Source organism: Labrus mixtus, chromosome 14, assembly GCF_963584025.1.
Source record: "Labrus mixtus chromosome 14, fLabMix1.1, whole genome shotgun sequence".
NCBI lineage: Eukaryota > Metazoa > Chordata > Actinopteri > Labriformes > Labridae > Labrus > Labrus mixtus.
In genome coordinates, this window is record NC_083625.1 from 10378407 (window position 1) to 10522585 (window position 144179).

Genomic DNA, 144179 nt, shown 5'->3' on the forward strand with positions numbered 1-144179 from the left:
AACAAACTCTCCAAACGAAGTAAAAAATACCTTATAAGCCTTATATGGGCATAACCGTTTTAATAAAATCAAATCTGATGAGTTATAAGAGAGTTGCGTTGCGTGGCCGTTATGTGTGTGATGTTAGACAGAGAGCATTACGTTGGAGCTGAGTTAATAAAAAGTTAATTAAACGATAGAAAAACGGGAGAAAACTAGGAGATACAGTATTTAGTCGTGAGTTAATTCAACTCTGTAGCTGTGTGTTTACATGTTGTTAGCTCCCGATTGTTAGCGTTAGCTTAAAGTGATAATCTGCTAGCTCTCGTGTGCTAGTAGTCTGAAAGCGTGGAGATTTCATAGTGTTTTAATTACATACTGTTCAGGAAGAAAGAAACCCTGTGGTCTTACTGGGCACTACCATATTTTGTGTCTGTGCTCAGTTCACTCACAATTCACAGCAAATCAAACAATCTAATGTCATGTTTTTGTTTTGTTATTTTTTGATAATACATTTCAGACCCAGCACACTCTCTAGAGTGCCCTAGTGTTTCATTATTATCATACATCACACCGACTTGGCTCTGCCGGCTAAAAATGTTGTTTCTCAGAGAGTATTACAAACATTTCACAGCTATATCTATTTTTTCTCTCCTTTGTAAATCTACAGACACTGAGGACGGCATAACAAAGGATACAAACGTCGACATCCTCCAGATCATTCAGCATGGCATGAAGGACTATTTGCATATGGTAACTATGATTATGGGTCTGCTGTATGCAATTAAATTGACTACCAAACGGAAGTGCAGTATACAATTACAGTCATACAGAAGTACCTAATGAATATCGGTAGTGACCTCTGCCCCCCTGCAAGGGTCCATGGACTGAGAAAAATACTTCTTCGTAAAGCTGTGTAGGCACACTGAGGTCGGGAGTTTTCTGAAAGCTGCCAAGAAATATTTGGACATTGTCTCAGGTCTTTTCTGATGTGTTTGTTTTACCATAGTAAGATCACCTCATTAAATGTGTAAGTTATTGATTTTATAAGTTTATTGCATCTGAAAATGCTGAAAAAAGTGACCGATGAATCCAGCAAAAGAAAGACGACTGTTTTTTTGCTTATTCTTGGGTGGAAATATTTTTACCAACAAGCCAGCACAGTAAGTAACAACATTTGTAAATGTTTAGCTCTGCTATTTGATCTGATCTGCTATTAAAGGTTGAATAACTTAAGTTGGTCGGTTTCTATGATAAAACGGATAACCTTTAGAGATGATACCTTTTTCTTTTTTTTGAAAGGAAGTTGAAAGTTTCCACAAACGCAAAGAGAATCACTAAAAATGTATAAACTAAATTTACTAAATTATTTAAGTTGACTAAAATATGTATATATATATATGTATATATATATATATATATTTAATTTAAATTGATAAAGTATTTTTATAAATTTAAGTATTTTTGATTTGAAGTCAAAAGAAATTGAAAGACCATTTTGCTTTAACTAAATAATGTCACAGGAACTGAATTGTGATTTAAAGTTTTGTTAACTTGAAAATGTAGGTACAACTGACTTGATGTCAAGTTTATTTGACTAGAAAATTGTATTTCTTTGGAATAATCACAAATTTATCTCAACTTATCTTTTAAGTTCAGCCAACTTAACATTTTAAGGCCAGCCCGGACACTAACTTTTTTAAGTTATAACAACTAGGTTTTTGTTTTTTACAGTGTTGACACTTTTTCATGATTAAGTAGATATATATATATGTCAACAAAAATGACATAATTATGAAAATGACCTTTTCTTGGGAGGGTTTGTCGTCGCCATGCCCTTTGTAAAGTAGATCAGGAACTCAACGACATCATGTGAAGTACTTGGCAACAAAAAAAATGTTCTTCTCAAAACTGTTTTCTTACTGTTATGTCTACTTACATATCAATATATTAAACATGTATAATACTTAGATTTATTTTAATAAGTGGAAAATTACAATCATGCACTTTGGCAACTATTGTTGCTGGTGGGCTTAAATGGTATAGAAATTGAGGACATTGTTTGGTGGAATAATGACTGACTTTCTACATTATTTGATACGCTCAATAAATGTTATCTTAATCCAAATAAATTAATGTAAATATAGATTAGAATGCATTAATTATTTATGTTTCATAAAGTCAATCTTCAAAATAACCAGTGACTAAACAATCTATTTTATCTATCAATCTATGGAACTATAAAATAGCAGAAAATAAAAAGGCTAAATGTACATGTAGTTACTTTCTACCTACCACTTTATTTAAAGGCACATCAAAGCTGTCCATAGGTGTGAATATGGAGGTGACAGACAGTTGACAGGTGACAAGTGGTGAAAGTCCAGACACAAAGAGAAATTGTTCAGTGATTGATTTTAAGTGTTTTGTTACATATGCTGTCAGACCCAGAGCTAAGGTGCAGACCTGTCAATCCAACGTTGCTTTATTTTTTCATGCTGTCTTTTCCCACTCAGTTGGTCTGGAGCTCTAGTTTCTATCGCATAATACACTAAAATAGGATGGACAAAATTGACTGTAAATGCCTGTCTGTCAGTACAACAAATCCACAGTCTCAACCTCTATCATTTTCAGTCAATTTTAAATAATTACTTCATATTTCAATCTTGGAACCCATTTGCTTTCACCTGGCGACGATATATGCCTCAGGGAACGATGGACAACCTCTCAGTAATTTTTGATGTAGCCAGCGCTAAGCGTTCAACAGCTTTCAGCAAAAAAACGTTTCTTTATTCCGTGAGCTGCATTGTTTACAGTCCAAACCAACACGAGAAACCCATGGACCTGAGTGTCCATGTGTTTAAAAGCGAAATGGAAATTCAATTGTTTACATTCGTTGTTGATCACTTGGTTTATTAGATGTCACACAGAGATGTCACACAGAGATGTCACACTCTGATATCATGTCACGTCAGTATACTGCAGTTTGTGTTCCGCTTGTTTTTGTTCTCCTGCATACATCAAATCCTTCTGATACGTTATTGGTCAATACTACTAGAACTACAAACATACTACAAACAGAAACCAAAACACAGACCATATTAAAACCCAGAGATTTAGAGATTACTCCCATGTAAATTCACAATTTGGATGTTTTCATTTATACCTATATAAGAAGAATGGGCACTTATATTAAAACCCATTGTGATGGCAGTCCATGTCTCTTGTAGCCTATAGGTGCCCTCAAACATGTGATTTTTATTTCATTTATATTCCATCACCTCATTTAAACCTATTCCTATTATGTGTACATGCTTATCTTCTATTCATTGCATCTCCCCTTCAGTCGTTAACTGGATTTCTCTCTTTTACCCTCTGTCCACACTCACTAGGATGCATACATAGCAGGCTGTTCTGATGACCTGCTTCACATGCAGCACAGATGTAGCATGGGTTTCTCATTCATTTATATTTCTTTTTACGTGGGTTGTGTGTTTAATGAGGGTGTTCGGCTCATTTAAGGTGTTTGTTGCTTTTTGTTGCTTATTTGTGGCATACACTTAGTTTTTGATTTAATCTGCACCCGTGATGTAACTTGTCACATGTGTGGGTTTTACTGGTTCAAATGTGGAATGATGATCAAAGATGCATGTTCAGTGAAGCATTGAAGGAAACACATTGTCTGTTTAAATACATGACAAAGGCCTGCTGGTTATGTGTTGTTGCACAGAAGTGTTCACCGCATCCTCAGTACAGGCTATTATTTGAAGATGTATAGAAACTGCCTTCGTTTCCCATGTGGCTTCGCCTAATGCCCTATTAGGGAAGGACACAATCAATGCGGTTTCAGCTAATAATTGGATTTCACTGGGTATTTTTCACCCGGGGCAAGAAGGGGATGGAATAAAACATGAAACATGACTTCCATCTGTCTGCTCAACTTACCTTTATTTGCATTGTGATTGGATTCCTTGTCTTATAACTCATGACTCTAAACCTGTGGAGAGGTCGATAAGGGTAATTACCATGAGCCTCCCAAGGCATTAGTACAAGCATGACAGGAGATCTTTTAAATGTGTCTGTGGGGGTGTTTGTGCACAGATCACAATCAGATCCACAATCAAATTACTCTAGAACAGCATGTTCTGATGCTAAAGGCTTAGCCAACACTGATAAGTGACGGGTGACATCACTGAAGTTGGTTTTAATCTGCATGGGCAGGTGCAGTAAAAGAAGTAAAAGTCTATGAAATACAACAGTAGTTTCTGTCCCAGTACGAATCCAGATCTCTACACTCGCAGGCTCTGAGGCATGTCCTTCAGTGTGTGCTTAGTGCTCCCTCCCCATCAAATAATAAGAGCTTGAGGACTCTTTTGCAGACTTTCATCATCAAGTTGCACTTTGTCAATGAGTCAACATTTCTGCAGACTTCTGTTTGAGACTTACCCAGTCTTCATTGCAAACTTGGGTCATGTGAAAAATTAAAACATTTTACCCACAAACTAAAGGTAAACAAATGTTTCAGAAAATATTGTTCAATTAACTTAAAAAAGGAAGTTGATGGAAAAAAAACACTGCTGAAGATAACATGCATTCTTTTTTTAAAGATATTGTATTTAAATTAGCAAAGGATTATGATTTAATGTCTTTCTGAATTTTGATTGTTTACAAAAAATATACAAACACTGTTTAATAAACCAAATTAAAATACTTGAGGTTGCCCTTTTTTCTTACTTATTTATTAGGTCATCTTATTTTCAGGCAATGTGTGATGTCATAGGTTGGTGCAGTGGTTAGCCTTGTTTGAATACCATGTGTTTGTTCTCTCTCTGTACTTTGGTCTAAAGACTTGCTTGTTGGGTTACTGGTGACTCTAAATTGCCTGTAGGTGTGAATGTGAGCATGAATCTTTGTCAGCACTTTGATTCACTGGCAACCAGTCTAGGGTCTACCCTGCCTCCTTCTCGCCCAATGATAGATTAGAATCGGTTCCAACCCCCCTCAACCCCAAATGGGACAAGCAGAGATATGGATGAGTTTGATGTCATAATAAATAATGTGTCCCCTTTTTGATTTATACCATCTCAACCTCTCATGGACTGATGATTCTCCCACTATAGACTTTCCATCATTAATGTACATGAGGGTTCAGTACTTAGGCTTGAGGGTAGAGTTTGGATATGGGGCCCAAAAATCTAGACACATCTTCTACTCTTCTACTTGTCTATGTTGCTGATTTTTTTTCTATTCCCTCAATAACTTTAATATGACAAGATAAGATTCTGGTATCAATCAGTTGACAGCCATCCTACGCAGCCAGCAATATCTCAGGTTTTTGACACACAGCGACACAAATTTGAAATTTGAAAGTACTTACATGTAAAAAGAGAGAGAAACTTAAATTCGGAACACAGGAGGGGAAATCTAAACTTTGCCATGTGCAACATTATGAATGAATGGACACACAAACAGATAAAAAAAAAACATGCAGCTCATGCCTTTCTCATATGGCTGTCTAAAATGATACCTTATCTTTCAAAAAATGATTAAAGCTGACTGCAAGTGGATTTATTAACCTTATCTGACCCCCAACTCAATAATTATTTGCTCTATTAGGTCAGCTCTTTAGTGTATTCTCCCTGTGGAGAAATTCAGTCATCAACATGGTGTGCCTGCTGAACCAGCTACATAGAAAAATGTTGTGTTTTAATCATGAATCCTATTTTAAGCCTTATTTGCAAAATTACAATAGGATCGTAATATATATGCCCAATTCATAGGTAAGTAAGTTAGTAAATTAGTTAATTTGTATAGCAGCTTTCACAGATTAACATCACAAAGGGCTTTACATTAAAACACAGTTAGCAGCCTTTCTAAGCAAGGTTTAAAGGAATCATAGTCACATGCAAATATCATCCTCACATAGTTTTGGCACCCAATTGTATAATCAATATGCTTCAAAAACATATAACACCACCTCAGTATGTTAGATTGTTCACATTTATGTTTGAGGTGAAGGAGAGGGGGAGCATGAAAAGCAAGCAGTATGTGGAGAAATATTTTTTCCACCTGGATAAAAAAATAAAATAAAAAAATGAAACATTCTTGAGGACAGCCCTCTACTGTACTCTTTTGAGTTGCTCTTTCACACGTGTCCCTCATAGCAGGAGATATAGCTACTGATGGACAGGAGTTGGGGGGCTGCTGAGGAGGCAGGACATGATGCCAAATGCTGTTATCTCTGTGTAATGTTTACAACATTTCCAAGATGAAGTTTACAACAGCAGAGTCTGATGCTATAATGACAGTTTTTGCCTTTAAGTCAGTGCAACATGTAATTGGATAAATTCACAGCTTGAAGGAAGAGTAGAAAAGAACAAGCTTGCGAGCAGATAAGTGTATGCTGCATTCAAACAATATAACTCCCTCTTACTTCTTGCCTAAATTTACCAAGGGGCTGGTGGGAAAAAGTATGGATTGATTGGGGTGAAATATGTTGCTGTTTGCATTCACTTGCAGCTCACTCTGAATATTTTGGGAAATTTTCTGCTGTTTTGTGCATACTGTATGTAAAAAGGGCTTATGTAAAACGTATAGAGTCACTGAAACCCTGATTCTGTTAACTCAGGAACAGTTAACTAACTTTATAATTAGTATACTATATTATTTGGGGGTTTGTGTATTTGAAAATGATTCCACCAGAGCTCAGCTTTCCTGAAAATCCATAATTTTTCTAACTTTGAATGTATCAGAAATAAATATTTCACAATTGTCCAATTACCTCCTTGACTAAAAACTTTGGAAAGAAGGGAACCTAACATCAGAGGGACTAGAATTCAAAGTAACATCTCTGTGCGATGGCAACTAGGGCACTGTCTCTGCGTCTTGAACAGAGCTTTCTTTTTCACAGCAGCATGTTGCAGCAGGAACTCTCTGCAACATCAATGACAGTATGGGAACATTTTGCCAGCAACTGTATGAACACGGTGTTTGCAAAAACAAACAAACATGCGTCTCAAAAGGACATCAAGACTCACAGTTACTTTGTCAGTCCGTCAGTTGTTCTTAAGCCTCGCACACGCACACACACACACACACACACACACACACACACACACACACACACACACACACACACACACACACACACACACACACACACACACACACACACACACACACATAGGCAGGGATAGTCCAAAGCCTCTGTTGATATACTGAAAGAATATCCCAACAGCAAACATGGCGTATGAATGTTTGCGTTGCGGGAGTCTTTCAGAAAGATGAAGATCCGTGAAAGCACTTTGGCAAGGGCAGCTTAACATTTTGTGTAAACATCATTAATTGGGATTTTTTTCTTGATGTTTTTAAAGTGTGTTAGTAAAGCAGCTGCAGAAGCAACACTTAGGAGGTAGTGATGCAAACAAAGTATAAAAAATAAGAGCCTTTTTAAAAGTAATACCATTACCATTTTGGCAAAGGTTTGGACTCTTCAGAGCTTCTGTAAGTCTTTTTTCTTTTAAAAGAATGGATGTTATTTGTTTCCTTTGTCATTTGGATTACAACACGTTTTTCAACTTATCAAAGTATTTTAGTATTTAGTTGCAGTTCTAGTTTTGGTCTATTTACATTTATGGAGAAAATGTCTGTGTGGAGAGCAAAATGGGCTGAACCCAATATGCCCTAATGCAATCCTGGAATCCATAGATGGTCATCTAACAGCCATTGAGTTTAGAAAAGGAAGTCTTGGCCAGAACTATTGCTAACTGCTGATTTCACTGGAAGCCTCAAAGAGTAAGCTGTCGCTCCTAGAGGAAATATCAAAATCAGATAATAGCTAATGGGGTTTGTTAGGGACCAAGCAGTAATTTTAAATAAAATGTGGGTTTTTATTTTACCCAAAAAGAGTCCATCTTCATATAACTTTAAATCAAAAAGACCAAAATAAGATATGGACTCAAAAAACAGACCTAACACAATGAGACATAAGGGAACTTACAGTATATAGTGGTTTGGCCAAAGAACTTCAACACAAGGGCTAGACAAAATTGACGCCAAATTAACTCAATAAAACCAACTAAACCCAAATCCCCCCCCATGACATCACAGCACATGGTCTGCTCCAATAAATTGGCTTCAGCATAAAATCTTGTCTGCCCTTGCCCACGCCTTTTGCTCAGATCAGGAAGTTCCCTCCCCCCAACATACAGGTAACTAAAAAGAAAGAAATAATGATTACTACAACTGAAATGATTGTTTAATCTTACAATGTATAAAATGTGAGCACTACATTTAAACGATGCAAGACTAAATGCAAAAATAAACTAATAACAATTCAAACTAAGTGTGTAAGTGGTTGACTGCAAAATAAACATGTGCTGGTGAACAACTAATGAGGTGAGAATGTGGGTGAGTGATATGCTGTCCAAGACAACACTTTTAGTAATGTTGTATTTATGTTTCTCAGTTTGTGACCACCTCTATCTTTTTACAGTGAGATTATTATATCATATAAAAAAAGATTACATTACATATGAAAGTATTCCACCCTGATGCTGATATATTTGTCATAAATTAATCTTGTCTCTACACTTCTCTTCTCTGCTCTATCCGTACTTATTTCTTTATTTATTCTGTGCCTACAGACAACGTGTTAGTCAGCCTGGCAGACAGCCAACCCAGATAATTAAGCAAAAGGCACTCAAATCACCTTCTTTTTGGGTTAAAAATCGTTGCTTTATTTGACTTCAGGGTGTAGAATTGGAGCAAATCTGTTTCTAGCCATCGTGAATTAAAGGATGTTTAAAACAGAAGCGTATCTTTTCCAAGGATCTGAGTCGACAAGCGGAAAGTAAGGTGGGAAGGGGGTAATCACAGAAATCAATAAGAGCAGTTTCAGACCAGGCAAGTTGCACAATGCATGTCTATCAGACAAGGAAGGGAAAAAAACAGGTCTTGAAATGGCTTGTGAAAAGGAGCGTATATAGCTATATAAATAGATTTATATAGGTTAGAAGAGAGCAAAAAATACACAAATCATTCAATCTCAACCTCAACCTCAACCTGTCTCTTTCTTTGACATGTCAACACTCCAAGTCTTTTTTAAATCTCTGTCTAGGTAACTAAATGTCTTTAGGATATCATTCAGGATTGTTGCTTCCAAAACCAGGTCTTTAGACTCCTCATGTGGTCTCCCACTGCCCTGATAGAAGGGGGGGGAGGGTCACACAGGGGGCAACACCTGGCTCTCCACCAGCTCCCTTGAGGCTCGGCGGATCACACATTAATTCACTGAAGTGCGAGGATCTGTCACAGTATCAAAGGCATACGCAAGCTTACGCTTAAAGCATACATACGGGCAGCGCATCCCAGCTATACACACATAAAGCTGCATCTCGAGGGACAACAGTAGCCTTAGCAACAGGAGATGTGCCAGCGATTCCTCCCCTTGTCTCCAAACAAATGCTTATGAATCATTTTCAAAACAACAGACAGAAAAATTCAGTCGGAGAGTTATATATGGCTCACTTTTACAGTCTGCCAGTAATTCCGCGTGGTGCTTTCAGCCTAATTTATAAATTGAACTTCCTAATACTAATGAATTGCAGCTTGAAATTCAGCGTCAAACTGTTTCTCTGGGAAGCCTTTGAGCATTCAGAGACAATGTTTTGTCAGAGTAATGGCCACTTTAAGAGATGTTTTAATCCCTAAGTGGTTCACAGATTTTTTTTTTTTTTTAAATAGTCCACTTTATTTTTTGTTACTTTAAGTTTTGTCCTTGAATCTTTGTTTCACTAAAGACTTTGGACCGTTTGCCTGTCAGTCAAATGAATAACATGAGGTGACAGATAATTACAGATGGGTGTTTTTAAGTTGTCCAGACCTGCTCATTTGCATTTATGTAGGACTTGGGAAGAAATCTACGGAGAGTAAAAATAGAAAGCACAGCTGTAGTGTTGTTTCTTCAACAAAACACCATTTAAAAATATGATGTACAGTGAAGCTACAGAAACATAACTCCAGTGGTTATTATGAAGTCTCTACTTAATATCTGGCCAATATGCTGGATTTTGCCTTACATGATGCAAATTGATTTTTTTTTATCATTATAAAGTCAATGAATGCATGACTTTCATGCCTATGAAGTTTCTCAAAAAAATCTAAATTCCAAGAATTGTCGAGGCTTCATTCAGGCATATTAATGCTGCAATAAATATTGATTCTTTACACATGTAGCCTCATTAGAACCTCAGTGATTTCTTTGTGGTGTTTGGTGTAGTTGTTCCTCAAATGTGTTCCCTTGTGGATAACGCAAGACAGAGCCAACACTAGAAATGAATGATAAAAGAGACGGGATAAGAAAGCTCCATAAATTAGGTCTAATCTGGGTTTACAAACAGAGGTTTATGTGTTCAAAGTATCCTCTGCAGGGGCAGTTCACTTCGTATGAACAGCTATCGATTACTGAATCAGACAAAAACCCAAAACTTACAAATATAAATGAGGCAGGGAAGAGTTTGCAAAGACTTAACAAGAAAAACGTATATAATGTTGTTAATTTAAGACTGTAGTGATAGTTTGAAATATCACCATGGAAGCTGAACAAATATCATAACATCTGGAAAGGGCCAATAAAAGTACAAAGTTTGACCTTTACCTTTCATGTATTTAGGATGATAACATTTCCCTTGTGGTCACACAGCCTGCCATGCTGAATCGGTCAAATGCTGCAGCGCGGATATGAAAGCAACCCACACAGAAGCTGCAGCGTGAGCTCAGATTTTGTGCCACCAGAGGAATAAATGTCCTGTCTTTATTTTTAACAATAACCCAAACATTGGCATCATCTGAAAGGTTTTTACAGTGCTGGACTGTGCCAATGGAATGTGTAAGTATGCCCTCAAAAACCACTACATGCTGTACACATTATTTATGACACTGTTTCTGAGGTTGGGAATGAGTGTGGAGAAAGTGATTTGTTGTGTAATGTTTTTGAAGAGAGTAGAATAATGAGACAAAATGAGCTTATATCAGCCAAGTTATCACAGCTTGGGCTTAGAGATTTCATAGTCTTGTAAAGTGTTGTATTCTTGTATGATATGTAATCAGTGATATGGTGATTACTGAAATGAAAATTACAGAGTCACACTGTTAAAGTTCTTCACACAGCTCTTTACAACTGCCTGACTGATCCACTCAGTCATTTAGACAGACAGCGAGCAAGTGATGGAGCCAGCTGTTCTGTTATTGTGCAGTCAGCTCATGAAGTAGATTGGGTCTCCGCACGTCTCGTTTTATCTTTGTTGTTCTGTTTTAATGTCACCTGATATTAGTAAAGATCAACACCATCATCATAATCTTGATTACTAATGCTGTGAGTAGTCTTTGTAAATCGAAGGTAAACTGTTTTTTTTAGTCGAATTAGAGACAGTGTAATGTAGACCCGTATGTGCAGCAAACCAAATCGTGCAAAATGCAAATACTGAAAATGTGGGTATTGTAAAGCAACTGAAGACACCTGTTGAAATGTTTGGCTTACCAAGCTTACCAGCTGACATTTGATGTGAGCCAGGCATTGATGAGTCAGCATAGTTACTCACTATGGCTGGTTGTAGTTTTTCTGTTCTCTATTAGTACAAAGAAATACAATGTTCAACTCTTTGCTTCAAACCTGAACTTCACTTAAAAATAAGATAAGCATAAAGATTTACATAAGAAGTCGATAAACCCGTCCTTATACTTGGTCTTTGACAATGACGTGTGCAACAATGGAATTAGACTTGAATCTACAGGTAGGGATGAAATTAATAAACAGAAAGTTTTGTCTTAGCTCTACTCTCTTGTAGCTGTGAAGAGTTGAACTCAGCTGAACTTTAAAGTTATGCCAAAGCATCTCCTCAGGGTAAAGGCTGCTCTTTTTGTTATTCACAACCCTTAGATTATTTTCCAGTCAACTGGGGAACACTTTAAAACAGATCCTTTAATGCAGATGCAAGTAGTCTTGACAGACAGCCCGATTTTCTTTTGCAAAGTAGCTTTAAAAGCAATCCGTTTAGATATTCAATTTAGCAGCAAGCAAGTCCACTCTGTCAAAGCTGAGAGTGACGGATAAAGGGGAACGCTGAGATTAATTATGTTGTTTGAAAGATAGTGAAAGTTCAAAGACATGCATCATTTCATTTTAGTCCTGGTAATAGCAGGAGTACTTACTGCTAAGCAAAAAGAGGAGTCAACTTTGGGATTATCTTCCTTTGCCATGAAAGGATTTGGTCATGAAGCGTTTCTTTGAGTGGGTGACATTTAACAATCAGACTGTCTTAATGCCCCTTCTCTATCGTCATTTAATCACCTTAATAAAACTCTGCAGTGGTGCTCACTGTAGCATTGCATTTAATGTTACATAATGTAAAAACAAAGTTCAGATGATGACATATCATTGACATAGCGCTGCAGTGGACTCAGTGCAGTGGAGCTGCTGTTTCACAAGGATCACAGCACTATCACAGAGTTTCAGGATGTACTTACAGGGGACATGTGTGTATTCTAAGACAATCTGTTTATTCTCTCGGGTCAGGAGAGTGATAGTTGAGCACTCATTTCAGCTTCTGCTGCATGCTGCGGTTTCTTAGGAAGAGTTGTTAACTTGTCCTTGGATCAAGTCATGTTGTACTGATCCCATAATTTCAGCGTTACAAGGACATTTGAAAATTCACTGGAATTGATACCCATAAACAAATGTCCATTAATCAAACAGAGTATGTATCTGGATGATCTACACTTGAACAATGTCTTCTCTCGCACTAAACTAATCTGTGATAAAACAATTTCATTAAGTTATTGCTAAATGACACCACTGCATTTCAATACAGCTGCTCTGCAGTCAACACTGATATACTTTTGTGTTGTTGTCTTTTCCAAATATCAGGCACTAAACACTGGTCGCTTTTGTATACACCATGTGGTTTGGAACTGCAGTGAAAGTACATGGTTTTGACAAAAGGGACCAATGTTTAGCGCAATATAAATTTGTCATATTTTATGGATTTTAAACGAAACATATTCTTTGCAAGAAGTAATTTGTCAGATCTAAAATATAGTGCACATTTCAAGCATTGACGAGGTCCCTTAAAAACATGAAGAAATACAAATCACAATGTTTCCCATCAGTGTACATTGCTGAGGTTCCTCTTTTTGCTTACTGTAAAAAAAAAAATATGAACTGTGTGTAGGAGAGTCAGGGTGGCAGTCTCAGTCTTGGTGCATGTCCATGGAGGACAGAGACAAATCAATTTTAATTATCCAGTAGCCACTCACAGAGCACAGGAGTAATGGGGATTTAAACAGCTGAGATGGCCACACTCACCTCAGGGAACACTGAGAGCAACAGATAAAAAAGACTCCCACATATACACGAAGGGAAAAATAGGATTTTTGTAATGTTGACAATCATGATGTCGACGGTGTCACTGCCTTTTCAAAACATGCCGTGGTTGACTCCATGAAAGGGTGACTGATTATCCTCAGATGCAAAGGACAGGATGGGGACAGTACTGCGTTTCCATGGAGATGAAATATATATATTTTTAAACTCTGGTTAGAGCCTTACAGTGTATGGTTAGAGCACAAGTTACAGGAAACACACACACACACACACACACACCGCAAAATACCTCTGCAACAGAGAGCAGTCCAACACTTGATCAAGGTTTTAACAAAAGCGGGTTTAACCTGCAGCTGCGTGTGAGAGAGTGTGAGGGAGAGATAGGGATGAGAAAAAGGAGGAACACAGAGGGGGGGGAGGCTGCAAAGGGGGATTTCACTGCCAACTGGATGTTCATATTGGAAAATATTGGGCATGTTACATTTCAGACAGAGAGGGTTCCTGTTTGCTTTGTAGCTGCAGAAAACAGCTTCATGCACATTCTCTTGAGCCTTCTTTTACATTGATGGGAACAGCACCATCTGTTAAAACTAACTCAACTTTAGAGCCCCTCTCTAGTTGTTCATGAAAGGTATTTGCAAAGATACTCCTTTAGAGTCAATAGGTCCTGCACTAATAAGGGGAGTAAAGCAACAACCCCAGAGCATCAAAATGTGCTGCAGCAGCAGAGTGAATAAAATCTTACAAACAGTTCTTACATTGAATCAGCAACTTGCTCTAGCATTCCTGCAAACAAGTGTAGGAACACTGTTGAATACATTTGAATTGCCCACTGAGAACAAATAAAGTATTCTTTACTTGAATTGAACAGTGAATTACTTATAAGTGGAATTCAACACCATGCAGCTAATTAAGCAAAAGTTAGGTAAAAACAGCTTCTGTGTTTTACTGCAGTAAATGTTGTACTGTGCTTACACTGATGCAAAACTTCTTAAACCATTGCAAGAAATGCAACACACACACGCATGACAGAGTCTGTGATTTATTCACCTTTTAAAGCTGCCTTATGACAGCAGTGTATGTGCGGTGAGGGGAGTCTACTGTTTTGCCTTGCTCCCTCCAGATTGTATCAGATGTTATTAATGTCTGTTACAACCAATCCACTTTAAAGGTCCTTTTATGGGAAAAGAATTGGCTTCAGGACTATTTTTAGACCCAATAATATGTTCTTATTTCTTACCTGTCAGCCAGGCAGAGTCTGTTCTGCAGTGTAAAGGCTGTTATCTGAATGTGCTCTACATTCCCCTGAATCAACATTATCCTCAGGGAAAAAATGACAGCATGGTTGTAATAAATGTGGTATCTTACCTTAATTGACTATTGATTATCTGGACTTTGATTTACTGCAGCATGGTTAGAGAAAATGTGTCACTAATATGACACATGTATTTTAGTCTAATCTATATTCCTGCCATGATCAATTCATTTCTCATTTGCCTGTCTGTGAGCAAGTGTGCTAAATGAATTGGACTAACTAATGTGGTTATTGACCCCAAAAAGAGTTGGGTCATTGGTATAATGATGTATGCTTATAATAACTGAATGAAGCAGATGAAAAAAGAATGAAGACACAGGGAGAGTTGTGGTGCCCAGGAGATTCCACCATATGGGATTTGGGCCGAGTTACAGAGAACCCTGTTATCCCAAGGGTACAAACATTTAATTTGCCACCATGGAGTACATCAAAGAAATTAGCAGCACCAGGGACATGAGAAGTTGAATTACATTTAATAAGAAACTGCCCAGAGAGACAGCGAAATCTGGGAGGGCAGATTTTATGTGTGAATAATGACTAATTATGTATGTTACAAATTCCCCTGTATTCATCACTGTCAAAAATGGAACATAGCCATTACCATTAGTGAAAGTACTCACAAATGCTGATAAGAGTAAAGCTTATACTTTCCTGATTCCCGATTATACTTTCTTGTTCGTTGGTAAATGAGAGAGAACAATGTTAAGTTGTAAAACCCAGAAGTCCCTCTTCTGTTCATCCACAATAACAAATGCCCAAGTAAATCCATCCTGACAGAAACAAGCTGTGAGTAATCAAAGGCTCCACATATCCAAAAATATGTCCCTTTGTGACACTTTGCAGGGACGCGTCCTGCAGCACATGCAAATTCTACCGAATCTTCGAATGACATGGAGATTCAATAAACATGTCAGATGACATTCAACAGCAATGCACTATTAGCAAGAATTTACAACATCAACAGTGAGCTATTGAGATGGAGAGCGAGATAGACAGAGTGGTGCTTCAGCTAAGAGTAGTGCAAAGTCTGAGTTAAGCTGAACAATAGTCAAACACTACCAAGTTAACAATGTCTTTTATACACAATGATATGAAAGATGTATAAGTTAAGATTATGTTAACTAGCCCAAAGCAATCAGTTAAACTCGTGTTGTGACTATGTATCCTGTAGGTACCCAATTAGCTAAAGTTAGCATTAAAACACTTTCTACTTATATTTACCTCTTTTATTTTTTTACATAGTACCACAGTAAAGGTGTAACATTTGAGCTAAGGTAAGTGGGGAAGCAGTAAAAAGATAAAATGTCAAATTCCCTAAGTTTATACTTGCTAACCGGGAACGTTGAAGTAGCCTGCAACATTACAATAACCTATCAAAATAATTCTTCTGACACATTTTTTATAGTGTTGTATTAAACTAACAGGCATTAAGGTATAGTCATAGCCTTTTTGTTCTTTATCAGTTGCAACATCATTGATTAAGCCTATCACTTTTTGAATGATAACATTTGGCCTAAACTTCATTCTGAATCAGACATTATGCAGGATTCAACACAACTTTCTGCAATTTCTAATGCAATGAACCAATGATAGCATTTAAAATACAAAGGTTTTGTTACATAAAATGCTTTCTACACTCTTTATCTACTTCACTAAAGAACAGGATCTTCTGCTTCCTGTCACTATCAGCATCCATCATCCCAGATAATTGGGAACCAAATTCTAAAGTGCATTAGTTTGTTTTTTTCTTGGTGTTATATGGTTTGTAAGTGCTTAATGAGGATCTTCAAAAATATTTTTTACACAGTTACATAAACGTAAAATTGTGTCTGGCTATCAGTTTCAAACGCCATGTATTAAAATTGTACAATAAAAGCATGGAGAGAATATTACTGGGTTACAATGCAAATCTCGTCGTTATTAGAATCATTTGCAGTATTATTGACCTCTCTTACTTATCTTGAGTGTATTATTTAGAGGATTTAACCGGAATGGGAAACTGGAATTATGTAATTATTTTAGCGTGATTTCCATGTCTTTGAAAGGGGAACTGTCTGGATGAGATGCTTGTTTAAATTCCTTTTTTTCTCCCCTCTTACTGCGAGAGTGTTCAATGCGTCTCCAAGTGCGCACGAACAGTCTGCAGCAGCAGAGCGCCGCAGACCGCCTGCCAGGCATCTGGCTGCTCTGCGTTTATTTCTGGAGGCGCTGCTTTTCGCACAATCACCCCCCAACAGGTGGATAAGTCGACTGGGCAGGAACATCGGTTAAAAAGACAGCCTAGAGGCAAACTGGGCGCGCTGCTGAACCAGCTGTAATTCTCCGAGGAAACTTCCTCTGCTGTTATTTTCGTCTCCAGGATTTGAAGCGCGGTGTGCGCCAGGGACTGTGTTTGTCTCTCAAATTAGACCAAATGGAAGTCGTGATCAAGACTGACCGAATCTGGATGAGCAATCGGAAGACCGTTAAGTCTGCAGAAATAAGAGGGAAAAATGCAGACTAGACAGAAAAGCAAGAAAAAGACGGACTCTCATTGAGGAACCAACATAGGCTATAAACGCGCAGTCTGCAGACTCGCACTGCAGTTCCACCTCGGGGGATGCTTAATTCAAGTTTATTGAGGCTTTTTTTTTCCTCGGTGAAGAACATCTGCTGTATGTCCTCATGTGTCCCCAGGATATTTTCCAAAGGAGTAAAACTACTCTCCATGAGCGACGCACCAATGCCCAACAATTAAAAGGTAAGTTTGTTGCTCATACTAAAAAAAATTTAAAGCTTTTTTTTTTTTTTTCTGGTTTAAAAGGTTTTCATGCTACACAGGAATAGACTGTAGGGAAGAAAAATTTAACTTGGCGCCTCTAGAGCCACTCTGCTTGCAAGTGGAGGACCCCCGCAGGGAGCAGAAGCCCTGACAGAGGAGTCATTTCTCATTTACACAACACATTTATTAGCTGTTCCGTGGAACAATTCCCGCACACAAACAGAAATAAAAATGTCAAAATCTCACCTGTGAGTGTTTACATGCGCCATTTAAACCAAATGCCTCATGCAGAGCTGTTGTCGTGAATTAGTGTGCGCTGACATTTTAATGTGTTATTGTCATTGCAAACACACATGGCAGGATTCTCTATATGGGCTGCATGGTCTGCTGGAGAGCACCTCTATGCCGAGTGTGCTGTCTAATCAATGAAACTCTCTATATATAATATAAAAACGTTTGGCTCAACATATGTCTTACCCCTGCACCATGGTGCTAACCTTTTTGTAAGAGCTCAAATTTGATCATATACGGAGTCCAGTAAACTGTAATTACTTTCTCTCTGAACAGAAGTGTGTTTGTGTTTCAAATCAGTACACAGAAGTCAGCAGACCTTCCACAAAAACGTTGATTCGCCCAGTGTCGTTTTAAATGACAAAAACACATCAACAGAAGACAGCATTCAAGCAAAATATAGTGAAAAACACGATATTTGATATAGAGTGAAGTAAGTAGTTGAGTATAGCCTATGTGATCTCACCTTATATCAGAGACAAGAACATAACCCAAAGCTTTTATACTCCTCAGTGGAATAGTTGTTGGCAGACCAACTTTGAGGATAATTGAATACTTACTATAAATCAATATTTCTTTACAACAAGTGTTGAAATTAGTTCCTCTTTTGGCACCATGATCTGTCGTACTGTAGTAACACTTTCTCTGCACAGTGTCTGAGTTTTACTCTGCCTTGTGCAGGCTGGAGTTATTCAGCAGCAGTGACTGCAGGGTGCCCATGTGGCCAGTTCATAAGCATTTTGTTTCAAATTGAAACTGTTCAGCAAAGGACCATAGCAATATCAATCTAACACCGCAGGGTCTCAAATGAGGTGTGAAAATGTGCTGCCAGAGGAGCCCTGGAGTTCACAGAGTTCTCAGTGGAGCAAAATCTTTCTTTTTTTACCGTTTTCTGAAGTTCTTTTCTTTCATGGGGGGAAATAAGATGTCATTAGAGAGCAGCAAGTGGCAACTTTGCTGCAAGCGCAAATGACAGATGACAAAACGTAACAGAAATGTTGCTTAGGAACAGCAGCCAACGGTGTAGCTTTAATTTTGACCACTTTCGGTTGTAGATTTGCTATTCAGCCTTCTCAAATTACTGCTTCTAGGGCACGTCAAGTTGTTAGGACATTAAAACCTGAAAATTAAATTATTGATTGCCATTTGTGAGGTTACCAGGCTACCAGGGTGTCACTGTTAATGCCAAGAAAGAGCAAAGCACATGCACTAATACTTTAAATATCAATATGTAATTTTTGCAATTTTCAGATGACTTTTATGAAATCGTAAACATCAGTATATGTCAAATAGTTTGTTTGAGGTGGAGCTTCTTTCCGTTGGAGAGGGCAAAAATGTGTGTTACGTAGCTAACACACTACAGCACTACAACAACAGTACAGTTTTTTTAAAATAAAAGGATAAGCTGTTTTTATTTTTGGTCTTAGAACAATAAGGCTACTGTGTTACTGTTAATCCAGTCATTAATATTGAATAGAGACGTTCAGTTGTCATTTAGAGAGAGGGCATAACACAAGCTACTTGCTGGTTTCGTTTATTAACATGTAACCTTTTTCTGCTTCGTAGAGTGTGTCAAGGATTGTGCTGCACCCTTTTTCTCAGGGCGCTGTGGATGAAAATCTTCCGAAGATCATTAGAGAACTGCCAGTCAGCCAATCCCTTGTGTTTACATTCACTTTTTGTGAATCTCTTTAATATATCAATAGTGCTTATACTGGCATGAATGTGGTTACAGTCTGAGGAAATCCTTGAAGAAAGTGACAGAAATTGTAAGGTTACTTTTCCTGTGATGGGGAACACTTGTTATTCTTGTTCTACTTGTGCTTAGTAATTTGGTATTGCAGTGAGTTGGTAGACCTCACCACTAGCAGGTTCAAGTGAAACAAGATATCTAGAACATCCCCTTATCAGAGAGAGAATTACTCTACAGAGTCACTGTGCCCTTGTGAAGTTTTGTTTCTGGGAAGCATGACATCCAAAAGAGCTGGAGGTGTCACTTTACTGTCACAAAGCAACCTTATTAGCCATCTGCTGCCTGTCATTTAGAAAATATGGTTAATGACTATTTCAAGCTAATAGTAACTCACAATTGTATCATCCTTCACTCAATAGCCAGAGCCGGATATGTACAGTAGCCTATATGTATAAAATGATGTGTTGTGAAACAGGTAGAGCTGCCACTGTCAGCTATTTGTCTCTGATTCTCATTCATGTCAGATTTACCTGATAGGTCAGCGTAAAACTATGCAACAACTATGTGAGGCCGTTGGAAAAGAAGAGAAGTATGTCTCTCCAAAATCACTAGAATCCACTCACTGAAAAAAGAGCCAAATAAATGTCTACATTACAGTTTTAGTAGACTAATGTCTTTGAACATGTTTGAGAGTCTTCGTTAATGCAGACTCTTTTCCCTCCTGTTTAATTATTTGACACTGAATTACTTAACTTAAGGTAGAGCTTGGATAGAAAGTTCATTATTGAATGGACAAGGGTTATCGACCTGCTTCTTTCCTCTCTTTCTGCATTATTATCTTACCTCTGTCCTTGTCCTTTCTCTCTTTGCAGTTTTCTTACTTGTGAAAATGTCAATGTCAAGTGTCTTCTTTCTATCACACCTTTATCCCTGTCCCTTCTAGTGTGAACTCCCTCAGCCTGGCAGCAGCTGTAGCCGTGTTAAGGGTGCTGGTAAGCTGAAGCCCGGGGAGATGTCACAACTCTACTACCGGCGGACTGACAGCTCCTCTTACCGGGACCGCATCCCGCTGAGAATTGTGCGGGCTGAATCGGAGCTGTCGCCTTTGGAGAAAGCTTACCTCGGAGCTGTGGAGAAGGGGGACTACGCTAGTGTCAAACAGGCTTTGGAGGTGTGTATTTGTAAATGCATGGCATTACGGATCGATGGATTCGGTAAATAGATTAGTGAATACAGCCACTGAAACTATAGGGTGGATAATAAAACTCTTGTGTAATTACATTAATTAAAAATGATCAGAAGATTTATGAGTAACATCTGCAGCTGTGATTGCTGTCTCCTTTCCAATAACATCTGTGGCCTTATTTCACCCTGACATAGTGTCAGACCTCGAGTAGACACAAAATATTGCTATGGACCAGCTGCTCTGTAGTCTCATGGTATCTCGGATGCCAAGCATGAAATAACACACACACAAACATAGGGCTTATCACATAGCGATGCCGTAAACAATACAGTGCAGGAATGCAAGAAGGACTCTTGTGAATTATTGAACCGAGAACAAATCGCACTCTTTAAGCCCTACTGTTGTATTTTGCTGCACGCTTTCATGACAGCAATTGTTGCTGCCTGACAAATAATGCCAAACATGTCTACCAAAGCTACTCTTCCACAAATTTCTATAGATTCTGACTGAAAAGTACGAGTATTATCCTTCCTTAAAGTTTTGTTGTACTGCCGTACGCATGACAGCAGTCTGTAAAAAGAATAAAAGAGAGCATACTCAGCTTTAATAATATCCTGGAAGGATTGGTGGTCATCTTAAGACCATTAAGCTTTATTACATGAATGTTTATCTGCATCCTAGTGGTAACATCTGCTCTTAGATGTTGCCTCTCAACTCACCAAAAAGCACCAAAAAAGTTGCTCACGGCTTCCAGAGTTTTTATTGTCAAATGTTTGGCAATGTATTTCGAAATAAACTACTACAGAGTACTACTACAATTTAGCATTGCACTTTATTTAGACTACTACTCTGTAGACTTTCAGTGCTGTCAGAAGTGAAGTTTTCATTTCCTCTTAGAACTGACTATGTAGCCTGTGTCAATATGTATTTTCCCCGTCCAATCAGTTTTCTTCACGCAGTCGCACTTGAAACAAACCCTGACTTTTCGATCGCAATTTTTCAGGAGGCAGAGATCTACTTCAAGATCAACATCAACTGCATCGACCCCCTCGGCCGCACAGCTCTGCTCATTGCCATCGAGAACGAGAACCTGGAAATTATTGAACTCTTACTGAGCTTCAATGTCTATGTTGGTGACGCTCTGCTGCACGCAATCCGCAAAGAAGTGGTGGGAGCTGTGGAGCTGCTGCTAAATCACAAGAAGCCCAGTGGGGGCATGCAGGTGAGCAGGAGACTTAATGACTGACAATGATTCCTCACATCCCAGCACTGTCTTAAACCAAAGATTGCTGATCAATATGGCCAAATTGTCTCTAAAAAACAACATAGCAAAGTGGCCCACATGTCAGATCACAGTAGGGATTTTGGATATTACTAAGTGCTACAGTGCAGTGTCAGCCATTTGAATACTGTTATTCATGTGTAGCTTCAAAGGTTTATACAGCTGCCTGGAGGCTTTTATTCTGTCTGAAATAATTGACCATGTATTGTTGGCAACTGCAAAAGCTGACACTTCAAAAAGCTGTCTTCATAAGCCTCTTCTCTGTATTTTGGAAAAGAAACAGGTTTTACAGAAAGATTGACTGAGTAAGCTCTTTGAGGGGAAATATGAAGAAGATTTGTCCAAATTTAGAATGTATTCATATCGGATGTTTTGTTTGTGTGTGTGTGTGTGTTAGCTTGGGGATTCAGATGAGCATGAGAACTCCAAGCTGCCGTTCCTAAACAATCTTCTTGTTTTCGGTGATAAGAACCTCTTGTTTATTCGCTGTAATCAAAACAAATACTGTGTAATTATGGTCAGACTGGCATGCTTCTGCACTGATTGCTCTCTACTCAAGGAACATTTTCTTTTACTTGTTCCACACACACACATACAGTGTACTGAATTTACCCAGAACACACAAATATATTCTTCACATGCTCACATGCTCTAGTCCGTTCCGTTCCTGTCGTGTCCTGTTGGAGTCTGTTCAATTGGCTTTAATAAATCAGCGTTAAGTAGATCAATAAAAAGGGAGTATTGAAAAAAGTAAAGTAAGAACACAGTAAAGAAGGGAGAGAGAGGACACAAGACTTGTTATTTAAGCATGTTTTTTTTCAATCGATAGAGGGCCTCTGAGAAACCGAGGGCAAACATTCCCTCAGCTGTGACACCTAGAAGCTGCCACATTTTGTCAGTTTCTTACTCCTTTATAAGATAGTGCTTCTTTTCCTCACATCAGTAGTTTATGAAAACATATCACTCCAGCACTTCCAAATTTCCCCAAGAGGGGCTTATTGATTATATTAAAAGGCTTTATGGTAACAAAGAGCATCCTATTTGTTGCCTGTCTTATATGCGATTTATTAATAAGGGGGTTCATTTTAATGGTTTATGGGAACTGTTTGCGTTTGTCTTACTTTGCCAGCTTTATGAATGATGTGTTTGTAATAATCTTTCAAGTGTTATTTTATTTGTTTTCCTGTTGAGGCACACATCTGTTTCAAACAGCTTTGTGTTTTATCCTCTCAGTACAGATACGCCTCTGTCAGAGGCACAAACACTGGAGCTGATAGTGTTTCTTAATTAAAAGCCTTCGGGTACCTCTCGTTTTTGTTTTCCTTTTGTATTTTTTATTCTTTCTTTTCATTATCCATTTTTTTGTCGTGGCTTCATGGCTTCAGTGCCAGCCGCATATCTGAGTACACAAGGACAGCAATCGAAGGAATCACTCTTATTTCCTAAATTTAACATTAAGCAGGATGCAAAGAGAGCATAACCACAGAAAATCACACATATTTTCCACACTCTCGTTAAGAAGAAAGTGGCCCAATGGTCACTCATTTGTGATGCTGTGGAATCCAAGGTGGAAAGCAACAAGAGGGCTTAAAAAAAGTAAATTAAAAACCACAGCACATTGTAATGATGTTACACTTTTATTAAGAATTGTGACGGTGAGTACTTCACTCCTATCGTGGTCTCAAACATGTATTACACAGACAAGTGGGGCAGAAACACTGCTCCGTGCTTGGGCATAGACCAAGCTTGTTTGATGTAGATTATTTCATGTCCCTCCCCCAGAGTATAGAGCTTATTAGATCGTCCCACTTTGTAAAATATGATGACTCTCACACATTGCTCTGTGCCACTTTTGGAGTTTTTTTCGCTGCACGCTGACTTCTGAGTTGTAAGTAATTACATGGCAAAATTACTTTGTAGCTTAATATGGATGATGCAATATTTCAGAAAAGAAAATTGTCCCATTTTTTCATATAAAGGAGTGATATAACAGAGTTTAACTGATATTGCTTTTGTGTTCCCTCATACGCAGCACAGTACACAATTTTGTGCTTTTTGCATTCACATCTTTTATCTTTAAGTCATTTTTCTGAAATCAACATGATGACTATGTAAGATATAAACATTGCTGAAACATTGCAGACACCTCCAAACCAGCCGTGTGGATTGGAATATAATCAACACTGATTGGTTGGTCAGCCTTTCCATCACAGTGAAACTCCTCAACATTTACATGAATAGGTTAGGTTATTGAGGCTATTGTTCAGATATGTATGGTACCCAGAAGTTGAATATCAATGACTTTGGTTATTCCCTGACTTTCCCTTGGCTAAACATAGAAGGTGAACAGCATGATACCTGCTACACATCAGCATTTTTAGCATCCCTGTGCTTAACAAGGTCTACAGTCTCATGCTAGTAGCAGAGATACAATTTACAACTATGAATTTTAACAATGCATATTTGAATGGAATACCTATTTATAAATACATTACAAATGACTAATATCCTATTTACCTGGAAAAGTGTGCATATAAATATATTGAATCCAATTTGAAAAGACATCATCACATTCCCCTGCTGTGTGTAGAAAGGGTTTTCAGAAGCGATTAAGCAATTTGTATTTCTCCTGAAAGACAGTCATAAACTCACGCTTGTTTTGTAAAGTGAAATTGAAAATGCAAAAGACTGAAGAGATACAGAAAACTAAACAGCTGTGCATTCCTTTATTGAGATAGACCCAAGTAGCATTAGACCAATAGAAATAAACCCCCTCTTTCATCTGTAGCATTTTACTAACAGAATTTGATATAGCAAAAACAAAACAACAAAGTATGGTATTTGCCTTGCTTAGCCTTGTAGCTTAGCAGTGCACATATAGGCTCAAGTCCAATTCATGAGATTATTAATGTCATTTTATGTTCAAATTTGGTCAATCTGACAAGATGGCATACACCTGTTTCACCTCAAATCTCTTTTCCTTCCATTCGTCCAGTGACAGTAAAAGAGAGAGGGCTGAGTTTTTTTTACGCTCCTATCTCTTTTAGACTTTGGACAGCCTTTCTAAAACTAAAGTGGCCTCCAACCTTTGCTCTTTCTGCTGCATGTTTCTAAATAGGTTCAAACTCATCACAGTTATTTTCTGACTCTACTTTCCTCACTCCACTACATAATCAGATAGCAGGCCTTCAATTAAGAAGAAGCAAAAAAGGGTATTTCCACTGAATGGACAGGGAATAGCATAGGGCTTAGCTGGAGTGGGTGATAAGAGGGATAGGTGGAATGAGAATTATTCAGAGCATAAAGATTCTCCCTGACACCTGTGAAATACTGATTCTTTTAAATTGCTTGACCTTGTCCAGAAGGATTGATATGTATGGCGTGATGTTTGCAACTCGGACCAAGGACAAAGTTCCTCGCTGGTATTTGCAGCTGAAAATGGATTCAAAAGTTGATTTCTTGTTTTTCCCTACCCTTACATCATTAAATGGAACAGGAAACTGAGTTTAAACGTAATCTTTCAATCTTTGCGCTGTGTTTAATCACACCAATAAATTCTTTTGAACACTGAGCCTGTCTTTTAAACTTCACAGAGAATAAGGACCCTAAGGCCTAATAATTAATCGATCACATAAAGTCAAATACCTAATGTGTTGCTTGGAGAGCTTATAAAATAAAATTTGTGTCATTCAAGCGTTTTTTTCCCCCTCTACTCTCCCGTCAAAGGTTCCTCCCATCTTATTGGACAAGCAGTTTTCCGACTTTACCCCTGACATCACCCCCATCATCCTCGCGGCACACACCAACAACTATGAAATCATCAAGCTCCTGGTGCAGAAAGGTGTGTCTATGCCACAGCCACATGAGGTGAGAACACATTACGTATTTCTGTTGTGGTGTGAACTGTATTCCAGTTGATATCAGCTATTAGAAGAAACCCAAACCCTTTTTTCTCCTAAATGTCAAAAAACAAAAGTCTGTATTGCAGCTTGGTTGAAGTCTTTTTTAATGGATAGGAAATTGATAAATAAGTCAAGAGAATACATTCAGATGATACTGAAGGCAACTTTTTAATTCAGCAAATACATGTATTTTGATGAAGGTATTTACTCAGAACACAGTAAATATCATTTTTAGAATTTGGCATATTCTTATTAAAAGATTCAATCAGGAGTTATTGAAGTTTTCTGTTAATGTGAAAGGGTTTTACATTTGTAAGATGTGTGTTTATTAAGGTTAGGATTAGCTGAGGAATAGCTGTTTTTTTCTGTAGATTGAACATTTTCATAAAAAATATAAATATTTTTCATTCTGTATGAGGTCAACAAAGTATTTATTGTCCCTTGAACAGCTTCACATATAAGATTCTTTACTTCTGTCGCTGGATCACAACATGATCACATAATAAAGGCTCATGGAAATATGCCCGTGCTATGTTTGATGCTGCAGGTGCGCTGTAACTGTGTGGAGTGTGTGTCCAGTTCAGATGTGGACAGTCTGCGGCACTCTCGCTCACGCCTCAATATTTACAAAGCGCTGTCGAGTCCCTCGCTGATCGCGCTCTCCAGTGAGGACCCTTTCCTTACCGCGTTCAGGCTCAGCTGGGAGCTGCAGGAGCTCAGCAAGGTGAGGAAAGAGAGAGAGAGAGAGACAGCAACCAGTGAAGCAGAAACATCATTTCATAGGATTTTTAGAAAAAAAGTGAAACCTTGGCTGTATGCTGCATTGATTAACCTTTATGTGCCCTTTCATGATACAGTCATGTTACATTGAATCCCCTGTCAATTGATAAGTCGAGTGGAAAAATAATTGGTCAAGGTAAATGTCAGTTGATATTATAGAGAAAAATACATACAACAGAATCCATGCCTGCTGTGGTCTGTGATTACCTTCAAATGTTTTAGTAACGCTCTAAAGCAAAGTTTAAATGAGATCATGTCAGATTCTCTCAAATGTAATATGAATATTTCAGAACTCATGTTTGCACTTACTTTGCATACTGTACAGCTCTGTGACTTTGATGTTTTTTGTTACTAATTAAATGCAGTTTTTTTTATTTATTTTTATTATTTAATCATCTGTAAACTTAAAACAACCACAGAATATAAAATGGAAAGCATTTGAAACAGCTTCATGACACAAAATACTAGAGGTAAGGTTTGGTTTAGAATCACCACTTTGCACACCTGTACTTTAATATTGTACTTGAAATGGTTACTTTAGATCTTATCTGCACTCCTCTTGTCAGACTTGAGATGCTAAGTGATATCTGTGTTCTTTTTCAGGTGGAGAACGAGTTCAAATCCGAGTACGAGGAGCTATCCCAGCAGTGTAAACAGTTTGCGAAGGACCTTCTGGACCAGACGAGAAGCTCCAGAGAGCTGGAGATGATCCTCAACTACAGGGATGACATCAATTTATTGGAGGAGGAGGGCAACAATGACCTAGCAAGACTCAAACTGGCTATTAAGTACCACCAGAAAGAGGTGAGCATCATGTTCTGTCATCCATAGCTTAAGACGAGGATTAAATGGTAAAATTTATGAAAATTAAGTCAGTGGGGCTGAGATACGGCAATAGTTTAATATCTGTAGTTATTTTGATACTCAACCTGTGAATGTATCACAATTGAATTGAATTTAGGACCCAGATGCAGGACACATAAACAGAGGGGTTGATTGGTAATGAGGTTTATTGTGGCAAATGGAGATGAAGATGGGTTGAAGGTTATTCTGGAGGTTAGCAGAGTGAAGGGGGTGAAGGCTGACCAGACCAGAGTTTGGGTGTGAGTGTGGCTGAGCAGTCTTGAGTCCAGAGAGCAGATTGAGGCAGATGGCTGAGCAGGAAGGCAGGTGGGTGAATGGTGATCCTGAAGCAAAGAAAAAAAACAGGATGAAACTCAAAAACCAAAACAAGCACAAAAGATTAATTTCTAAGATTTTTCTCTCTCTTTTTCAAAGTCTTAATTTAGCCTGAGCCGTAGTCTACCGCAGTAGTTGATACAACGATCTGGCAATGAGTGGATGGAGAGCCGGGGTGTATATATACTGCTGAGTTGATGAGGAGATGGAGAGCTGGTGTGCAGGTGAGAGCAGGTGAAATGAATGAACCTCAATCAGGACGGAGCCAGAGTGAGAGAGCCATGATATGTATTTGAAGGACAAACCAAGATAGAGAAAGAAGTCAGAGTATTGGCCTTTTAAATAGTCAGAAATCACATTGTGTCTGTTACGTTTGTATTTTATCCCCCTGTTTTCTTTTATTCATACTGTAGTGTGTTTCAAATTGTTAGATTTTATTCCCATATACCACAGGCAAACATTCACTGTGTATGTTCCTTTGGAGGGCTTCCAATCCGATGAGTTTTTGCTACACCAGGCCAATTCATCTCGCAGGTGTAGCTGCCAGTCAGAATAAACTGGTGTAATGATGTAAGATTAGCCTCAGGTTCTTCTTTGATGGCTCCAGATGCTTGTTTTTGGCACGGTTTTATCTGTTGGCACTTTTGGGAATCTCACTCAGATGATGGATAGGCGAGCTTGAATTCTATAACTAAAGGCTCGCAGCTGCAACGTGATTCCATCTTAGACGTAACTGTAGCTGTCACAATGATTACTTTCCAAAAGAGACAATTTCATCATGGAAACACACCTGCTCTCTATTTGTCTTCAATATCATGTAGAATGTGTATATTATTCAATGATTTAAAAAAATGTTGGTAATGAAGGCATCCTTTAAATGTTTGGCATTATAATTTAGTTGACAAACAAAGATTGATACAGCCCTCTTATATCTTGTTTAAGAACTGAGAAATATGATTGGGGCTTAAGATAATTATTTGCCATTCTCTTTTGTTATTACTTAAAGTCAAAGTCACTTGACAATTATTTAACAGAACGCTTCGAGAATGTTTAAAGCGTGTTGTTTTAATGAAGACAAAACAGTTGGGACTGATGCCTGCGTTTTGATTGACTGGATTTGATTGGGGAAACAGGAGGCTTGGTTTATCGTTATTAAGTTTAGCCCTGCAGGCTTTCTTAGGCTACATGTAAAGGGATTTATTGGTATTACACAACATAGTTGTTCTGTTGAGTATAAAGGTGAGGCAAATTGATGAGGAGGCAGACACATTAATCCATGGAGAGTCTCATTATTAAATCATCTGTCTCTGCTGGGGGCTCTTCACAGTTGTCAAAGCAGGTGCACTTTGAGAGCCGTTGTTCCCTGCTTCATCCATCCAGTTGTTTAGTAATCAAGGCGCAGGTTGGCAGACGAACAAAAAGGGCAATTGGGAGTAGTGCAAGTGTACAGGCGGACATGATGACGGGCATTCCCCTGTCTCCTCAGTCTCTGGCAGTAGATCTGTCATCCCGCACAGTGTACACCGAAATCTTCTCCTGGTTTCTGACCTGGCGGCTCCACCATGCATCTCCTCTCCCAGGAGTGTTTTAATTACACGGTTATGTTCCAGTATGGCCGTCCTCTGCATATTATCAATGACAGCCTTCGATTGCACTGCAGGTTTGATGGAGGACGATGTCTCATGATGTGGTTAACAATCCACCCAGCTGCCCTTTTCAAATGATGAATGTCCCTGCTACCCAGACTGGTTTGCATTGATCTCAGGTTAAAATTATTCTGCTGCAAACGCTCATTCTCTGATGTTTTGTAATAAAGCAAGGGTGTGTGGGTCCGCTGTGAGAAACTATGATAGAGTACAGAATTAATTTGATGTTAAAAAAGAAACCTTCCTATGAATGAGAAATGTTGTCTGTTTAGTCTGTAAGTATTTCATATGGTAGAATAATGTTTTTCCAAATGCAGTCTTCTACAAATTGAGCTGAATTCAGCTTTATTCTAATGACGCAGTCCTGATTCAGTCTTGTTTCAATCCTAAAGTAAGTTGTTTTCTATTCCGAAACGATACATTTCTGCATTGGGAGATATTCTGTCAGATTTTCTGTTAGACAGGTATAACTTTTCCTTACAGCTGTGGCTCATTGAATTCATAACACTTGGTTATGAATGGGATTAGTTACTTCTGATAGTCACTTTACATAGCAACCTCTGCCCTCAGTGTGTGAATGGGTCTGAATAGGTAGGTGTGCGGTGTCAAAGTGCTTTTAGTAGTCAGAAGACTAGAAAAGCGCTTTACAAGCTCAAGTCCATTTACCATTTTTTTGTTGTACAATTTATAATGCTGCTACGATGCCCTGAAAGCATACAAAGAGAATACATCTAGGAAACAAGCTGTCCAAAACATTATTATTTTTTTACATAAATTCATCCACTTTAACCAATATTCCTTTCCGAGGAGCACTCTGCCAAAAAGCGTTGGCTTTTTCTGAGATTTGTCAGACATTCTTTTGTAAACTATTTGATGCTTTTGAGAGAGGGCACTTAAAGTGTGTGAAGCATTAAAGCATTACACGCTTTTGAACATAGAATTGCTTCTTTAACAAGAGTAGTAGTAGAAATTACTCAGCTCCCTGCAGAACCTGCCATAAAGATTCCTGCTGCTGTCTCCTGAGGAAGGAAAGTGATATCTGTACGGAACAAATGTACGCACACACTTTGAAAGTACACACATATACAGGGGCATTTACTGTGATTGCTTTGTGCTTGTGACAGAAGATCTTTAAGCCAGACAGGGCTTCACTCCCTACGAGGCATCGGGGGTCAAGTGGACCCTCAGCTGGACTGGAAAGGCTTGTTTGATGTTCCTGTATAGGAAGCTGCTATTATTTCAGAGCATTTTGTCTGTGGTGTGATCACCACTTGTCTTTTTTCAGCAATTTAGCAGACAAACACTCAGGCTCTTATAATTGGCATGACATTCAGCCTGAATGTGTGATTTTTTTTATTTATTTCGCTTTTATAGTTCTGGCTGTTGATGAGAGATGCAGTGAGTCATGACGAGCATGTTTTGACCTTCAACTCAACACATAGAATGATAGTTCTCCTCTTAGCCCCCTATATTTGTTGTGTTGTGTACGTTTTTGTATTTATCCTCGCATCTTTGTGTGTTTTTCAGCTTTGCTGCTGATGTGCTCCCGGGGTTTAGAAAGCCAATTTAAAATGGTCTGAAGAGAAATCTCCACAGGCTTTCTGTCTGGAGAGCGGCGCTAACAGAACAGGCTGCGCTTTGATGCAGCAGGAGGCCCAATCAGATAAATATGATCAGTAACACACACGCATTAAAAAGCAGATTACCCCATTATCTCCCTGAGGGTTTTCACACTAGATTACTCTCATTCACGTTGAAATACTTTTAAAAAGGGTAGGTAAGCTGCGCTCATTTTAGATCAGTGTGAACTAAAACAGATTCTTCAACATTGGAAATTCTCGCAGGCGCTTGAGAAAAGGGATCGCTTTTTCCTGCTGTAGTTAGATGTTGCCCCCTTGTGATGTCCCATAAAAACTGCAATTCAATGTTTCAAAATGTTTTATAGTGTCTCCATTGAATGGTTGTAAAATTGCAACAGGAATAACTGCTATGTGGTAAAGGCCCATTAGCGCAGAGAAGCTATACACATTTACGGCTTGTAACTGTTCGTTCCTAAAACAGTGACAATCAGTACAGGGGAAATATTCTCGTTTTTTTTTAAACTTTTTTTATCTTGTAATCTAAATGCATTCATTCTATCACAGTGTTGTCAAAAGGATGTTGTTTTGTTTTCTAAACGTTATTGTAGTGCTCAGTTTATGTCACAGGTGTAAAAGTATAGGAAAATGTTCTGAAAGTGCCAATTTTCAGTTCATTTATTCATTTTTGTGGTATTTTAGCAGTGTTATGTAGAGTCCATCAAAGCTCTGTTATTATAGGAGAGAAAACTATTTTTTTTCCTGTACACTATAAAGAGTTGGAGGATTGCAGCTATAGACTTCAGCTATGCAGCATGTATTCTCATTGGCCTAGCCCACTTGGTGCACTAGGCAAGACTTCTGGTGCCCCTTGCATTGCAACCAATTCCACCATCAATCACAATATTCATACACTTGAAGAAAACTAGCATACAGCTTTTCTTTATTTAAACCTGATATTTATCGGTACAGTAAGTGTCACTAACACACTCTAAAAACTCGTCTGCACTCCTCGCCCACAAAGAGCAGATAACAAGTAGCAGTGTTGTGATTTTTTTGTGATCAGGTTGAGCAGGGAGCAAGAAAATAGGACCTTTTTAAATTGGTGATGTAGTTATATTTTCTTGGCGTCTTTTGTTATATAACTGAATAATAGCATGGCAATTACATTGGATAAAATAACATTAAGTAGCAGAATGACTTTAAACTTTGGGAAAAGGGGTTTATCCTCCACTGAAAAATATCTGAAATAACCAATGTTTGGTTTAAAAAAAAACAATAGACTTCAAAGCAACCAAATATACTGTTAAAAAAATGCAGAAGTTGTTTCAAACTTCAGCAGCTGTATGTTGTGCCCTTGTCAGTCTGTGTGAGTTTGAGTGGAGTGGAGCTTTCATGTTGTCAATGCTGCAGGGAAACCTGTTTTATCAGAACGAGAAAGCCCCCACACTGGTCCTCACACATACTGAGAAGCTCTGTGTTGGTATTTGTTGACAGTTTACTGCGGAGAGATGAAGGAAAAAGTTTCCAAACTGTACTTCAGACTAGGGAAATTTAAATATGACACTTTATTGAAGCTAAGTTTTGGACATACTGTGACAGACGGTTGAAGGGTGCCTAACCCGGTAGACTGACTTTGTTTGTTTTCATCCACGAAAAATATTCTATTCTATATTTGTCTAAGCTTAAACAGTGTGAACTGGACAACCTGATATAAAAATCTTGTTTAAACAGCTTAATATTTTCATTATTGTTTAAAATGCTCCTTTTTAAGTACCTTATGTTATTAGGGTTATTCAATTACTATTCTAGCTGTTGTGAATCGCCTAATTATAATATTAATAAACTCATTGTCATCGCCGTCAGAGCTTAATATTCCATGCGGATTAAGGCACCTTAAGTTTTTTTTGTTTGCTACAATAAATCACGTGTTGCAATGATGCAAGCTAAAATGTGTTAATGATGGATCACTCATCTAAAAGTACAGATACCTACAAATGCTCAAAGGCTTCATACATTTATATGGTGTTGCACAATAATAATAAAAAAATGGCTATTTTTTTCCCCCTATGCTGTTCTTAGACGATACGTAGCCTGAGAAAAGACTCAGGATTTATTTGCTGTAATGATGTTAATGCTCAAATGAGTCATTAAAAAAGAACATATGCATGTTTTTTATAGTGGAAGCTGTTTAAGTGATAATTTATCATTATCTTAATGCTCTCTCTCACTCTCACTGTATTTCTCTCTGTATCTCTCTGTATCTCTCTGTATTCTCTCTCTCTCTCTCTCTCTCTCTCTTTCTCTCTTTCTTTGCCTCATTCAAAAAAAAGGATTGCTCTTTTTTCCATTCGTCCATGAACTTAATTTCCTCCTTTATTCCCTCTTTGCATTTGCTCTGAAGTTTTGTTGCAATGCTGTAGTTATAGAATGGAAATATGAGACATTCAACTCCAGACCCCAACACAGATAGGTTTCTCTAGTTCCCATAGTAACAAGGCTGCAGAGTTGGTGAATTGGCACCTAACAGTACTGGTCCAAGATTTGACTGTGATGTATAAGCTTACTGTAACATATTTCACAACATTGTGTGCGCTTGTGTGTTTTTTCATGGGATTTTGTGCATGCTGCTGACTCATCTTTTTACAATAATACAACGTGAGTTTGTTTCCCAGATATCTGCAGCTTTTCCCCAGATGCTGCTGATGCTTCAGTCTATTTGGCTGAGGCAGACCAAAGCACATCTGTAGTTTTGATACAGTGACTTTTGGCCTCACTGATGGTAAACCTGCACTCAGTTACCCAGAGGCGCATGACAATAGCTTAGTCAAAATTTCCTTTGTTGTTCTTTAACATTTTGCAATCACATGAGGCAATGATCTGACAGAAACACAAAACATCAAACCTGCCGTACAACAGAAAAGGAGACAATACATTTCCCACATGATGATTCATCTTCAAAACATTTTCAGTAATTAGTGTTGTGGGGAGAGACATAAAATAATGTCTGCTTTAGATTAAGTTAAATTAGTGCTGACATCTCAGGATGGACTTCTTTATTAATCTTGGAAAATCAAAAAACATGTAATTCAGTCATTTTAAGTCACAGTCTTGACCTGCTGATTTCTTTATATTGTACAGCCTGTGTAGTTTGTCAGGGGAGACTTCTCATGACCTCCTTTTGCAACATAAAACCTTAAAATCACTCTCCTCACTTATGAAACTCTCAATAGTCAAGCACCATCAATTCACAAAGAGCTCATAGTGCCATGTCACCCCTCTTCAACATTATGCCTGCAGGATGCAGCCTTTTTTGTGGCACCAAAGGACTCTAAAAGTAATCTGGGAGGTAGAGCCTTCAGTGATCAGGCCCTTCTCTTCAGACACTATCTCTCATTTTTAGACTTTAGGTTTAAAACGTTCTGTTTTGAAGCTTATAGTCCGGACTGAGGCTGGGAGCAGCCCCTAGTTGTGCTGCTATTGGTTTAGACTGCTGGGGGACCTGCTTGACTCCAACTGCGTCAGTTACTACTATTGCTCATATGATCTTTATAGTTAGTATCACTATTATTAGGTTGGCATGGCAGACAGCACTGTCACCTCACAGCAAGAAGCTTCAATTCCTGGTGTTGGCATTTCTGTGTTGAGTTTTCAGGCACCATCCATGTCTGTGTGGGTTCTCACGAACAGTCCAAAGACGCAAAGATATGCTCATCGGGTTTGTCAGCTGGCTCTAAAAATTGCCTGAGTATCAATTTCTTCTTGTCAGCCCAGTGGTATACTGTTGACCTGTCAGGAGTGTACCCTGACTCTCACCCAATGACTGCTAGGATTGGCTCCAGTCCCCCCCTTGCAACCCTAAACAGGGGGAATGGAAATGGATGGATGGATTTTAACCATTATTTTATGCATTGTTGCTATAATTCTATACTATTATTGATTGATCGCCTTTTAAAATATCCACTGATGGTTACCCAAACACCCGCAACACCTGTACTCTGAAGTTTGCATGGTCTGGACTATGGCTGGGTATTGGAAAGAAGCTCACAATTCAATTTGATTTTGATTGTTAAGGTCATGATTCTATAGGATATCATTTTTTTAAAGCGATTTTATCTCTGTAGGTCAGAAAAGATGACAAATATAACTTGTTCTACTTATAATTCTATTCTATCTTTTTTTTCTTTAAAGTTTGTTGCTCAGCCAAACTGCCAGCAGCTTTTGGCGTCCCGTTGGTATGACGAGTTCCCCGGCTGGAGACGCCGCCACTGGGCAGGAAAGTTCCTCACCTGCGTCTTCATCGGTCTTCTGTACCCCATGTTTGCTATCTGCTACCTCATCGCCCCCAAGAGTCGCTACGGCCTCTTCATCGGCAAGCCCTTCATCAAATTCATCTGCCACACGTCATCTTACCTGACTTTTCTGTTCCTGCTGCTCCTCGCCTCCCAGCACATCGTCACCACAGAGCAGGACAGGCAGGGCCCTGCACCCACAACAGTGGAGTGGATGATCCTGCCCTGGGTGCTGGGTGAGTAAAATGGGTGAAGACTGAGGGTTTGGAATTCAGGATAGTTACCCAAATGTACCCAAATTACCACATGGCAATAAAACATGGGTGAAATGGGAATAGATGTTAAAATTCAAAACATAATCATGTTTTAAGGTTCTGAGTTGTCAGTTTTGTGTTAATTAAGTCCTGAAAAATCATGTTTGTTCAATTATTTTGTCACTGTAGATCTCTCTGGTCATAGTTGCTGAATTTAGTCTAAATTGATTCGAGATTGATCTAATTTAAGGTTGTGAAAGTACTCAAGAGTTTTTCCTTGTTGGTTACTCTGCTCATGTTTATGCACAATAGCAAAGTGATTTTAGAGATATTATCAGCTTATCGTTTAGTCAGTCAGACAACCAGGTTTGGTCGAGAATTTGAGCTTCCCACACTATGCATGAGGTTTGGGAAATTGGCCGCTATATGAATATTGTGAAAGGATAAAAACAACATTTACACATCAGAATAAATAATTATAACTTTGGTACTTCACAGTGTTTTCAATACTGCTCAAAATCAGCTGGTTAATAACCAAATACCTGCAGGAACATGTAATATTCAGTTCTCACACTGTTCTGCAGTAAATAGCACAACTGTTACAATGGTAAACTTTCAAATAAGAAAGTTAGCATTGCCTCTGTTAGCATGTTAACATAGTTACTCTAAACACCACGGTGCCTCCATATAACTTAAGAGCTGAAGATCCTTTATCTGTTCAATGAAAAAACTGAAAAAGAAATCTCATATCTTTTGTTCTGATGACTAAGTCAGGGGAGTTTCATGTCTATCCAAGCTAGAAGTGATCCAACTCCTACTCACCTAATATTGTGATACAATATACGAGACTATTTTCGGACCACTGTGGATGTCAAGTTAACTCTAGTTCTTCCAGGGAAACTTTCTTTTTATGTCCATGGTTTGGGGATTATAGGTGATAATTCAATGTTTTTTTCCCCAAGGATTCATCTGGGCAGAAATCAAACAGATGTGGGATGGTGGATTTCAAGACTATGTCCATGATTGGTGGAACCTCATGGACTTTGTCATGAACTCTCTATACCTGGCAACCATCTCCCTGAAGATTGTAGCCTACACTAAGGTAACCATTTTTCCATAAATAGCAGCAGGTGGGGTGTAACTTTGACATGCTCTCATTGTATCTTTTATTCCTGTTTTTCCTCTTCAGTACAGTGGTAGTAAACCCAGGAACCAGTGGGAGATGTGGCACCCGACATTAGTGGCAGAGGCCGTGTTTGCAATTGCCAACATTTTCAGTTCACTGCGCCTCATCTCGCTCTTCACTGCCAACTCTCATCTGGGGCCGCTGCAGATTTCTCTGGGGAGAATGCTACTGGACATCCTGAAGTTCCTCTTCATTTACTGTCTGGTAAACAAACAGGAATACTAACAAGCAAACACACTTCTACGAAAGGTACAGAAGATATGAGAAAGAAAAACTAACTAAATCATCCTTTCTCCAGGTCCTGCTGGCCTTTGCTAACGGGCTGAACCAGCTGTATTTTTACTATGAGACGAAAGCGTCAGATGAGAGAGGAAAATGCAAAGGTATCCGCTGTGTGGAGCAGAATAACGCTTTCTCCACGTAAGTCTAAACCTGTGTGTACAGAACAGATTTTAGATGTTGAGAAATGTGTTGGCAAAGATAGTCTTGGAATATTACTGTTAGTGGCTGAAACATTTCATGAAAACTCTCAAATAGTCCAACTACTAAGGAAAACTTGTTTTGCAGATTATTTGAGACACTGCAGTCCCTCTTCTGGTCAATCTTTGGTCTCATCAGTCTCTATGTGACCAACGTGGACGCAGACCATCAGTTCACTGAGTTTGTTGGGGCCACCATGTTTGGCACCTACAACATCATCTCCCTGGTGGTGCTTCTCAACATGCTCATAGCCATGATGAACAACTCCTACCAGCACATCGCAGTGAGCAAACATCAGAGGAATAAATGATGCAGCACAAACTGGTGTTTGTGTTGGCAGCGCTTCTCAAGTTCTCTTCACTCTGTTTCAGGATCATGCAGACATCGAGTGGAAGTTTGCCAGGACGAAGCTGTGGATGAGTTACTTTGAAGAAGGAGCCACACTGCCGGCCCCGTTCAACATCATCCCCAGTCCCAAATCATTCTGGTACCTCGTGTGCTGGATCAAGAGACAAGTGTGCAAAAGGGCCAGATCCAAGCGGCCTGAAACCTTTGGAACTCTTGGAGTAAGTCGGTTTCAAACCCTTAAACACGTTTAAATATGTTTTACAAAGATTGATAAAAGCGGGTGTGTTATGTTTGAAGAGTTGAACTTTGAAAATGCAAATAGTTTGTAGTTAAATGTTACACAGCATGTACAGAATCCAGTTTAAATTCTACAACTCTGACATTATTTGCTATTGATTTGGCTGCCAGTTTTTTAGAGGAAGAGTAGACCTGAAATTATTAGAAACACAAAAAAAATATTTGAGTTTTTGCACTTTGGCGCAACCTTCCAAGCATTCTCTACATGTCAAACATCAGGATTTGCTGCTGAAAACTGAAAAGATTGTTCATTTTTTTGCAGCTCTAAAGATTGACAGGTTGATTTGAATGTTTATTTTTAATATAGTAGAAATCTGATGAATTCTTTTGTGCTGGAACACTCTACAGCCACCGACACTGAGAGCCACAGACGCTTTGTTTAATACAAATGTTCGATACCGTGAAGTAAAACTAAATATGCATCTCTTTCTCTTTCTCTTTTTTTTTTATCTCAACTTCTCTGACATGTGATATGTGCACAGAGGAGAGCAGCAGAGAACTTGAGGATTAACCACCAGTATCAGGTAAATGCAGTATATATATATATATAGCCCACACGATTACACTCAGTGGGATGTTCATCACTACTCTCTGTAGAAGATTTTCACTTTGTCAGTAACTGCAGGTGGTTATGTTAGTCTTTTGTCAAAGATGTAGCTAAAAATGGGTGCATATTTCTCATCTTATACCTGGCAGGTTGATTATGAGTTTTTTGTAAAAGGAACCCGTTCAATCATTGAGAGGATGATGACATTTTTGTTCAAAGGCAGTTCTTTTTTCTACTGATGCAGGAGGTCCTGAGAAATTTGGTGAAACGTTACGTGGCCGCAATGATCAGAGATGCCAAGACTGAGGAAGGCCTGACCGAAGAGAACTTCAAGGTAGGAATATTTTCTACAGAGGAGAGAATACAACATAACGCATGTATAAACAATATACTGTATGTATGTAAAAAAAAAAAACATGGAGAATTATCACTAAGACTCTGTAGTAAGACCTCATTGTCTTGTGTTTATGGGCCATAACTATTTTGGTTAACCTTCATCTCATATTAGTTTATATTAGTGCACTGGTTCCCTGGACACACACAAACCTTTGATACATTGTTTTTTAAAATAAGTTTAATTGATACAATCCTATCCTATACAATATGCCTACACACTTGTTCTCACCAAAATACCTTTCTTTAAATTGCCCAGTAATGTTTTAACATTACTTTATTTAATATGTGCTAATGTAATTTTGACAACCTCAGAGATGACAGAGCCTTGCGTCCCTCCCTGAGATCTCAGGCGACCCCTAAGGGGGGCCCGGACACCAGGTTGCGAACCAATGCATCAGTGTCAAAAAAAAAAAGAACAACCTAAGAAACTCACTGTAAGAGATACCTGAGCAACAACAAAAGGCAAATAATTAAAAGGTAGCAACAATCTGCTGAACATAGCTAAACATTGAGCTGCTACAGAGCTAGATGTTTCCCTCAGGAGTCCTGGGAAAGTATTGTGGGTTTTTTTTTTCCTCAACCCGTGATAGGCTGAGTCATATCAGCAATTTCAGTGACCGTGTGCAAGATAAAATACCTAATGGCACGTTAAAGTAGATTGTCAGATACTTGCTAACTGTGATTTGGATCTTCTAAGAATATCCAAGAAGACTAATCTGGCAAGTGCTGTGTGAAAAAGAGAGTGCTGCATTATTATTTCATGAATTACATTATATCCTCTTAGTATGGCATCACTTAAACATGAATAATTTCTCTGCGGAGTGTTCTGCAGATACCAACAACCGAGACTTATAGTCATATACAGCATTAGTTATTCGATATTATTTTACCAGTCAAGTTCACATTTTGCTTCAATCACACAGGAGCTGAAACAGGATATCTCCAGTTTCCGTTACGAGGTGATAGGCATGGTGAAAACAGGGACGCCGGCTCTACAGGGGGCAAAGGCCAGTGGAAGCTCGGCGGAGTCTGCCCTCGCTTATCCCAACTCCTCCCTCAAGGTTTCTGTAAGTCCTCAGAGCAGCCAGACCAAAAGCAAACTCAACCGATTCAAGATGACCGCGTCCATCCTCAAACACTGCAGCTCTGTAGCGTCGCCGAGGCCCCCTGAAGCCTTCAACGGCCTGCCCAATGGACTCCTATCGGTGGCATCAGACGAGAGCCCCAGTGAAAAGGCCAGCCAGAGGAGAAACTTTCCCAAAGATATTACTGACTTTGGTTTGTTCCAAAAACGCCACGGGGGTGGTAGTAAAGACGAATGTGGTGCAGGAGAGATTCCTAGGAACATGTACTCTTTGTCAGAGGAAGCAGGGGACTCAGAAGCTGAAAGGAAAAAAACCAGTAAAGATGAAAAGGAACTCCTGGGGACAGAAAAAGACGAAAAGGATGCTGCAAATGAGGCCAGTACTGAAAATAACGAGGATAAAGGTGAGGCAAGAGAAACAGAAGAAAAGGACACAGAAAGTTCGCCCGGCAGTGACTCAGTAGCTGAGGGATGTTTGTCGGAGACATCCAGAGGGGAAGATTAATACATGATGATGGATGAATAGGCCTTTATGTGGATTAAAGAAAGACAGACTGACAATCAATGTGAGCTTAAAGTGTGGATGCCACCGTTCGTTTGGAAAGAGTCTTAACTTTTCCAGTTATTACTAACTGATGATCAGCTCTGATCTGTGGAGACTCAGGGAGGACTTTGGTTCAAGTGTTTTTAAATACTGATATATTAGCAGCGGAGATGCAGTGAAGCGAATCAAAGCTCTGTATTAGCATTGTGAGGATTTGATTGTATGATAAAGTCTTTTCATCGTCTCTCAACCCTTACAGATGGGTAGAAAGTCATTATTTTCCTAATCTGATCATTGTTCTCTTCTTAAACCGTCTATTTCTCCCAGTCCCACGGTAGCCTATAGGGGCAAAGTGGTACAAATCTTTCCATTTAGAGAAACATGCTGCAAATTCAGAATTGAGTTAACATCTTTAGATTTAGAGTTTTGTAATGTGAATCTTTTCAGACATTGCAGCATGTTTGCCCCTTGTCAGCCACCATACATTCCTTTTTCCTACATGTGCCCTTGTTATCCATAATTCACTGAACTACATCAGTCTCTCTCTCTCTCTCTACCTCTTTTCCTCCTCTGTTTATCTTTACACTGCTTATCTCTCTGCATTCTTATCTCTATACAGCAATAGATGTGTTCAGTTTTAGACCTGACTCTCTGCCTTACTCTTGTCTGTTTCTGCACTTTACTCGCTTTACAGTATCTCAAAGTGTGTCTTCTCTAATCATGCAGCTACAAAACAACAACTCTCTCTCAATGTTTTTCTATGCAAAAACCTGGGATCGTGGTCCCGATTATTCTGAAGGGGATTATGGTACATTTAACAGGCAACTAATTCATGATAAACATTCTCGTATGTTGTTCGCATTGAGCCGACTGTGAAAGACAATGCTGAGATACAAAGTAGGAAATTCAACCCAACAACCTTTAACATATTATTCATGTTTTATCAATTCTATGAGCGAATTACATTTTATTTTGAACAAATTTGCTGTTTGAAATTGGTATCATTAGATGTCATGTTAGTTTGAATGGCTAATGTTTTAGAGGTAAAAACAGTAAATCTACAATAAATGAAATACATATTTGGCTTTTCTTGCTTTTGTTCAATACTGGTCAACAACAGACATGAGTTCTTAAACATTGTTTTCACAATGTGAGGGTTACTTCCTTATCCTTTCATGCACTGCTTTTTCGACCTTGAAAATGTTCAATGGTGAAGATGCAGTCAGAACATTTAGAAGAAGAAGAAAGTCAAGTCTTTTGTTCTTTACTGTTTAAACAGTCGTAAGAAACCCTGTTTGAAAACCAACATATGAAATAACCAGTCCACCGCCTGCTGAGCTGACTGTTTCCAGCTGATTTCAATAGCTGTTTACTGTCTGTTTTTTTCTATTTGCACCGCTCAATGGCCTGTGAATTCTATCAGCGACGAGTGACAAAGCAAGTGCAGAAGAGATGAAATATTCAACAGATGATGCAAACGAGCTCCAAGTGTGATCAAAAGGCCGAGCTGGAATTCTCCTGGGTTTGAAATGGGTCTTTCAACTGTACTGAACCCGACTGTCACAGCCGCACAATCAAACATATAAAGCCTTTAAACAGATAGCAGATTTACTCACTATGAATTTTTCTGGTTTCAGTTGAATATATTTTAAGTGACTGATTCTTTCTTGACCTAGACCTATCTATTTTAGATTAGACAATGAAAGTGATTGATTTAAAATGGTCAGACTAAAATGTATACTTTGTTTAATAAATATACATGTCACGGTATACAGTATTCAAATCTTCTATCTTACAAACAAGAGACAGGTTTGCTGACACAGTATGATCATTGTTATAATACCTTTTGTCAATTGTTCTGATATTTTTTAGCAGATCTGTGTTTTGCCTGAGGTGTACTCTCATTTGTGACCTGTGTGATTCAACACTTAAAAGAATATAAACATGAAAGAAGGACTTCTGTGTGCAGGGGTTAACTCTTGGTAACACCTTAGAGCTTTTATGTGAGGAACTTGAATCCAAATAAAATCAGTGTCAGTATTCTCTAAAAGCTAGGGGCAGACAAGTGAGTATCATTGTCAATATTCAAAAAAGCTTTGTAAGACACTGACACATGACTGCATTGTTAATTTTTGTCCACTGGGGGGAGATGTTATGATAGGATGGAATTCCTGCTCTCTCCCCTCATCTCTGGTCCAAAACAACCACCTGTTAACCCGGGGAGAACTGTGGCACCTTCCTGTTGATTGCAACAGGTTAAACGTGGCTCTGCAGCGTGTGTGTGTGTGTGTGTGTGTGTGTGTGTGTGTGTGTGTGTGTGTGTGTGTGTGTGTCTGTGTGTGTGTCTGTGTGCATGGAAGGGAATGAATAATTTGCTGGTATGGTTTAAATTATGTAAAATTGCTGGCTAAGCTGAATAAGTCTTTCCTCAGTCCTTAAAAATGTTGGTGTTTTCTTGAACAGGAGATAGCAACAGAGACAGGAAGTTGTCTCCAAAGGGAGGAGGCCTTTTGGAGATTTTTCAGGCCGCTACATGCTGCTGTCCCCGCTGGGATCAAAGAGGTCATGTGAGTTCATAAAGAGTGAGATAATCCATGTAGTGGTTTTACAAATGGTTTCAGATACATTACTTTTCTTTATACTGCTGAAAATGTTCTATCTATCTTTTTTAGCAAGAATGTCAAACAAGAATGTCCAAGATTTTTTTCTTAACACTACCATTAGCATTTGGAAAGAAAACATTCAGGGTTATCCTGGACAACTCTGTCCGTAATCACATTAATGAAGTAAATCGTAGGGTTGAGCTCTTAAATCAGATTTAACATTAAGGGAATGCTGGCCTACATCTCTGTCTCAAGCTCAGAAACATAACTGCTCACAAGTCAAGACTGCACATGACGACACCCAGGGAGCTTGTTACCAAAGATGGATTCGCTCTTTGAAGCTGTATCAGATCAGGCTTGAACTTGAAACACAAAGAGTGCTGAAGGGAAAGGAGCCGGGACCGACGAAAAGTGGAGATGATGAACGGTGAACATGACAGCAGGGATGATGAAGGGGAAAAGAGGAGACCGAGTAAAAGCAGGAGTTCAGGGGAGGAAAGCTTGGTGGGGAATGATAAATCTCCATCGTAACTGTAATGAGGAGAAGAGCGGTGATAAAAATTCAGTCAGGATTCAGTCAAGGAAAGTGTAAACGGATCATCCACACACATTCATCACCATTTGTCTTTTTGGGGTTTATTTTACAATCTAATTTTCATGCCTTTCACCACAATGTATGTCATATTTGTTATTGCCAAAAGTGCACAATTTAGAGGAACACTTACAGCCTGGTGTGTGTGTGTTCAGGGGAGGATATGACAGATATACACGTAAGCACACACACACAGACACACAGACAAGCTCTAAACAAATCAAGTACCTACTTCTGTGCTTGTTTGTCTTTTTGCTGGTTAGAAGTGTGAATATACGCTTGTTTTTTTAATGTTTTTCCTTTCTAGTATTATTATTATTTCTTACGGTTTTGTTGGAAATTCTCCCGTTTTATCTCCTCACTGAATTTTTTCAATGTTTATGTACTCCCCTATTCACTCAATAGAGGGGTTAATTTAAAAAGAGTATATTTTCTATTCTGTTATGTGAATGGACTTACTTTTTGTGCATCCTGCAGCTGTGATGGGATTATCAAGTGTGTATCACCTCTCTCAGGATGACTATAAACTTTATAAGGACAATGAATAGTTGATAGTAAATCTGTCATTACATGGTAAAGAACATTGTGAAGTTTGAGTAACAGGGTGTCCTCGGTGCTCTGGGATGGGATGGTGGTAAAGAAAGTCGTGTGAAACAAAAGTGAAGGAGAGAGAGAAGTCAGAGCTGGAGGGAGGATTTTGGCTAAAAGAGAGGGTGTGTGTGTGTGTGTGTGTGTGTGAGGGTGTGTGTGGGTGAGAGCAGGATGTAATGGTATGGAAAAGACTGTGAGGGAGTCAAAAAAAAAAAGAGGGGGAGAGTGGGTGGGTACGGGTGTGTGCTGGTATAAAAGCTCCCTCTCTCCATCGCACTCCCATTTCTCTTGTGTCATTTTTTTGTTTGGGGGGGTTGCAAGTGTGTGTATGTGTGTGTGTGTTTCTGTGAGTGTTTTTTAAGGACAGGAGCAGTGCGTGTTTGTGGCCCTTGCAGGACAGAGGACTGATAACTCTCCAGGATGCATCAGCTGACAGTGTTGACCTTGGTGCTGGTGGCTCTCTGCTCTTTAAGGAGCGTGGATTCTTCAGCATACGACAAGATAGTCACACACAGCCGCATACGGGCCAGGAAGGAAGGGTAAGGAGAGGGGAGACAAGGGGGGAGGAATAGAGGGATGAGAGGGTGTGTGAGAGGAGTGATGGCATTCATAGAGTTTCACAATTGGAGTAAAAGTTTTGGCTTTTTTGTGTGCAATTAATTTAGCATTCCTGATTTTCTTGTTTGCATTTCTCAACATAAATTGTGTTATAAGTAACAAGCATAAAAATATGTGAAGAGCTACGTTTGAATAATATTTGTTTGGCATGCTCTACGTAAAAAAAGAGAACTGTATTCTAATCTGAGAAAACAGGTCAGCAACATCGATGAAAATATTGATTTTTAACAATAATGGAAAGTTCAATAATGTCTGTCACATTCATTCAATTTCCTGCTGTTAACAGTGTGCCACATTTGGTGTTTGAAATGTTTGAGGGATCCAAAATTTAAGCTTGAGGAAATCCATTAGTTATTTTAAGAACTAGATGCAAGCTGTTGGTGTTTCAAACAAAGTGAAAGTTGGGGGTCTTATGAATAAGCTTTAGTGTGTAAACGATGTGTTTCTTCACCTGTATGCACCACTCCCTGTTTCACTCATCATCCATCACTTCTTCTGTTATCACCTAATCATTCTTCCTTCCTCACTTGTCTCCCCCTTCTCCCACATCCTGCCTCACTTGCCCATCCTCCCAACCCTTCTCCTTTCTCCTTTTTTCTTTTTGTATGATTTTTTCTTATTTTGTTACCTTACCTTACCCCCCCCCCCCCCCCCCCCCCCCCCCCCCTCCTCTTTACAGACCCAATGTGTGTGCTCTGCAGCAGGTCCTGGGGACTAACAAGAAGTACTTCAGCACATGTAGGAACTGGTACAAAGGCACCATCTGTGGAAAGAAGGCGTAAGTTTTTTACCAAGTGATTGATTTGTTTTATTCGTTTTATTTTATTTGCACAAACTCAAAGTGCAAACTGCACCCAGCTTTTCACACACCCTGCAGAAAGACAGCAATATTCCAGATTTTATGAGTCAGATAAACTTTCAGTGCCTTTTTGCACCCTAAGGCCCTCTGTCCTGAGCTGAGCATTAAATAATCTCACTTTCTCCTTTGTATGTCCATAAAACAGGTGATGATGATTGAACATGTACATTACACAGATTATAAAAATGTCTTTTTAAGTTTTGGGAGTTCCTCAGACATGCTCATAAAGAAAAAAAAATCCAAGCTGCAGCTTATGATTCTTGTTTTTCCCAGTGCTGTAGCTCAGCATACAAACATATGTTCTGACTTTACTGCTGTGTTTCACAACTTGTTCCCTAAACATGGAATACATATAAATGCAGTATTACTGTCCTTCTTTGTCCTCATCATCTCCCCCCCCCCCCCCCCCCCCCCCCCCCCCCCCACCCCTCATGTCTGGCTATGCTGTGCAGCCTCCAGGGCTGGGGGTTCACTCCATTATGAGCCTGTTGATGTTGTAAACTCTTCTGAACACTGCTCCACTTCCACACTGACAGGTTTTAGATGCAAAGGAAATATTCATTCTATATGCTCTCAGAGTCCATGTTTGCACGTGAACAAACCCCTATAGTTTCACCAGATTTAGGTTCTTGGCGAGCAGTGGAGAATTAATTTGTGTGACTGTGTTAAATTAGTTATTTGTTATTGTACAGCGAGCGTCCCCCCTTGTGAGCTGTAAAAACTGCTATAGGATCATTCTTATAGTGAGTAATTGGTTTTCCCGACTGTATGATGCAAAACTTGAAATAAGTTCTAAGCAGAAAAATATGATTGCAAATCAAACAGTGGAGCGTATGACTGATACAAGACTTTTGGACTAACTATAAAGTATTAGAGATGTGTTTCTAATACACTGAGGTCATAATTATTGTGGCATGATATGCAGAACGAGTAGATTTGAGAAAATGTGAGTCACAGCTGCAGATATGTTGATGGAGTGTAGGGTTCGGCTGGAGCTGTTCTGCCAAGTCTGTGACTAAAAGAGTAGCTGAAGAAGGATAAAAAAAAAACTTATACTGTGTATCTCACATACTGTACTCTATATCATGAACCTAAATCCATCAACACACATGCATGTATACAGCTGAGAAATTACATTTTAGAAAGAAACTTGGAATTGAAAATAAATTACAAAAAGATGACAGTGACTGATATTGAGACAGGACAATAGGCTTTTTCGGACAGGAGGAACATTTTCATAGTTCTAGGAACTGTTGGAACCTTCCCCCTTTTTTTTATTGATTCTGCACCGAATTATGAACTATTTTAGTTCCTATCTGTTTAAAGGAACCTTTTCAGCTCCTGGTTCAGAGTAGGTACCATGGCGGCACAGACAGAAAAGAGGTCCCCACGGTGTATAGTTCTCAGGGAACTCCCTCATAACACATACACAGTATTTGAGTCAACAACCGAACTCACAATCTAGTATTAAATACTGTTACTGAAACAAATATAAATCATGGTATTTAATGATGTGTGCTATTATTTGGCATAATATATTTTTTTTTAAAGCGATCATCTTTGTCTATTTTTCACCTGGGTTTAATGTTCTCCTCCGACAAAACAACTGGCCCCAGTTTGGCCCCCTCAGTAAAAGTGGTCTAGAACAGAGGTAAGAAGTGAGTCAGGCCATCAAACGATCTGATCTCCCTTGTTGTATGTAGTCACAATCTGGGCATTGTTCAGCAGCTGCGAAGGAAATCCAGCCAGCTGTGGTTATGTCTCGGTGGGATTAGGTGTTGATGAGAGATTAGGAAAGGCTGTTTGAGCCCACATTATAAAGTTTTGTTTTCACTACCGGCTGGTGTCTTGACACGCTCTGAGGGTGCAGCAGCTGAAGTCATACCGGGACTGAATCTTTTAGAAACCACAACATCATGGAACAAATGGTGTTGATATGATTCTAATCTGCACGGTATTCTCTTCTTAATTAGCCTCTCAGGAGGTCATACCATGTGAGTTTTCTCTTAATGTCTCTGTTTGCACAAAGAACTCTTGGAGGTTCAGGTGGAAGCAATCTTCTTCAAAGGGACATGCTGTCAGTGACGAACACAACATACAGAGTAGAGGACAAGTACTTCAAATCCTTTGTGGTTAAACCAGAATTATGTCAGAGCTTTAGGTACTTAATTTACAGACAAAAAGAGTGTTTAAAAATAAACAGACATTTGATGGATTAATGCACGCAAACAAGAAAGAACTGTAATGTTTTATTCCAATGCCAGACAACCCCCCCCCCATGTCAGTGTAAGTCTTTGTGTGTTTATGTATGTGTGTTGCACATGTGCTCATCTGGATGCCACATTGCTCTGGTTCCCTACAGTGACAGCTCCAGAGGCCTGGCTGCAGTTTACATTGGTTAGTTCGGTCTCTGGTCCATTCTGCATCCATTATCCTGTCAGGGCTCGGCCTGGGAGCAATGACATCATACCATCCTGACAGCAGCTGTGCATGTATATTTATGTATTTTACATTACAGCTATTACTGTCAAATTAAGGAATGATTGCAGGGCGTCATAAAGGGCATGGCTGTGTGCACAAAAATAGAAAATTCACAAAATTTAGAACCATCACGCACATTTCCGTTAATGCACCAATACAGATTAAAATGGTTTAGAGATGTTTGCCAAAAGACGTGAGTCATTAGAGGGAGTAGCAGGGAGTAAGTGAGAGTTTGTGGTTTGTGCATGCGTGTTTGCTACAAAGGGAGTGATTTGTACTAACATATACCAAGATGGTTGACTCCGAAAGGAAAGCAGACAGTAACTTGTTTTGCAGAGAAAAAAGGCAATGATTTCTTTTCTTTTTTTTTTTTTGAAGCAGGAAATCTTAAAACCTGGCCCCACATGCAGTGAATGTGTAATACACTCCTCTCCAAGCAAAACTCCTTAGCAAACACTGTGAAAGTCCAACTGGAACCTGTAATTGGCTTTGGGTTGAATCCCAATCAAATCTCCTCCAGCGTCCAGACATTTCTCTGACTCTTTCTCTGATGGAGTGTCCAATGTTGACTCACTTGTTTGCATTTTGGAAGACTTGGTAGCTCGACTAAGTCCAATTAAAATGTCTTTTTTGATTTCCATTGAATACTCATGTTTTAGTTAAACTCCACATGAAAAAAGTAATTAATCCCTTTTCAGAACTGTAATTTTACAGAACATTAACTAGTGGCTCACACTGTCTGACACAACTCTTTCTGTCATTTATAACACTGCAATAAAATACAACTCCAGTTGTTTCAAACATACGACTGATGAGGAACATGGATCAGCTGTGAAGCTTCCTCATGATAGCAAGGCTTCTCATCTCCCTTTTCAGGATCTTTCTTCTTCTTTTAGCTTTGTATCAAATATTCCTGAGCTAGTCTTTACGTACCAGCACATAAAGTGGACCATACATGAAGATTAATGGCCAAGAGAAAGTGTAGGAGGTCAGTAGACACCTTAATCTGGTTTTCAGGTTCCTTTATTTTCAGTATAAATATATAAACTGTTGCGCTCTTGTTTCCTTACGAATGTGTGAGCCCTGTGTTTCCATTATGTTTCTCTCTATGTGTGGTTGGAGTGCATAATGGGAAGGCTGTAAAAGAAACCACGACATATTTTATCCAAGAATCGTTTTAAAAAGGGAGAACAAAGAACATTGATCCTGTTGACCTAAAGCCTAAAGTTTTTTTTCTAATCTATGGCATGAGATATTGGAAGTGATGTTGGCCAGCTCTGTTGAGGCAAGTGCCTCATCTAGCCTTTCTTTCTGAGTCCAGTCCAGCGTTTCTCTGTGATTGGCTGGCTGGGAGTCTTTCCATTTCTGCCAAGAAAGCATTGAAGGAACCACTTTCTTGTTAAATTCTGTTTTTCTTGTCGTTTTTAATTACCATTTACTTGACTTGATCACTTTTTTTGGGATGTTTTCTCACATAATTGCTTCTTCTGCTTGCACTTTCAAAAAGCGCTATGCCCAGTAATGGATTTGTTTTTTTAAGGGAGTCCTTTCTTTATGCAGCCTTTCTTCTCCTGTCTCAAATATCTGCACAGTTCTCAATCCAAGCACTTGCAATTTTCTCCCGTTACAACTACAGATGTAGTTTGTTCTTCATCTGAGAAATAGTTTCTGCTTTGTAGATCAGGCTTCTCTTGTGTTCTCAACCTAATTACATTCACACTGAATCTTGTTATGGAATATTTGTCTTCCTGCTGCTCCTGGAAACAGCGTATCATCATAATGTACAACTCTACTGTGCTGAATAAATCATTTATTTGTACATTTTGAACTTAAATGTGGATAATTTTTTTTTCCAAGTCACTCATATGTCTAACATCTTTGTCTTTTTGTTTAAAGTGTGGTCCTTTATGAGTGCTGTCCTGGGTACATGAAGCTGGAGGGCATGAAAGGATGCCCTGCAGGTTGTTAAATCTTTCCACATCACCAATTTAGTCTTGTGAAATTATTATTCTATGTATAGGCATTGATTCAAATTGTCACTAGTTTGTAACTTTAGACAGGTTTTTTTCTGATCATGAACTTTTTTCCGATTAGTGGCTCCCATCGACCATGTGTATGGTACTCTCGGGCTCGTAAAGGCTACAACAACACAGCAATACACTGACATGTCCAAGCTGAGAGAGGAAATTGAAGGCAAAGGTTCCTTCACCATGTTTGCACCCAGCAATGAAGCCTGGGATCAGCTGGCACCTGTAAGTAGACTAATAGTGTAAGCTTGCTAATATAAATAACTCTATCACGCACACACACATTAATGCTCTTTCAATTATGTTGTGTTTTCTTTCCCAGGAAATGCGGTCTGCACTGGAGAGCAATGTAAACATCGAGCTGTACAACGCACTTCACTTCCACATGGTGAACCGTCGATTTCTAACCAAAGACCTGAAGAACGACATCACTGTCACCTCCATGTACAACGATCTGGGGCTCTACATCAACCACTACTCAAATGGGGTCAGTAAAAGCCGAAAGATTGCTGAACATATAATTGAGTTGTTCTTTTGACCTGAATGTTTGATTACTTAAGCATTTATTTCCTCTGTGAAGATCGTAACAGTGAACTGTGCCAGGATCATTCATGGTAACCAAGTTGCAACCAACGGTGTGGTGCATGTTATTGACCGGGTCATCGGCTTTGTGAGCAACACCATCAAGGGCGTCCTGGATGTCAACGATGACCTCTCCTCCTTCAGTGTAAGCTTAAAAAATGCTAAGCTCATCTCTGAAATTAACTACTTACAACATGTTACACTTTTTAATAATGCTTCTGAAAAATGTTTGATGCACTTTAGTACCTTTAGGTTTGACAGAATGTTACATGTGAGACCCCGTCTTGTTTACCAGGCTGCAGCGTTGGCGTCTGGTATGATGGACAAACTTGACCAGCCAGGACACTACACTTTGTTTGCCCCAACTAATGACGCCTTTGACAAACTAGCCCCGGGTCACCTGGAGCGCATCATGGGAGACAAGGATGTAATTGCAGGTATATAGTAAATATGATACTGATGATGATTGGATTGGCTGAGTCACGGGCCTCACAGGAAGGTATATAAGCATGAGTACTGCAGTGTCCTCCGCAAGTTTCTAACTCAGTTTAGCTTCAGATATATTTTTCAGACACTGTGCAAGCAACTTCAGAACCAAGCTAAAATCCAAGGGTCTGAAAAATGCAAAAAAAACTGCTGTCCTTGAATGTCCACTTGAGACTAGTGGAGTCAGCATTTCACAAATGGTGGCCTTACTTTTTGGGCCTCATAAAGCCTCCTCAGAAACCAATGGATGACATCACAGAGACTATATCCATGTTTTAGATAATCTAATGTTAGAACAGCCTCGACAGTAAAGATGAAATGGAGCCTTATGCCTTGTTTGGACCAGGCATGTTTCAGTCAGAGAGCAATTTGGCTCACAGTTGGATAATGATTGTACATGAGTTTGTTTGGGTTTGGGGAGGTTTTTTCATTGTGTTATTGCATTGCTTTCGCTAGTTCTGCTTGCTAAGTTTGACAGTAGGATAAAGTTACAGATGTGTTCATATACCTTAATGTGCCTATACTACTTAAAGAGTTGCAAGAACTCTCAAAACAAACAGAATTAAAGAGAATAAAATGAGTTTTCTTCCTCTATCTCCTTCGAACTTTGACCCACCTCTTCAGCTTTGGTGAACTACCACCTGCTCAACAGTGTGCAATGCTCTGAGGCAATCATGAGTGGGACCACATATGAGACGGCAGAAGGCAGCACCATAGAGATCGGCTGTGATGGCGACAGTCTGACGGTCAACGGTATCAAGATGGTGCTGAAGAAGGACATCGTCACAACCAACGGTGTTATCCACCTCATCGATAGAGTGCTCATCCCCGACTCAGGTAAATAACATTTTATATTAGGAGTCTAAAACTAACTCTATGTGCAACCATTATTTCTGTTCACAGTGTTGGCTTTACCAACATTTATATCTAATGTGATTCATATCAGCCAAGGAGGTCATGGAGTTGGTGGGAGAAACCCAGAGCACCTTCAGCGACATGGTGTCTGAGTTGGGATTAGCCGCCGTTTTGGGTCCGAAGAGAGAGTACACACTACTGGCTCCTGTCAACACTGCATTCACAAGTGAGGAGAAATCCAAGGAGCTCCTTTTGCTTTTTTATATCCTTGTTTAATTCATTGTATCTAATTTGAAAAGTACCGTTAAGACAAATCCTCCCTTCATTGTGGATTTCAGAGAAAGACCCATAGAGGTGGGGAAGGTTTGGGGTTCTTAAAGTATATTATATTTTTTGGTTAATGAAAGTTGTCATTTTGTTTTATTTAATGCTATAGTAAAAATGATATATGCATTGTTACTAAAACTGCGATCCTCGTCAAAAATAATGTTATAATAAAAAAAATAATAATGTTTTTCACAAAAAGTAAGAAATTCTATAGGGTAAAGGTAGTTAAGAATGTTTAAGGAAATTGCATGCTTTGTGTATCACAGATCAAAAATATACTTAAATATTTAATCTTTTTCATACTTGTCCTTTTCATCGTACACACTGGAAAAAAGTGTTTCATTATGATATGCTTCTCATGATAATTTGTAATGTTCTTTTTGTTTGTCAGAGGAGGTGATGTCCACAGATCAAAGCTTTTTGAAATACATTTTGGAAAACCACATCCTCAAGTTAAAAATCACACTGAATGAACTCTACAACGGACAGCTGCTGGAAACATTGGCCGGCAAACTGCTCAGAGTCTTCATTTACCGCACGGTCAGTGAATGTGTTTGGTTAATTTTCACATTGAAGATTGAAAAGATTCAGGCAGGGCAATGAAAAATAAGTGATAGAAAGGAAATGGAGATGATTGGATTCCACATTGGAAATCTGCGATTCATTTCAGAAAAGTCACAAAGTGTTACCATGATTTTTTTTAGGTAATTAGTCAAGCTCTTGACAGATGAAGTGTGATTCTGCTTTGATGGTTCAGAGAGAAACAGCTGTTTCGTTTCATCACAGAAACTTTTGTATTGTTGGTTTTTGATTGATTACAGTCTAACAGGACTGTTTGACAGTTTCTCTCCCCTAATCTAAATAGGAACCAGACCGTCAAGTCACTTTTAAATACCCGGCCCTTTGATTGTTCTTCCTTTGTCAGGCTGTGTGCATAGAAAATGCCTGTATGATGCGTGGAGGTAAAGAGGGAAGTAACGGAGCGCTCCATGTGATGAAGTCACTCATCACACCTGCTGAGAAAACCATCTACCAGCTTCTGGTCGTTGACGGACGCTTCAAGTAAGAACTAGATCTACCAGTTATTATTCATTTCAATTAGTGCTGTAATGAGGACTGAACTGTTGTTGTTTGAGATATATTTGCATTCTTGAGTTCCCAACAATTTGTATAATTTTAGGAAATAACATTTTCTTCTTTTTTCAACTGAATTGTTAAGACATATCAAACTTCATTTGAATCAGAATTGATTTTCTTTGTAGCTTTATACTTACTGAAGCTTGATTAATAGCATGTGTGTGCCTGTATCAACTTCAAGTATGAATATGTAACTGTGAAGGTTTTCCCTGCAGTTTCTTTCATTCATTACCTTTGCTACTGAATCACCAAATTTAAAATGTATCACATTAAAAAATATTTTTCAATGGTTCTGTAAAAAAACATGAAATAAGGAACCAGGAGGAATACATACTGTACTTCTGTTTAAGATTGGGGTCCTTTTAACTCATTGTTAACTTAATAACACATAAAGTTGAACATATGTAGTAACCTTGGGAAACTGTAACAGGAAAGGACAGGTGATAAATTGATTCGTAGCATAAGGAGAACATTACTATCCTCAGAAATACATTTAACAAACATAAGAGGCGATGTCCAACCACAACCATTTGGGATTTTCTGCTTGTGTGACATTATTGGCACTGGTAGATGCAGATGATAAATAACTGAAGGAGCAGATGTTTGTTTAATGGGACCTCTCAAGCGCACAAATCTCACACAAATCCCCCAACCTGATCCTCCTCATTTTACACTGCCATAACAATAATCCGCCTGTCTATAATGAGCAACACACTGCTGGTTTGTGGTCCAAATGATGATGTAAAGTGCAATCCGGTCTCACAAAAGCAACAAAAAAACTGTTTGCCCTCGCTTGCAGAGTTTTTCTTTCATTAGGAAGAAAGAAATAAGGACTTGTTTTCAGTCCAAACTGTACAAGCTTATTCCGTTTAAAGAAAAGCAGTTTAGTGTGATGACAAACAGAAACTGACAACAAATGAGTTTCTACTCGAGTAAGTCAAGTAGGCACCATAAGAAAGCCTGAATAGACTTTTTACATGCAGAGAGGGGGGAGTCTGAACTGATGATAGTCGTCTTCCATATACACAAGATTCTCCTGAGGTAAACACCAGCTAGTCGGAGGAGATAGATGAGACAAAGAACAAATGACAATCAGACTAACAATCCATTATATCCTCAAAATTACCATCTGTGCTGGAAATTATTTGTCCTTTTGCTTTCACTTGCAGTTCAACATTTCTCTCTGCTTTGCATTTAAAAATAATTGTATTTGTCTTTGTGGATTGTAAAACATAATCAGGATAATCACTTCTGTGCACCCAAATTAGTTTGGGCTTTATTTCAGTGGACACATATGTTGTAAGTTTAAATTGGTAACTTTTTACTGTCTTATCTTTTGTTAATTTGAATACATATAGGATTTTCCTGTCACTGATGGAGACAGCAGGTCTGACTGATCTGCTCAAGCAGGAGGGCTCCTACACCATCTTCGCACCCACTGACGATGCCTTTGAGGGCCTCTCTAGAGAAGACCTCACTCTGCTCAAAAGTGAGGATTGCTTAGTCTGATACAAACTGCAAATATTAAAAAAGAAAACAACATCAGGAATGCTAAATCTACTGCACGGTTTGCTAACTGTTCTTGTCTTGTGATGTCATTGGCAGGTGATCTGAATGCTCTGAGGGTCATTCTGCTGTACCACTTCAGTAATGGCGTCTTCATTAATGGAGGATTAGAAGGGGGAGTCACCAATCTGCTTAAAACCATCCAGGGAAACAACCTGCAAGTCATGTCTGTATGTACAACCAGTCAGTTTTTGAGTATTTCTGTCTACAGAATCATTAAATGACAACGACAATATCTACAGTTTTTATCTGAGCCAAATATGCATCAGTTCATGAATTTCAAGATATCAAGAAATGTGCATTTTGACTTTAATGTTCTGCCATGATTAGACTACTGGAGAAAAAAAAGTGGGAGTTAAATATTACAATTAAAAGATTTCTGGGAAATGTAAGATATTTAAAGTTGAGGAAGAAGCAAAGTAGCCAATATCCAAAGGGTCGATTCTTCCTCTAAGAACATATTGGTGTTATGTAATATCATCCCTTGAACCCAATCTTTCCCCACATTCTCATTTCAACAATAGCATCAAAGAGCTAATGCTAATCCGTTACTTCGAAGCTTGTTATCTCTGGAGAAAGGCCAAAAGTAATAAAACCTGGCTTCCTGTCATTTCCATCAACGCCCACTATGCTGTTTTCCCGCCTGTCTCCATCTCCCCCTCTGACGCTCTCATTTGTTTCTGTCAGCTTTGCTCTTTCTTTTTTTTTATCGGTCTGCATGGCACCTCTATCATCATTCACCCATTACCGCTCTCCCCCTCTCTCTTATTGTGTGCTGTATATCAGGTTATCAGCCAAGGTCTAATATCAGGCCTACAGGACTTCCTTTATACTGTAGATACAGGAGAGCTTGTTTGAGATAAGTCACCGTCAGGAAAGTGGGCGATCCAGGCCTCGAGCAAAAAAGGAAAAGAGGGGAGATTAATTCAAGGACATGTTCTTCTTGCATTTAAAGACTGTGGGTGAAAGTTGTGATTTTTATTCCAGAGGGTGAGAGGGAAACTTATCCCTTGCTTATTCGGCATATCCACCTTCAGCTACACCTCCATAGAGACAATAAATTGCAGGACATAATTCATGAGTGGATTCCCAGATCTCGCTCTGGGAACATCGTCTGGGTTTTCTATTGAGTCTCACCTGACAGCAAAGAAAAATGTTACAAAAAAGTGTGATTTTATTGTCTTTCGGGAGAATAAACATTAGACTAGAACAACTAGAAATAGATAGAAATATATATCTTGATGCTTTTTTTTCCTTTTGCCAGGTTAATAACTCTATTCTTGTCAACTCCGTGGGGGTTCCAGACAGTGACCTGATGGCAACAAATGGTGTGATCCATGTGGTGAAGAATGTTCTCTATCCTGCTGGTGAGAACAGCACTCATTTTTATACATGCATGCAATGTGAACTCTGTGCTGGGACGCATTAAGTCTTTTCTTCTTTCCTTTTTTCTGATTATGCATATTACTTACAGACCTTCCTGTGGGCCGCCAGGACCTCCTGGTTCTCCTGAAGAAGCTGATTAAATACATCCAGATTAAGGTGGAGGACGAGAAAATACACATGCATGAATATGAAAATATCACAAACAATTGTTTCATTAAACAATCTGTTTTTTCTTCAAGCCTACGTTCTGATTTTATTTTTGTTTTTTTTTAGTTTGTTTCTGGATTTTCTTATTCTGAGATCCCACTCACCTTCATCAGTAAGTTTCAACTATACAAAGTCACAGTATGTCATCTAAATATAATTATATCTGCAACAACGTAACACATCTTTTGCTACTTCACAGAGAGGACCATCACAACTTATACAGAAAATGGTAAGACTACCATGACTATTTACTTGACTAAAACCATTTTTATGAAGCTGTCATGATTATACATCACATGTTCTACTTGAATGAATAATTGTCATTTGTTCAAAAATGAGCATCTGCTTTCATTTATTGCAACGCTTCACTCGTTTTCTTCTTTGTTCACTTGATTATCAAAGTGTGATTTTTATGTCCACTTGAATCTCTTGATATCTTGAATCAGCCCCTTAGGGGATAACAGAGTCAGGCTGTCGCAGCATAAAAGGCTCAGAGATGAAGACCTGCTGGACTCAGTCCAGTGTACTGACAAACAGATACAAGTATTCCTTTAAGTTTTGGGTTAGCGTTGAAGTCGGTTTCTTCAAAAGAAATACGTCAAATTAAACAGACTATATTACATTATGAGGATTTGATGCTTAAGTGTAACATAAAAATATACATTATACTTCATTATTTTTATTTTTTCTACTTTTCTTTGGCAATGATTTAAGAGACAAAAAACGCTTTTACAGTATATACAAATTGACATCACTGACATTTATGGGTCTAGAAGGTTCACAACTGCACAAGACTCTCTGTTTACATTAAATAGAGAAGCAGAAAGAAGGAGAACAATGATGCAGATGGCAGCTTCTGGTGTTAGTGAATCATTTATTTTTTCAAAAAATTGGCTACAGTAGAATTTCAATGAGTGCAGAAAAGGTATAACATCACATTGCAAAATGGTGCGATTGATAAATTAAACTTCCTTAGGCTTTGCTCTCTTTGTAACATTTCCCTCTATCAATACACAATATCTGAAGAGTATTGTATGAATAAGTCATTGCGATAAATTCCAAAAGTGGGAGTTTTGATCTTAAGGAATTGAATTAGAAAGAAAGCCTGTAAACGAAGATAGACTACAGATTATGATTATAATTATGAATTAGCTAAAATTCCCCACATGGCATTGTTTGAAAGCAGTCATGAATCGAGGTCTTGCAACACAACTGGGGCTCATACCAGGAGATGTCAGGCCTGAGAAGCTCTTTAATACCAACACATGTCTGCTTTCATGTCTTTGTAGCTCGTAAAAATACTGTAACATTAAAAATTCATCATTCTGAATCAGAAAAAAATAAAAGAAGTGAAAGTATGTCCCTGGCTGAAGTTCCTGCAGCAGCTGTGGTGTTTCAAAGAGATATCTGGTCCCTAATGGGATTTCACTGACAGGAGGAAAATGTGTTAAAGGATTATGTAACATGTCACATTTTCTTCGTTGTTGCATTTTCAAATCAGTTCACAACATTCTTTTAGTATCAAACATGTAAATGTCGTACAAAATTCTCAATCTCTATCACTCATATGTGATGCCGATGTTTCCTCTCCTTCTCTGTAGTCTCCGATACAACAAAGGTGACCAGAGTGATTGAAGGAGAACCGTCCATCACCACAGTGATCAGGGTTATTGACAATGAACCCAAATCAACCCTTGTTACTACGGTCATGGAGCCAACCATCACCAAAGTAACAAGAGTCATTGAGGCCGAACCATCAGGCGACCCCTCCAACACAGAGGTAACCAGGGTCATCCAGGGTGACCCTTCCTTTACAAAGGTTACCAGGGTCATCGAGAGCAAGCCTTCACAATCTACAGTAACCAGGGTGATTGATGGACAGTCTTCTGTTAATGTCATGAGAGTCATTGAAGGTCAGTTCTTGGACATTTTATAAGGTTGAAATAATGATTTTTTTTTTAAAATGGTGACTTTTCAACCGCAGGAATTTTCCCCTGGAACTTAGGATGCTGTCTATGTGCATTTCTACTGCAGGAACCAGGGTCTGATAGTAGTTCTGGGTAATTTATCTACTCCTAAAAAAGACCCTGCTCTGGGGCTAGAACATTCCAAAGGTTTTGGGAACGTCCCTGATTGGTCCGGTACTCGTAGCATTTAAGGTCACCTGCCATTTTTAAAACTGCAGATGCAAGCCCAATGTTTATATTTTGATTGTGTCTCACTTTGCTACCGGCGCTCATCTCCTTTTCAGTGTTGAATCAGTAAATCCATTTGCAAAACAGCACAAGCTGAACCTCCTCCATGCTAACTGGCTAACTGTAGTGTCACACAAATGATGATGCTGGCCTGTCCGTCGCCTTATACAGTATGTCGTCATCTTTATTTTATGGCCTTCATCTTCTTCTTACCTCCACCTATTCGACTGGCGGTGTAGTGCAGTTACTTTTATGGCTTCTCTGTACATCATTGGCCTCTTTGCAAAATCTTCGTAGGACTTCAGACCATGGTGGAAATGCTGACAACATGGGCGACAGGAAGTTTAGTTTCTTGAAGAGAAGTCCCCGTGACTAAAAATTCTGGGGACCTTTGGTCAAAAAGGGGTTAAAGATGGCAAAATGAGGATGGGATTGATGACATGACATTTGATTTTACACAGGTGGAGATCTTGATGCAGAGAGAATAGCAGGTAAGTTTCTTTCAACACTGTCATTTCCCTATATAGGACAATAGCTCTTGATCGAAGATTTTCCTTCATCTTCTAAGAGCTCTTCTAACACATGCATCCACCGTCTTGTTGAGAACAGATTTATCACAATGACTTTAACTTAGTTTGCTTGGTGATCCAATTTAAGTGGACAGACATGTCATTTTCATGGTGCACACCATATTAGTCTTCGTGGTACATTTCCTGTTGGTAGATTATCGAATGTGTTGAAAAATCAAAGCCATTTTGGACATGTTTATTAATGATATAATCATTATTTTCCAGGGCACTTTATATAAGTTATTAAGATAACACTTGCTGCTCTATCTTGTTATTCTAAACTCTTCCATTAAATTTTATATTAAGATTCAAACTCATAAAAGGGCTGGCAAAAGAAATAACAGTGCCATTTAATGTTGGAACAGTAATTTGCTGTTTCCTTCCTGCATGGCTGCTGTAAAGTTGTATGAAAAAAAAAATGTATATGTAATACGATATTGCAATAATAGACAGCCAGATATGTTCAAACATTCTTTTGAACACCCTTTCCAGATGAGATTACCAGGGTTGTCCAGGGCGACCCCTCCAAAACAGAGGTAACCAGGGTCATCCAGGGTGACCCTTCCTTTAAAAAGGTTACCAGGGTCATCAAGGGCAAGCCTTCACAACCTACAGTAACCAGGGTGATTGATGGACAGTCTTCTACCAAAGTCACGAGAGTCATTGAAGGTCAGTTCTTGGACATTTTATAAGGTTGAAATCTTTTTTTTTTTTAAATGGTGACTTTAGCCCCTTTTCAACCACAGGAACTTTCCCCTGGAACTAAGGATGCTGCCTATGTTCATTTCTACTGCAGGAACCAGGGTCTGATAGTAGTTCTGGGTAATTGATCTACTCCTAAAAAAGACCCTGCTCTGGGGCTAGAACATTCCGAAGGTTTTGGGGGCAGGGCCTGCAATGCTGAACGTCCCTGATTGGTCAGGCACTTTTAAAGTCACCGGCCATTTTAAAGACAGCAGCTGTAAGCCCAATGTTTATATTTTGATTGTGTTTCAGTTTGCTACCGGCGCTCATTTCCTTTCCAGTGTTGATTCAGTGAATCAATTTGCAATGCAATAAGCATGATCAAAAACAGCACAAGCTGAACCTCCTCTTTGCTAACTGGCTAACTGTAGTCACCTCCACATATTCGACTGGTGGTGTAGCGCAGTTACTTTTATGGCTTCTCTGTACATCATTGGCCTCTTTGCAAAATCTTCGTAGGACTTCAGACCATGGTGGAAATGCTGACAACATGGGCGACAGGAAGTTTAGTTTCTTGAAGAGAAGTTCCTGCAACTAAAAGTTCTGGGGACCTTTGGTCGAAAAGGGGTTAAAGGTGGAAAAAATGTGGGCTGAATTGATGACATGAATTTGATTTTACACAGGTGGAGATCTTAATGTTGATGCAGAGAGAATAGCAGGTAAGTTTCTTTCAACACTGTCATTTCCCTATATAGGACAATAGCTCTTGATCTAAGATTTTCCTTCATCTTCTAACAGCTCTTCTAACACATGCATCCACCGTCTTGTTGAGAACAGATTTAACACAATGACTTTAACTTAGTTTGCTTGGTGATCCAATTTAAGTGGACAGACATGTCATTTTCATGGTGCACACCATATTAGTCTTCGTGGTACATTTCCTGTTGGTAGATTATCGAATGTGTTGAAAAATCAAAGCCATTTTGGACATGTTTATTAATGATATAATCATTATTTTCCAGAGCACTTTATATAGGTTATTAATATAACACTTGCTGCTCTATCTTGTTATTCTAAACTCTTCCATTAAATTTTAGATTATGATTCAAACTCATAAAAGGTCTATCAAAGGAAATAACAGTGCCACTGAATGTTGGAACAGTAATTTGCTGTTTCCTTCCTGCATGGCTGCTGTAAAGTGGTATGAAAAAACCAACAAATTATATGTAATACAATATTGCAATAATAGACAGCCAGATATGTTCAAACATTCTTTTGAACATCCTTTCCAGATGAGATTACCAGGGTTGTCCAGGGCGACCCCTCCAAAACAGAGGTAACCAGGGTCATCCAGGGTGACCCTTCCTTTAAAAAGGTTACCAGGGTCATCAAGGGCAAGCCTTCACAACCTACAGTAACCAGGGTGATTGATGGACAGTCTTCTACCAAAGTCACGAGAGTCATTGAAGGTCAGTTCTTGGACATTTTATAAGGTCGAAATCTTTTTCTTTTTTTAAATGGTGACTTTAGCCCCTTTTCGACCGCAGGAACTTTCCCCTGGAACTAAGGATGCTGCCTATGTGCATTTCTACTGCAGGAACCAGGGTCTGATAGTAGTTCTGGGTAATTGATCTACTCCTAAAAAAGACCCTGCTCTGGGGCTAGAACATTCCAAAGGTTTTGGGAACGTCCCTGATTGGTCCGGTACTCGTAGCATTTAAGGTCACCTGCCATTTTTAAAACTGCAGATGCAAGCCCAATGTTTATATTTTGATTGTGTCTCACTTTGCTACCGGCGCTCATCTCCTTTTCAGTGTTGAATCAGTAAATCCATTTGCAAAACAGCACAAGCTGAACCTCCTCCATGCTAACTGGCTAACTGTAGTGTCGCACAAATGATGATGCTGGCCTGTCCGTCGCCTTATACAGTATGTCGTCATCTTTATTTTATGGCCTTCATCTTCTTCTTACCTCCACCTATTCGACTGGCGGTGTAGTGCAGTTACTTTTATGGCTTCTCTGTACATCATTGGCCTTTTTGTATAATCTTCATAGGATTTCAGCCCATGGTGGAAATGCTGACAACATGGGCCACAGGAACCATTTAGTTTCTTGAAGAGAAGTCCCTGCGACTAAAAGTTCTGGGGACCTTTGGTCAAAAAGGGGTTAAAGATGGCAAAATGTGGGCTGAATTTATGACATGAATTTGATTTCACACAGGCGGAGATCTTAATGTTGGAAGGAGAGTAGCAGGTACGTTTCTTTTAACACTGTCATTTCCATATATAGCACGATTGAGCCAAGATTTTCCACTCATCTTCTAACAGCTCTTCTAACAAATGCATCCCCTGTCTTGTTGACAACAGTTTTATCACAATGACTTTAATTTTGACATGTTTATTAATGATATAATCATTATTTTTCAGGGCACTTTATACAGGTTATTAAGATAACACTTACTGCTCTATCTTATTTTTCTAAAGTCTTCCATTAAATTTAATATCATGATTCAAACTCATAAAAGGGCTAGCAAAGGAAATAACAGTGCCACTGAATGTTGGATCAGTCATTTGGCTTTCTGGCTGCTGTAAAGTTGTATAAAAAATACATATTTTATTTAATAAGACATTGCAATAATATACAGCCAGATATGCTCAAACATTCTTTTGAACACCCTGTCCATTAGGATTGTACTGCATATTATGATAAGCTTTGGCTAGCCACCATTCAAAACAGCACCAGTCCATTCTGGTTTATAAGGTTTTTATAGGTTTAGTCATGATGCTATGGAGAAAGGAGATTTATTCTGACAGTCAATCTCCCTGTTAGGCAAAAAGAACACACGTAGAAAGCCAAGTTTTTGTACATGTTGCTCCCACGGTGCATCATGATTTGGAAATATGTCCACCTCACCACTAAACCATGTCTATGTCGGGTTTCTTTTTCTCTGTCCAATGCTGCTGTGAAGTGTAAGAGTGAGCAGTGTGCAAATTAAAACAAGTTTCAGAATGCCATATGCTGCGCTTTGGCTACTTTGGTTGAGGAGCTACTGAGCTTTGAACTTTTTTAAACTACAACTGCTGCACCTGAGTCGGCAGCTTGGTTTATGGGCTAAGAGGCAGAATTGTGTCTCTTTTTCTGAGCTTGAGTGGCACCTGCACATCTGTACTTCACAAACTGTGCGTAAGTGTATATGTTCATAAATACTGCACATCTGTGCTTGTCTCTGTGTTGCTGTTGCTGTTGGTGTTGGCGGTGGCGGAGGAGGTGTTTCACTGGGTTAATGCACCTGTCAGTCTGTCTGTCTGTCAGTCAGTACAGTTGTTTAGTCGTTAAATGACTTTCAACACCCTTCTCCGCTGCCCGTCCAAAGGTGGAGCCAGATTCACTGCAGGGAGCGAACCTCATATCATTGAGGGTAGGGTCTGTTCACACAACCTCTCATGTCAAAACAGATTTTGTTCAAATTAATGTATCCTTTCTGTATCGAAAAAATCATTTAAAAAATCTATGTCCACTTGGGTACAAGAAGAGATTTAACTTCAAGGTGGATACAGATTTTCACATACTTTTACACACTGATGTGACTTTCTGATCTAATTGTCTTGTTTTGAATTGTCAGTCCCGGACCTCACAGGAATCACCACTATCCATGGCAATCCTAATCTGATTGATGAGGAATCAGAGAGGATTACCAAAATCATTCAAGGTGAATTCTCCTCCAGCAGATCTGCAAAGACACAGACCTGCAAACTCAGCAACTGACTATGTCATTTCTTTATTTTCCAGAGGGAGGAAAATTCGCTGCTGCCAGGAAAGCTCCAGGTAACAGTAAATTGGATGATCATTCATGAACTAATACATTTTGTTGGATAGGAATAAAAGTGGTCTTATTGCAGTATAATCAATGCTGGAAATGTTTTTAAGCAAAAGTAACCTTAAAGGCATAATAGACATTTTGAACATTAATATGGTAAAAATCTAGACATCATGAATTATTTCCTCTTGTATTTATTCACATAATCCCCTACATTTTCTCTGTTGTTTACAGCTGGAATAAGAAGGAAAGCAAGGCTGGTCAGGCGTCACCACAAGACAAGGCAGTAAATCCAGAGAGAAAACACCTTTGGGCTCACCGCAAAGACTGAATGCATCTCCTGTGCTCTTGGTCAAGCCCAGGAGGATAGAAAAACTGTGGACCAATAGAGAGAGACAAGATCCATCTGTATTTCTTTGGCCAAACCAAACAATTGGAATGATTGTTTATTATTCCATCTGGAATATTCTGTATGCGATAGGCATGGTGTGTAATAACAATGCAATATAAGAAAAACTTCAAGTACATAACCTAAGTGTGCAAGGGAAATATTCATGGGGTAGATGGTGTGAGATGTATTCTACCAACTTTTTTGTAAAGTTTTTCTTTTCTTTAGAAATGTTACTTTGTTAACAGATTACTTTGGATGATTTTTGTATGATTTCTATTGTGCTCGCATTCTGTGCGATTGATGAATACTAATGATTACGACAAATGATACAGTGTCAGTGTTTTACAACCATTAGATACTGTGCTGTACCTCTGTAAATTATCTCATGATCATTAAAGATACAGTACATTTTTATAAAGTTTCAGTTATTCTTTCACATTTATTTACTGACTCCATTAAACAAAAAGGTTTTACGCTGTTGAAGGTGAGCTTGACTTGTATGGGAGTTTTTTTTACCTCAAAAATAAATGTGTGAATACAATGAACTTAGTGATCTAAGGATACAGATTTCCTTTCAGTTGGTTTCAAAGTCCTAATATGGCTAATCTGTGTTTGGTTATTCCAGCCTTTCATGTTTATACTTTTCTATAAAAAAAAATTCATCATCGAGGCGAAGAGGCCATATTGAAAATAAGCTGTATCACTGCTTTTGTTTGCGTAGTACATTGGCCTACGTTACTTAGAAAAGTCTTCAGTGATGACCCAGAGCCATTGGGGGGGTTTTAAGTTGTATTCATCAGACACCCTCACATCACCAAGGCGACCAAATCTGGGATAATCAGCTCCCGACTTATGTCGAAGTCATACTTGATTCCTCCTTCAAGAATCATAGCCAGAGAGACATTTTCTGCAGCCTTCAGATTGTGTCTGCTTCTCAGCATTCCTTTCATTTCAAGAAATGTAAACGTTTGCTGGTGAGTTCCCTGGCACAGAACTGCCATTGGCACACATCATGCTCTACAGCCTTTTCTCTGGAACTCTGAGACAAGATTTTCATATTTTGCCCTTTCCTCTAATTGGCCTCTTCAATCTTCCCAGGACATTTTATGTTCCACAACTGCCACTTGTGTTGAAGCCTCTGATGTTTACACCATGTTCTAGCAGACCAGAGTGATTGAGATGTTATCAAGGAACTTGGGCTTCCTTCCTTGGTTTATTTGTAGCTGCCAGTCACAGGCAGCAAGAAGCCCATGCAGAGGGCCTCACCTATTCCTCCCCAGCTCTGACAAAGTTGATGGACTGTTTGGGAATATGCTGATCAATGCTCTTTTGAATTGCTTTACTGACTTTGTCTGGCCAATGAATGAAGCCAATGGTACCACCTTTCCTCTATGGCACTATGACAGAAGCTGCATATGCTCCAGGGTGGTCTTTTTCTTCCATAGTTTGCATGTCTGCACTGTGATTGATGGGCAGGTTGGCTTGGCTTGGGAGGACATCATAAACTGGTTGGATGAAGAAATTAATGTGCAAATATTAAACTCTTCAGAGCACTGTCAGTGTGATCTTTTAATATTTTTGTTGATTATGAATACTGCCTAATCCAGCCCCACTTCCACATAACTCACCAAGATACTGTGTCACAGATGAACCTTCTTTCTGTCCACAGCGCCCTGCACCGTCCTTCCACTTAGTTTCTGGTTATCCAAAGGTTACCTGCCAAACACACTTTAACATCTGAGGAATCATAGTATTTCAGCACCTCCCTGGCCCAGTTAGAATTTGAATGTATCTGACACACAGCTTAGGGTTAGTTGCAGCAGTGGTATGCCCATACTGGCTCTAGTGCCTCTAGTGCCTCAGGATTTAAATATCCTTTTGAATCTTGACTTGGCAATACGGTTGTCAAGTTGCTCCTGGTCTTTTGGAGAGTGACTCTGTCCTTCAAAAAGCTGTCAAAGATCTTACCTTGGCTCTTCATGAGTTTGTCTGTAACAGGCAGTGGTTCCTTCCTGGTAAGCCAGCCATCCCTTTTTTAAGAGAAAGGCCTGAAACAGAAACTGCCCAGGGGATGACCCTTGGTGGAGCCACCTACAGCCAGGGACAGATGGAACAGTCAGCATCAGGTCATCAAAAGCTCTTATGGGTATTGATGAGTACCACTTTTTGACAAGGGTTCTCTGCACGCCACCTCCACTGACTTGACCATTATCATCATCATGGTCAGTGAAAAAATTGGACATTTTAGAGCGAGTGATTATTCAAGTACATCTGATGCCAAGCAGAAGTTAATGGCCCACTTTTGCCTGAAATTGCTTTAATAATAAGATGAGGTTCCAGAAGTTCCCTGGATATCTTGTCATTGCTGTTTCTTTCAAGGTTGTGTGGGATGTTTTTGCAAATGTTTGTAAGATCTATCCAAAATCCAGTAGCCAAGATCAAAGCTTCAAAGTCCCACCGTTACCCACATGTGGTGAACAGCAAAGATTTATGCCCTAATGGAACCAAAGTTTTGATAGCTTAATACAGACAATAAGCCTGCAATTACCTTACACTCCATGTAAAGATAAGTAATTATTATTGTTTGATAACTTTGAAAAACATTTTTCACATTTTTATGACATTCTCTGTCTCTTGGTTAACATCATTGTCCTCCATTTTCGAAGGGAATTTGAATTTAAGAGCGTACCAGCCACACTTTGTGGTAATTTTGTGTATTTTTGACCAGATACTAATGGATATGGAAAATAAAATTGGCAAATCTACACTAAAAGTTATTCCAAGACAACCAAAAGTCTGTTAGCGCAACTTAATAAAGCATATTTTTAAATAACCTTTATGTACCCATTCCTTTACAGTGTACTTCCTTTCTTCATCACTGATTCTATCTTTCTCCCTGATTCTCCACAATAAATTAAGTACAATATTTTCCAGTGCATCAAGCAGGAAAATATTTTTTAAAAGTCTTGAGTATTACATCTTCTGTATGTCCTCTGCATAACAGACTTGCCTCATCTGTCATATCTTATCAACCTCCTCTCTGGTCCCTTATTTAAATTGTCCCCACCAACAGGCGTCTCCATGGTCAGAATATGTACATCAGCATTACACAACAAGCTTGCCGGTATGTGATATTGCATAACAGTCGCACTATGCCCTTTTTTCAGTGTAGCACAGAGGCCTGCCACTACATTACACAACAACTAATATATTGGAAACATATTTTCCTACAGTATATCCTATTTTCCTTCTGAAAAGACAAGAACATGGGGTCCTATGCAGGAGATTATGAAATAGTTCTCTTTCTGCAGTGTAGCTCTCTCTTGCAACATCATTAAAAAAATCCCATGAGGACATTGGGCAATGACTTCTGACTGCAGTCACAGTTTATGCACCATTGTAAAGCAATTAGCAGTTTAAAGATGGTTGCAGATGCCAATTGCACACACCTGCTATGATGGCCAACACTGTTTTAAATATGGATAATTAGTTTTGACAATGACACAGCTGCATGTTGTAAAGCAAGAGCAAACATCCAACAATTTTGCCCAACAATCATCAGATGTGAGGGCTACTACTGTGTCTCATTGCGCTTGGATCCGACTTTGGGTTAATTATATAATATGATCGTGATCATGACCTAACTTGATAAGATAATCACATTCTATCTATTCCAGACTTCTTGGCATGAGCTACAAAGTGACTATTTAAGCTTGATTCTTCAGAAGTTTTAAATATCTAGAGTCGAGGTAGAAAACACTCTTATGCAAAGAAGAAATACATATATAAATGTAGAATATCGTGATTGAAGATGTTAATTTCATAATGTGTCATATGTATTTCATTTTAACAATTTCACTTTGTTGTGTCCAACTTAAAGCTGGTGACAAATATGCACAGTTACAGAAATACTGGAACATAAATTGATGCTATTCAGTGTTATTTAGAATGGGTACACAAACCTTTATTGTTAAAGTAAAATTGGACATGGTATTTTCACTGTTTTTGAGTCTCGAATGGTAATGACAAATGAAAGCTGACAGAAAAGCACAAAAGGTGCTAAAGGCGCAATTCACATAGCTCTGTGTTGCTCATTTAATCCATAAACAGCCAGCTATGTCACTAAACTCAATATGAATCTGTTTCACTCCAGTCTTCAGTTTCCTATAATATTATTTTAGAACTACATAAAGGACTAGCACGACAGGAATTCAGTTTGCAGTAAAAGTTTAATTTTGTATGCGATGAATGCCCTTTGAAATTACAGGTTGCCAAGCAAATACTCAGAACAACAAAAATAAGTCTACCATTAAACTAGAAACTCACTTGTCTTTTTCTGTTGTTCATATTTCACAAGGACTCTTATTATTATATAATGTCAACAGGCAAGCAACTCCATTCATCTGTTTTTAAAATGTATACATATTGTCGTATAAATTATTATAACAACAACAAAACTACCTACAACTACCTCCTACGGTTGACATGAATTAAATGTGTCCAGCACCACCTGGACGTGAGCCCTCTTAAATCAATGGACTAACCAGGTGTCAAACTGAATGCGTTTAGTGTCTCGTCTGCAGCTATCATGGATGACATGTCTTAAATGGAATCTATGGTATTTGACCATAAGTCTTTATCTCTTAACCTCTGATTATGAAATACAAAGACATTTTTTTCTTAAGTTTATAAATTGTGAAAATAGAAGTATTTGCAGTATAATGCTCCTTCTTTTCCCAGAATCCACTAATTAATACAACAACTTATATTTCAAGTATGACCAACATCACAGGAAAGGTCTACAAATTTTCACTTCAGGAGGCGAGGTGTTGAAATGCATGCCTTACTTTACGACAATTAGATAATATCATCTTATTCCAGGAATTGCAGTCCGCCGAGTATGAAATCACAGTCCTCCACACATTTCACAATAATCAAGGAGCATTAGAAGTACTCAAAAAAAGAATGAAGTGAGAACTGAACTGTCAGTTAATTTTAGATTATATTGGTTATGATAGCTGTCAGCATACTGAAATGTGTCTATGTTGTGCTAAACTTCAGTACAGCTTCAATTCTTAACGAAAGTGATGCAAATGTCAGTTCTCCTCTTTGTTTCTGTTGTTTTAACAGTTCACCACCTAATTAAACTTTTATTTGACATGCCTTGTGAGCAGAATATAAAAGCTCAGAACTGCTGTGCTTGTAATTAGTTGTTTGTAGTTGCATAATTTTCAGATTCCTAATTAAGGATTTCCCTATCTTAATAACTGAAGTGTTGTTCTGTTCAAATAATGAGACAATTACTGATCAGTTATAAGTCCCCCTAGAACTCACAGAGGTCTTCTTTTGATACACATATATATCTATACAGATATATATATCTATAGATATATATATAAAGGTTTTTATTAAGTGTTTGATAAATAAACAATAGACATATTACAATTAGTCTTAGGCCTATGGACTTTTATAGTAATGGAGTAAAAGTACTTCCTCTACTTCCAACAAAACCTCAGATAAAAAGACATTTGGAGAAATTTTACTGGTCTTTTACTGTAACCACTTTCTGGGTTTGACCCAAAGGCTTACCACATTCTTCTCCTCCAGGCTCATAGCCAGACAGCTCTGTTGTCTGTCCTCCAACTCTAAATCAACAACAGCTGACCATAGTTATGGACCTGAAACATGGAGCGCTTACGGGTATAATCGGCAGAGACAAGAGTAGTGCCATGAAGGATTCACTTAATGATAGATGGACTGTGACAGAGGGTTTCTAAACCACTGCAAATGTGTCACTTCTGCTGATGTCTGAGAGTGTAAGGATGTGTGTTATTGTGGATTAAGCAGAAGGATTAACTGTAGTGTAATAGTGTTTACAGGTGTTGTTTATATGCTTTTTTGTCAATCATTTAACTGGTTGGAAGAGTTTATAACTGCAAGAAGTGTACTTCAGAGAGTTACTCAGACAGTTTCATTGTTTTTTTCTTATGAATACATTTGCAGTAATCCAATAAATTATGCACTTTTAACCTCAACAACTTTCCAGAAGTTATGACTTCTGTTATTTGCTTCCATAAAATGAATCTAGCCTTTTTGTGCATTTATTGAAACACCACTAACAGGAAATACACCATGTTTCAATTTGGCCCCACTACCCTCAAAAATAACTTAAAATTTATTTTTTTTCTTGTTGTGCTTTCAAACACTTTTCTCTGATGTCTCTTCTCTCTTCCTTATAATATAACACACATTTTGACTGAAAATGTATCTGATACAAGTAAGCTGCTGAAAATAAAGATACTGCAGAAATATACAACAAGAGGCCAACAAAGTGAAAGGTACAAAGATGAAGACTCATGCAGAGTCACAAAAACCTAAACCTGTTTTTTTTTTTTATCCATTTGATCCAACAGATGCTTCTGTCTGGAAGAATTTCACATTTCTGAAGTAGTACTATGATTTTTGAGACTCAACAGACAGCAACATGTGCAAACACCCGACCCAAAGCAGAGCAGAATGTAACTCTGCAGATAAGGGCATAAATGTGTGCTTCTTGCCAGCAGCAACTAGACAGACTAAATTATGTGATAAATGTGTCTGTGGAGACAATGATGTCACGCCTTGCAAATGCCCTTTCAGAGCAAGAGTCGAATAGGTTGAATTTGTGTGTTTGTGTATATGTGTGTGTGTGTGTTCGTGTAAGTGTAATGAGAGATGGGTAATTCAACAGCAAGTACATACTTGTTGCGTTAAGAGTTATGGAGCAGCTCTAGCTTTATAGAAAGCAGGCTATCTAATGTGGCCTCTTAACATCCAAGTCAGAATGTATTTTGTAGAGCAGCTCATTATAGCAGGCTCAACAAATAAATGTGTCAATTGAGCTAAGAAAAATTGCAGGTTTTGTGCTACACAAGTGTTAGAGTAAATGTAATGGTAGATGGATTTCATTGTCATGGACTGTTTTTATAGTCATCTGACCACTCAAAGCGCTTTGGAGATCAAGCCAACTTTATGACTGAGAGATGACCCAATCTTCCACTAATCCACAGCCACTCTTGAACATGGTCAGTGAAGGTAAAGCTCGACTGTATTTATTTCTCTCCAGTTTCAGGACATCCACAGGCACAGGATCTAAATGGTGTTTGTGTTGCAGTAACAGTGCAGTCAATGAGTTTAATCTAGTTTTTTTTAATTCATTTACATTTCATTGTTCTGGTCTTGGCATTACTTTAGCCATTGATATGGATGAGGTCATGGTTTTTTAGTAATACTTTCATTTTGGCCATTGCTTTCTGGCATTTATTTAGTTTGGTCACTGCTGCGTTTTTTTTTTGTCATTCCTTTGTTTGTGGTCATTGCTTTGGTTTCTGTCCATTCTTTTCATTTTCTTGGCAGCTGTCCAGCTTTTATTTTGCTATTTTTAATTCCAAAAGGTTTAGCCATTCTTACATGTAGCAATAAATCATATGAGTGGATCTGTTTTGCCTGTACTAACAGCTTGGCCTTAACTTGTCTCTTAACACAGAACAGGCACAGTGACATCATCCAGTACCAACCGTGATCACAGAAAGGATTTTCCAAGGAAACAGGGGTTGCAAAATCAGGGAAGAGAGCAGGGGAGGGAGAGGGAGAAGAAAAGAGCCAGATCTGAAAACAGATCCAGGGAGGGATATGAGGACACAAAGGCAGGAAGGCCAAGTGCTCACTGTCACATTTACTGATAGGACTGACAGGCCAAAGACATGCACAGCACCTGTTTATTGTATGCACTTTTTAAAAAGCAGATGTTGAGGTGTCTGACCCTATACATCTGGACTTGTCGTGGCATCCCTCTGAGCAAAAATATTCTGTAGAGCCCATCGAAACGATAGGCAGTGAGCGTCACCTCAGATGGAAGGATGATAAAACAATAAATGTTGGCTTTAAACTTTGGTCTTGTCAATAAATTCTAACATTTAGCCAAAATAAACCTGCAGAGTTCTGTTTAAATATTAAATTGTACAAACTCAAATCAGATTTGTATTTGTTTGAACAAAACAGATTTACATTCACCGGGTTGGATTGTTTCACCATGACATTAAAATGTGCTTAAGATTCAAGAAACCATCACATCAGTTCTTCCATTTCATTTCCTCATTCACTTGTACTTTTAACTTAGTCAGTGCTCTGTTTTTTGCAAGGGGCAACCTCCGGCCTCGAAAAATGAAGCCAATGCGGAAGTACAAAAAACTGCAGTTCCTCGAGGTTCCGCTTGAGGCTGGCTGCATAAGCGCCGGAAGTGCCATAAACCCACAGCCAAAAAAGCCCGTTTTTACCACAGGAATTAACATGTTTACAGCCTGGTTCAAAAAACGAGATATATCTGATAAGTTGACGGCCCCTTCTCCTCACACTGTGGGGGGGGGGGGGGTGAATTTTTTTCTAACTCATCGGATTTTATTCTATTAAGGAAAACGTCTATGCCCATATAAGGGTTGTGTCAGATTTGATTTACTGATGTCAGACTGTTGACATCAGTAAATATAAGACACAGACATTCCTCTTTTTGTCAGAACAGTAACATGAACTGTATGCTTTGTAATATTGATTTCTTCTGGATGTTTTTGTTCAGATATGTTTATGCAGATAAACATATTTATTTACAGTTTATGGATAAAACTTTACTAATGTATTGTTCTGCTAACACTGACAAAGTCTAACTTCTCTGACAAATAACTAATAACCATAATTGTATATTTAAAAAAGTGTAGTTTTAAGACTTTAATTAAATATTTGGGTTGAATATAATTCGTTTTAACTGTGTTGTAGAAAAGTTAAATGTTAACTTACTGTTTATAGAGATAACTCCGGACGAGCAGGAATAGGGGATGATAGCAGCCTAGCTGTTAGCTATGCTGTGAAGTGGACTGCTAACGTCGCGCTGAATGGGCGGAGTTAAGTCCCGCCGGTCCCGCCTTACTGCTGTGGCTAGGTTGATCCGAAGTTAGGTTGAGACTGCAAATCCAATATGGATGAGGCCGTCGATTGGACTCATTTGCTGCCTATGTAACAGACGGGTCAGGGTTCGTCCAGTAATATTTACAGTCTATGGTTTTTTGTCACTTCCATAGTCTTTTAAAGGAAGAATGTGCAACTTTTTTGATCCGGTAGATGTCGCCCTTGAGCACCAGCATTAAACCAAAACAAACTGCTGTTTTGCGACACCTCCGCTATTCTGAAGCCTCCGCTCTCCTCCAGCGGCACACCTCCAACCCCTCTCCACTCGGGTTCGCACGAAGGAGTAATGAATGAGACAAACCATGATTAGGCACCATTAAGCGCAATCGTCAGACAAAGTTGTGCTTTGTCCTGCATTGTTGTGTTAGCAGGCTAATGTTAGCACTTTGGTTAACTCATAGCTTCATATTGCACATAAATTGACATGGAATGGCCGGGATCTAAAGAAACTTATGTGACATCCAAATAGGCTTTGATATTTTTCTTTTCTCTAGTCCACGACTAAAACAGCTTTATACGCGAGGCCGTCCCGTCCATGTTAACATGATGTAAACACAGCTCTGAGACACTGCTATACAGACTTGTACACATTGTGTTTTCTCTCTTCAGTCGATTTGATGTTCTCGTAACTCAAGTTGGAGCTATACTTTCCATCCACAGAACACTTTGTTGGATGCAACAGCGGGATTTGTAGACATTTACAGAGGATATACTTGATTTCGGCTGTATTTATGTGTAAAAAGTCACACATTCTTCCTTTAAAGAAATGTGTTTCACAATATTCTGAGTAACAAACACAAACTCCCCTTTAGGGTTGAAGGGGCAATAGACACATTTTCCTTAGAGAATAGAAGCTGTGTTCAGACTGAATTCATGTTGGTCACAATGAATTAGAATGGTGATTAGGATAATGACAAAGAGGAATAGAAATATGAAACTTGTTACACCATGACTCCAACTTAATCCTTCTCTTTACTAATCTTTATGCTCAGTTTGTGCCGAATACAGTGGTGTATGTGTGCAAACTTCCTGATCACATCAATACCTTATAATGTGTTCTTTGCAGCAGGTAACAGAAATAGAACGATTTCTTATATGATATCTTATGGAAACATATATGGGTTTTATTTAGCACCTAAAGTGTGAGTTGGTAACGAGTTAAAATGTCAGTTTTCTCTTTTTATGCGAAGTCCAAGTTTGGTTTTAATATTTCCTTTTTTGGATAAGACTTTAAAATTGCAGTTGCCTGGAGAAACATGCTACTCAGATGTCTGCAAACCTGCACACACACTCACACGATTCATCTCCCCTGTGTCTTTCATCATCTGTTTCTTCTGTTTAACTTAATGCGGTTCCAGGCCTCATAAATCAACTCACTGCCTTGGAACATTTTCACACATTGGCTTCCTACATCAGTAAACTGTGGTGTTTTAAGCAGTGTGTCCACAGGGGTAATGAGTGAAATGTAATTCAGTTTGTAGTGGGATTTACCAAGACAACCTCACTCAATTTATAAATCAAAACCATGCGAGCTCATACTTTATCAAAGAGAGCAACCTTTTCCAGCCAATGAGGCATCTGTTTTGGGAAGGCAAAAGGTTTGAAAACGCTCAATTTTCTGATATGGTAGGATTTTCCACAATGATTTTTGTCTTCTTCTCATTGGCATTGAATAAGGTTGAAAAGATGATGTAAGTTATAATGCTTGGTAAAAGGACAAATAATAACAACGTGGACATATCCATTTCAAAATACAGATAGCCAGGTTGTAGACCTGATACAAAGGCTAGATATGTTTTTAATATTGAGATTATCTTTTCCGTTTTGGGTCTTAACTTCTGGCATGTACCTCTCAAAGAAAATGTTGAATTTTATTTTGTAACACACACAGCAACAAGCTATTGTTTGAAAGCAGCTGCATCTGTTTCTCTAAGTTATTAACATTGTTAATATTCACAAAGCTAAAATCAAAATCTGCTGTTTGGCTAAGTACAAACAGGGAACAATAAACTGCAATACGGTTTGCCCCCCTGGTCCAGTGGAGAATTGGCCCTAGTCTGGACATAAATGGAAGCTGTCAAGAATATACTTTAGTGTGAGCACATTTTTACATGTCCTGGATTTAATTTGGTGAAGAGTGCTAATGACTTATTTAGGACTGGAAATTCAAAGTTTAGGACTTTGGACTTGACTCGGGACTTGAGACCAAAGACTTGAGTCCTACTTGGGACTTGCAAAACAATTACTTTGTCCCACCTCTGCTTTCAACATATTTTCAAGTCATTTCCTCATAATGTTGAGTTTGCTCATTTTTACGATTGATTACATCTATATCCTATTTGATGGATTCTATTTACCTCCAGCTGCTCTGGCTGAAATCTCTGTGATTTTGAAGTTCCCTGATAGACAGGTTATTCACTTTTATGTAAACTAACAAGCTAAGTAATTGGAAAGTAAGATCATTTGCTTATCTTAATGTTAACACTCACACAGTTGGACCATCAGGAAAGCAAGATTCAAGCCCCAGAGCCAGACAAACACACAATGGAACCAAACTTAGCAGCCTCCTTGTGAGTACAGGAGAATACAGTATCCAGGTGATTTTCAGCAACTGAAACAATCAGTCTAATTCCTTGGATGATAAGGTGGCATGTTTGGTCAAAGTGTACTATGAGACAAACCCGGTAATAAAACCACCTTGATGTTCCTAAAAAAGAGAAGGGCAACTTGGTTGGCACGGTGCCGTAAGGTTTGACTATTAATATTATTAATGTATTCTTTGTATTTTTGTTTAAAAAGGACGTTAACTGAAAAACAGCTGGAATGGGACTTTATACCGTAGATTTGGATAATGACCAACCGCTGGAGAGTCAAATACTAAATACTTTATTATTACAAGAAAATACAAAATCATGTTTACTAATAATTAGACCAACAATGTTTTTACTGTTGCTAAATTCATATATTTGCAAAATCAATTGACTATCATTTTACTTCATAAATAAAAAGGAGAAATAGATTAAATTGCTTTGGATTCAGAACTTAACAAAATTCATTGCAGCATACTATATTTCTCTACAGATTGGATGTGAATCAGTGTTGTTTGGTTTTGGACTTTCTTCTTTGTCTGCAGCATAGGAACCTGAAAACTGCAAAAGTAGAGAGCAGCAGCACAGATGCTGCCGTCATCAATACCAGCAGTACATCTAAAGAGTAGTATGAGTACCAAGGCATCTTATAGGCCTCTGTACGAAGGTGAGGAGCCCCTTTATGGCGTATCACATACTCCACCCAGAAGACGGCCTGATCCATGGGTGCTATCGGCTGATCTCTGTGCAGACGCGACATCCTTTGAATGTTCTGTCTGTAGCTGTCCTGATGGAGCACTTCATTGATGGCTTGCTCAAAACTGCGTCTGTTGGCATGAGCTAGCTCAAGGATCTTTCCAGCTCCTCTCTCCTGCAGGCGTAGCAGATTGTCATACTGGTCAAAGAACAGCGGTATGCCGAGCACAGGGACCCCGTGGTAAATGGCCTCCTGGACTCCGTTGGTACCTCCGTGAGCTACAAAGGCTTTGGTCTGTGGGTGGCCCAGGAGGTCCTTCTGGGGCATCCAGTCCACCATTAGGGTGTTGTTTCCCAAAGTAGAGGGTTGTTTACCTTTGTGCTTCCATATCACCTGACCAAAAAATTAAAACAGTGAGTTTACTATCTATCTGTACACCACACAATTTAATGGCGTTGACATTGCTGCGGCCTGCATCCATCTGTAGATTCTGGCATTAAGAATTAATTATGATGCCTGTATACACAATATAACAAGGGATTTAAAACAATTAGAAACATTTATTTTAAACATCTTTGACAATAATCAAAAATGCTCTACATGACATATACCGTTAAGAGAACAAACATAAAACTAACAGCAGCAGAAGAAAGGTCGATAAAGGTGGGGTTTTAGCAACTGTTAAGTCCTTGATTGACAGCATCCACAATTACGGCAAAGTAAAATAAGTTTTCCTCCTCTTCTATGCAATCAATACACTTTTTGATCTTGTTCATTCCATCCCAATAGACATACCAGGTAGTCTTTTTGACCTCTTCTGACTTTGTAGTGAATCACTGTTCATGACTTACCTTCTGGGGCATCTTGGCAAAGACGCTGGCGATTTCATCAGCAAGGTCGTCAGGCAAAGCATTAACCAAAGTTCCCAAAGTCATGATGATCACTCCGTGCTCCCCGGCACTCTGAACAAACTCCTCCAGGTCTGCTGGCAGAGGCTGAGCTGGTTTGCACTGGAACCCTCCTATGTAGACCACGTTTGGCATCGTGGGTCGAGGAAAGTCAAACACAAAATCTGACCTGAACAGCCAAATGTCTGCTTCCTGGAGAAGTGACATGATATTGCATTCCCCCTCAATGTATTTATCACAGAGGGTATTATACTTTGGCCCCACCAATACTCTTTGCTGGTATTCAACAACACTCTGGAACAGTATGTTCTTGACCCTCTGGATGAAGTTCATTTTGTCTGTTAAGCCTGATCCTGGCGCTGGGATGTAGGAGAGGGGTGAGGGGGCAATCGCAAAGTGGCCCTCCCCTGAAGTGATCCAGCGAACATTGAGCACCAAGGGCAGTTTCAGATACTTCGCTAAAAAGACTCCTGTTGCCATGGCTGGATCAGTGAGAACAAGATCATATTTGGCATCATGTAAGCGTTTCACCATATTTTCATCATCAAAGATTCGAGCAAGAGCATCAGCCCACAATCTATGGGCTTCCGTTATCATAGAAAAGAAATCATTGATGAGTTTGAAGATAGTGAGTGATGATGCCCCCTCCCTCTGCGCCTGAAAGAAATGATTAGAAAAAAGACAGTAAAAAAAATGTCACTTTGATACTTAAATGACTATATGATTCATCAAGACATACCCTTATATTCTCCTTTACAAACACATCAAAAAAGTCCTCCATGCTCACTTCCATTGTGAGGCTAATGGATGTATAGAGGGGAGACTTTTCTTCAATGTACCAGCTGTTTGAGGCTCTGATCACTGTCAGGTTGTGTCCCCTGGCATGGAGCTCTACCAGCAGGATCTTCATGTTGATCCAGTGACTCCCATCTATTGGAAACACTAGAATGTTTCCTCCATCACAAGGTGGTGTGAATGACATCAGACAAGCACCAAGGATTACAAATATGCCACAGACACGCTGAAATGGCATGGTCCCTAAATAAAACAGACAGTTTATTATAGCATAAGAGATGGCTGCAACTTCAACATTTCATGTAGCAGAAATATGCTATATTTGTTTATTTCATAAGGTTAAAAAAAAGTATGGAACAGACATGTAAATGACCCAGTAGTCTGTTGTTAGTGTGTATTTTAATTTGAAATTCATTTCTTAAGGTTTGTGATAACTTCCTGTTAGTTACATCGAAAAGACGGATGCTTTTATTTTGAAAGGAAAGGTGCAGGAAGTGAAGGGAAAAAGTAACGTTGCAGAGACGCAGTAGAACCTGCTTACATGTGTTTCAAACATGAAGTATTACGGTCATTTCTTTTATTAAGCACCCCGCTGTTTGAGGCACGAGGTTTGTATTTATTTTGTTCACATGCACATTGATAAGAAGTTACTTAAAAGTTACATTTTGTAGTTTTATTAAGTTTTAGAATGTGTGTTGGTTAGCAAAGATGCTGCATCTTGGAACCGTAATTTGATCAGGTTAACATGTGTGTGTGTGTATGTGTGTGCGCATACATGTCGAGGTGTGCATAAGGTTTAATTCATATTAATTCATGAGGCTTTAAATAATAATAATAATATAGGTCATAATTTTACACATAAGAACATTTAAAGGTTTAAGTTCATATATTGTGTAGTTATACACTATAGTAATATTTTCTTTATTACTCTTTTTTTTAGTTCTTACGGTGTTTCCATTAAAAACGGAAAGTAAGGAACTTCAAATAAAAGTCTGAAACATCAGTTTCAGAGCCAGGACATCTGTAACAGCATGGGGTATGCTACAAGACATGTATTAGTAGGTTTTTTGTTAGATTACTGGTAAAAACTTAACCAAAAATAATAATGTTACTGCAATTTACTTACCCATGATAGAGAAGCAGCCCTCTCCCCCACAGTCAGAGGGTCTATCAAAGGATTCCTGACATGTTTGAGGTCAAACTTCAGTCTCAGAGATCAGCCTGGTAAATGAGTAACATATGCCGTGTGTCACATGCAGCTTTCGGCACTACAATCAATGTTTATGAATGACAAAGAGAGGTTTCGTCGTCATCATAGTTTTGTTAGCAAATGTAGTGTGTTAACTCACCGGTAGTAATCTGCAAAGTGATGTTTGCTGAATGTGTTCCTTTCTGTCAGGCGAGAACAATGCTGGCCTCAGAAGAACATGTGACCTATTTCATAAGATTATTAGACAGCGTTATGTAATGATATTTCTGACGTGTTGGACCTGGGGAGAATAAGAACGTTTTCCTGTGCACAGCACATGTATGAGCTGCAATGTATGTAACATGCAGTGCAGTTAAATACAGTTATGTAGTTTCTCCAGGTTTCTGACCACTAGGTTTATAGCTTCCAGTTGAAGCTGGTTAAACGTGTCAGGAATGAACCCAACTGTTCTAGGGCATGTACTCTTATGTCAGTGAAGGGGGAATTGTTGAGACCCTTAAGTAAATGAAACCAGTGTTTTAAAAAAAATAGCCACAATAATTGCTTTACGGATGATTCTTTTGATCCAGCAGATGTCGCCCTTGAGCACCAGCACAAAGCCAAAACTTGCAGTGCATTGTTGTGTTAGCATGCTAATGCTAGCGATCTTTATAATGCTCGTATCTTCACACTGCATGTAAATTTACCTGAAATTGTCACGATTGTCAGAAAACGAGTAGAGGTGGACCCAAGAGCAGAATGAACTAAAAGTCTTTAATAAACAAAAAGGCAAACAAAAACTTACTTCCAAGATTCAACAAAATACACAGGGATCAAAAACAGGGAGCCACAGAGGAGCACGCGCAAAAAAAGACATACCAACGAACGGCATAGAAACAACAATGAACTAACACAGAAGGGCAGAAACACAGAGACTAAATAGACAAGGGAGTAATCAAACACAGGTGAGACTAATAAAACAGGTGAAGACAATCAGGGCAATCAAGGCAGGGAGAAACATTGAGGACAATACAAAATAAATCATGAAACACTAAAGACACACAGAACACAAGAGTGTAACAAAACACACCAGAACACAGAGATACACGAGGATAATAAATGACAAAATAAAACAGAAAACACTGAAGACAAAACTAGGAACCCATGAACACTAGGAAACATTAACACACAAGGAAAACAAGCAACACTGGGATAAAACAGGGAAACTCAAATTCAAAACCAAATCATGACAGAAATGAGCGTGATCTAGAAATGCAGTTAAGCAGTGAGTACAATATGTTATTCTTCTTTTCTCTAGTTCCTCAATTAAACAACTTTTATTCGCGAAGGGAGGAGTCAGCCATCGTCCCGGCTATGTCAACAAACAAAAAATATCTCAAGGGGGAGTGGCTATGGCACGGAGCTGAACGGTCGCATTTTCGAGCTCTCTGTGGGAATCGGCCAAATTTAACTATCCTGAGTTAAAAGCGACCGCACTTTATCAAACTTAAGTTAAGTGTATCTGTAATCATGTCGACCAGACACCAGAAAAAGGCTCAGAATAAGACCGACCGACACGAGGAAACAGAGGAAGATGCTAGCATGCTAACCACCGGTGTGCAAACTTCTGGAACAGCGGGGATCTTAGAGGCAATTGCAGCCCTGAAAAACGATTTCGGCTCCAAATTTGACGGAGTTCTGACTGCAATAAATGAGATCAAGTCGGACTTTAAAGACTTTTCAGGGAGACTGGAACAAGCAGAAGAACATATTGGTGACATAGAGGATGAGATTGCTGGTGAGAAAACCAAAATCGCGATACTGGAGAAGCAGGTGTCTGAGCTCACCTCTAAGGTGGATGACCTGGAAAACAGGAGCCGCCGTTCAAATCTCAGACTAGTGAATCTCCCGGAGAAAGTTCAAAAGGGCAATGCCGCTGCTTTTCTGGAAAAGTGGCTACCCGACGTCCTGGGACCCGAGACCTTCCCTGCCCCGCTGGTTATCGAAAGAGCACATAGATTACCAGGTGCGCCACAATCCTCTGCTCCGCGAGTCATGATAATGAAGTTTTTAAACTTTTGTGACAAGATCCGAGTCATGCAAGCGGCTAGAAAGAAGGGTAAGATCATGTATGAAGGCCACCATGTCATGTTTTTTCAAGACATCTCCACTGAGCTGCACAAGAAAAGAAAGCGCTTTGACGGGACCTAAAGATAGAATACGGCATCATATACCCCGCTAAACTCAGGCTATTCCACGAAGGGAAACCTCGCGTGTTTGCTGATCCTGCAGGTGTGGAGTCGTTCATTAAAGAACTGGAAACCTAGCAGGATGGTCACGGCTAGCAGGATTACACTGGGATAACCACTGTCAGTGACTGAACTCTTCAACGGCAGCAGACGGCGTGAACATTCAACTTGATCTGTGTTTTGCTTCTACTAAGGAAAGGTACTGTCTGTTTCATGTACGTGGTAACAATACTTTCCTACGCTGCACCTGATTGTCACTATACGATGACATGGTCGTTAATCCCACACACCAGACAGATACGCATGTAGCCTAAGCATATTTTGTTCGCTTATTGCATTGAGCCGATTGTGAGCGGGGAATTTGTTTATTCGTGTGATTCGATCCTCGTTAGTGGATTTCAGCGCCTAGTTTGCTCTCAATGTTACCAGGGAAGGTACGCTGTCTCGGTTGGGGAGACAGTGCTGGGATTATTTTAGGGGTTATAAATGTACATTTTATTTTGAAGTGTGGGATAACGACATACAATCCAATTGTGTTAAGAACGAGATTACAGTTTACATCATTCCTTCCTATTACATATATGGCCTGGTTGAAAGTGTTCATACTTGATTTTATTTTGTATGTTTTCTAATGTAAGTTTTAAGTTTACATCCTGGAATGTTAGGGGTTTGGTGAAGTTGGCTAAAATGAAGCAAGTACTCAGTAGGGTTAAACAAATTAAATCATTAGTTGTATATCTCCAAGAAACCCATTTACTGGCAGATGAAGTGGTAAAGATAAAAAGGAGATGGCCAGGGCAAGTCATTTCAGCCTCCTACTTATCACACACCCGTGGGGTGATGATCCTGATTCATAAATCGGTACCCTTTAAAGTGGACAACGTCATCCGTGACGTAGGGGGTAGGTACCTGATTGTCCAGGGTACATTGATAAATGAAAAGATAAACATGATTCTTTGAAAATGTATTTTTATTAATTTCCTCTCTCCCAGGGAAGGCTCTTATAGCAGGCGATTTCAATTGCACTTTAGACCCTAAAATGGACCGTTCAACTGGGGTGGACTCCTCTCATATACAAAGTAGAAAGAAGCTGTTACAGTATGTGAAGGATTTGAACTTGTGTGACCCCTGGATGAGATTAAACTCAGATAAACTAGAATTCTCCTGTTATTCTCCTCGATTTAAATCATACTCACGTATAGATTATTTCCTGATTTCCAGCTCTATGTTCTCCTCTGTGATAGAATGTAACTATAACAGCATACTACTGTCAGACCATTCTCCCACTTCACTTGTATACAGAGCCCAAGGGGTAGTTAAAGGCACTCCTAGATGGAGATTCCATACCAGATGGCTTTCCGATTCGAATTTCCTGCAATTTTTAGAGGCACAAATTGAGTCGTTTTTTAGCACAAATACGGATGAGACCTCTGCTATTGTCAGATGGGAGGCCTTTAAGGCGTACATCAGAGGCATGATCATATCTTATACCAGTTCAAAAACAAACAAACTCAAAGTAAAAATGAACGAGCTTGACCACAAAATTAGACAATTGGAAAGAGAGACCTTTTTGGATGGCTCCACAAAAGCAAAACAAGAATTAACGTTACTTAAAGCCCAATATGAGGAATTGTCCACATCGAAAGCAGAAAATAGTTTAATCCGGCTCAAACAGAGTTACTATGATCAAGGTGAAAAACCGGGGAGAATGTTGGCCTGGCGAAATAAGAAATTGGATGCACACAGGGCAATTACTGCAATTCGAACTCAGAGTGGAGCAATATCAGCAGACCCTCAGGAAATTAATGATACCTTTTCCATCTACTATAAAATATTATATACATCTGAATCCTCAGAAAACTTGGAAACATAATCTGAATTCCTGGAGGATCTTTGTATTCCTTCCTTAACAGACGATCTTAAAGGACATATGGATAGGAAACTAGATGCCTCAGAAATCGCTGACGCTATTACCAATATGAGGGGAGGTAAAGCTGCAGGCCCTGATGCTCTACCAGTTGATATTTAAAGATAAATTAATTGAACCTCTCTAAAGAGCGTTTAGTGTAATGAGGAAAACACCGCGATTTCTCCTGGTATGTGGGCGGAGACAAAAGCAATCGCTCCCAGATAATCTAACTCAGACAAGTCAGTAGATCACAGATACACATCAACAAATCTTACTTATAAGATATAACAATAAACAATTAACTAAATCATGTCTATTAAACATTTTAGCATCTTAACCATTTCTTTTAACATAAAACTGATATTTAAGCATTTTAACTTATTTATCATTTTTAATCACTCTCTATATAACTTCTTGTGACTATGCAATGTTTTTATCCACAATCAATTATTTAACTCTGTCCCAACATTAAATCAAAGTTAAAAAAATTATCTTTGTTCTCAACGTCTCACTTGACACTGTAGATCTTCTTCTGAAAGCTGGCGCTTAAGCAAAGTCTTTGTGTCACAGTTCAAAAACAAGGTCCATTAATAGCGACTGGCCACTGTTTAAACAGTCCATAACAGTCCATCAGTCTGGACGATTTGTTGATTTCATAAACAGTCAAAAATGTCATTATATGGTCAGTGGAAACAGTTTTTGCAGACAGTCTATATGTAGTCCATGGTTCTAGTCTGACATGTCACCTGTTACCTCATGCTTGCTGAAGTCCATACACAAAGGGAGAGTGGAGGTAGTATGGCTGTAAAAGGGGGCAGCCATGGTACCAGTCCTGGTGCTGAATAGACTGGAAACAGCTGTGGTTGTGGCTGAATACTGTAGCAGGAAGGAGTGCCGAGTTGATCATAGGTGAAGTGTCTTGGCGGATGTCTCTCTCTTTGTGGACGTTGGTTGGATTTCTCCTCAGGTCCAGCAGACGCAAATGACAGAGCAGAGGGGTTTGGTGGTTGATTATCAGGTAGGTCTTCAGCAGGTGTGGTAACGACTGGATCTTCTTCCGGAGGCTGTGCTGGCACAGCATTAGGGACTGTCACTGACTATGGCCTGTTTTCAAACTCCATCTCGACTCTGACTGTTTCCTTAGAAATTGAAGGTGGTGTGGGGATCGTGTCTGGCTCATAATGAAGGTCATATTCATCTTCACTGTCTTCTTCAGATTCTTGAGATTGAAACTCAGACTCATGTCTCTTTCCTTGTTTATTTGTGTCACTCTTTGGTTTTTCAGGTTGTGTCTCAAAAGGTAAGTGTTCACATGACATGAGCAGATTTCTGTGCAGGACCCTGGAGCGTCCCTTACCTTTTTCATGTCGGTCATGTCCCATTTGTCTCACTACTGTGTGAACTGTGTCTTCCCAGTAGTCACATAGTTTACCTGTTCCTCCTCTCGGTGTTAGATTTTTGACAAGGACTCGCTCTCCAGCTTGCAGGACTGAACCCCTGATTTTTTTGTCATAATGTTTTTTACCTCTTTCAGCAGCTTTCTGTGCGTCCTCGTTTGCAATAGCATATGCTTTTTCCATCCCTTGTTTCCATTTTTCAACATAGTCACGCAGGTCAGCAGAACTTGAGGCTGTATTCAGTCCAAAGAGCATATCAACTGGAAGCCTCGGCGATCTCCCAAAGAGGAGGTAGAATGGTGAATACCCTGTAACTTCACAGCGTGTACAGTTGTAGGCATATATGAGTTTGTTCAGGGATTCTCTCCAGTTTGATTTCTGTGTTTCAGTCAGTGTTTTAAGCATTTGCAACAGCGTCCTATTCATGCGTTCTGCTTTCCCATTCCCCATCGGATGATAAGGTGTTGTTCTTGATCCATCCATGCCATTGAGTTTCTTTAACTGACTGAAAAGCCGATTTTCGAATTCTCCTCCTTGGTCATGGTGGATGCGAGAAGGGAACCCAAACTTCAGGGCAAAGTCATTAAAGATGAGATTTGCAGCAGTTTTTCCTGACTTGGATGTGGGAGCATATGCATGAGCATAATGTGTGAAGTGGTCCACAATGACAAGGATGTACTCATACCCACCTTTACATCGATCAAGATGGAGGAAATCAATACAAACCAGTTCAAAGGGTTGTGTTGTCACAATGTTTGTCAGGGGGGCTCTCATTTCATGGCTTGTTTTTTTCTGTTTGAGGCAGGTACAAGCTTTTGTCACATAATGCTCGATGTCAGATTGCATATATGGCCAAAAGAAGCGGTCAGGGGGCTCATCTTGGAACTCGATTGCTTGGATTGTGGCAGCAATCGCTTCAGGTGGTAACTCTTCTGAGCATTCTTTCATCAGTGTCTCTACATCCAGTGGCATCCTCAACAAAGCATCCGCATCATTATTCTGTCTCCCTGGTCTGTACTTTATTGTAAAGTGGAAATCAGCTAATTCAGCAACCCACCTGGACGTGGTCGCGTTCAGTTTTGCAGTAGAAAAGATGTAGGTTAGGGGGTTGTTATCGCTATACACAGTAAAGGTTGGAGTGTAGTACAGATAATCTTGAAACTTGTCAGTGATGGCCCATTTTAAAGCTAGAAACTCTAACTTTCCTGCATGGTAGTGATAGTTTTTCTCAGCTGCTGTCAATGAGCGGGAGCTATAAGCTATGACTCTTAGCTTGTTGTCTTGCTTTTGATACAGTACTGCTCCTAAACCTTGGTGTGAAGTAAGTGCATTCCTTTTTAACGTGTCACATTAACACAGATGCTAAGATTATCGCTAAAGTAATGGCTAGAAGACTGGAATCGGTGCTTCCAACTGTGATCAATCCAGATCAGAATGGTTTTGTGAAAAACCGTCAAGCCTTCCATAATGTCAGAAGGGTGTTGAATTTGATACATGCGAGGGAAGGAACCTCTGACACTGCCATTCTGTCTTTAGATGCTGAAAAAGCATTCGACAGAGTGGAGTGGAGCTATTTATTGGATGTGCTATCTCGCTTTGGCTTTGGTAACTACTTTCGAAAATGGATTGAGACACTTTATACTGACCCAATGGCAGAGGTCTCCACCAACTATTTAATATCATCTCCTTTCAAACTTACAAGGGGTACCCGTCAGGGGTGCCCTCTCTCACCAATGCTATTTGTTTTGGCAATGGAACCGTTTGCGATAGCGGTGAGGTCACACCCCTCAATTTCAGGTATAAAAGTATTGGACACCGAACATCGCATTGTATGCTGATGACACCCTTCTATTTCTAACAGACCTAAATAACTCAATCCTTAATCTGATTAAATTAATTGACACATTCGGAAAATTTTCAGGCTTTAAAGTAAACAAAACAAAATCCTCTATTATGTTTTTGAATAAGCGGGAGCGAATAAATCCGGTGATAAACCACCCTGTCAATAATGCAGTAAACGGATTTAAATATCTTGGTATCATCATTACCCCAACCATTAAAGATTTAGTATCCTGTAACTATGATCCTATGATTTCCACAGTAACTGAATCCATGAATAGTTGGTCATCAATGCCAATCTTTCAATTGGGACGTATAAATGTAATCAAGATGAATATATTACCAAAGTTTTTATATCTATTTCAATCGATCCCTTTACCACCACCACCACGGTTCTTTTAAAAAATGAAGCAACTATTTACAAAGTTTATTTGGAATAACAGAAGGTCAAGGTTGAGACTGTCACTTCTTTACCTACCATATGAGAGAGGAGGATTACAATTACCCAATCTACAGTGGTATTTCTGGGCTGCTCAAATTAGAACTGCATTGTTTTGGTTTTCGCCTGAACCTTACTTACCATGGGTACAAATTGAAAGTTTTTGCACTAAAGGCCTGCGACTTGACACTTATTTATACTCTGCATCTGTCAAAAAATTTAAGCGACTTGCTGATAACCCCTTTGTGAGAAACACAATTAATGTCTGGCACAATGTACAGTCATTTCTTGGTGAATCTACTTTGTTTTCTGGCTTTTCACCAATATGGGGAAATGATAACTACTCTCCTGGCAAAAAAGACCAAGGCTTTAAAATGTGGGCAACAAAGGGCATCTATAAAGTTATGGATCTATATAAGGAAGGCAAACTAACTCCATTTGAAGAACTTACAATTGAATATGACATACCTCGGACACACTTTTTAAAATATTTACAGTTAAGGAGCTTTGTTTATGCACAGACGCACTCCTATATACAACCCCCTTTGTCCATATTAGAAAACTTACGCAGTGAATAATTGTACTGGTAAGGGTCAGATATCCTTACTCTATAACATACTGGTGAAAAATCATAAAGACTCTACTGAGCATAAGAAAACTCAATGGGCAAATGACTTGCAAAAAGATATCTCAGAGGAGGACTGGAGGGAGGTGTGTTCGAAAGCTCAACTCCTAACAATAAATACCCATCTCAGACTGATTCAATATAATTGGATTATGAGAATTTATATTACTCCGGCTAGACTGAATAAGATGAATCCAAATAATCCTGTTGTCTGTGTTAAATACAATGTCGAAAAGGGCACCTTATTTCACTGTCTGTGGGACTGTCCTGAGATACGAAATTTCTTGAATGAAGTTATAAAATGCATTTCTCAGATTACCTTGAATCCAGTACCCGACTGCCCTACACTTTGTATTCTTAATTTGTATCCGAAGGACTGTATGCTAAACAGCAAAGAGAAGAAAATAACTGACTTATGTTTAGTACAAGCTAGACGCTTGATTTCTCTTTGCTGGAAAGACGTCAAGAGCCCTTCGGTTGGTCGCTGGTTGAAAGAACTATCAGCATGCCTTGTCCTTGAAAAGTTAACATACACAATGAAAAAGAAATCAGCCAAATTCAAAGAGATCTGGAATCCCTTCCTTGCATTTTTAAAGGACTGTGAAGTTGGAGAAACTCTGGTAACTTGAAGGTGATATGTCCCAAACTGTCGATACCATGCGATGTGATGCTAAGCTGTGTATGATTACATAATGTCGTTACCCAGTTTTTGCGTTTTGTTTTGTCTTTAGGTCTGTCTTTTCTTTAATTATATATTTTCCCTTTGGGGTGGGGGGAGTGGATTTTCTTTTTTTTATATATATAGTTTGACTGTTATATGCTTTGTTAAATGTATTGTATTTTTTGTAAAATGTAAAAACTCAATAAATACATGTAAAAAATAAATAAATAAATAAAATAAAAATATGACTCGGAAAACTCGGAAAGCATCACAGACAGTGGGACTCGGGTGTTACACCCATTGTAGACAGTCATTACTCACAGAGTTATTTTCAGAGGATATACTTAATTTCTATTATATTTAAGTGTGAAAAATCGCATATAAAGCCTTTAATGAAGATAGATTTTGAAGAAATTATGCATGAATACATTGGGAATGAACGTCACAAATATTTTATGAATGAATGTAATGAATGTATTGTGAATGAATATGCATTAATATAACTATTGCTTGACTGCCAAATGAGTCCTGCAGCTTTTGCTGTTCTGTGGACTAAGAAGTCGATTTAGACTGCTACGCTGTATGTAGTCTACAACTTTTGCAGAAGACAAGGGGGTTGAAAAAGATTAACTGTTTGATACAGCATTTTACAATATTATGTCCAGTCTTCATCTTATTTTAGAAGAACTGCAAAAAGCTGTTCTTTTGTACCATCTCTCAATTTGTTGTAAAGCATCTGTCAATTAAATCATACATGTCTTTGCATTGTGCTGCCATATGTTATAAGATTGTGGGGCATCAGTGACCAAGAGGTTAGTTAGATAGTGAGTTGTATTTTGAAAGGAAGTTCACCTGAGGGAAGGAACATTCAGCAGTTATCTGCTTCACAGTCTGCCTGGTTTTAAATCCATCACTCTGAAGATGGAACATCAGAGCAGCAGGCCATTGTTTAGTCTGTGGCAAATTGGATGATGGAAACAAATTTTAACAATAAATCACCAGATGAGGTGGAGCAGGTGTCCATATGGGGATTATTATTTTTGTCTGGAAACTGACAACCTAAATATCCAAACTTAGGCGGGGAAAGTGCAGGTCACTGCCAGAGTCAGGATGGGAATAGTTTAATATTAATTTTCTCCTTCATAACTCAACAAGTGAAAAACACAAAGTTGACAAGAATACAGCAATTAAGTTTCTAATAGCCAAAGAGAGAAATAAAAGATGGCACACATGAAGTATGGAATAACTAATTTTCCAACCTCAAGTTAAGAAAGTTATTGGCTAATGAAAGTGATGAAAGGACACATCTATCATTTCTTTAATCATATATTCCATAATGTGATAGTTTGTGGAGTGCAAAACACTGTCTCAAGAAAAGCACTTGTAGTCAGAAGATCAACTTTATTAACAATTTAGGTCTAAATTGTTAATAAAGTTGATCTTCTGACTACAAGTGTTGCTGGAGCATTTTGACCTCTTCTAAGCCTTTCTCTCTTCATGCACCTTGTTAGTTGGTGAAGTTTGTGCCAGAAAATCCTCTTCTTCTCCAAGACAAGAGTAAAAGTTGGTAAGGATGTAGGGGCTGAAATAAAAGCTGGTGAAATAAATAATTACCTTTAAGGGTAATTAAACATCATACCCCTTTCACACATGCACTTCACTCCTGAAAATTGCCCAAATTTGTCTAGGTGGTGCACACACTTTAAGCTGACTTTTTTCTTGCTTGCCCCCCAGTTACATATGACACTGCTGCCCTCATGGCCACGTCACTCTTGTGAAAGAGATCTAAATCTCAATGGGTCAAGTACCTGGTTAAATATTACATAACATGTCTGCGTAAAGTAAACGTGAGCCGATGTGAGAACGCAGTAGGTAATATCCTGGAACATTTACTGTTCACTTAAAGCAGAATTTTGTTTTCCACTAACTTATACTAATTGATCCCCATTCGGCAGAATATCTCCCACTCTAAGGCGTATGTGTGAAATTGAAGTTCCAGAAAATATCAGGGTCTCCATGACCTGCACATTATTGAGAAAATGTCAGGGTTTCAGGCGTGAAGGAGCTATTCAAAATGATGCCATAAACACCCTTGCCATTACTAAAGACATGCTTTACAGGACTTAAATGATAACTCATAATCACTTAGTGCACACTGGTGTTTAACTAGTGCCCTGCAGCATCGTTCAAACATTACAGGAAACTGCTCCCCATCAGCTTTTATATGTGTGTTCTTTGTTTTTCCAGCTGTTTCCTTTATTTTGGTAGTCTTCTCCCCCAAACTATATCAAGGAAGGAAAACACACCCGCTACAGCAGACAATAATCTGTCACACAGTAGGTGTAAAAGACTCTGTTCATCATCAGCTGTCATACAATACATTAGAAAAAACTTCAAATAAAGGATTAACAGCCGAACATACACGATCAGAAAAGGCATTAAAGCTCAAACCTGCTCAGCCGTGCAGAAGTCTGATGTGTCATATATCTTCTGCAGCAGCTGAACTCTGAATAAATAAAAGTTGCCATTACAGTATCAAGAGTTATTTTTTTAGTTACAGTGTGCACAAGCCATTCTCATTTGTCAGCAGGGCTCTGGACAGGATAATGGCCATGTGGAAACCCCGGGATGTCTGACTCATGCATCACAGAGGGGTCTCTGCATCCCCACACGTGAAGAATGAGACAATGGCTGGAAGCACGGAGAGCACAGATTATAAGAGCAGATGGACGAGAGAATCAGAGTGAGTCTGTAACCTGTAGTTTGTTTGTCTTGTGACAGGGTTATCTACATCCATTAATTCTCCTGTTTTACTCTAGTTTTGCTTTCTAATTTTAGATAGCATTGGCAAACCATTGTTGTGAATACACCACATTTAAATTAACTTCTATAATCTTAATCCCCAGAGACTTTCGAGTAAAATACACTATCTGGATACATCTACCTTGTTTACACTGCATCAATGAATCAGTCTGCACTGGGACTGATAAATAAAGAAATACTGTGAAAAAGGTATTCAGAAATGTCAAATTGACAGCTACTGAACTTTATATTTTTAGTAAAATCTCATGAAATTTGAAGTCAGCTGAATCTAAAAATACAAAAATACATTTGGTTGTATTATTGTCATAACAACAAAGTGTCATGGTTTACCATTGTTTGGTTAGTTTTTTCCTTGTTTCCTTAGTTTCCTGTCTTATTTGGTCATTTACCCTGTTGTAGCTTGTTTCCCTTGTGTGAATCATTATTGCATTATTTCCAAGTTCAGTTTTTTTTATATTTTCCTGTTTTATTTTGTCTTGCCCCTCCCTCGTGTTGCTTTATCCCTGTGTGTATTTTTCTGTTCATCAAGTTTTCCGTGATTCCTGTTGTGTTTTGTCGTTCTTCCCCATGTGCATCATGTCTAGTGTTACTTCCTCCCTTTGTGTGTTTCCATCCCTTTTTGATTGCCGTCACCTGTTTCACTTGTGTCTGGTTTGTCACACCTGTGTCCAATCACTAAAAGTCTGTTTAGTGTCTGTGTGCTTGCTCTTCCTTATCAGTTTGTCATGTGTCATACATTCCTGTTTTGAAGTCTTTGGTTCTAGTTATTTGTGCTGCTTTTCCTGTGGCTTCTCTTTGGGGTTTTTCTTGGTTTTGTTGGACTCTATATCGATTTTTCTGGAATCCTGATCAAGTGAGTTTTGTTTTCCCTATTGGTCATTAAACCGTTTTTGAGTTCTGTAATTTGGTCCTTTTCCATATTTAAATATTCAGAACTGTGACACAGAGTTGCACAAGATCACATTTCACCAGGTAATGGTGAACTTAAAGAATTAAGTAACTTTTTTTTTTACCTGAAACCACACCTGAAAATAAAAGTGCCAAGAGGTTTATCTGATTCCAAAGGCCTGGAAGGGTTGAAACTCTCTGGCAAAGACAAGTGGAAAAGATGTGCAACTTAAGCAAATGTTAAGCCGGGCTCTTTGAGCAATCAATTTAACCTGCCTATTTGATAAATGGCATCGCTAAAGGCACAAGATTAATACGCACAAATAGAGTATTCACTCTCAGCATAATCCATGATTATGACTATCACTGTACACTAGGCAACTTAAAAAACATATCGGCTTTTACCTGTATTCACAAGTAACACAAAGTAACTTGTATTAAAACAAAGTTATATGACCTGTATTTGACCTTATCACTTTTTACAGTTTCTATACATAAAAATGTGGAATCCATAGGAGAGGGTGTAGATTTCAGTATGGGACGTGTTTTGTTTTCCTTTGGTTTGTATGTCTGTAGTCTAAATATGGAGAGCAAAGGCAACAGAGCACAATCCACTGTAATGACGACCTGGCTCCCTTCAGCAGTAATGTTCAGCAAAATGTTATCACTGTAAACTGATATCTGCATGCAAGAGCAGCCGACAAACTGTTCTACATCGACATTTCATCAGTCTGCTTGCACTGTGCTGTGAAAACCAATAAGCACTTAGATTGTCCAACTCGTCTGACCAAACAAGCATTTTATATGTTTTTTCTTCCTCTCTTGAGACCAGACTTGACAAATCTTGCTTTTTTTAATTTTGCACGACTGCATCATGATGTTCTTTGGGCAAACTGAGACCCTGTTAATTGCAAGTAAATCACAAGAAAATGTGTTTCCTTTTCAGGTTCATAGATCTGAGAGTGAAATTACTAAACACAGTTTAAATGAGACTCGCAAGACTGACCCCCAATTTACACATACTCCGTACGCGCCGCGGACTCGCGCCCATTCACACTGGATCCGTTTCTGGGACGTCAGCGCAACGGAGTGCACCCATGACACATCACAGGAGAACTACAAGATCCCGCGGGAATAAAGCGCAAAACATGCAAACAACATGTTGCTTTGTCTTTCTGAGGATGCATTGTTGTTAATTCGGTTCCTGTTTTGACGTAATGTTGATAAAGTGATGAAAAATACGATCGCGAGTCCGTATATTGTGTTTTATTTTGAAATTGACCGGATGCTCTGTGCGTTTCGTTGACTGACTTCCTGTCTGGGCTGTCATATTCTGTCCAGCTTGACGCGTGCCTGCAGCGTACTCCGGCGAAAATAGACTCGCTGCGTATTTGAAACGGAGCAGAGCGTAGTGCCGTTGGTGGCACGCGCCGGAGACGGACCGCAGCGCGCCCTTGTGTGAACACAATGATAGACTAGAGTGACAGTTAAGTACAACGTAGTGCGCGGCGCTGACGGAGTATGTGTGAATTGGGGGTGAGATGAACAAGGGCTCCTCCAGGGAGCAAATAAATAATAGCAGTTTGTTTTTTGCAGACTTTATTTTGGGGAGGGATGGATTTCATTTTGCTTTTCATTGGAGCACACGGTTGCTTCTGAAGTTGCTAACTGGACTGTAAACGAGGCCGCATACAGAAATGAAGTCTTGGCTGAAGTCTTTATTAAAAGCAACTGGCTACACCAGAATTACCAAGAAGTTGGCTATCGTTCAGGCGAATAAAGGCACATACTGTTGTGAATAAATAGCCAATGGGTCCCTTAAAGGTCAAATAGAGGTCACTAGCTGCAGTATATGTAAGGCTTTAAAGACGGGCAAAGTTAATGGTTGTAAGTTATTTATTATGCGTTTAAAAGGAAGTGCATGAGCCTATAATTCATCACTCACATCATTTGTCAAAAAATGACTAAGTGTCTTTAAAATGCCCGATATTGACACATCAATGTGTGCAGACAAGCAAAACCTCAATCAATGTGACCTCTGAACAAGCTCTCACACATTCCTCTTTACCTTTTTTCCATTTTCTGATGCAGAGAGAGAGAGAGAGAGAGAGCAGGTATACACTTGCCAAATGACTCGCCCATTATGGTGACATTCTGTGTGTGTGCATTTATGTGTCGGGCTGTTCAAGTTTCCTTGGACTACAGATGATGATGATCTCAGTGTCTTAGGGCAGGATCCTGCAGCTGACAGATGAAAACTTTGAAAAACAAACACAACTCCAAGATACACCATTATGGAGTTCCTCTCATGTGCCAACCTGCTCTACGAAAAGAAGAAAGGCATTCTCCGTGTTTCAGTGATGGATAGTATGTCAGGAAAAAAGTCAAATTCTCTGTCCTTTGTGAACAAAAACTCTCTTTAGGAGTAAAGACTAACGGCCGTGGACTTTTGTTTGGTTACTTATAAAAGAGGGCTAAGTTTATCTTATGTGAGCCGACACACACACACACACACACACACACAGAGCAAAATTAAAGGACAGATATATTCTCAAAGACAAATGCTGATTACAGGCTCCATCTCTTTTTAGTTTATTTGCTTTTTCAAATACACTCTGCAGACTGTTAGAGCTATCATACAAAAAAATTAAAGCTAATGATAAAATACATTTTACCAATACATTTCTATTTTTTGCAAAGTTATGGCTGGTGAAAAAGAAAAAATTAGAAAAGCAAATACATTGAATTGGATAAATGATTACATCTCAGTGAGCCATTTAGAAGCACTTATCTTTGTCATTTTTTGCATGAAAATAAGTTTCAAAATATTATATACAAGAATCTACCTTGATCTGATTTCTTATGTCAGGCAAGTATCTTATCTTAACATTAATGTCATGAAGGTAAACAATGTTTCTTCCTGTCTCCATTCCAGATCTTGCAAGAGAACGTTGACATTATGCTTAACCTTTTTTTCCTATCTTCAACAGAAAATGTGCTTAAGTTGTGGATTCCAAAAAGTGATCCACACTGCATGACGTATTTACCAAAGAAACAGTTAATTGATTCCAGCAGATTCCCTTACTCTCTCTCTCATTAGCCGGTATATAGAACATGTGGAAAACCTTCTTTCACACAGTCAACAGCTGAATGTGCGATCCACCAAAAAGTATTTTACATAAGCAACAGTTTGGGCTGTTTATACGGAGACCCCACACAGTGCTGGAGACAGCTTCATCAATTACAAAGTGAATTCTGTATTGTTGTTTGGCTTTCTGGCTGACTGATAATTACATTTATTTCACAAATAACCACAAAAGAAATAAAACAATCCTCAACAGGAAATCTGCAACAGTATAGCTATATAGCACTTCATCTCAACAAAAGTCTTACCTTACCTTTGCTTTACATTTTGGATAAATCAGTACAATAAACAGGATGAAAGCAGAGACCATGGATCTCCATCACCCCTTATATAAACCCTTTACACATGTGCACAAATGCAAAGTCTTTTCATCCACAAGGCTCAATCTGTCTTCCATTCTGAACATGGCAAATGTCACTGTGGCACTGACAGCTCTCTGCAGAGGTCCATTTAAATCACACATGCATGAATACTCCATAAAATGCACTCTACATCATTAAGGGTGATCAGTTTGTGAATTGGAAGTTATTTAAAGGATTCCTATTACTGATATCTGAATGTTCTTCTTTTTTTTTCTGCAGCTTCAAATTAATGTTGTTGCTCTGACCACAGACCTGTTTTAACAAGTGTTGGCATTTCAACTAAGAGTCCAAATATCATAGGAAAGGCCCAGAACACAATTTGTGGGATTTAATATTCCATGTTGCCAAAAAACATTTTATGATCTCAAAGAAAGAACTTGAGAACACGGCTGGGGAAAAAAAACTGCCAGCTCTGAAGCTCTTATTCAGAATCCGAAGAAAGCATAAGCTATGAGAATTATTTATTCAACTGCTTATTGACTGGTGACTTACAGAAGGATTAATATTTTAGCAGCTGACATACACATGCAACATGCTAAGAAGCCCCTATCACAATATTGTTTTCAGACTAAACTTAATCTGCCAATACTTTTCAGGGAATGAATGGTCAATGCCACAGACTGAACTCACACAGCTGAAATAGTCAAGGATCACTCATAGATTAAGCTAACAGCTAAATAGGTGCTGTGTGACTATTCCTGTGAAAATTTTGAAATTTATTTTGTACCTTTCATGACAAAAACAGAGTCTACCCTCACCCAAGCCAGCTATCAGAAAGGCTAAGAGGTGATATGACATTATTTAGTTTTTCATATATTTTTTTCTATTCTTTTACATGCCTACATTACACCAGACCCTTAATAACAAAGTTTACACCTGTTATTGATTTGAGTTTCCAGTGGCTTTAAAGGTAGCTTAAAATATTTGTGTTAGAGCTGTTTGTTCTTCCTTAATTAACATGCCCAAACAAAACGTTGTGAGTGAAAAATACAATTCTAAAAAGCCAAGAAGCTAACCATAAGACGAAAGTTAGACATTGACAATAGACAGAAGGCCCACATATGAAAGCAATCTGTGCAGGTTGTTATTTTGCACCACAGTCTTCACAGAAATCATTGAACCTTTTGGAACAACCCTTGCTGGCTAACAAATGCTGGAAGGAGAGAATAACTTAACTCTGCTGAACATTTAGAACTTTTAGTGTATCAGTTTGCAGGAAACTGGAGCCATCATTTGAAAGTCTGCAGTGCTCCAGGTGTCACACCTAATCAAAGCATACATTTTGCCTTATGCAATAGAGTTACAAGTAAGCTGTGTATTTTTTTTTTTTACCTCTCCTTATTTCTTTGCATTCAGCTGTTTCTTGATATGTTTGTGACGTTAATCCTGAGTTTAATCTTTTTTTAATTACAATATACTATCAATATTAATGTACAAATGTGATATACTGTGGAAACTCTATGTGAGGGACTATGGACTGTTGAGAGTTTGACAGAGAGTGTGTGTGAGGTCATGCACTCTTATCGAATGAACTCTAAGCAGAGTTACCTGATATCCTTCACTGACCTTATAGCTTGAAGAGAGTTTGATTGTTTTTTTATTTACAGATTGAAAGATCGCAGAGAGATTTATAGCCTCATAAACGCACAGTCATGATCCAAACTAAACAATAATGGCACCCAGTAAAGACTTTGTCTCATGGGAATCTATCCAACACATTAACTGAGCATGTGTGAAAAATGGTGTGTTGTAAATGACTGTGTGTTAAGGCACCAAAAGGTCAGGTCTGTTTACAAAAAAAAAAGTTATAGTCTGAATGTTTTTCATGAAACAGGCCTGTGTTTAGGCATGAGGACGTCGTGCAGAAAAAAAGGAATAGTAAAGTCCCAGCATGTTCAAAGACCTCTGTGAGTAACTAAAGCTCAACGTTTATACCGGTGAGCCTTTTGTAAACATCCATAAACAGTGGAAAGGTTAAAGCCACAGCATGATGTAAGCAGTGGAGAAATGAACTCATGATGGCTAAACCAGAACCACACACCAACAAAACCACCAACACCACTCCACACGAGGAAGCAAAGGCATATAATTAATTGTGGTGACTCAAAAAGTGAAGTAAAACAAACAATTTATTCCGATATATGTAAAAAGTGACCAAGTTGAAAACTAACAGAAGTGAAGATCAAAGAAAGAATTTAACCATGACCACGGTAGATTTCCTTAACTTTAACCCGGTAATTTAAACCATCACCACACACATCAATATATTTTTAGCTGCAAACTAAATGCTACAATTTAACTTTTATGTAACACATCAGTTATGCCATATATTGACATTTTTTGCCATATTTGCACCTACCCTTCGGTTGAAAATAGCCATCATGCTAAGTTATGTTTTTAATCATCCCCATCCATGAGAGGCTGATGTGTCAACAAGCTGGGACCTAACTGTCAAATTAGATTTACATAAAGTAAATGTAATGCCCTTCAATCAGTGATACTGGGAAACTCCTTCCAGTACCGATGTCATCTAATGATAAAATAAAGTTGTTCATTCTGGCATCAAGGCTGTAGGCGTACAACATATGTACAGGTCTTTGGTCCAGACTAATATCTTTAAATTACAGTACAGAGGTTGTTTCTTTATACAACACCAGCAAGTTAATACCTTTTATTATGAAAGCTCTGTTTGGTACAAAAACTAATTTCAATAAACTTTGAATACCAGTGACTTTGGTGATCATCTGAATTTTCTTCTAGCACCACAGGAGTCTGAAATGTATGGTGTTCAGTCAAACGTAGATTCGGTGTAAAGACTAATATCAATCCACCATCATCATATTTAAACTTAATTCATCAAAAAACTTTGGTTTCCCTGAAAGACTGCAAGACAGTCAGCGTTTTTAGACGTGTCATTTTTGGCATAGAGGCATGCTGACGTTAGCATTTAGCTCAAAGCAAAGTTTCACAGATGTCATTTGTCCTTTTGAATTACACATTGCTTTTTTTGTATTGTACAAGTTGTACCTGTAGGCTCTCTGTTACTCTGATGTTGGTGCGTTTCATAATGCACTCATACAGTAAGACTCTCTAAATCCTAAACCAAAAAGCTGCTGAATAGTTTAACACAGTCAGAGAAACACAATCTGACACTACTTGTGCTTTGAAAACACCCACCTAAAACCCCACTCAGGATCGTTATGAGCTGTAATCACATCCCCAGGCCCTAGACTCAGACTTAAGCCTCCCACCCTCATTGTGGACTGTACTGTATCATAGCCTGGACATCAGTCAAACACACCTTTTCACTTCACAGCAACAGGCCTAACATGTGTCCCCCCACTCAAAAAGAGTCTCAACTCCTTCCTCACACCTGTAATCACAGACTCAATACGTCACATAGACTCTGCTAAAAGCTATTGATGTTCTCAAATAACTTTTCAGACAGTTAAACCAACCTCCTACGCTACACATTCGCTAAACAGAATCCAGAGGGGGGGTTAGATTTTTTATTTTATCCTTTGTGTGTGTGGGTGGAGGGGTAGGATTCTGTATTTTACAGCCATTCAGTCAGTCATGACTTTCACAGCTTTGTTATCTTAAGTAGAGTCTAAGAATTAAAGCATGGTCATTTTAGAGCATGTGGTTGGTTTAAAAGTGTCGGGACAAGTCTGGCAATTTCCTCCTGATTGTTCAAAACTGCCTTGAAAATGCAAACTTCAGTGCTACATACGGTATGTTGTTGATGTGATGTGAACAGGTTACTACATCAAAGCATCAGTTCATGTTGGTCAGTCTTTAAATCAAACAGATTCCTCTGGTTGATCTTCATACTTCGTTTTTCAGCCAGTTTCAGTTTTCTTTAAATGTAAGAAGAGCTTGTTACAACTTTTCTACACCTTCCTGTCATTCTTTGTGTGTCTGTATGTGTGTAGGCACTAGTGCATTCATTCACCCCACTGTTTATCTGAACCACATGGTTCATTTTCGCTGCAAGTCAGCAGCATAGAGATGTGCCAGTGGAAAGAACAAAAAGGTATAAGGTTAGACTCTGTATATTTCCATTCACACAAACACACTTCATTTTGTATTTCTAACAAAAAGCTCTAATTTCTATTTTTGTCCTCTTCTTTGTTACAGAGTTTTGTTTAAGAAGACTCAAAACACAGGAAACATTATTAAAGTGGTGTAGCTCTAGAAAAGTGGTGTATAAGAACCCTGCATTGAGGTTGAGTAACTAACTCAATATAACATAAGACATAAGAATGCACTTTTGCCTTGACAGAGACCAGAGGAACTGTCTGCTTATCTTATCCACAGCAAGTTCAGCAACTCTTACTCAACTTGAAAATAACTTGCATCAACGTTGCTAATAGGGGAGAAAATATTTTCCTCTTCTAGCAGTACTATTCTCTGTTTGTTTCCTATTAATGCTCCTTAACTCAACACAAATACGTCTCTAAGTGGAAACACGCACACACTCAAAAAACTGAGAATGTCCTTGAGGCTGCATTAATGTCTGACTCTGTCTCATCACCGAAATGTCAATATATTCTTATATCCTCTTTAGAATGGGAGCCAGTAGACAGACCCATTGTTCTAATACAATGGCACCCATCAGTACATGAACTGAACATTTCCAAGGCAGGTTTATGTGGTCGATCAGGCTGAACTTTCAGCCAACGGTCTGCAAATTGCATGAAATCACCCTGATGTTTCTGGATTATAATTCCATCTGCAGACAGAACAATCAGACAGAGACTCTCCATTCGAACAGGCTTTACCAGTGATGTCATTGAACAGATGCACACACACGATCCTGCACAAACCTTTCCCTTGTTCTCTCCTCTGTGACCTATCCTCTTTCTCAGTTTTTCCAGCATCTGATCTCGCTGACAGTTTTGTTGAGTGGTATAAAGGTAAGGAATTCATCATTAATCCCCCTCATCATTGCTGGGGTTGTGATAGAAAGGATGAATTGACAGCTCTGGAGGTTTCTCCAGAGGGCTGCTTTGAAATGTCTTGACACGTGCTGAACTTCCAAACCACTCCAAAAAATCTGAAGAGCAGCTTCAATATATCAACCACACCCAGACTCAGTGCCATCCTCTGTGATAATCCGTAAAGCAACAAGAGAAAATAAGTGATTTTCCTTTACCTCATATTAAAATGCAACTGAATCACAAGCCAGTTCAAGTTTGTATTTTTGCTTCATCCAAATGCAATGGCACCCTTTGGCTCAGATGCAGGGATACAGCAGCATTATGCATGCATACTGTACATATATAACATACCTCTTTTCTTCACTACATCTTCAAACTGTCACTCTGATCAGGTGCCAGCTGGCCGCTAGCCAACACACTACAAACCCCCGGCTCCTGCTGCTGTGTTGACAGACACATCTGCAAATCAAGGACTATGTTTGAAGAAGCCCTGACAGACCTTTTTTTTTTCCTGTCAAGGGTGGATGGATGGCTGTGACGCAGCAAAAAAATATTGTTGCAGACACGAAGAGCATCAAATGACAGATGTGTTTGAATTGTCTTTTCCATTCTTGTGCATTTTTCAGACGCAAATGCAAGAGTCCAAAACAAATTCAACGACTGAAATGCGCTGCAAATGAAAGAATTGTGCTGCAAAAAGCGGAAAAAGCGGAAAGAACTGCATTAACATTAAACGTAATGCAAACACATAAATGATACAAGATTAAAAAGAAACTTATCCAGAAAACATCTTTTCAAAAACCCTAATAATTAAGTCTTCAATGTAAGTTCACCTGGCCTGAAGGGGGCGCTCAGTGGAACAGTTTATTATTGACAGGAGAGTGAGAGAGACAAGGCACTCGAAGTATTCTTTAAAAGGGAAAGCTGCATAGTGTGATGGAAATGGGTAAATTTAAAATGACTACAACTAGGACTTTTAAAGTGAGTCAGGCCTAGACTTGCACAACGGGGGAGACAGCTGAGTGGTGGCTCTGTCGGGGCAGCTCTGTCGGATGCATTAAGCAAGCTGCAGTGCTTAATGGGCTCCATTGCTAACCCGGCCCCCTTTACTCATCACCGGTCATTTGGGCACCACTACGTTAGCTATTAGCGTCCTTATTATAATAATCTGGTGCCGCCCTACGTCCGTCATCAACTGTCGTTGGTTTTCTTGAAGGGAGAGTTGTTCATTAGCTTTGACACTAGAACAAAATAAAATAAAGTGTTTCCCCGAAGCGTCTGGTCATTTGTAGTTCATATTAGAAGTGCTAACAATAATTTTAAGAAAGTTATTCTGAAGTCAAATTCCAACTTGTGTGACCGGCCTGAGTCTGTCCCTTTAAAGTTGCCTGAGGGGCTGATGGTTAATGAATGCTATGGGCATGTATTAGTTGATCCTCCGGTAGAGCGTGTAAATGTCTCCTGACTGTAAATAAAGAGACTGGTTCAGAAGATTATACTCCATCTACTCGCAGGATTAGCCTGGACTGTGGTTCCCTGCATTAAATGAGCCAATCAGCTTCCTCGTAATACAGTAAGGGACTATGATGCTGAGAATGTACCACACTCAAACATTTATGTGAAGAAATGAAGACATTACACGGTAGAATGGAATTCAGGTAACACATGAGCAGTGCTTTAAAAAAAAGGTGTACCTTGAGGTGTTTTAATAAGGAGTTGCAGAGTTTGTGTTGATAGACTGATTGACAGATGACGTCTCACTCTCCTGCAGACTGTAAACACAACGTGCTGTGAAGTTTGGGTTGAGTCACAGATTCCATCAGACCAACTGACAGGCTACATGCTTTTTAGATTTCACACTGCATCTCTTGTGCCTGTCGTAACAACCAGTGCACTTGAAATACATCTTTGTAGGTACAGTGTATTTCAGCTGATGCCTCTGTTCCACCTCTGTTTTGAGTTATTAAGACTTACCTTTCGCAGACATTAGAGCACTTATACCCGTGCACATGAATCTAGTTCAGCAAAAATTAAACCAAGTTAAATGAGTAGTGATAATTGTTTATAGGCAGAAGAAAAACTTTAAATTGAATATAAGTATAAGTGACATCACACCAAGGGTGGAAAACCCAAATCTTGTAGTTGTGTCTAAGTGATTTAAGTCATGTAAACATTGCAGATCTGAGCAACTGTTTTCATTTCAAAGCTTCCCGATTGATGATAAAGTACATAGACAATGGATACTTAAAACTCGGAGAGACAACAGACCATATTAACACATTTTACAACCTGTTAGCTACCGCTAGCATTAGCGTTCAGCCACCTCCAGTTACATTTGAGAATCACTGATACGATATGAAAGGCATTTATTAAATCTAGATATTCACAGTCATTTAGAGCAGCATTATTTGAGCTTGAGGTAAAACTTGCTAGACCTATTTCCAACTTAAAACTTGTTATAGGAATGTAAGACCTCCAGTCCGTACCGTACTGTAAACAGTGTATCTTTAATGAGCGAACGTAAATATGAAATGAACCTTAACATTAATGTAACGCCGCTAAAGTATTTAGCTTGTCAAATTATCAGATTGCTTGTGCAAACATTGGAAAGAAACTAATGTTTTATGCACTGCATGAATTATAGGGTAATGTAAAAAAAAACTGGAGACTGCAGGGAGAGCTGCACGGTTAATGTTCAAACCTGGAACATAACAAGACATGATAACATTTGGGCTTCACACCCTCAGCAGTGCCAGAAAGAAGCAATATCCTCTTCCAGAGAGGGGCATGGTCAGACACAGCTCATTTGCATTTAAAGCTACAGACACAGAAAAAGCCTCTTCTGAGCAGGGCTGTAATAGAGGGTTTTTAGGCATGATCAAAATACAGGATCAGAGTGGATTTAGAACAAGAAACGTCATATACATGTTTCGGGGACCTCTGAGACTCATTTAAACTTTTTGAAAAGGAGTATATTATGTGACCTTTAAAGGTCTATTATAAGGTTCCATGCTGGCTTCAAGTTTCTATATCACACTTGTGTAAGGTTTGGATGAGCTAGTTTTTCGAATGTTAATAAATCATGCTGGTATGTTTTCCAGACATCAATCATCCACCTTGATGAGTTGCCTGACTCCTCCGGCATTGTGAAATGAAACAATTGATGCTCCATTGAAAAAAAATATCTATCCAATGATTACTATGAGGGACTTATGCTGTTGTCTTGTCAATAATGGATTATGTTACATACACAGCTTGAGTTGTCGAAATCAAACAACGTTTAATTTTTTTGTAAAACTGGGTTACAAAAAAATTACTCTCATAACCCAAACAAAGCCAGTGTTAGAGTTAGAATGGTAACATATTAGTGTCACCCTAAAACAACGTTAATATGTTGTGTCTCTATTTATCTATAGCTTGAATCTCCATACCGGCATACGTCATTGACAGTTGAGGAAACTAGTTGAAAACTCTGTGTGATATTAGAAATGCTCATTTAACTGAGATTTAGTATCGACACTTTCCACCCTGAGCGGATGAATGTTGAAACAGTCTTAGAGATCAAACTCAGCTAATAAATCATTACACAATAAGGATGAAATGAAAGCTACAATGAGTAATATTTCAACATTTGACAAAGCTTGTGGTTTCAATTGTGGTCTCCCACAAGTTCTCTCCGCTGAAGAAACTCTAAGACTGTGTGAGGACACACTCTCCGGCTTCTCACTGGGGTTGGTGAATGAATCACCTAAGTGCAGAGTCAGGTGTGTTTGTGGCTGATTGGCCTTGATTAAAGCCAGGTGTGGGGAGCTTCTATATATATACTCCTGGAATTCAGTGCTCCTTGCTGACTCATTATCTCACCTTCAGAGGTAGTGAGAGGTTCTCCCTGTGTGGTCCCTTGTTGTCTGTGTGTTCATAAACAGGAACATATAACTTTCTGTGTATTTGTGTCTTTTGCTAAAATAACTTGGGGTGCTGAGTAGTTGATATACCCCAGCCTTTTGTGTTGAGTTTTAAGGCCTCCCTGGCAGCCTTTACTTTCGTGAATTGTTTCTGGGTCTCCCGGACAATTTAGTTTTGAGTCAGCTGGTTGGCAGCAGTGGTTTAGTTAATAATTTCGGGTGCATTAGTTAGAAGGGTGTTTTGGCTACACTATTCCCCCCCCCCCCCCTCCAATCTATCGCTTGCGATTTTTGTGGTTATCCTTGGATAACTTTAAGACACCCCTGGGTCAGCACCTGTGTCCCACTTTCCTGTTTTCCTGACAGACTGAGCAGCATCCAAGCATCAAGTTTTATTTAAAAAGAAAAGCTCTCCTGTGTGGTGGCTTCATTTTCAGTCTGTTGTGCAATTTCATACTGTCTTCCACATGCTGTTTCTTTTTGTCAGTAATAATTTGATTATATAGTTGTGGTTGCTAGTTTTTTTTTTTTTAAGCCCACTATGGATCCAGTTGTTGGCAGTTATGTAAGACAGGGAAGCCAAAGAAAAAAGGCCTGAACAGACTGGCCCAGACTGGACTTCAACTATTGAGAACACTCAGTATCATTTTTCAGACTCATAAGCATAAGGGAGAACCTTAAGTCTACATCTAGAGCGCTTGGGTTATATCAAATAGTTCAGCGAGACAACACACATTTGTATCATTTAAATATTTATTGCAGCAGAACGTAGTTTGTGTTTGGTGTCTATGCTCCAGACTAATCACTCCTCACTGATTTAATTGACATGCAGAAATTTGAAGATGGATAGTCCGAGCCTACAGCTGGATGCTTGAGTAGTGGTGGGGCTGAGCGAGAGTGTAGTATACTGGTGCCGGTCAGAGCTGGCAATGAAAGAGCAGAGGGAGAGGCCGGAAATATATTGCATCTTAAAAAGCCAGCTAATTGGAAGGAGGTGTTGTCAGGTGATCGTTGAGACTGAGGCATGTCAAGTGTGAAATCAGTACACGAGCTCGAGTTGACTGTCTGACCTAAAGCTGGCAGGCATCGCCTCATTTGCAAATCTGCCAAATTAAGCAAGGGTATTCAAAATTGTAGTTATTTCACTCTGAGAACATAGAAAAGGACAGAATATTTTCACACTTAACCCAGCTGCTGTGTAGCAATAGTTTGTCTGGTAAAAGGTTTATAGATTTCTGCTGCAAACTCAATAAAGCAATGGCAGTTTCTTTGAGGTGCTCATACCATTACAAAAATATTTCTGAATTACTTACCAAAACCAGAAACAACATCCCTGTTGTGACTGAGGTCTGGACCTGGCCGTATATAGACATTTTAGTGTTTGACTTACTTTCTACCGCTAACCGCTGTCAGCACGAGGTCTGGAGAGTATCCAAAATAATGATGACATTGTTTTTGGAAAGCCACTTGCCTGTTTATTTTTGCAAAGCTATTTTTCAAAGCACAGGCAAGATAAATATCATTAGAAGAAGGAGAATGAATGACTTAAGGTAATTAGGTGAGTTTTTCTACTATCCTGGTAATAATTGATCATGTATTGGTTGACCACAATTCTTTATATTTGTCTTCTTTAACGACTTATAACCTCTAACGAGTTGATATTATCCCTGTTTCCATCACTCACATAACACTGAGCCTATTTATCAGCTTCACAATATGCCTGGAGTCGTACTCCCTCCATGTCGTGTTGTAGTTTTTGTCGCAGGTCGTGTGGCTACGGTCGTGACATGTTTGGCCAGTGAGGTCATGAACAGCGGAGGTGAAGGGTTGTTTACAGTGCAAACAAGCATTCTCATTACTACACTATGCTTTCACTGTTTGATGTAGTACTGTGCCACACAAAGTAAACACATGTGCAAGGAACACAAGCACACACACAAACACACTTCTGTTTTACATTTATTGCTTTATTCAGGACCTTCATTTGTTTTTGTTTGGTTGTTAATTGCTTGGAGCTGATTTTTTTTTTTCTCTTTTCTTACTGTGCCCATGAATTATTTAATTTTATCAATACTGCACCACTGTTACGAAACGTGTTACATAACACATGTGTCATATATTCTCTCTTTGTAAAGTAAGCTGGAGTCCTCACACCGGCCAACCAAAGCTATCCAAGCATGACTTTAAAACAGAACGATCGGCTCGTTGCTGTATAACCTGAACACACAAACACACGCCTGCAGGTTACATGCATGTCCGAGCCAGCCCACCTCTCAATCACAAAGCTGGGAGGATTTATGTTTGGCAAAGACAGTGAGAGACAGTGCTGGAATGCTAATGGAGTGTCACAGAGTTCAAATGACAAAGTGAAAGACAGTAATGGGAACCTTAGCGTTTCCATCATCTCTGAGACAGTCGGGACTTTCCCCATCAGATCTTTTGTGTGCGTGTGTTGTGTGTCAGCATGGAGATATATGCTAGTTTTCCAATGAATTTCTAATATGAAAGCTGTGTATTATTATTTGAATTGCAATAAAAATAAGAAGAATCATCATCGCTCCTTTTTAATTCAATTTAGCACCCAACAAGATCAAGTTTTGCACAGTGCAGTGTGCAGAATGATGTGCATTCTGTAAACCATACCAGATGATAATAAATAAAGTGTCAAACTTTATTTAGCTGAGGTGCTGAGTATAGCAGCATTTAAAGCCCTGACTTCATCTTGTGAAGCTACAACCCCAAATATCTGGAGAAAATAACACACAGTACATCAGTACATACCATATCTGAGCAGGGAATGGTTTTCCAGCTAAATTATCGTCATTTTCGTATTGTTCAGATGAGGATAATTTATATGCATGTGGTTTTCTTTAACATGCAGTACTTGTGACAGAAATCATCCTTGTCCTTTACCAAGATCATGGTTCTTTCCAGCACTGGTCTATATCCAGTCTTGATCTTTTGGAGATAGCAACAAAAATGTATTAATCTCTCCTTTGGGGGGATTAGCAATACACCACAAAACTGAACTCTGGGAACAAACTTAGCTAAAGCATCCTGTTTTAAAATTTAAATAAGAAAAGGCTTTGTATGTTTTTGTTCTTGTTCCTCTAGGTTACAATGAGCTTCTACATCCCTGCTGTCATTTGTTGCCTCCCTATGGCAGAAGTTCTGCTGGATCCCACTGAATAGTATAATGAAAAACATGAGAGTGATATAAACATGTCAGCCTGTGAGAACCAGGCCAGGCCAGGCCAGGGCAGAGGAGGCCATCTGAGACTCTTTGAGACCGCATGGTACTTCTTGGAGTGAAATAGAGAAAATGGAACCATAAGTCATTCCTGTTGTTTGCATGGCCAGAGTCCACTCAAGTTAGTGCTCTCGTGCACTGTGGTCTCTATTAAGCATGCAACAATGTATTTCTCCCAATGGGTATCAATAATGATGTAACTAATTAAGAGTCCCATGTTCACCAAGCACAAAGAACAGAAACGCACAGAGCAAATGTCATTGATATTTTACACAGTTGTAGTAGCCATTTTCCCGCCCATGCTGTGTAAAAAGCAGTTGAACTTGTGCCCAAGTTGGCGTTTCGGAATTATACTGAGACGCAAACTGAGGTGCACTGCTGGTGAGTTGCTATTTTTGAAACACAGAAATTGAATGAGTCCACCAACAGGTTTAGACCAACAAAAACCTGGTCTACATTCTAAAATCAAGGGTTTTCTGTAGTAGGAATTCACACAACACATGTAGGAGCAAACGCAGCTACACGCTAACAAACAACAAAGACACACCTAATTTTAACCATCAAACATAACTACCAGTGCCACATTCCCAAAGATGTTAATGCAGTCTGTTCAGTGTCTATAGAAAAGTACATCTTTTTCATTTTGGGAACGGTAATGATTGTGCCTGATACTGCTTTAGCTGATAAAATATCAAAGTTTAAACATGTTTCATATAGCCGTCAGTGTGTTCCCAAAGCAAACTGGAAGTAGATAAGTTACCTGAATGGACAAAGCTGAGGCTTTCTCAAAAAAAAAAAATAATGGCTGAGATGCCCAGATAAATAGCAACCTTCATGCAGGCACATTTAGCCCTTAAAGCAACTGAGAGATCTGTAACCACTCAACATTGGTAACAATTTGCATATCTGCAAAAGCAAAAACCTCCTGGTCAAATACCTGGAATAAGAGAACTGCATGACATAGCAAATACCTACATGGGCTGTAGTCAAAACCAGTCATATTATCTCCAGGTTTAACAGTGTGTAGGTTATCATTAAATTACGCCCTCCTTAAATCGTATGTATGGGTCACAGGTTCTTCTGAGGGCAACATTGTTCTTTTCCAGGAAGAAACACATCCATCAAATCAGACTACAAATTACTACCAGCAGATTAGTAACTACACTAATTTATAGAAACAAAACTATGATGACAGAGAAAAATGTATCAATTTGTTTGTGATTTATAGAATGTTCAATGTACGGTAAATGTTTAATGTAAAATGTCCCACTTGTTACTCATTTACCTGAATGGGTTGATGCTCTTTGGATTGGAGTTTGTCCTCAAATATGAATAACAAATCTTTAGACTGACTGAACCGTCAGACTCTGGGTGAGAAGGCTATACTGCTGTACTATATCTCTGGATAAACGGTAAGTGGAACATTACTATGTTTTTTTGTGGGTTCATGCTGTATTATTTTTATTTATTTTTTTATTTAAAAGGGACAACGCACATCAATTAACAAGAGCAACGAAGTCACACATGTAAATGTGCCAGATTTAGCCATGCAGGCTCATTTTCATCTGCAGTCCCTGGCAGGTTGATGACATTTAAGAAAACATTAAAAAGCATACAGGAAAATGCAGCACAAAAACATAGACACAAGAACACATAAGCATAACAAATAAAACAACACAAGTGTTAGTTAAAACATAACACATACGCATGGAAGCAATTGATAAAGCAGCACACAGACATAAAATAAAAATGTGTAACATATAGCACATTTAAATACATGAGCATTTAAACACAGACAAAAGCACCATACACAGACAAGGAGCATATACAGTATAAGCACAGACAAGGAGCATAAGCGCACACACTACAAGTAAAGACAAAGTACATTAATCCAGATTATGGCAGCATGTCAGATTTTTGAATAGCCATTGTTTTATAGATTTAGAAAAGGATTTCAGAGATGTTCCTTAGTTCTGTGGGTATAATATTCCAAGTATGTGCTGCTCGATAAGAAAAGACTGACTGCCCAAAATTACTTTTTGTACATAGAATTTTACAATCCCCTCTTGCAGATGCTCTGGTAGATGTGTTTAGATTTTGTTTAATGAATTCATTGAGTGGAGGGGGAGCCATATGTTGAAAAATTTTATATACAAGTAAAATGTCGGCTAATTTAATCATGTTTTCCCAGTTTAATAAATTATATTTAGTTAGGATTTTACAATTATGATATGAGTTTGACTTTTTATCCAACGTTTTTAAGGTCTGTTTATAAAGTGTCACAACTGATTTTCTTATCAGTTTGACAAAATACTTATTCATGCATGTTTCTTTTACCACAGAAACTGTGACTTTATAAAGATTGTACCTAAATACAAACGAGTACAGCACTTTTCTGCTGCTTGAAATGCTAATGTGAAGCCATTTCTTATGCTTTGATTCCTCACTCTTACATTAGGTGACCATGCCATTTCAGCGTGTCTGTGGAGTATTGGTATTACTCTGCGCATGTCTGATGTCATTCACGCCACCCTGTGATGGAGGAAACATTCTAGTGTTTCCTTTAGATGGGAGCCACTGGATCAACATGAAGATCCTGCTGGTAGAGCTCCATGCCAGGGGACACAACCTGACAGTGATCAGAGCCTCAAACAGCTGGTACATTGAAGAAAAGTCTCCCCTCTATACATCCATTAGCCTCACAATGGAAGTGAGCATGGAGAATTATTTTGATGATTTTGTAAAGGAGAATATAAGGGTAAGTCATGATGAATCATTTAGTTATTTGTGTATCCACTTGAATTTTGTTTTTCATTGTTTCTCCTTCTCATTTCTGACTGTTTCTTTCAGGCGCAGAGAGAGGGGGCGTCGTCACTTACTGTCTTCAAACTCATCAAGAATTTCAATTCCATGATTCTGGAAGTGCATAAATTGTGGGTTAATATGACTGCTAAAATCTTTGATGATGAAAAATTGGTCAAAAGCTTACATGATGCCAAATATGATCTTGTTCTAACTGACCCAGGTGTGGGGACGGGAGTCTTTTTAGCCAAGTATCTGAAACTGCCCTTGGTGCTCAATGTTCGCTGGATCACTTCAGGGGAGGGCCACTTTGCGATTGCCCCCTCACCCCTCTCCTACATCCCAGCGCCAGGATCAGGCTTAACAGACAAAATGAACTTCATCCAGAGGGTCAAGAACATACTGTTCCAGAGTGTTATTGAATACCAGCAAAGATTTGTGTTGGGGCCAGCATATAATACCCTCTGTGATAAATACATTGAGGGGGGATGCAATATCATGTCACTTCTCCAGGAAGCAGACATTTGGCTGTTCAGGTCAGATTTTGTGTTTGACTTTCCTCGACCCACGATGCCAAACGTGGTCTACATAGGAGGGTTCCAGTGCAAACCAGCTCAGCCTCTGCCAGCAGACCTGGAGGAGTTTGTTCAGAGTGCCGGGGAGCACGGAGTGATCATCATGACTTTGGGAACTTTGGTTAATGCTTTGCCTGACGACCTTGCTGATGAAATCGCCAGCGTCTTTGCCAAGATGCCCCAGAAGGTAAGTCATGAACAGTGATTCACTACAAAGTCAAGAGATTAAAATAAATTACTTCAATATGTAATCCAAAATAGTTTGACCCGTGGTAAAAGTAAGCAAGAAGCAAAAGTAAAAGCAATGCTTATTTTCAAATTCAGAAAGAAGTTAATTAATGTCTAAAACTGAACCAAATCAGTCCCAAAAGAAATTCATCAAACACAAAAACAGATTAATAGCCTAATGATAGACAAAAGTCTATTGAGTTGCTAAGAGTCAGGGTGACAAATAAACTGATTAAATTTAAGAATAATTAAACTTGAATTTTACCAAAAAAATGGATGCTGTGAATCAAGGACTCAATAACTTCCTTAAACCTAACCTCGTACTCTGTCTTTTGTTATTTTTCTTGGTTCTTTTATATATTGTTCAAATCTTTGAGCATCATCAAAGGTATTCATTTTGAATTTTTCTAATTATTTTAAAACCTTTGTGTAGTTTTCTAACTGGTGTCATGGGTTATTTCCTTTATTCAATACAGTCGAAAGAGCTGCAGCAACATTATAATTAATTTTGTCGCGTAAAGATGGAAAATAAATGTATAATTCTTTAATTTTCTGGTCAGGTGATATGGAAGCACAAAGGTAAACAACCCTCTACTTTGGGAAACAACACCCTAATAGTGGACTGGATGCCCCAGAAGGACCTCCTGGGCCACCCACAGACCAAAGCCTTTGTAGCTCACGGAGGTACCAACGGAGTCCAGGAGGCCATTTACCACGGGGTCCCTGTGCTCGGCTTACCGCTGTTCTTTGACCAGTATGACAATCTGCTACGCCTGCAGGAGAGAGGAGCTGGAAAGATCCTTGAGCTAGCTCATGCCAACAGACGCCGTTTTGAGCAAGCCATCAATGAAGTGCTCCATCAGGACAGCTACAGACAGAACATTCAAAGGATGTCGCGTCTGCACAGAGATCAGCCGATAGCACCCGTGGATCAGGCCGTCTTCTGGGTGGAGTATGTGATACGCCATAAAGGGGCTCCTCACCTTCGTACAGAGGCCTATAAGATGCCTTGGTACTCATACTACTCTCTAGATGTACTGCTGGTATTGATGACGGCAGCAACTGTGCTGCTGCTCTCTACTTTTGCAGTTTTCAGGTTCCTATGCTGCAGACAAAGAAGAAAGTCCAAAACCAAACAACACTGATTCACGTCAGCAATTATGCATATAAAGTATTGTTTATGAAGTTAATTGACATTCAAGTGATTAAGCAATGTTGTTAAATCAGTAAAAGTGATTTTGCTTTTTCTTGCTTTTGAATCACTGCTCAGCTGCTGATCACGATGATGAGCTGAAAACTCCCACTTAAGTCAATGTTCAACTGTTTTCGGTTAAAAATTATTCATTGTCTATTTCAGTTAAATCCTATAGTATCCAAATAATAACACTCTTTCCATACAGGGTGGCAGACAATCAATAACTTTGTCAGTGTGTTTAATTGGGGCATTTGTTCATGCATGAGTGTCATCCAATCATGTATGCACTTTTCTCTGAGGGGTTACTCGTATGTCATGAAAGTAGAGAGAAATCTGATTCTAATGCCAAGGGCATTTAAATTCCACACCAGTGGTTTGGCTTCATCACTGCCATCACCTACAGGAGGGCAACACACAGCCAAGGCTATCAAAAGAAGAAAAACAATATCAAACCATGAAACAAATACAAAGTATCACTGACTTGTGGAAACTAAAGACTTGGCTGAGTCTGGTTTTAACATTGTGGTTTCATGATTGGCTGCTCATAAAAGTCACAGGGTATTTATAGTGTGATTTTGGCCTAGAATTGATTAGGGGTATTAGGGTAAATGTTTGTATAAAATAGCCAAAGCCAAAGGCATATACAAAAGAGATAATTAGGATTCACTTTGGTTTTGAAAAAGAAAATCTTCTCTCAAATGAAGACTGATTACATTTGGCATGATCCTAATAGCTTTAAGCAAGTTTTTCCCTCTAAATAGTTTTGTGATATTTGGTAACAAGATAGCTTAATTACTGTAATTCAAAACACTCCATAACAGAGCAATTGACGTCTTGGACAATACACGGAAGCAACAGTTGTATGTCTTTGGGGTCAAAGCAGTGATTTAACAGAGAGAGAGTTATGTAGTTTGGGTGGGGTTGAAGTCAGCCGCCAGCACTCGCAGGCAGCTGTAGATCAGCCTTAAAACCAGATACGACTGAGATGTCAGAGGCAGACTGACAGACAGAGGAGGAAACACTAAAACTGGATATAAGGCGTCAAAGTTCAAGCTTTATGATTTAGGGGTTGTCCTCTGGTAACCTTCAAGCTTTAACTGGTTCACAAACATTAAGCCATAAGACATTGAAATGGTCCACTGTAGGTTTCATGCGTCAGAGTTTCTCAGTCATTGACTTTTTCCCTCGTGAGGTTTGAGTATATAATTTCGGGATTTATGTTACTTTATGCATTTAAATGTTGTGCTAATTGATTGTTTTTCTTTGGTTTTGCCCATAAATGAGTGGACTGTTGCATTCCATTAAACCAGCTATACAGTCCCAATGTGTTGATGAGTGTATGACTCCATGACTATTATGAAAGGTTGATGTGGTGAAAATGCTTTTACTTGTAACTTTTCCAAAGGCAGTTCTACAGCATGGTGCAAATAAAACTAGTAACTTAGTCTTCTGACACATGCTTGTGATACCTACCAAGACGAATACTAAAAATCAAAATGAACAATGACAAGTTAAACTGATTTAATTTTATGTTTTTATTTGGGGTGATTTTTAGGGACAGCAAAACAAGCTTTGGACACAACACTGAGAATCTATCACTTTTCACTCTGTTGATACACTCATTAGCGAACATTTGCTAATTTATACATCCAGCAAATAGAGAGTGAAATTTGAGTTTCAATTGGTATCCAGCATGCTGAAGTACCAATTACTGCTTTCACACTTAAACAAAACTCTTGAAAGTCTTTATAATTGTACTTTTTGCACTCAAAAAGACACTCCCAAAAGATTAGGTTCATATTTGTACTTCTTGTGCTTATCAAGCAGGTGGTGCTGTTTGTGTCATGACCTGGTCATGACATCCAAACACGTCTGTACACGGCCATCTGACTCAGCCCATATTCTCCCTTTCTCCATAAATTGTCTCGAAATTTTCAGGAGTTCTGTCCTACAGTGGGTGTGAGCCTCTTACCGTAAGACTGTGTCAAATTCACAGGAAATTTTGGTCATGGAAAAAGGGCAGGTCAGTAAGGATCAAATACACAATTGTTCAAACTTGGAAGCCCTCAATGAGCACAGTGACTTAAAACAAAAATGAGATAATGTTTTTGGCAAAGCTTTGAGGTGAAGAATTTTTTCTCATGGACAAAAGATGAATAAAGAATGACTTTGCCAATGTTGATATTTAGGTATTTTAATTAACACATTCAATCTTTTTTTCTTTAAAGAAAACTTGAACAAAGGGTTCACCTAGTGTATTTTCCTAATGTTTCCTAAACTTGAATCATGTAACATTTCAAATTCATCTGCATTAGCTTTAAATTATGGCTATTTAAATCATCAACCCTTCACCTTAAATAAAAAAATAAAAATTATCTTGCTAAATGTTGAATCATTAACTTAAACACTCTGAAGTCAGGAAGCTAACCCAAGTCTCCATGGAGCCATTGTCTCTGTGTGTAAGCCAACTCTGTAATATATTTGGCAGTGGGGATTTAGTTAGGGATGACTTTCAGAAAAACACACTCCAAAAATGTGTGCCAAGATGGCGTCTTAAAGAAATGAAAGCCCTTGTTTTGCAGAAGGAGCTATGCTGTGTCCTTCCTCTATTTAATACTGTCAAAATCGAACATATGACATCAGAGCTTCCATTGACAGTTATGGAACTGATTACTTCCACTGGCCTTTTACATTACTTATGGTGATCTGAGTTTTCTTCTTACAGGACCTTATGTGAGTTTAAAGGTCCAGCAACTCATTTTCCTTTTTAGTTACATGGCAGCACTTTCCACACGTGAAATCCAGCCGGTTGTTTCCTGAAGTTAATCGGTTCAGACAATCGTAGCAGGGAAGCAGGCAGAGCGGTAATGGAGTAAACTTGTCACCATGTTGGAAAACAGAGGACATGTGCTCACTCGCTGGCTCGTTGTGTGTTTCCCTTGGCCTGGACCTCATGCTGTGTTGTCCCATCAGGCCATTGCTGTCTGAAATTAATTCTGGCTTTCTCTCCCTGTCTCTCCCTATATATATATATATATATATATATCTCACGCACACACACACACACACACACACACACACACACACACACACACACACACACACACACAAACGAACAAGACAACACAGGGCTCTGTTTCCAGCTTATGAAATGTTGCAATGTGTTGACACAAAGTCACAGGTTTGCCCACACATAGATCTAATCAGTTATGGTGAAATATTAATTAAAACCACCACGTTATAGACATACATAAAGTTTAAATTAAAGAGATGAAAAACTTTGCAAAACATCAACCCGAGGGAAACAAACCTGAGTCATCTTTGACTCACAGATAGCTTGCCAAGTCTGGCATTCCCAGATGTGTCCTCAAGGATTTAGCCTTGCACACCTTTTTAACTGCAATCCATCATAATAACTCGACTGATCACTGCAGGCCCTATCCTTGAAGGCCCGATTCAAACACTTTGTTCTTTCATAGGTTTTGAAGCTCTAAGTTCTCTCAGACTTTTATCGAAGATTTTATTAATTCGCCTCCCCTAATACGAAGGACAGCATAGTTTGCCAGGACTTGTATTTATAGCTTTTATCTTTCTTGGTCAATTAGGTGTCATTTTTTTTACAAAATACTCCAAGATGTATTTATTGGGAGAAGTTAAACACAGAAGCAGTTACCTTTGTCCCAATCATTTACTTTGTCTTTCATTTATACTTTTTTTAAAGTCAGTGTTGGACCTTGACACGTGATAAGGTCAAAAGCATTGATAATAGTGATTAATAATTCACTTGAATTGTTTCCCATGGTCGTCAAATTAAAATAATTTGTAATACTCTTTAATCCCACACTTACTAATCTCATTAAACCAGAGGAAATCCCCACTGACTGGCTCGTCAGACACTTTTTTTCCCACGTGTTTCAATGAGAGCATCCTTAAGCCCTTCATGAAAAATGTGATGAGTTATTATTGTTATTGCTCCTCTCTGGCAGACTCAGCACTTTAATTCAATTAATTACTTGAACTGGCTGTGTTATTTTTGTGTCCATGACACCGATGCAAATAGTTAGTTCCCTGCATGGAGGTTGTGAAAAGAAAACGTGAGCACATTGCTGAATTTCTTATTTCATAGTCAACAGAAGGTTTCAAAGCAGTTTGCTGCTTGTTTGCTTGCATGATCACTGAGGTGTTGCTTGTCGACAGGCAAGGCTGGCAACTGCTTGGGGCCCCAGACCAGTAGGGGGCCCCCTGAGTGCTCACAAACTTTAAACCAAAGCAGTGTCTCAAAATGTGCAAATTATGCAATTACAGTATAGGAAATATTCCTAAAGGGGGGCTCATCTGACAGCACTCACTCTCGTTGCCCTGCTAAGCATCGCATGCATTATTTCTGTGAAAACCAAAGTTTGTCAATGACAGTCAACAAAAGAAAATGAAGAGAAATTATCCGTCTATAGGAGAGAAAAAAGAAGCAGGAAAGAGAGGAAGAGGAGTAAACGTCAGGACACTGGCAGATGAATGTCGGTTAGAGGGTCCCCCCTTTTTTTTGCCTATAGGGCCCCACCAGACTAGAATCACCACTGCATGCTCATGTTTACAAGATCATGATTTTGTCATTGACTGTCACAGTATTCTAATGATGGAGATTTAAATAAATGATTGTTGAGAACTGTAGATTAAACAATGCCCTGTGGACAAACAGTGTCTCTTATTGCTTTGCTGATGTGATCCTGTAAATAGTGAGTTTTGTTTTTTACAAAACTTATTCTGCTGACTTTTAAAAGACACATTTTTTTATTCATTGAGAATATTTGCTGTTGAAAATGTAGACAAAGGCTATTCCCACAGTGTGCTCTTAAACCATTAATTTGACACCTACCCTGCAGCAGCAATTACAGCCATTTAAATTAACAACATAGAAGAAGTCAACCTTTATGCCGACATTCTAGTTTGCTTTTATGGCTCATATAATCATCAGTATTAATTTATTTCTTATCATAACCGGTTAGAAAATGCCTTGCAGGAGCTTTAACAGACAGCAGAAGCAGGAGCCAAAAAAAAAGACAGTGAATTGTGAATTGCTGGAATAAATATATGCAGTTGTATGTGCATTCATACATCAATGAACAGGAGCTCATGTGAGGAGCAGGCTTGCAGCTGTTCCATTTAATTAATGCAAGTGTCAGATTTTGGCATAGATAATGAAGGCCTACGTTTTGTGATAGCAGAAACAAGAGAAGAAAAGTGATTTGAATCATTTTGAAAATTTCTTTGGAGGCAGTTTGTTCCCTGTGGAGGATTTCTTACTTCCAGCAGGCTCACATTTAAACCCCGGGAGTGGAGTGGCATACTTTGCACAGAGCCATTCAAACTTGTTGATGTGATAATTGGCGTGAAGAGAAGACGTGGGTAAAAGTGTCGTCAGAGGTGCCAGGTTCGAAATTTTCAGCAACATTTTTTCCTGTTCCTTCTCTCTTGCTTTATATTAAACCATGTTTTTATACAGTCAGTATTTGTATTTCTCTCAGTCACAGATAAAGAAGTCTTTAAACTCTTTTGAAATCCATTGAGATGATGTATGGTGCAGTAAAAACAAACGACCATTTATTTTCACTACAAGAAAACACAGACAGTAAAATAAACACGGATAAAACAAATGGCTGCTCATTCAGCCAATGAAGAGCTCATTAGGCAGTAAATCAATTAAGTATGTTGTTTATTTCGTCTCCACAGGGGAGATACATCCAAGATTAATAACCACAATAAGAAACAGTGCTTGTTGGTTTGGACAGTGCTATGCATTGCTAACCCCGCATTCCCCCATCCCTTCACCCTCCTTATCCTTCCTGCTGTTTCAGGATTAGGTCCAACATTGACGTTCACTCTCATCCCTCCAGCAACCCTTTTTTTCTATCCTCTGAGAGGGAGTTAACACATCTTGGCCAAGGACCTTCTGGAACCCGATCTATGAGGTTGACATAGATTACAGGAGGGCCAAAGAGTGCACAAAAGGTCACATTATTGAAATGTAGACACAGTCTGCTAGCAAGCGATTACAAGGAAACAGAGGCAGCAGGCAGAGCTTGAGGTCTTGCATTTAATTCAAGTTTTCTTCTCGTTCTGCTTTTCATTTCCCAGTGCTCCTATCGTTCCCAAAAATCTGGTTGGAAGCCTTGAGCTCCTGCTGTACAGGACTGAGAGCCCCTTCTTAAAACACAGGCAAAAAACAACATTAACATAACTTTGTTAAAGGACAAGCAGGTTTATCACAACTTACTTACTTGCTTACTTTTGAAGTGTCTGGGTTTATAAAATGCCATATAGTCCCCAAAGTCAAATAAGATATGGGGACACAGTGTCATAACAAACTTCAGATAAGCCAACCGTCACACAAGCTCATTTCAAATCCTTCAAACCTCACTTAGTCAAATCCCTATGCTTTGTCACACCCTCTGTTTGACGAAAACAAAAGTAAAACATCACCCTTTTGTGTGTCCTTTGGAAGTTGTTTCGAGTGTTTACTTTTCATTTTCACATTTGCGTTATTTGACGCTAGAGGAGAAGGACGCCATGATTGATCTACTGAATGACCCATGTGCATAACAGTCTTTCACACCCATACCACACTGAACCTGGACATGCGTTGACCGTCCCACCCTCACCACACATACTGTGCAATATTTATTTTATATTTCTGCAATATCTATTTATATTCTGTTATGCTACCACCTGTAAATAACTCCTACCATACATTGCCCATCTTACCTGAATGAGAGTTCCTTTTTTTTTTTTTTTCTTCTTTTGTTGTTTTTAGCTGTGGATGCTTGTATGTGTGTGCACTTTAAGGTGAAGCCAAATAATTTCGTTGTACAATTGTATAATGACAATAAAGACATTCTATTCTATTCTATACACGATGCAATAAATGTCCACTTACAATGTATTTCTCTTAACAAAAATCTGCACCCTCACAGTTTATACTACAGCAGGGCACAGGAGGCCATAGTATTTTTTTTTTCGAAACTAGCAAAACACAGCAGTCGAGGCACTTCAATTTCAAAGACTTTCAATTTACTTGCACATCTTTGACGTACATGACTTATTTGAGATTTTATTCTCCCACAGCCTCTTTAAACATCGGTTGTCTCTTTGTTGATACATTGTTCCATTCATTTTGCTCACGTGGAAATACAGAAAGCACATTAGCTCAGTGTGGTTGCACAGGACAGTTTGGTCTGCTGAATGACTCATGGCATTTGTGCGTCCAAAAAGACACATCAGCTGCCCTAAATGTGCCTGTGTTAGCACTGTGGTAGCCTTACTCATTTTAACCACAAAAAAAATATTACAGCCACACTTGTACATGAAAATACATCACATTACAACTGAAAGACAAAATGTACAAAATCTCAAAAATTAAACGTGAGAAAGGGGGCAGTGTCCATAAAACATGCTTCATTATGGGTCCCACTTTGGGCATCTGTAAACACATATTATTCCCAACACTTCAGGTCATGAAATAAAAATAGCACTTTTGATTCAGATAATGACCCCAAAAATCTTCCAAGTAACAAAACTCTCAAACCCCATTGGAGGTTTTATTTTTGTCCCGTCAGAGTAAATGACAACAGTGTCAAAACTATAGTTGTGGTAAGTGGTGATATCTATTTCATATAAAATATTTTTAAGTGTCCAGAGTTCAAGACATGGTCAATTGAGTTCGTTCAAATCATGACACAGATCCAGCTGTGACCTCAGCTGGAGTTAAAACTAGCTGTGACAACGTTCCTCCTGCAAACAACAAGATTTCACCTCACGCGATTGATGTAATGAGAACAAGTTTGTTATTCTTGTGAGACTTTTTGGAAATGTAGGACTGAGTTTTAGGGAATTACCAGATAGTTTCTCTCTCTCTGACTTGGTGTCTTTTTGTCTCTGGCTCTCACTTCTGTGGCCTGTGATGAATGAGGTCAGCTCAGACCTCACAGAAACAAAGACTACTGCTGCTTCTTTTTTTACTGGATTTATTTCTGCCTTTGATTAAAGTGCCTTGAACTGAAGATCAGCTGTATCATATAAGATACAGTAGCCTTAAGAAATCCTACTCTTTTGTAACATCTGTTTAGGTACAGGTACAAATAACTTACCTTATAACAAATCAACAGCTCTGCCTGAACAAAGTATAAACTATATTTCAATCTCTGGATCAGATGGGCCCGACCCAGAAAACACTGAATCTAAAGTAAAGTTATACAATGAAATCAAACTATTATAATTGGAAGAAAGCTGTTTGTCTTACAAAAGCTACCGGCCAACTCTCTGTGGGTCTTTGTTCCCCCCCCCCCCCCCCCCCGGTGAAATCACAAGATGTTTCTTCTGCACTATAATTCCATACAACACTACAGAGCAGCTCATTGTTGAGGATATTAACTAAGTCACTAACTCAGAGTTTTCAGAGTCTAGATATGCAGATATTAACCCCTCAGGAGCACAACTGGAACCTATCAAACTGCCCTCAATGACACAATGTTGTGGTACTTTTCCCACATTCATATTGTGAATCTAATGCTTTGTTTTCTTTTGTTTTCCTCTCACATATGGTCAGGCTTTTGACCAAATCCTTCTCTTTGGAGTCCAGGTCCCAATGTGAGATGATGATAAATAAATTTGATGGTTGGGATATAATGAACAAAAGGCTTTGCAGAATTGTGTGAGTCAGACTGAAACTTTGCAGATATTGTCATTTTGGGAGATATAAATAACTATAGCCAATTCTTACACTAACTATTGTTTCTTCTTTTACAGAGAAAACATGTTTTAATTTTCTTTAAAGAACAACTTTTTGTTCATGCATTTTGTGAGCATATATTCAGAAGTTACAAAATTCACACTATATAGGTTCCTCTTTATTCATTTGCATTACATGAATTCAACATTTCATGTGCTTTCTTTAATTTCCAGCTTTCCTCTGTATGAACTCAACATATTTACATATAATAAAACCCCTTTGTTATTCTTACACTAAAGTAAATCTGCATTATACCTTGTGAATTTGCAGTTCTTGTATTTTTGCTCAGTATACTTACATGAGTGACATCCTCAAGAGAATAATTCAATCTGACACTCTGCTAATAAACTTTTTGGACTTGGAAAATCATGACATTCTCTGACTTTGGCCTGAGATTTGGGTTGTAAAGTCCCGCACAGCTGCAGTCCACATCTCTCACTCAAAAGGAAAAAAAAAGAATTTAAGTGGAGAAGCCTCCTCCACAGTTATCAGGTCCCACGGCCATCAAGGTAAGAGAGACAAAGATGAGAATACAAATGGAGGGAAGGAGAAATAAATTTGTGATTAACTGCATGTTAGGTGAGCTTCTGCTTCACAAATATTCAGCCTGTTATAATTCATAACTCACTTTCACACCCATTTAACTTGTTTATGTCACCTCTTCCTGTCTCCTCCTCGTTGCATATTAATATTTTGTAGAACATGGCTGGAGGTCATCAGTCAGGGCACAGCAGAATAATAACTTCATCCTCCTTGTAAACAAAACAACATGGATCTCATTGTTAAGGCCTTTTTTCAGACTTTAACACTTTTAGGATTTGAAATCAAATAATAGGATGAACATCAGATTATTTTGTCCTTTAAAATATGCTTCACATTGAAAAATGGCTGTAGTGTATTTGGTTGTTTCTTAATTGGTAGCTTGGTGGTTCAATCTCGCACTCCTGCAGTCAAGGCAAAACACTGCACCTCAAACTGCCCTGGGAGGGTGTATGTGATGTGCATGCAATAAGTAAGATCGTGTTGGGCAGACGGCTACTTCTGCCTTCAGTTAATGAATGTGTGTGTGTGTGTGTGCATGTGTGTGTGTGTGTGTGTGTGTGTGTGTGTGTGTGTGTGTGTGTGTGTGTGTGTGTGTGTGTGTGTGTGTGTGTGTGTGTGTGTGTGTATATATAGTGCAAACTTTATTTACAAATCTTCAGTATTATAAACAAATACATGACTAGTTCTGTAACACAGTTTTGTTTAAGTATGGGTGTCAAGTCTTATTTTACAGCAGATGTGGGCAGGTGCAGAAGTAATGGACTTTCTCTTAAACATATCCAGTTGCCAGTTTGATCAAATTACTGGTATTAATTTAAGCACTTATGGATGAATAAGGATAGTAGGACGCCAAATTCATCCATTTTACCTTTGCAAGTTGTAGGCAATTGTAGGCAAATGTATTGTCAAGAACAATTCAATGTGATGACATCAACTAGACTATTTAAATACCTCAATACAATTGGTTTGCCCCAGACATAAATACTTGTATATGCTCTGCCCAAACCTATTGTATTATCTATGTTTTCATATAACTCAAACCGCTTCCCCCCTTAGGTCTTCGGTCTGGATTAAAAACCAAGAGTCGTTTACATTGTAATCAAGATCCTGTTTACATAGGCGTCCCAGACAGTTAGTCATCAGCTCTGGCTGCGTGCCACCTCTACCTTTCCACAGAGCAACACACATGGGCTGAATAATTGGTTGCAGGTCCTAATCTGAAATAAAGCTTACCTAAAATCAGCCAATTCTGTATCTTTCTCCACATGGCCGCTATACAGGAATGTGACTATGGGTTCATAATTATGCAACTGTCGTCTCTGATTTGTCAGCACATCTGTATGGAGAGAAAAAAAATGTCCGTAAGCATTGCTTTACTCTGATGGCAGCTCTTTGATTTGCTTTCATCAATACGTTTATTTGTAGAGGACACCTATTAGAAGAAATAGTCCCAAAGTAGGGCAGATGTTTTTTATCTGCCTTTTGTATCCTTGGGCTGTATCATTTCTGTTACTTGACTGCTTGCCTCACACGGTGCAATGACATTTACTATATTCAAAAGGGAAATTGTAAAAAAGGGAAATTGTAAAAAAATAAGGTGCACTGCAATAGTGCTAGGAATACAATATAAGTCCTGAGTTGCATTGAATTTCTCTGTGTTGCAAACCTGACAGCCTGCCAAAATGTTCTCTCCACAGGTTTTCATGTTTGACAGAGCGCCTGCAGTCATTACCTTCGTTCTCATCATCATTATCACAATGGACACCACCCAATCCTCCATTCTTAATGTTCCGATTGTAACTTTATCTATTTATTTCATCAGCTAAATATACAAGCTCTGAAGCTTTGAGACTACCACAATGTTGAAATCCAATATGTGAGACTGTATGTTTAGATTTTTCTCAGGAATACTGCCATGCACTAATCATCACATACTTCTACTGTATGTGTTGTTCTTCGGCACTATGTCCAAACTCCATTGTTCTGTATTAAATGTTGATTTGATCCAACTCAACAACCAAAACCTTTACTGATGAGGAGCTAAAGAAACATTGAGGATACATGAGTGAGATTAAAACCACTGCCTCAGTGACTCTTTCTTTTCCTAATTTAATAAAACCGATAAGTGCAAAAAGAGTGACATTGGCTCATATCAAGTTTATGTTTGCCTCTGTCTTTTTCTTCATTTTTTTACCTATTTAGACACAGATTTTCTGATGGTATTGTTTCAAATCACTACCCAACAAACGGTGTTGTTGTGTTCAACGTTGATGAAATCCAGAGCTGCCTCATTTCTGGTCAATTAGTCACTTAAATTAAGTAAACTCTGGGATCTGAGTCAACGGAGACGCTTGCAATACTGAGGCAATCTGAACCAATTAACGCCATGTGTGAATTCTAACTAAATGTGAAGTCCTGTCCCACGACAAGTGCTGATAAAAAGCTATAATCTAACACTCTGAAGTGACCCTGAGCAAGTCCTGTCATGTATGTGGACTCTTTAAACTTGAAAGAAAGGATGTGTGTGCGTGTGTTTGTTCATGTGGGTGTGTGTGTGTGTGTGTGTGTGTGTGTGTGTGTGTAGTAGCAGCAGGTGAGGACTGGTCCTTACTAAACCCCACCCAGAACCTTTCTGCCCTCATAAAGGACCTACTTACTGTGTTGAGACGTTCATATTGAGAACACATGAAGAAGATCTTAGCTGCTCACTGATACTTAAACCAACAGTCAACAATACATTTATGTAACTGTTTTTTAAACTCAAATCCATGTGCCTAAAGAGCATCTTCTACCTTTTTGTTTGAGTAAAAGTTTTAGTTGACATATTTCTTAGCTAGCTAATCCAAGGCTTTGCTTTCATTTTTTCATGCTCAAAAAGTTCAAATAGTATCAAAGGTGCAGTATAAGATTTTTTGTTTGGTGCCTTCTGACTGTAAAGGACTCCCGAGCACTTCAATGATCAAATTCTTCAGAGTTTAATGTAAACAACGAATGAGTGACCTCTACAGGTAGAGCAACAAGTCAAAGTGGTCAAAAAGGTTTTCTGACTGTCATGTCATCTTAACCTGTTTCATTCTGCTCCAATCTTTATAGTATGGGAAAGAATGTCCTCTAAACTGAATGTTAATGCCTACTCATATTTAAAAGGAAATTGTGCTCCTATTTGAAAAAAATAAAATGTAATGTCTGACAAGTCTACTGAGTAGTTTTCCTGTCTGGTGCTGCCTGATAAACTGCTCTGCTGTGGCATTCAGCCCATAATCTGCTATCCTGCTTCTCCCTCTACTGTACAATTATGGGATAACTTAGGCCTATGCGTTAAATCCTTTTTGTTCAATGAGTTGAAGTGATAAGTAAGGAGTTTTGACCAGTTTGTCATCTTCTTTCTAATAGTATTTCCTTTGATTAAGGACCCAAAAAAACTCCCTTTTGCCACTTTTTGAATAACTACTAAACTATTCTTGGCAGAAATACAACTAAAAGAAAAAGATTGCAATATCACTGCTCTTGCCTCTTGCCTCAGTTCTTACACCTAACCTTTCAATTAAATTTTCTTTCTAACTCTATGATTGATTTAAATTTTCAATTCTCACAATATTGACCAAAGCTTTGACATGCACTCAAAGGTACAGAGCAGGGTTAAAGTGTGTGTAACATACACTGCATTACATAAAGACTAATACTTGTGCATTACTCTTCCTTTGGTAGTCACCCTTGTGTTCTTTGTGATTTTGTTTTGTGTCAGAAAAACAAAAATGCACTGCTGTCTGTGATGTATTTCTTTTTAAAGGAATACTACCTGACCCTTGATTTACTTGATATAGCCTGAGTAAACCTTTTTTTTTTAAGAATATGCAGTATATGCACAAATCTTATAGCCATAAAGCTGCCTCAATAGTTTTTACAAACAATTACTGATAAAGCATGACTGATATAGCTCTTGTAGAAAATTCCGTTGTTAGATCTTGCTTTGGCTCATTTTGTTTTATTAGTACATTGTCATTGACAGTATCACATAGCCTTTCCCTGCCAATCTTCTGCAACTAACTTGCAATCTCTAGCTGTTCTTGTAGCTGTATGTGCGCGCTTAAAAGGCAGGTTTAGGTAGCCATATAGGCAGGTAAGCAGACTTATCAAAGCCCTATGCACACATCAGACACTGAACTTATATGATGTGTGGAGCAGTTTAAGAAATAAAGCAAAAAATGTCAATTAAATACAATTCACCCCCTTTTTAAGTAGGCCTAATTGCCAAATGTTGCAGTCACAGTAGGAACAGTTGTTGAGCAGAATACCTGAACAAAGTGAAAAAATCTGCAAACTGCATCTGAAAAACAACAACACAATCTTTTATTGTCAGTGTGCTGAAGTTGTCTCCATCTCTCAGCTTCAAACATCACTTGTAAAGTCTGCATCTGCGTTAGCCCCGCCCATTTTTTTTAATTTTTGCCTCAACCGGAAGTTTAGCTGTTGTTGTCACACTGGAAGAAAATGGCTGCTGCTCCGACTTTTTTTCAATGAAGACACCGATATTTCAATTTCATTTCGTCTTCTCGCATCGGAGCCACGGTCGACCGCTATGCAATCTCGAAGGCAAGTCAATCGCGCTCGTTGAAATCGATGTCGCCTCACTGGCCAGCGTCCCAGTCGACGAAACATCGTTAGCGTGGCTCGTAACTTACAGCAGCTTTGCCCACTCGGAAACGGGCTAGCATGCTAACGTTAGCCACGTTAGCCTCAGCGGTCAGGCATCAGCGAGCTTGTTGCCACTGAGCCTCTCTCTTCACTGGGCTTTACAGTCGTCAAAGTGAACTCACATTAGCTGCCCCAGTTTGTGCATAATATGCACTCATGTTGTTTTGCTGGAACATTTAGGGTAAAAGGAAAAAAAAATGATTAAACAACTTAGATTTGTGTTTGCATGGCTGTGCAGGGTGTGAATGGTCACTCGAGGAAGGTGACAGTGTGGGGCAGAAAGGACAGCATCGTCTACCGTCCCTCGCCTTGCAGCTGGCGGTGGACCACAATGGTGAGAGACATCTCTTTCTGGCCATTTGTTTCTTTCTATTCTGTTGACGTGTGATGCATTCAACCCGACATCTCAAACAGAACTTGCACAGTTTGTTATTACTGCAGAAGTTTGAGTTCCCATTAACACGGTTTTTGTCTTTCATTTGGCTCTCACCACATAAGCAACAAGTTTTGGAATATGCATTGGATCGAGCTGAGGTAAGAGCTGCTATTTCACTGTTGTGTTGTGTGCATGTGGAGGGAGTCATGTACAGATTGTAGTCACATTACGTCCTGCTGTGTAAACGATGTGCATTAGGCGCTGTGCAGAGAGGTCGGTCTTATCTTTGATTGACTCTGTTTCAGTACATTGTTGAAAGTGCTCGACAACGACCAGCTAAAAGAAGGATTTCATCAGGTGGGAGGAAGAGTCTTTATCAGAAGCTTTATGAGCTGTACATGGAGGAATGTGAGAAAGAGCCAGAGTTAAAGGTTCGTGTTGTGCATCTTAACTCTCTGTTATAACATTGTAATTATGTGGCATCAGGGCATGCATGAAAACCTCGTTCATTCAAATCTGAGTGTGAAATATTAGATTTACCAACTGTGTGAGCGTAATGATATCAAAAAAAATGTCAAATGTAGCAAAGATGTTGTGTCAAAGAAACTGAAACATTATGCAACATTTCATTATTTATAGTGTTTTTCTTTACAGCTCATTGTTTCAGAACTTTGTTAAAAGTAGCGTCTGTTTAGTTTGCTGTTAATTATCTACACTGCAAAAAAAGAAACGAGTTATAATGTGATTATGTCAGATTGATTGGTAAAACGTTGATTTTCAATTCGTCTGAATTAAAAAAAAAATCTATAATTCAAGATAGTGTAAGTAAGAAAGTCAAGTTATCAAAATGCGTCACAAAAAATTGTCATGACAGAAATAACTACAATAAATACAATTAAAGGTAGACAAAATCAGAATAACAGGTGGTCAAAGGCCAAATTAAAAAAAAGTGTGCCTTAAGCAGCTATTTAAAAACGTGTAGAAATAGAGAGCGTATGTGTATGGGAAGAGAGATACAAAGAGTTTGGAGTTCTCTACATCTACTGGTGATGTAGGGATGGAGCCGGTTAGAAATGTAATCAGGTGCCTGATCACACAGGGATTTATAAACCAATACAAGGATCTTAAAATTAACCCTGAACTTCATTGTGCGCTTATGTAGGAAAGGTAAGGTGGGTGTTACTTGGGTTGACTTGATGGACCTAGTTAACAATCTTGCAGCTGCGTTTTTGGATCTTTCCTAGAAGGTCGAGGGAAGACTTAATGAGACGAGTGAAAAGGGGATTGCAGCAGTCAAGTCGGAAAGATGCAAAATCATGAATAAGCATCTCAAAATTCAGCTTGTGAGACAACAGATAATTGTATGAAAACAGCACAAATATGAAATTCAAAACAACTTTAGTCTGTTTCTGTGTGGCCAACCCTGGTTTACCCTTGCCCTTATATTCTCTTCCTCATCTTCCTTTTTTCGCTTTGTTGTAAATCATTTTTTGCTGTTTAGTTATATAATTTGCTCAAATGTATAAAAAAAAAACAATGGCGGTGGTGTGGTACATTTTCTTTCAGAAAAGCACGTTAAACAATTACTTAATATTGGCTTTAATTCAAAGTGACTGATGTTGCTGAGAGTTGGCATGGTTAGAACAGCGTGAAACCTTTCTTGTTTTATTTTTCTGTTGTTTTGTCCCTGAAGAATTTAAGACGAAATGTGAATCTGCTGGAGAAGCTGGTGTCTCAGGAGTCCGTCTCATGTCTGGTGGTCAACCTGTACCCGGGGAATGAAGGCTATTCTTTAATGCTCAGGGGCAAAAATGGATCTGGTAAGTCAGGTCAATTTACCAAACACCATCTAGGTCGTGTAACACAGAGTTCTCATCTTAAACATGTAATGTTTGTGTTGCTTTTCTAGATTCAGAAACCATCCGGCTGCCATATGAAGAAGGAGAACTGCTGGAGTACCTAGATGCTGAGGAGCTGCCTCCTATTCTGGTGGATCTGTTGGAAAAATCACAGGTCCGTATGCACTTATTAAAATGTTCTTACGCGAGGCATTGACTCTGCCCTGCCTGTCAGCTCCTGTATGTGTTCATATATTTAGTCGATTTTGAATGTTGTTCCTTGTTTCATTAGTACATTTAATTTAGACTGATTTGAATACGAGGTAGCTGCAATGCACCTGTTGTGAAGCGTCCTCACAGGCTGCAGACATATTCCATATTTTGGTCATGAATGTATTTTAAACGATGTGTTTTCAGGTGAACATCTTCCACTGTGGCTGTGTAATAGTAGAGGTGAGAGACTACAGGCAGTCTGGTAATACAAAGATGCCCACCTTTCAGAGCAGACACATCCTGCTGCGGCCCACCATGCAGGTAGGTAAAACAATGAAATGACTTAAAACATGTACAACTCCTAAATATTCACCTACAGCTGGCCTTTAACATGCTGTCTGTATTCTTTCCTCTGCAGACTCTAATCTGTGATGTCCATGCCATGACCAGTGACCACCACAAGTGGACACAGGTAATTTGTCCTGTTTGCTGTCTCTGTGAAAACTCGATGACTCTTCTTCTTCTTCTTTTTCAAACATCTGTGTTCCTTGCTTTAGGACGACAAACTACAGCTGGAGAGTCAGTTGATTTTGGCCACAGCTGAACCTCTGTGCCTGGACCCCTCCATTTCTGTGACCTGCACAGCCAATCGCCTGCTCTACAACAAACAGAAAATGAACACTCGCTCCATGAAACGGTACGCAGCACACTCACACACTCTCCAGTGTTGGGAGTCAGTTCAATTGAAGAGTGAACCCTTTTTGAGTAGTGTAAGACACATACTTGCTGCTTGTATCCTAGATGTTTCAAGAGGCACTCTCGAGCCTCCCTGAACAGGCAGCAGGAGCTCTCCCATCTGCCCATTCCACCACAGCTACAACTCTTCGACTACCTGCAGAGGAGGAAGGAGAGGAAACCTGCTCCTGTCATAGACCTGAAGATCTCAAAGATCGGAAACGTAAGTACTCTAAAACTACAAATACAAGCCTGTCCAGATTAAACACCGAATCCTAATAATAACTCTGTGTGGCAGCACATTTTGACATAAGCTGATCCTGATTAGACGCCTGTATCAATTATGTGTTAGTAAGTGAGGACCTGTTTTTTCAACTCCTATTTAAACACCACACATCAACTGTCAGGAAACAGTAGGGCCTGAATGCTGTCTTTTGTGGAACAAGACGCAGCAAGACTCTTTAACAAATGTAATTTCAACGTCTGTCTGAGAAAGACGGTAGCCCTCACTGTTTAGTGGCTTTGGGAAAAAAGTAAACAATCAGCTGGAGCTTAATATATGCATGTGCTTCTATAAATGTGAGCACAGGCTCTCTGAGTCCTCTGCATGAGCAGGATGAAGACTAAAGGAATGTAGACCACAGCTAGAGACAGGAGAAATGGAGAGAACTTTATATGAAAATTAAGGTTGAAATATTCATGAAAATCTTTGTTTTTTTTGTCTTATGTTTAAATTCTTGTATCATCCGCGTTAGACAAAGATAATATATTCTGAAATGTAAACTTAACAGGCCTACATGTCTGCAGAGCACTCATTCGTGAATATTTGAACTCTCTCTCTCTCTCTCAGTGCAGCAGGTTGGCATTAACACACAGTCTCACAAAGCAAGATCAAACTACTGATTTGTAATTGAATCTGTTATTCTGTAGCCTACATTTTTTCACAGGTAAATATTCTGTCTGGTTTAAATCTACAATTTAATACTTTTTCCCATCTCTGCCATGTTCAAGTTTTGTTTCAAAATAATTAAAGTTCCGTCTCGTTTAGAAACCTAAATAAAGGCAGGGGGAGTTCAGAGATTGATATCAATAAAAAGCCGGGCTTAGTTTCACAGAAGTCGACATAACAACACTTTGACGTGCATTTGTTTGTTTACATTAAACAGAGAAGATGAAGTTGACTGAGGGGGTTTAGTCCCAGCTGTCAGTGCTTGTTTTCCTCACATCTCTTCCTGTCATCTTCTGCAGTGTGTCGACATGTGGAAGCAGAGCAACTGCCAGTTAAGTGTACCCAAGGAAATTGATGTAAGTAACTCGATGTATCGCTATACAGTAACGCTATGACTGAAACACTTCAACCCAAATACTTAAAAACCCTGGTGACTCATCGTCTGGCTGCTAAAAAGTAGATACAAATGAACCACATGGATTTGTTTGTTTGATGCTCTAGGTGGAAAAGTATGCTGTGGTTGAGAAATCTCTGCAGTTGGAGGACTCTCAGCCCACCACTGTGATCTGGCCTGCTGAGGTAAGTGTGACAGCAGCAATAAAACTCCCTGTGGGTGCTGATCAATGATGGCTGTTTGCTATTAATATGATGCAAAGAGTAGCTGTGTGTAGAGTGTAATGCTTCATAAGGAAATAATAATGTCCTTGGCCTCTTGCTCTGTGAAAAATACAAAACTGCCTCTTGGCTTTGTTGTGCATTTGTTAGATGTCACAATGATAACATGTGAAAAGTCAGTAAAGATATCTCCCACGTTGTGAAAAAACACAACAAAAAGATTCCTTCTTGATTGATCAAAAAAAAAACTGCAAACTGTAGTAAATGTGGAACAGTTCTGTTTCTTTGAAAACATGTGTCTGCTATTCGAATGGGAAAAGGACGAACATGCTGGACTGCAGTTAGACGATGTCACTGATTTCACTTAATGCTGGAATCGTTCTAATCTATTCTATTTTCTGCTCGTTCTGGCGGTGTCCTAAGGCAAGGTTTTTCTCTAACTGTAACTACTTTGTTTTGACTATTTAATCTTTAAGCGATGTTTTTTTTTTTTTTTTAAACTTAAGGCTATTGAAATGTTCCCTCCATCTTCTGTCTCTTCTCACCAAGTTTTTTTTTTTTTTTTTGGGAGAAGTAAAAAAAATAATCTTCATGACATTTCTCTAACCACAGGAAAACAAAACAAAAAAGTCAGTATACAACCAACCAACATAAATAATGAAACCTACAACCTAGTGAAGAAAAGCAAAACTCTAACCCTTTTTTCTAACTGTGAGAATCCATTTCACTAAATGGGAACTTAGACTTTATACCTTTCCTTTTTCTCCAAGCTTTACTCCACACATATTACAAAACTTTTCTGATTCATTCTTGTTTTTGTCCGCTTGTGAACACAGGAAGTTGTAGATGACTACACCTTTGAGTGTGAGGTGGGGGGCCAAGCCCAGAGGACCAAGGTGTCCATCTACCAGTCAATGGGTGACCCGCGTGTGTATGGAAAGATCTACTGTGCTAAAGAAACAAAAGCAGAGGAGGAGAGCAACGACCTGAAACTGATACATCCCCCGTAAGGACAAACCGAGAACAAATCAGTGCGCACATAATTGAATTTATAAAAGCGGTCGTGAACTAACTCATCTTCATCTCTGTTGTCTTGATTGACAGCTTTCTCATAGGCTCAAAGATAGATGCAGACCGGTGAGTGTCCCTGTTTGATTTCACAGAGAAGTCGGTTCTTTCAAACATTCAGCTTTAGAGGATCTGCAGGAGAGATTTAAAAAGAAGAAAAAAAAAAAAAAGCTTAGAATAAATGTTGTGTCATGTCTGTTTCACAGGTTTCTCACTCAGTACAAAGGAGTGTATGAGAGAGACGTGAAGTGTCAGGTCAAGATGTCCCATAACTCAGGCAGCTTGGGGCAGGGGCCGCCCTCGCCCAGCAAAGACGAGGTAAGGAAAAGTTAATGTTTGTGGGACTTCCTCGTGGTGTGGGGATTTTCTCTTTTCTCTTCTGAGGTTTTTATAATTGAAAATGAACCAAGATTTTTATAATGCCAACATTTTTTTTTATGTTTGAGCACTCTAAATTGCATTTTTTAAATAATGTTTAAAGTTACCGCTGTGCTGCAGTGATGAGAACAAATGACTTTCAATGACCTCTGCAGGGTGATGGTATTTCTCCACTTGTCCAGACGTCTGTTTTAGGAAAAGGGGTGAAGCACCGACCCCCTCCCATCAAACTGCCTTCAGGGACAGGCAGCAGTTCCTCAGGTACGTGCACATGCTACTCCTGTCGAGAAAAAGCACACAAACATGTGGTGGCCCTACACCTTTTCTTGTGGGGTTAGTTAGAAAAGACGTCTGGTAATTGTACAAAATCGCAAACTAAAGTAGACAAGACAGGTCAGTGGAAAAGGAGTGCAACCAAAACTTTAAAGGCAACTTCTGGACTCCATCAAATGTTGTAGTTTTCTTTCTTCTAGCAGCTGAAAAGTGCGATGGGTGTTTTTTGTTTTTTTTATCATGGCCTATGGAGGTCAGGTGGTGGAAGGATTGACCCTGCAACACACTAAAAAATGTCCTGTAGTTCTGAAATATAAATGTATAGAGTTATAAGGTCTTAAAATAATACTCTATGCAACAGACTGTGTTTAAAATGGTCCTTTAACCAGATCAGTTCAATACTGTACGACTGTGAATGTGCTGTGTAAATATCACATCCCATCTCTGTTTCCATCAGGTAATCCATACAGTTCACAAACCACCAGTGGTCTCCTCAAGTGTCCTACACCCCCTCCAGCCAAAAGCCAGTCTCTGAGCAGGAAGCACTCCATGGAGCTGGGCCAGGTGGGCCTGCTGTCACCGGCCTCCCTCTCCCCCATGGGCTCCACGCAGAGTGAGTACAGCTGAGGCTGACTAACCGCCGGCCGTCTTGCTTTCATCAGTCCCAGTCATGACATTGGGGGGGGGGGGGGGGGGGGGGGGTTGTAATGGAACATCTTACATCAGCTATTCCCAAGCCTTTTAAAAGTTTCCCATATCTGGAATGTATTTCTGATCAATTATGAAAAATTAATCTGACATGGTTTGACAAAAAATGGAATGGAATTTAAGAGAGTGCTTTTCCCTGCAGCATTATGCATGCTGACAGAAAACAGCTGCAGTGGACTTTGTAAGAATAGGACATCAAGTTTTGACATAAGAGTCTCAAAAGTAAATTTTCCTCATTGACTGTTCTGAAGTGAATGTCTGAAGAGAAGTCTCCATTGAGATGAGTTGGCCAAAGATGTTAAACCAGAGGGGACATGTGTACTTAGTGTCTGCCCTCGTCTAAATGAAACCTCTAATTCCACACTGAGTGGACAGAATGAGTCAATAGTTTTGTCACGTTACAATCATACTTACCGAAATATTGGCATACCTGTCTCTTTCTCTTTTGACCCACTTTTCCCTCTCAAGGATCAGGAACCCCCAAGCCATCCACCCCAACCCCCACCAACACGCCATGCTCGACGCCGCACCCCGCTGACTCCCTCTCTGCTCCTCTCTCAGTGACCCCCACCCTCTCAGATCCTCCCATGGTTCAAAGCCAGACGCAGCCCACCCTCCTCACGCCCTACGCCCAGCAGCAGCTCGCTCTGAGCCAGCCCCTGCCCGTCATGACCATTCCCCTCCCCACCATGGGGACGTCCATCACCACGGGAACCACTTCATCGCAGGTCATGGCCAACCCGGCGGGGCTCAATTTCATCAACGTGGTCAGCTCTGTCTGGTAAGAAAATGATCTGTGATCTGAACATGTGACTTGCTATTTAGTGTCATTTTATTTGACTTTGCTGTTGTGTGTGTGTGTGTGTGTGTGTGTGTGTGTTTGTGTGTGTGTGTGCAGCAGTCCTCAGACCCTGATGAGCGGCTCCAACCCCATGCTGGGTCCAGGCCTTAACCTGAGCGGAATCCTGCCACCTGGAGGGTTGATGCCCACCATGCAGTCAGCAGCACAGACAGGTGAGACATTACTAAGAATGTCGTTTTTGGGAAATCAGTCTGTATATGACCTACAGCATTTCATTGAGCTCCATATCCAGAATAGTTAACCCTGACTTTTCACCTCTCAGAAAAGAACACTAGGATCTTAATTACTAAACTGAAAACCTCAGGTGTTGGAAAATGAAGCCAATGCCTAAGTGCAAAAAAATGAAGTTCCTTAAGTAGGGCACGGCCAAGATCACTGCCATGTAGGCATGTGAAGGTATGAAGGAAGATAGCATCTCTTTCCAATATCTTGCCCTCCAGGAAGAAGAACATATACTTAAAAAATACATTTTTTTTCTTTTAGTCCTGTGAAACACATTCTGTTTCAAAATCAGGGTTTAATAACAAAAAAGGAAAAGTGTTCCTTATTTTGTAAAGTGAAAATTAGGAGAAACGTTGGATGAGGGAACACCCAGAAAACTGTATAATGCAAACTACGAACAAAACACGGAGAGCATAGTATGTTCACACATGTAAGAAATTGCCCTGGGGTTTTAGTGAGTTCAAATCAAAAATAGGACGTAAAGCAAATGGCAACTCTCCTACTGTCAAGAAATGAAAACAAAGTAAAAGTTCATCTTCTCTGACTGTGCAGCAAGAGTCATACCGGTAGGTGTAATGAAAGATATTTACAGGAAAGGCAGAGGAAGTTGTACAAGTCAATGCAAACACAAGATATCAATAAAGTACAGTAATGGGGGGATTCTCTTTGTGTGTTTGTGTGTGTGTCTGCGTACGTGACTGGTTAATTTGTATTTTACTGTTGCCGTCATCTGCCCAGGGACAACAGATGGAAATTAGCTAGCTATCTAAATCTGGTTTAAAGCATCTTTTGTCTTCTGAGGCTAATGTTTTTGGTTTTTTTTACACTATCCCTGATTAAACTAATAAACTAAACTTTAAATATCCAGGGAAAGAAGTCCAGTGGGTAGAATAAAATAGCACATATATAAAAAAAAATTTATAGTTGTAAATTCTCTAACCTTTGTGTTGCAGGGAGTCCATTTGGCCTAAACAGCAGTGCAGGGTTGAGACCACTGAATCTACTGCAGGTATGTTGGCTGTTGGTTTGTTACACCGTTAGGGGCATGCAATCTGTATTTGTTTGATATAGAAACTGTCCTTATCCTGCACACACCTGACTGTATGTGTAAAAATCCCTTTACTACCCATACCCCCCATCTGAGATTCTGATAGTGGTCTAGTTACCCTGTGTTGTTTGACTGCTTGTTAATTCTCCTGTTTCCCTCTCCTTATATCCCTATATTCTCCTCTCCCCTGCCTGTCCTCTCTCCTTCATCCTCCTCTCCCGGCCTGTTATTCTCCCCACTTCTTTTTGTTGTTGGTGTGCGTTGTGTGTGTTTGTGTTTTTACCCTCCAGATCCCCACTGGTCCTCTCATCTTTAACTCTCTGCAGCAGCAGCAGCTGTCTCAGTTCTCGCCACAGCAGAGTCAGTCGGCCACCTCCAGCCCTCAGCAGCAGGGGGAGACGGTGAGAGGCACAGTCACATTTGCACACACAAACGGCAACAAGTCATTGAGAGGCTCACAGCTGGAACTGAAGCATTTGTGTTTGATGATGATAGAATGTAACACTGTGTCCATGTTTGTACAAATCCAAAGAAAGTATAGAAAAAATACAAGTATGGATTGTCTTAAGGAAAAAATCAGGGAAACATTTCATCACATTTTAGTTCGCAAAGCCAGGATTACTGTCCTAATGTTGTCACATTACAAGAACTTTAAATTAGGATATCAGTAAAAGATCAGATGCCTGTTATGGCGCAGGCATGCCAGTTTCAGTACTCCAGCAAAAATGGCACCCAATATAGGGTTATTTTCTTATATTTGATTCCAGACTTGCACACAGTATTGATACAGAGAATTGACTGAACACATACCAACTGTTGACAAACCTTTTAATAGCATTTAAACTGAATTTTTAAAAAATCACAGCGTCTCCTCTACGCCATAGATGCTCGTCTAACTTGTTTATCTTTATGATGTGATGAAAGGGTTTAACAATACCTGTGTACTAGTCGACACAGCAGGCAGATATGCTCAAGTGTACCTATTTCTTAGGAACCTAACTGCTGTAAAACATCATAAACTAAAGTATTTGCTTTGTTTTCATTAGCAGTGCTTTCTTCACTTCCTCTCTATGTTGTTCAACCTCCACCGCTCTCTCTCTCTCTTTCTCTCTCGCTCTGTAGCTTGCGGCAGCTTTGGGTTGAAACAATGACTGTAGATCTGTTGTTGTTGTTGTTGTTGTTTCTTCAATAAGCTTCAGTTACTCGGTTATTATTGAACATAAAAATGACTTTCTTTTTAGGGGGAACAGGGCTCAGATCCAAGTTTAGGAAACCAGCAAACAGCGGTCATCAACCTGGGAGTGGGAAGCTTCATGTCTCCACAAGCAGCAGGTATGACCCACATTTACACACACACACACACACACACAAACACAGGAACACTCAGATTAACAATTAACTCACCATTTTCTCAACAAAAAAAGTTCCCTCTTCTCATCCCCGATAACTTATTTCAAAACAAATGGACACAACACACCGTTATTAACTAGCACTAACAACATAAGATTGACTAATGTGTTCATTATCATAACAAATGTACACGAGGATTCTGTGACTACATGATGGTTTAACTGACTTCAGCCATTGTTCCTCTCGATGAAGATTGTAACAAGTGACAGGAGAGACTCAACTTCCCCTTCTTTCTCTGCTACATTCGCTCTTTTTATTTTTCCTCTCTTGTTTTTCCCCCCTCCCCCCTGTGACCTGTTGTGTTCTTTCTCTTCCTTTGCTACCTGTCCTTCTCATTCACACCTTTTCTGGCTCACTCCATTCATACTTTTGCTCATAATCTCCTTAAAAAATGCCCATGCACATGCTTTCTCTGCAATTTCCCCTCATTCACTCTTTTTACTTTCCTCGTGTGTGGTTATGCATCACCCAATACCCCCCCCCCCCCCCCTTTCCCCTTATGTATGTGCACCTTCTCTCCCCATACTTTGCTCTTCCCTCTACCCTCTCCTTCTTTTGCTTCCTCTCTTCTCTCTCGTCTCATCCCCTCCCTCCCTATGGGGCTCCCTGTCTCCCCCCCCCCCCTCCCCCCTCAGTGCTGTCCCAGTTGGGCTGTGGGCTGGACGGGTCTGGGCCCCCGCTGCCTTCTCCAAGGCTTCAGCAGCACCAGCCACAGATCCAAGTAATACAGCAACTTTAACATCTTTATACACATATACATGCTTTAAGAACACTGAGGCTGCATTCAACTAAACTCTCCATGCTGTAATTTAGCGGGTCGGTGTGGTGTTCATTTGACACTGAAGAACTAAGAAGCACATGAGTTTAGCGTGTAACTCAGACCTGGGTAGAATTGAAATAGATTGTAAAAGGCAAACAGAGCTGAATTTTATAAGCTTAGAACATCTGTAAACATTTGGAATAACTATCCTAGTAATGAAAACCTATTTAACATTTTAATTACCTTCTATAACGAAGCTTTTCTTTACTGTAAACACTTGTCAACAATAGCTGAGGGTATATTCTTTCTTTTCATGTAAGGAGTAGTTGGAATTGATTGACGTCTGTAGCACTTCAGATCTGACTTTCAACAAAAGCCTCAAGAGATTCTTGTTTTCCCTGTTGTGGATCTACACTATTCAGCCCATCTTGTGTTGCATATTTTTTGTTAACCAAGAACTCCCAGCAAACCCACACTCGTATACACCCACAGAGCTTCTTGCACTTCCAATGGCAGCAACTAACAGCGTGTTGAAGTGGGAGGCATGCTCTTACAAAAAAAAAAAGCATTTTAGGGAGAGAAATATTCTAATCTGAAATATTGTCCAGGGGGAAAACAAACACTGTTGTAATGTTTCTGACTGCATCATTTCAGGTTAGAGATGACATTCTGTAAGCATGAAACATCCGTTTTTGTTTTTGCCCAGTTGAAGTTGCTGACTTACTCCGAGCAGAAAGCACGGTTGCCAAGCTGCATGCCTGTTGTCGTCGGGATCACAGCCAATAATTTGTGTCTCCAGAACGCCACTGGTGCTGCTTGACTGTATCCTGCCTCACTCCCCGACACACAACCCCCCCCTCCTCCCCTCAAACCTGCCCACCAAACTCTCTCTCTCTTCCTCCTCCCCACCTCCCCCTTGCACCCCATTAACCCCCTCTACTGTTTCTTCGCACTCCTGTATGATGAGCAGGCTTTAGTGACGCTTCACTAACACACACAGACATTTAAAGGCACAAAGCGTTCTTCTGGAAATCTGAGATCAATTCCATCCAGTGTGTGTTAAAATGTTTTGCAACTTACCATGTTTTTTTTATTTTCAGTGCTGCAGTTGCTTAAAAAATATTCTTAGATTCGTACACAAAAAATGCATTCTATCACTGGAAATGACTCTCTGTTTCTCATCTTTCCTCTGCACTTGTCAGTTGCAATTCTTGCAGCACCAAATGCAGCAGCAGCAGCAAATGGCTATGGGAGCAGCAGCTCCTCAGGGGGGAGCGCCACGGCAACATACCGCCAGCCAACCAAGAAGTAAGAGGAAGAGGAGCATGCCACAGCCGCTCCCCAAGTCCTGACAGACTAAAGTCACACTAAAAAAAAAAAAAAAAAGAAGCTACACGAGGACAATATGATCTATACTGTGCTCTTTGTCTGCCTCACTGTGGAGCCTGCAGACAAAAAAAAAACTTTGTCATTTCTGTCTTTTTCTAGCTGACAAATTTGTAGTAATGGTTGCCAGATGGTTTTGGAAAACCAAGACTGTGTCCACCTTTGAGTACAAGGATTTTTAGAACAGGGAGTCCTACACCTAAAGAACCATAGTGATATTTTTTTGAGATGACAAAGATGGTTCTAGTAGGAAAACTGGCTTTTGTAATGACAAAACGCCCCTTCAGGAAGACTTTTCACTTCAGGGGCCCTGTGGACTGAGAGGACGATGAATGCACAGTCTCAGAGGAGTCCTCCCGAGGCTGCCCAATCTTCCTGCCTCGGCTCGGTTGACCCCCCCTCCCCCTCCCCTCCCCAGGAGAAACTGCCCTTTAAGCACGGATCCCAGCTGAGCGCATCAACACCAAATCCTCCACGTAACCGTTACATGTGAAAATGCAAAATCTGATCCTGGAGCAGTGCCTGGGGGCAGCTCTCTACCTCTCAGTCTGTTGGAAGTTTTTCTTCTGTTAGCCATCTCGGCACAGGGCTCGACCGGAGTACTGGAGATCAACATGCAAGACAGTGTACCTGTTTTTGTACAGCACATTTTGAAAAAAGGCATTTCCTTCTAAAGAGTTCAGGAGCCATGAGAGTATTCTTATGAGACATCAAATGAGTGTGTGTAAGACATTTCTGGACACTGAGAAATAATTTTTTAAGGAGTCTTTGTCAGCAGTTTTATTGTTATTAAAAAAAAAAAAAGAATATATATTGACAGTGGAAAATACAGCTTTTAGATAAAAAGTGTTGTTTGAGACTCTTATTGGGCAGTCTTCACACTGTGTAAGACTTTGTCGATGAGTTTCTGGATCTCTCTCTGTCGCGTGGCTGCTCTGCTGATGCACTCCTGCAGCTTCTCTCCTGACAGCGACGTCCCACCTGAACCAGAGAGGGGGGGGGGGGGGGGGGGGGGGGGGTGTTAGAAGCCATGTTTAATTATCAAAGTTACAGTTTTCAGGTATTACAGTTGATGTGTTTAGATGCCAACTTACTATCAGAGTTCATATAATGACAGTTTTACATTTGGATAAACTTCTTATTATTTCTATTGTCAACTCACTGCACACTAGGTAAAGGAAGATATACGTCAGACTAACACTGACAAGGTTCATTTCAAGGAAAGCCTCAAATATATATTTGACAAAGAAACTTCTTATTTAAAAAAATAAAATAAAAACTTGGGTGTGTTTCATCACATGCATCTCAGTTTCAGAGGTGTGAGCTAAACTAGATCTTGAATTTCCTTTTAACTTAAATGGACATTTTCTTCTTTCTCTTGAGATGTAAATCACACACTCATGAGAATCTGTAGTCTTTTCTAGTCTTGAGACTTAAAAACATTTATTATTCATGACATCTATTCATTTTAGGTGACATGTTTTTCTCCCTTAAAACCTCTTTTTACTGTCAGACTTGTATGAGGGAGACCCTAATACGTTTCCTTTTGTGTAGTCACTAAAAACTTTAATGTTTTAATGCACATAGACTATAGATACACAGAGACAGACGAATCCTTACAGACTTAGTGTCTGACCTGGTTTGTGTAGAGTGCAGAGTCGATCCTCCTCGTCCGTCACCACAGTGAGCTGAGCGGTGGCCAGACTCTCCTCTTCAGACGTCGGGTCTACGATCAGGATGGAGCTGCACATTAAGGAGGCAAGGATTACAAACGTACACATTACGTGCCAGGCTTCAAAACAAAAAAAAATGATCCACTTACTCATCAAAGACACAAAAAGAGGCACCAACTGGATGTTTCTGAATCTGCAGGCTACGTCTCTTTTCTAAATTGACCTCTGGCGTACTCGTCTCTGTGTTGACGGTGACCTCTGGGAGCTGTGCTGTGGGAAGCAGGAACCCGCTAACATTAACATTGATTAAAAAAAAAAACAGAACAAAGATGTCTTGAGCAAAGCCTGTAATAATTGTATGTCCCTGTAGCACATACTGTTCTTGAGAGCAGCCAGCAGGGCGATGACACAAGCATCCAACACGTTTCCATCATAGTCCAGACACATCAGGTCGCAGTAAAGCACCCAGCAGAGCTGCAACACCGAGCCCACACAATCAGGACCAATGACCCAACAGTTAAAAAACATCACCAATGTTTGATTGTTGATTTTACCTTTCCTCTGTCAATGCACAAGTCTTCTGTCTGTATCAAGTCAGAGCTGCAAAACCAGCACAAAACATCTTAGTCAAAGCAGAAGGCATCAGATGAGTGAGCAGGCTTTAGAAGGAAAAAAATAAGAAATATGATTTTTTTTAAAAGTCTGCAGCACCTTTCGATGACATCAGCGATGAACTGACTGGCAGCCTGAGCTTGTTCTCCCGGAGGACCTGGCCGGAACCGAGAGGAACAGAGAGGGGGCAGGTCCACATTTGGTACTAACAAGAACCGAAAGAGGACTGCAGTTAGTATTTGTTTGGATTCTCACTCATCCTGAGGTCCATGTAAAAACATAAGACAGTAGATATTGTAATCACTTGATGCCGATACAGCTACAACAGTATTATGATACTTCCCTAACAACTGAACATGACATGATACAAATGGAATAAAATTAGATACAATAAAACATGATTTAAAAAAAAGACACAAGGAATAGTTGTGCTGGTAAGAAAGAATGTTCAACTACCATTTAAAAGTGGACACGCTTTTTCTTAATTATCACTCAATAACTTTATTTGGTCTAATTATGAGCAGAGTAATGTCTACAACATGAAGTCAGTTTACCGCCCGACCATTTAAGTGTCAGCTATTTGACCTCATTAAAATGATTCTAACGTTGAGTCACAGTGAGAAAATGTCTGGAAATTTGGGCTTTTTCACATCCACTGTACTTTAATTACATTTTAATTCAGCAATTTAATAATAATAAGTAAACACTTCCAGCTGTTAAACCAAATGGCCAAACGTTACATAACTTAGAATATTTGAACCATGTAAATTCCATAATAACAGAAACAAGAAAGAGAGGAACAATACAATGTCATTAGCTTTAACTCCACATCTGAAACATGGCTACTGGTTCTTACCAATGTAACCTTTCCCCGGTGCCTCTACTGTAGGGTTTGCCAGCTCCTGCACACGAGGTGACACAAGAAATCAATAACATTTTGTTTACCCGGGTCAGATTAAATTGAAACAGAGATTTTTAACCCTTGGTTTAATTTACCGCTTTTATCCCACAGATGACTGTTGTGTTTCCGAGCTTAACCAGGGCAGAGCCATCTGCTGTGGATATGGATCCTGAACAGAGCAAGACACACAAATGATCCCACAGAGACTCAAGACAAAACCTGCAACATATCATTAATACACTATAAATCAGGGACGGACAACTTTGGTGACAGCAAGGGCCACATTCATTTAATTCTCACTGCCAGAGGGCCAAATTAAACGATTACAGTCGATTATGTCTCAAATTAACTCAACATATACCAGTGATCAAATATTATTATGGACATATTTCTGGTTTTCATGATTTCATGGCAGATTTTGTCATGTTTTCTTCATGTTTCCAATTAACTGATGTGTAAAAAATTAACCTGAGGGCCACGTTGAGGGTTGATGGGGGCCGCAGGTGGCCCACCCCTGCTATAAAGGTGATTGCCGTTTCCTACCTATGTTTAGTGTTGTGGTTCTGAATTCTGACAGCTCCCGTCCATCAGGCCGACAGTTTTCTTTCTGAAATGTTTAAATTTTAGTATGATTACATATTAATAATGACCCTGACAGACGGAATAAACCAGGTACTCAGCATGAGTTTGTGTCAACTAGCACTCACCAGAAAGCTTCTGTGGTACTCCAGAGGCTCAGCAGTCCTGAAAGTGTTCGAGGAAGGCAGAAAGAGGACCAAAGAACACAGGTACTGACTGTTAGTTTTCAGCAGAGGGACAGTAAACACAATCTCAGAGGAACATTTATGTTAAAAAAAAAAAAACACAGCAGTAAGGACCAACATGAAACTACACTGTATTACAACGAAGGGTGTTGATTTATGGAACAGCTGCAGTGATGAAATGAAAAGACAGTTTAAACACATTTTCAAGAATAACATATTTAACAAATATAAAATTGAGCAGTCAATGAAAAAAACAATCAATATCAGTTGTAAGGTCTGTACCATCTACCAGTTAATGTGTGTAATACATTATATCTGTTGCTTCGTTATCTGTATTATTCGACTTTATTTTTGAAAGCTTAGTCTTGGGTTAATTTATTAAGATAAAAAGATAAAAGGGGTAAGACTGGATAAGTTATTTAACTTCACCCTTACACCCTTTTCCAACATGGACTGGTTAAAGGAAAAATAATCGAGCCACTACAGAAAGTATGCTTTGATTGCTGTTTGCTTTGTTTGTAATGTATATTTTATTTTTATTTATAAATAATTTAGAAAAAAAAAAAAAAATGAAAATGAAAAAATAGTT

General features: G+C 39.1%; 6 protein-coding genes across 13 annotated transcripts in view; 4 read left to right on the forward strand and 2 right to left on the reverse strand.

The window, feature by feature from the left end:
• The first annotated feature begins 16786 nt into the window (after positions 1–16786).
• On the forward strand, positions 16787–41481 carry trpc4a (transient receptor potential cation channel, subfamily C, member 4a). The gene is made up of 15 exons (XM_061055015.1): positions 16787–17412; positions 20361–20588; positions 21607–21825; positions 25612–25752; positions 26335–26511; positions 27171–27371; positions 35161–35497; positions 36478–36617; positions 36705–36905; positions 37000–37121; positions 37269–37464; positions 37553–37747; positions 38309–38350; positions 38618–38707; positions 39693–41481. The coding sequence occupies exons 2-15, from the start codon at positions 20430–20432 to the stop codon at positions 40356–40358; spliced, it is 2886 nt and encodes a 961-aa protein (XP_060910998.1). The 5' UTR covers positions 16787–17412; positions 20361–20429; the 3' UTR covers positions 40359–41481.
• Positions 41482–44468: 2987 nt separating this feature from the next.
• LOC132987979 (periostin-like) lies at positions 44469–64858 on the forward strand. Of its 4 annotated transcripts, XM_061055022.1 has the most exons (25): positions 44470–44722; positions 45481–45579; positions 50038–50102; positions 50236–50393; positions 50491–50655; positions 50749–50895; positions 51046–51187; positions 51861–52073; positions 52183–52317; positions 52810–52958; positions 53344–53480; positions 54914–55044; positions 55161–55291; positions 56386–56488; positions 56596–56663; positions 56781–56826; positions 58316–58367; positions 60131–60147; positions 60846–60881; positions 61455–61631; positions 62383–62415; positions 63536–63580; positions 63785–63871; positions 63952–63987; positions 64214–64858. In XM_061055022.1, exons 1-25 carry the CDS (start codon positions 44604–44606, stop codon positions 64267–64269), a joined length of 2547 nt encoding a protein of 848 aa, XP_060911005.1. In that variant the 5' UTR covers positions 44470–44603; the 3' UTR covers positions 64270–64858. The 4 variants fall into 4 exon arrangements, 3 of the variants coding, with proteins under 3 accessions (XP_060911006.1, XP_060911005.1, XP_060911007.1); XM_061055023.1 differs by lacking the exons at positions 61455–61631; positions 62383–62415 and having other exon boundaries at positions 44469–44722; XM_061055024.1 differs by lacking the exons at positions 61455–61631; positions 62383–62415; positions 63536–63580.
• An 11379-nt stretch (positions 64859–76237) lies between these two features.
• ugt5d1 (UDP glucuronosyltransferase 5 family, polypeptide D1) lies at positions 76238–79830 on the reverse strand. Its single transcript, XM_061055031.1, has 5 exons — positions 79705–79830; positions 79482–79576; positions 78300–78598; positions 77504–78217; positions 76238–77045 (listed from the first exon to the last, which is right to left on the reverse strand). Exons 2-5 carry the CDS (start codon positions 79483–79485, stop codon positions 76461–76463), a joined length of 1602 nt encoding a protein of 533 aa, XP_060911014.1. The 5' UTR covers positions 79486–79576; positions 79705–79830; the 3' UTR covers positions 76238–76460.
• Positions 79831–109263: 29433 nt separating this feature from the next.
• On the forward strand, positions 109264–114309 carry LOC132987984 (UDP-glucuronosyltransferase 2A1-like). The gene is made up of 4 exons (XM_061055032.1): positions 109264–109391; positions 110438–110737; positions 110830–111543; positions 112145–114309. Exons 2-4 carry the CDS (start codon positions 110444–110446, stop codon positions 112727–112729), a joined length of 1593 nt encoding a protein of 530 aa, XP_060911015.1. The 5' UTR covers positions 109264–109391; positions 110438–110443; the 3' UTR covers positions 112730–114309.
• Positions 114310–126565: 12256 nt separating this feature from the next.
• On the forward strand, positions 126566–140893 carry supt20 (SPT20 homolog, SAGA complex component). Of its 5 annotated transcripts, none has more exons than XM_061055017.1 (24): positions 126566–126980; positions 127038–127133; positions 127298–127333; positions 127481–127606; positions 128869–128995; positions 129085–129188; positions 129431–129547; positions 129645–129698; positions 129784–129923; positions 130028–130184; positions 131210–131266; positions 131412–131489; positions 132362–132531; positions 132630–132662; positions 132800–132911; positions 133127–133232; positions 133702–133857; positions 134421–134733; positions 134854–134966; positions 135990–136045; positions 136375–136485; positions 137326–137416; positions 138130–138215; positions 139457–140893. In XM_061055017.1, exons 1-24 carry the CDS (start codon positions 126948–126950, stop codon positions 139604–139606), a joined length of 2622 nt encoding a protein of 873 aa, XP_060911000.1. In that variant the 5' UTR covers positions 126566–126947; the 3' UTR covers positions 139607–140893. The 5 variants fall into 5 exon arrangements, with proteins under 5 accessions (XP_060911000.1, XP_060911003.1, XP_060911001.1 ...); XM_061055020.1 differs by having other exon boundaries at positions 134514–134733; positions 134851–134966; XM_061055018.1 differs by having other exon boundaries at positions 133154–133232; positions 134851–134966.
• The window catches only part of exosc8 (exosome component 8), a 4194-nt gene continuing 420 nt past the window's right edge, over positions 140406–144179 (reverse strand). Inside the window, exons 2-11 of the mRNA XM_061055046.1 lie at positions 143534–143570; positions 143370–143433; positions 142922–142995; positions 142782–142827; positions 142025–142130; positions 141868–141913; positions 141691–141787; positions 141463–141583; positions 141277–141383; positions 140406–140621 (exon numbers count right to left, since the gene is read on the reverse strand). Of these exons, the coding sequence (XP_060911029.1) occupies positions 140503–140621; positions 141277–141383; positions 141463–141583; positions 141691–141787; positions 141868–141913; positions 142025–142130; positions 142782–142827; positions 142922–142995; positions 143370–143433; positions 143534–143570 (817 nt within the window). The 3' untranslated portion in view covers positions 140406–140502. The remainder of the gene's footprint in view (positions 140622–141276; positions 141384–141462; positions 141584–141690; positions 141788–141867; positions 141914–142024; positions 142131–142781; positions 142828–142921; positions 142996–143369; positions 143434–143533; positions 143571–144179) is intronic.

Bases quoted from the DNA above. Each gene is read 5' to 3' on its own strand.
- trpc4a (XM_061055015.1), top strand. From the start codon at position 20,430: ATGTCACAACTCTACTACCGGCGGACTGACAGCTCCTCTTACCGGGAC. The intron at 26,512-27,170 runs GTGAGGAAAGAG...GTTCTTTTTCAG, and splicing joins AGCTGCAGGAGCTCAGCAAG to GTGGAGAACGAGTTCAAATC. The intron at 35,498-36,477 runs GTGAGTAAAATG...TTTTTCCCCAAG, and splicing joins GATCCTGCCCTGGGTGCTGG to GATTCATCTGGGCAGAAATC.
- LOC132987979 (XM_061055022.1), top strand. From the start codon at position 44,604: ATGCATCAGCTGACAGTGTTGACCTTGGTGCTGGTGGCTCTCTGCTCT. The intron at 44,723-45,480 runs GTAAGGAGAGGG...TCCTCTTTACAG, and splicing joins ATACGGGCCAGGAAGGAAGG to ACCCAATGTGTGTGCTCTGC. The intron at 62,416-63,535 runs GTACGTTTCTTT...GCCCGTCCAAAG, and splicing joins TGTTGGAAGGAGAGTAGCAG to GTGGAGCCAGATTCACTGCA.
- ugt5d1 (XM_061055031.1), bottom strand. The intron at 78,218-78,299 runs GTATGTCTTGAT...CATTTCTTTCAG, and splicing joins TTGTAAAGGAGAATATAAGG to GCGCAGAGGGAGGGGGCATC. The intron at 77,046-77,503 runs GTAAGTCATGAA...TTTTTTGGTCAG, and splicing joins TTGCCAAGATGCCCCAGAAG to GTGATATGGAAGCACAAAGG.
- LOC132987984 (XM_061055032.1), top strand. From the start codon at position 110,444: ATGCCATTTCAGCGTGTCTGTGGAGTATTGGTATTACTCTGCGCATGT. The intron at 110,738-110,829 runs GTAAGTCATGAT...TGTTTCTTTCAG, and splicing joins TTGTAAAGGAGAATATAAGG to GCGCAGAGAGAGGGGGCGTC. The intron at 111,544-112,144 runs GTAAGTCATGAA...TTTTCTGGTCAG, and splicing joins TTGCCAAGATGCCCCAGAAG to GTGATATGGAAGCACAAAGG.
- supt20 (XM_061055016.1), top strand. From the start codon at position 126,948: ATGCACTCATGTTGTTTTGCTGGAACATTTAGG. The intron at 126,981-127,037 runs GTAAAAGGAAAA...ATGGCTGTGCAG, and splicing joins GTTTTGCTGGAACATTTAGG to GGTGTGAATGGTCACTCGAG. The intron at 131,490-132,361 runs GTAAGTGTGACA...TTGTGAACACAG, and splicing joins CTGTGATCTGGCCTGCTGAG to GAAGTTGTAGATGACTACAC.